At 46.6% G+C, this 110,745-nt stretch overlaps 7 protein-coding genes and 2 pseudogenes across 11 annotated transcripts; 7 read left to right on the forward strand and 2 right to left on the reverse strand.

The window, feature by feature from the left end:
* Positions 1–7,689: 7,689 nt before the first annotated feature.
* Positions 7,690–17,392, forward strand: Arrb2 (arrestin beta 2). Of its 2 annotated transcripts, none has more exons than XM_042680629.1 (15): positions 7,690–7,844; positions 11,474–11,504; positions 12,143–12,203; positions 12,327–12,371; positions 12,823–13,019; positions 13,288–13,347; positions 13,642–13,709; positions 13,839–13,974; positions 14,174–14,258; positions 14,565–14,637; positions 14,921–15,058; positions 15,981–16,064; positions 16,168–16,247; positions 16,340–16,427; positions 16,727–17,392. In XM_042680629.1, the coding sequence occupies exons 1-15, from the start codon at positions 7,822–7,824 to the stop codon at positions 16,818–16,820; spliced, it is 1,263 nt and encodes a 420-aa protein (XP_042536563.1). In that variant the 5' UTR covers positions 7,690–7,821; the 3' UTR covers positions 16,821–17,392. The 2 variants fall into 2 exon arrangements, with proteins under 2 accessions (XP_042536563.1, XP_042536564.1); XM_042680630.1 differs by having other exon boundaries at positions 16,373–16,427.
* Positions 17,393–27,132: 9,740 nt separating this feature from the next.
* Positions 27,133–30,325, forward strand: LOC122108600 (annotated as a pseudogene).
* A 2,049-nt stretch (positions 30,326–32,374) lies between these two features.
* Positions 32,375–34,936, forward strand: Med11 (mediator complex subunit 11). The gene is made up of 3 exons (XM_042680634.1): positions 32,375–32,536; positions 32,765–32,895; positions 34,386–34,936. Exons 1-3 carry the CDS (start codon positions 32,452–32,454, stop codon positions 34,521–34,523), a joined length of 354 nt encoding a protein of 117 aa, XP_042536568.1. The 5' UTR covers positions 32,375–32,451; the 3' UTR covers positions 34,524–34,936.
* Positions 34,937–36,098: 1,162 nt separating this feature from the next.
* On the reverse strand, positions 36,099–41,820 carry Cxcl16 (C-X-C motif chemokine ligand 16). Of its 2 annotated transcripts, none has more exons than XM_042680632.1 (6): positions 41,711–41,820; positions 41,156–41,351; positions 40,709–40,847; positions 40,411–40,493; positions 36,712–37,116; positions 36,099–36,320 (listed from the first exon to the last, which is right to left on the reverse strand). In XM_042680632.1, exons 2-6 carry the CDS (start codon positions 41,223–41,225, stop codon positions 36,238–36,240), a joined length of 780 nt encoding a protein of 259 aa, XP_042536566.1. In that variant the 5' UTR covers positions 41,226–41,351; positions 41,711–41,820; the 3' UTR covers positions 36,099–36,237. The 2 variants fall into 2 exon arrangements, with proteins under 2 accessions (XP_042536566.1, XP_042536565.1); XM_042680631.1 differs by having other exon boundaries at positions 41,687–41,820.
* Positions 41,689–96,179, forward strand: Zmynd15 (zinc finger MYND-type containing 15). The gene is made up of 15 exons (XM_042680627.1): positions 41,689–41,772; positions 42,457–43,069; positions 43,866–44,100; positions 44,188–44,343; positions 44,625–44,785; positions 45,750–45,902; positions 46,198–46,278; positions 46,420–46,536; positions 46,633–46,721; positions 46,811–46,909; positions 47,065–47,218; positions 47,299–47,357; positions 47,631–47,791; positions 48,167–48,452; positions 96,127–96,179. The coding sequence occupies exons 2-14, from the start codon at positions 42,487–42,489 to the stop codon at positions 48,336–48,338; spliced, it is 2,220 nt and encodes a 739-aa protein (XP_042536561.1). The 5' UTR covers positions 41,689–41,772; positions 42,457–42,486; the 3' UTR covers positions 48,339–48,452; positions 96,127–96,179.
* On the forward strand, positions 69,955–70,512 carry LOC122108638 (annotated as a pseudogene).
* Tm4sf5 (transmembrane 4 L six family member 5) lies at positions 90,209–98,017 on the forward strand. The gene is made up of 5 exons (XM_042680633.1): positions 90,209–90,546; positions 96,127–96,207; positions 96,679–96,815; positions 97,668–97,851; positions 97,927–98,017. The coding sequence occupies exons 1-5, from the start codon at positions 90,376–90,378 to the stop codon at positions 97,939–97,941; spliced, it is 588 nt and encodes a 195-aa protein (XP_042536567.1). The 5' UTR covers positions 90,209–90,375; the 3' UTR covers positions 97,942–98,017.
* Positions 98,018–100,944: 2,927 nt separating this feature from the next.
* Positions 100,945–107,337, reverse strand: Vmo1 (vitelline membrane outer layer 1 homolog). Of its 2 annotated transcripts, XM_042680613.1 has the most exons (4): positions 107,263–107,337; positions 101,598–101,680; positions 101,379–101,494; positions 100,945–101,252 (listed from the first exon to the last, which is right to left on the reverse strand). In XM_042680613.1, the coding sequence occupies exons 2-4, from the start codon at positions 101,637–101,639 to the stop codon at positions 100,955–100,957; spliced, it is 456 nt and encodes a 151-aa protein (XP_042536547.1). In that variant the 5' UTR covers positions 101,640–101,680; positions 107,263–107,337; the 3' UTR covers positions 100,945–100,954. The 2 variants fall into 2 exon arrangements, with proteins under 2 accessions (XP_042536547.1, XP_042536546.1); XM_042680612.1 differs by lacking the exon at positions 107,263–107,337 and having other exon boundaries at positions 101,598–102,176.
* Positions 106,402–108,120, forward strand: Gltpd2 (glycolipid transfer protein domain containing 2). Of its 2 annotated transcripts, none has more exons than XM_042680608.1 (4): positions 106,402–106,579; positions 106,690–106,754; positions 106,999–107,165; positions 107,265–108,120. In XM_042680608.1, the coding sequence occupies exons 1-4, from the start codon at positions 106,432–106,434 to the stop codon at positions 107,782–107,784; spliced, it is 900 nt and encodes a 299-aa protein (XP_042536542.1). In that variant the 5' UTR covers positions 106,402–106,431; the 3' UTR covers positions 107,785–108,120. The 2 variants fall into 2 exon arrangements, with proteins under 2 accessions (XP_042536542.1, XP_042536543.1); XM_042680609.1 differs by having other exon boundaries at positions 107,307–108,120.
* The last annotated feature ends 2,625 nt before the right edge of the window (positions 108,121–110,745 follow it).

Raw genomic sequence — 110,745 nt, forward strand, 5'->3', positions numbered from 1 at the left:
TTCCTTAGGCTATCTTGCCTCACTGGGATTTGAACTCTGGGCCTGGGCACCATCCCTAAACTTATTTTGCTCAAAGCTAGCACTCTTGATCCACAGTGCCACTGTAATCCTTCATGACCATCCCAGGGGACCACAGAGACAAGCATGTACAGGAGAAAAATCATTATAAGGCTTATTAGAGGGGCCATATTTCCCAGGAGAGGGAGCACATGGCTTCTGTCCCTATCCAAGTGGCAGGAGGATCTGGGGCAGGAAGTATGCAAGTGGGTCTGGGCAGAGAGAGGAAGTGGCCAGCTGTATGGAGAGAACTCTAGGGTAAGGAGAAGCTCAGGTGTGAGTGGAGCTGAGGACCAGAGATGGGGATAATTAATACTAACAGCTTCTTCCAGCTTTTTCTGTTTATGTGGTACTGAGGAATCAAACCCAGAGCTTCATGCACGTTAGGCATGAACTCTACTACTAAGCCACAGTCCCAGCCCAACCTTGGCCTTTTCATTCATATCTCATGGGCATCTTTAAGCTGAATAGTAAGGATGAAATATGTAGGCCATAATTTAATAGTTCTATTGTTCAATATTTAGCTCTCCTCCAGGTTTTTACTAATATAGACACTGTAGTCAACACTGTCCTATTATACTTTTATGATTCAAATCTAATCATTTTATTGTTGTTATCATAGTTTTCTATTCAAGTTTTTTTTTTCTTTTGGTAGTAGTGGGGTTTGAACTCAGGACCTTCTTTTTTTTTTTTTTTGGGTTCTGGTCGTGGGGCCTGAACTCTGGGCCTGGGCGCTGTCCCTCAGCTCTTCAGCTCAAGGCTAGCGCTCTACCACTTGAGCCACAGCGCCACTTCCGGCTTTTTTCTTTTTGCTTATGTGGTGCTGAGGAATCGAACCCAGGGCCTCATGCTTGCAAGGCGAGCGCTCTACCACTGAGCCACCTTCCCAGCCCATGAACTCAGGACCTTCTACAGGCACTCTAACACCTGAGCCAAGCCTCCTGGCCTTTTTTTTTTCTTTTCTTTTTAAATTCTTTTTTTTTTTTTTTTTTTTTTTTTGCTTATGTGGTGCTGGGGAATCAAACCCAGAGCCTCTTGCATGCAAGGCAAACGCTCTACCACTGAGCCACCTTTCCAGCCCCACTCTTTTCTTTCTTTTTTTTTTTTTTTTGTCAGTCTTGGGGCTTGAACTCTGGGCTTGGGCACTCTCCTTGCACTCTTCAGGTCAAAGCGAGTGCTCTACCACTTGAGCTACAGCACCACTTCCGGTTTTCTAGTGGTTTATTGGCGATAAGAGTCTCACGGACTTTCCTGCCTGGGCTGGCTTTGAACCTCAATCCTCAGATCTCAGCCTCCTGAGTAGCTAGGATTACAGGCGTGAGCCACTGGCACCCAAATTTTTCTTTTCTTTTTGCTTTTGTGACTATCCTGGGGTTTGACTCTGGACTTCATATTTGTTTTTCTTTTTTTTTCTTTTTTTTTGGGGGGGGGGTCGGGTTGTGGGGCCTGAATTCTGGGCCTGGGCACTGTCCCTCAGCTCTTCAGCTCAAGGCTTGCACTCTTCCACTTGAGCCACAGCGCCACTTTCCGGCTTTTTTCTTTTTGCTTATGTGGTGCTAGGGAATCAAACCGAGGGCCTCATGCATGCAAGGCAAGCGCTCTACCACTGAGCCACCTTCTCAGCCCCTGGACTTCATATTTGCTAGGCAGGTGTTCTACAGCTTGAGCCATGCCTCCAGTCTCTTGTTTTCTGAGCTAGGCTTTTCCTTTTTGCTCTGCCTAGCCTAGACCTATAAGCTTCCTATTTATGTTTTCTACCTAACTGGATATGCATTACCCTACCTACCTTTTTATTGATTGAGATGAGGTCTCAATAACTTTTGCCCAAGCTATCTATGAATGATATTCTTCCTGTTGGCCATTATCCTCTCAGCCTCCTGAGTAGCTAAGATTATAGGCAGCAGCAGCCACAGACTCTTGTCTTGGTCTCTTCCTCTTTCCAAAGAGTCTATCTTCTAATTTCATGTTTTGTTTTTGTCTAGATTCCACATGTGAGAGAAGAGACGCATATCTGCCTAAGTCCAGCTTGTTTCATTTAACATGATGATTTCTAGTTCCATACTTTTTTTTGGCAAATGACATAATTTTGGTTTTTATGGTTGAATACTATTCCATTGCGTATGTGTGTGTATGTGTGTGTGTGTGTGTGTGTACTCCATGTGTGTGTCTGTATACACAGACACACACAATGGAGTATTTATTTCTAACCCATTCATTAGTTTGCAGGCATCAAGGCTGATTCAGTTACTTGGCTATTGTGAGTAGTGCATGATAAAAGTGGGTATACAGACAATTCTTGTATGTTGACTTATACTGCTTTTAAGTATGTGCCAGGAGTGCTTATTCTTGGATCATATGAAAGTACTAGTTTTAGCTTTATTTTTTTCTTCTCATTCATGGGGCTTGAACTCAGGACCTGGGCTCTTTTGCTTTACCACTTTGAGCCACAGTGCCACTTCTGGTTTTCTGGTGGTTAACTGGAGATGAGAGTCTCACAGACTTCACTGCCTGAGCTGGCTTTGAACTGTGATCCTCAAATCTCAGCCTTCTGAGTAGCTAGGATTATAGGCATGAGCCAACCGTGCCTAGCCCTAATTTTAGCTTTTTAGAGACATCCATGTTGACTTTAATAGTGGCTGTACTAAATTCCTACTAAAAGTAGATAAGTGTTCTTCGCTCCTCCCATCTTGTTTCATTTGAATTTTTGGATTTTTTTTTTTTTTTTTGTCAGTCATGGGGCTTGAACTCTGGGCTTGGGCACTGTCCCTACGCTCTTCAGCTCAAGGTGAGCGCTCTGCCACTTGAGCCACAGTGGCACTTCAGGTTTTCTAGTAGTTTATTGGCGATAAGAGTCTCACGGACTTTCCTGCCTGGGCTGGCTTTGAACCGAGAACCTCAGATCTCAGCTTCCTGAGTAGCTAGGATTACAGGCGTGAGCCACTAGCACCCAGCTTTTGCTTAGCTTTTTAACTTTTGAAGCTCAGGCTGGCTTCAAACAACAATCTCAGCTTCTTGAGTATCTAAGATTATAGGCATGAGCCAGAGGTTCCCAGATAAAATTCTTTTCTTTCCTCTGAAGACTAGTAAAATATTTAGTAAACATTTATATTTTCTATTTATAGGATATTACTATTTTTTTTTTCAATCCTGGAGCTTGAACTCAGGGCTTGGGTGGTATCCCTGAGCTTCTTTTGCTCAAGGCTAACACTCTACCACTTGAACAACAGCACCACATCCAGGCTTTTCTGTGGTATTGAGGAATCGAACCCAGGGCTTCATGAATGCTAGGCAAGCACTCTACCACTAAGCCACCTTCCCAGCCCTATATTACAATATCTTTATCTGACTATTTTATAAGAAAACATTGCAGATAATGTTTCTGAGCCCAAGTCTCAAAATGTATTTTATAAAACAAAACAAAATATGAGAGATGACTGTTGAGGAGAAAGGCTTTTACTGGCCAAATTCTTCATTGGAGAATTAAAAGTTTTGTTCATAAATCAACTTATCATTTCCAAGGAGTTGAAGGGATATAGATAGATGATACGGATGCCAGGTACCGTCAGTCCACATCTAGAATAGAAGCTATTCAGGAGGCTGAGATCTGAGGATCACAGTTCAAAGCCAGCCAGGGAAGAAAAGTCCATGAAACTCTTATAATCAATTAACTACCAAAAAGTGGAGCTGTAGATTAGTGGTAGAGCCCCCCAAAAGTTCAGGGCCAGGGCCCAGATCCTGAGTTCAAGCCCCAGTACAAGCAAAGGAAGAAAGAAAACAAAATCTTCAAACTTCACAGACATTATCAATAGCCATGCTAGTGGGATACAATAATGTACTGTATTTTTTTTTTTTTTTTTGGTCCGGTCGTGGGGCCTGAACTCTGGGCCTGGGCGCTGTCCCTCAGCTCTTCAGCTCAAGGCTAGCACTCTACCACTTGAGCCACAGCGCCACTTCCGGCTTTTTTCTTTTTGCTTATGTGGTGCTGAGGAATCAAACCCAGGGCCTCATGCATGCAAGGCAAGCGCTCTACCACTGAGCCACTTTCCCAGCCCCTGTACTGTATTTTTTAAGAGACTTCCAAAACCAGCAATTGTTAAGTCAGCTAAGAGCAAATGCAACTGGAGGATTTGGTGAGGGTTTTCCTTGTTAACAATATGAGAAAATATTCTACTATATTTACAACAAAGTTTTTCTTTCAACCTGTCCATTTATCTTTTTGTTTATTTATTGCTGGTTCTGGGGCTTGAATTCAGGTACTGGGTGCTATCTCTGAGCTTTTTTTTTTCTTTTTTTTTTAGGGGGGGGTCCAGTTGTGGGGCCTGAACTCTGGTCCTGGGCACTGTCCCTCAGCTCTTCAGCTCAAGGCTAGCGCTCTACCACTTGAGCCACAGTGCCACTTCTGGCTTTTTTCTTTTTGCTTATGTGGTGCTGAGGAATCCAACCCAGGGCCTCATGCATGCAAGGCAAGCGCTCTACCACTGAGCCACCTTCCCAGCCCCTCTCTGAGCTTTTTTGCTCAAGGCTAGTGCTCTAAACCACCTGAGTACCAGCTTCATTTTCGGCTTTTTGATGGTGAATTAGAAATAAGAGTCTCATAGACTTTCCTGCCTATTTCCTGCTGAGGCTGGCTTCAAACCACAATCCCTAGATCTCAGCCTCCTGAATAGCTAGAATTACAGGTGTGAGCCACTGGTGCCTGACCATTACTATTTTTGAATCCATTCTTTTAGAGTTCTATGTTTAGTTAAGCATGCAGACTAGAGCAAGACTGCTATGTTATCTGTACTTCCAAGTCTTCATCTGTTAAATGGTTGACAATATAAGTTTAATAGAGTAATTAAGTTGAGCTTTGTAAAGTGATTAGAACAATGTCTGACATATCATGAATAGAATTAATGCCTTGTAATAATACCTTGTTTTTGATATCTTAGAGTCCATTCCAAACTCCTCAAGTTATAAAAAGTATTCTGTATTTTCTCCTAAAAGTTTTGTTTTATTCAGTGTATTTAGATTTTTTTTATTATTAGTATTCCAGAACTGGGATTTGAACTCAGGGCCTCACTTTTTTTTGCTGTAGGCTAGAACTCTACCACTTGAGCCACAACTCCGCTGTTAGCTTTTTGGTGGTTAATTGGAGATAAGAGTCTAATTCTTGCCTGGAATAGCCAAGATCCTCAGAAGCTAGAACTACAGACAGATGTGGCTACCAGTGCTTGGCTACAACAACTTTTCAATACTAATAACACTTTAGAGATCTCATTACCTTCTAGTCATGACCTTTGGCCAGAGTCATGTTTGAAAGAATGAGTCTAAAAGTCATGATAAATGTGAAGAATAAATTTAGAAGAAGGTGACAGAGCCAAGCATAGTGTTGCATGCCCAGCTATTCGAAAGTGGGACAAGAAGATTGTCTTTTGAGACCAGCCCAGGTAAATTAGAGGTAGAGTGACTACTGCCTAGCAAGCTCAAGGCCTTGCATTCAATTGGCACTACCACAAAAAGAAAAAGAAAGAAAAAAGTGAGGGTGGGAATGTGGCTCAGTGGTAGAGTGCTTGTGTAGCATTCATGAAGCCCTGGGTTTGCTATCTCTCAGTACCACATAAACAGAAAAAGCCAGAAGTGGTGCAAGCCAGAAGTGGTGCTGTGGCTCAAGTGGTAGAGTACTAGCTTTGAACAAAAGCATCTTAGGGACAGCGATGAAGCCAAGCCCCCTGACTGACCAAAAAAAAGAAGAAAAAAGTGTTAAATGTGAAAATAGAAGTTAGAGGTGTGGAGGGGCTGGGAAAGTGGCTCAGTGGTAGAGCGCTTGCCTTGCATGCTCAAGGTCCTGGGTTCGATTCCTCAGCACCACGTAAGCAAAAAGAAAAAAAAAAGCCGGAAGTGGTGCTGTGGCTCAAGTGGTAGAGCGCTAGCCTTGAGCTGAAGAGCTGAGGGACAGCGCTCAGGCCCAGAGTTCAAGCCCCACGACCGGACCCAAAAAAAAGAAGTTAGAGGTGTGGAGAGGTGGCAGTCAGTGGGTGAGGCTTATGTTTTAAACTTAAAGTTGATCTCAGAATCTGTCTTGTGCATATTACATTTTGTTGCACAGAAAAATAAGAGGTAAATGTGTGAAGTCATTTCATTTTTGGAAAGATGGGAAGGATATGGGAAAAGATCAAAGGAGGAAAACCTAGTCCAGATATATCACTCATCAGAATTTGTTTTATGTGTGTCTGCGCGTGTGCACGTGTATGCACACGCACACACACGCACATACATACCTATACTAGAGCTCCAATTCAGGGGGCCAGGAAACTGCCTCTTAGATTTTTTTACTCAAGGAGACCACTCAACACTTGATCTACAACTCCCTTTCCAGAGTTTGGGTGGTTGGTTGGAGGTAAGAGTCTAGTGGTTGGTTTTGAATCACAATTCTCATATTTCAGCCTCCTGAGTAGCTAGGCGGCATTATGTTTCCAAAACAGAAATCTCATGTCCTGAAGCTTCGGCAGCGGGATCAGGAGTTCTAGGCCAGCTTCGTCTACATAGCAAGACCTTGTCTCAGAAAAAAAAATCAAAACGAATAAAAAGTAACCCACTCCTGGTTTCAAGAGCCCTCCAGCAGGAAAGGGTCTCAGAATCTTCTCAGCCACTCGATTCAAATCCTCTAAGATTTCCTCAATCCTTCTCCTCAGCCTCCTCTCTCCTGTCACTTAACTCCAGTAACACTCTGTTCAGAACAGGATGTTCCTTGCTTTTCTCCTTTGAAATGCCCTTTCTCCACTTCTGCCCATCCTTCAGAACGCTTGTCCTCAAATTTCCTTTCCTCTGGGCAGCCTTCACTCCTCCCCCACACTGGCCAAGCAATTTATTTGCTTTAAGTTCTGACTCATACCTCTATAATAACATTCCTGGGATCAAAATACCTGTTTCTATGCCTCCTCAGCTATATCCCAGGGAGGCAGGGACCATGGTAAATCATTTGTCTCCAAATTATCTGACAGGGACTAGCATAACACGTGGGTGGATGGATGGATGGATGGATGGATGGATGGATGGGAGGGACGATGAGGAAAATTTTAAAGGGACCCTGTGAAAATCGAAGACACCAGGGGGAGCGTAAACGCCATATCATAGTAAGTGTGAAGGCGGGCTAAGCCAGGCAGCAACCCCATGGAAGACGGTGCTCACGGAAGCAAGTATCACGCATTGGAACGGCTCACCTACTCCCCAGACCGGGTCTGCGTTCTCCGCCCCCCTCCTCTCCCCCCCCCCCCCCCCCCCGGCCTGGACCGCCACAGAGATAAGCAAACAAAGGGGCGGGGCCCTGGCGCGCTCCGGACGCCGTGGCCAATCAGTGGACCCTGGTCCCGTGAAGGCTGACGCCTTCGTTTCAGGGGGTCCAATCCACTTCTAAAGGGCTGCGGCGAGGCGGAGAGCTGGGCAGGAAGGGCTGGAGCGAGGCTGGCGCGCGCAGGAAGGGCTCCCCCGGGGAGATCGAGGGCGGAGGCGTGGGGGCGGAGTCGCCGCCGTGCGTGTCTGAGAGCGGAGGGCCGGCCGGCCGCCGCGGCGCGCGAGCGAGCGGGCTGACGCATCTGGTCTCGGCTCCCCCGAGCTGAGAGAGGAGGACGCCGCGGGGGGGGGGGGGGGGAGGGGGGGAGGGCGGGAGGAGAAAGAGCGAGGGTGCGCGTGCGCAGTGGCGTGGGGAGGAGCAGGGACCTGGCCGCGGGCTGGGAGGCTTGCGAGCCAGCCGCGATCCGGGCGGGCGGCGGGCGCGCGCGCACCATGGGGGAGAAACCCGGGACCAGGTAAGGGAGGTGGAACCACGCCGCGGGGCGCGGGCAGCGGCAGGCCACTGCGGGCGCTGGGGTGATGCCCAGGCAAGGGCACTGGGGAATCGGGGGGCTGGACGCCCGGATCCTTAGGGGGCAGCCATCCAGGGCCGCCAGCCCAGGTCCTTGAGGATAATGGGTGGTGGGGGCGCGTGCTCGGACTCCTGCAGAAGGCGAGGCCCGAAGGGGATCTGGAAGCCGGCGTTGGGGGTTCTCGTAGGAATAGAAGGGTCAGACAGCTGGGTTCTCCCTTGCAGGCTGCGATGCAGGGGCGGAGGAAGGAGCAGGTGGCTGACCCGAGGGACTGGGTATGGGGAGACTGGATGCTGGGAGGGCAGTCCCTCAGATCCGTGCCTAACCAATAGAAAGCCTCCTGCCCAGTACCCCACAGGCAGGCCTGGTGCCCCCACCTGTCCCGAGGGCCAGGTGGCTCTGGCTTCCAAACTTCTGCCTTCCTATGGGGTTGCTAGGAGCAACAGCCTCATCTTGAGAGAGTACAGTGCATAGGGACCCTCTCTGAAATTGGTCCATATACCCCTCCTGGGGGGCTGGGGGTGGGGGAGGAGACAATATCTGCCCTGAGCACGCCTCCACTCCCCGGATGTTTTCTGTGCAATCGAGGCGCTTTCCTTCCACTGACACCCCGAGTTCTCTTTTTTGGTCTCCAGCAAGCTCAGCTTCCTGTTGTGACCCAACACCCCTTGGGGAAAGGGGGTGAATGCCTTGAGTTCTAGGGGAATGAGAGCAAAAGAAAAAAAGGTTGTATACCTCAACCCAGAGGTGATCAGGAATAGCGGCCTGGTCTTCAGTGTTCACTTGTTCAGCTGAACATCATTATCCATCCTACCCCCCCCCAAATGCATGAGTATGAGAACCCAGGTTTTTTAAGCTTCAAAATAACCAGTATGTAAGAAAAATAGAGGGAAGAGTGGCATCCTGAGTGAGGATTTAAACACCCCAGAAAAAGGCGAAGTAACTGACTTGAGGAAGGCCCCCAATTTCCGTTCTGTGGGTCAGGGAGGGGGGACAGATGGACCAAAGAGAGCTTGCTGACTTGGCATAATTCTCTCCACCTCATCAAATTCTGGGCCACAGGAAATGGAGAGAATAGCAGGAAGTGCAAAGGGTATCTGTTTCAGTTGACACCCTCACCCCCCACACCCACTGGGCCTCACCCTGGTCATTCCTATATTTTGCTTCTGTGTTCAGTCTGAATATGTGTACCCTGCTTCTCCTCCTTACATTAGCAAGAGGTGCTTGGGTTAGGATCCAGAGGACAGGTGCCCTGTAGTTCCAGGCTACACTATCCTTGGCCAATTCATTGTGACTGTCAAAGCCCTCTTCCAGGGCTCCTAAGGGAAGGCAACACTTGGACAAAAAAGAAACCATGTTAGGCGCCAGTGGACAAAAAAGAAAACCATGTTAGGTGCCAGTGGCTCACGCCTGTAAACCTAGCTACTCAGGAAGTTGAGATCTGAGGATCTCAGTTCAAAGCCAGCCTGGCAGGAAACTCTGAGATTTTTATCTCCAATAAACCACTCAGAAAACCGGAAGTGGCACAGTGGCTCAAGTGGTAGAGCACTAACCTTGATCTGAATAGCTGAGGGACAGTGTTCAGGCCCAGAGTTCAAGCCCCATGACTGATGAAAAGAAAAAGAAAACCAGAAGTATAGGTTAGAGCCTGGCAATTATCCAAAAGATGGGACAAAAGGTTGAGCATTTATTCCGGCTGCCACCATGCCCACATCCACACATCTATTGGTTGGGGATATTCAGGAGGTTGCCTGATCCTTTAGCGTGGTATATCTAGACAGACTCCAGGAACGAAGGGACAAGTAGAGTTGTAGCAGAATCCAGGGTGATAGAGTTGGACAGTTAGTGATTTTGGGTTCTGTTACCTGTGGATCCTTTCCAGTATTGGAAGGAATAGAATGGGTACTTCAGAGAAGAGACATTTCCTTACCCTCTTACAAACAATAGAGTCTAGCCTTAGATTGTTTTTAACACCTGGGTAGAAAATCAACTGGATAACCATGTTGATAGCCATTGCAGAGGACAGTGTGTACATTTAGTGATTAAGAGCAGGAACTTAAGAGCTGGACTGCCTCAGTTTGTATCTTGAGTTCCACCAGTTTCAGTCTCTGTGACCTTAGACAATATTCTTGATTTCTCCATGCTTCAGTTTCCACACCTAAAATACGAGTATTAGGACAACCATCCTTGGATTGTTGAGTATTAAATAAGGTAACTCACTTGAAACACTTGGAACAGTGCTGGACATTGATCGTGTACCAGTAAATGTTAAGTCAGCATTATCAGCTTTGTCATTTGCCTATGGTTTTTCAAAGCTACCTCAATGTACAAGGTCCACCAGGGCCTTCTACAGAGGGAGACAAATGAAACATAACTGCCCTTTCAGCTATCAAATCTCAAGTAAAATATAAACATGATATGACAGGAACACCCACTCTCTTAAAAAAAAAAAAAAAAGGAGTGACTAGAATCTAGGTTGGCGCTACATCCAAAAGCAGGAGATATTTGATGCTTTTATAAACTGCTGAGGTTATTGGAGGTTAATAGATTGAGATCAAACTTGGGTAGTACTTATGACAGAAATTAATTGAGGGAGCTGGGCGCTGGTGGCTCACGCCTGTAATCCTAGCTACTCAGGAGGCTGAGGTATGAGGATCGAGGTTCAAAGCCAGCCCGGGCAGGAAAGTTTGTGAGACTCTTATCTCCAATAAACTGCTAGAAAACCGGAAGTGGTGCTGTGGCTCAAGCTGAGCTGAAGAGCACAAGGACAGCGCCCAAGCCCAGAGTTCAAGCCCCACGACAAAAAAAAAAAAAGAAATTATTTGAGGGCCATTGCTCTTCCATGTACCCCAGCTGAGGTCAGGTGGAAAGATAGTTAGATCTGACCTAGATATTGCAACCACCCCATTTAGGTCTGCTCTGGGAGGTGGAGGAACTTGCATGGTTCCTGGGGCAACAGGTGGCCATTACTGTGGAGGGGGACTAGTTTGGGTCGACCAAGAACAAAAGAGGCATTTGCCCTGACAAGTGACTTCAGGAAGTGTTGCATATGAAATGTGAGGGAGGGCTGGGAATGGGGCTTAGTGATACATGAAGGAGGCCAGGTGCTGGAGGTTTAGGCCTGTAATCTTAGCTACTCAGGAGGCTGAGATCTGAGGATCACAGTTCAAAGACAATCTGGGCAGGAAAGTCTGTAAAACTCTTTATCTCCAGTTGGCTCAAGTGATTGAGCACTAGCTTTGAGCAAAGAAGTTCAGGGAAAGCACCCAGGCCCTAAGTTCAGGCTCCAGTATTGGCATACACACACACACACACACACACACACACACACACACACACACACGAAGAACACACACACACACACGAAGAACACACACACACACACACACACACACAAGAAGAAAAAGAAGGAATGTAAGGGACCTTCTGGAAAGAAGCTGGGAGGGTGTAAAGCTTCAAACCAGGGATCCAGGATGAGCTCTGCTTCTAAAGTGGGAGGGGGTAAAGTCCTGGTGTGGGGTACCCTACTGAGTCTGAGGGAGGCAGTGGGGTCTCCCTTTCTGTTTTGTTAGGGTCTTCAAGAAGTCGAGCCCTAACTGCAAGGTGAGTCACCCATGGGGCTTACCCTTTGATCCTCCCTAGGCCCTACCAAAGCTCAGCCTGCCCCCAGATGAGACAGTCTCCAACCCCTCGCTCCCCACTTCCTGTGACAGCTAAGATCTCACTTCCTTCCCTCCTCAAGCCCCTTGCTGCAGAAGCTGCTCCATCTGAGCCAGCCACAGATGGGGACAGGGCTAGATCCTTGACTGGAGGGAAGGGACTAGAAGCAAATCCTGTTCCTTGTAACTTTCTTAGCAGCCTGGGGCTGGGAAAAGTTAACAGCCCCTTCCCCCTCCCCTAGGCTATGGCCTGTTTATTCGTGAGCCCCTGAGGGGACTTAGTAAGGCTGGCAGCTGCTAACCAGCTGGTCCAGCAGAGTCCTCCCTGAGGACACACACATCCACACACCCAATTGGTGAGTAGAGGTGTGAAGAGCATTAGGGGAGCAGCTAAAAAGCCTAAATTTGGCTGGGTGGTCTGGAAAACCCCATCACATCACCCTTACCTTTCAATGCTACTGGAAAGCTCTCCTTTCCCATAGTCCAATCTAGGGAACCCAAAGCAAAATAGCCGCTTACGAGGGCTCTGATCCCTGGTCACCATCCTCCCCAATCTTCCCTGTTAACTTTTGACACCCTCAGCTCACTGTGTACTTGGGCAAGCGAGATTTTGTAGATCATCTGGATAAAGTGGATCCTGTAGGTAAGTTTGCCCAGAAAGGAACAGCTTATCTCCTATGGGACAGGGTGGGGGTGGAGGTGGAGATGGGGGATGAAGTTCCTGGGCCCAGGATTGGGGAAATGAGCCCATATGCCCCTTCCCTAGATGGTGTGGTGCTGGTGGATCCTGACTACTTGAAGGACCGAAAAGGTACTGGCTTCTAGTCCAAGAACCTGAGGGGAGGGGGGAAGTGACATGGACCAGGTGCCCCAGAGAGCTAGGGTACTGAGGCAGAAAGATTCAGGAATGTCTTGTGTTGCTTAAGGGAGGGGAGGGATCTGGAATAAGGTTACTCTTGCTTGCCTTCTTCTTCCTTCCTCCTTCTCTATTTTCCTTCTTTCCTCCCTCCTTCCTCCTCTTCCTTCCTTCTTTCTTCTTCCTTCATGCCAATCCTGGGGTTTTTTCACTCTAGGCACTCTGCTACTTGAGCTACAGCTGCACTGTTCAGTGGTTAATCAGAAATAAGGATCCTACGGACTTGCCTAGCGTGGCTGGCCTCAAACCGTGATCCTCAGATCTCAGCCGCCTGAGTAGCTAGGATTACAGGCATGAGTAACTAGTGCTTGGTTAAGAAGGCCCTACTCTTGACCTCTTTTGCCAGTGTTTGTGACCCTCACCTGCGCCTTCCGCTATGGCCGAGAAGACCTGGATGTGCTGGGCTTGTCCTTCCGCAAAGACCTGTTCATCGCTACCTACCAGGCCTTCCCCCCAATGCCTAATCCACCCCGGCCCCCTACCCGCCTACAGGACCGGCTGCTGAGGAAACTGGGCCAGCATGCCCATCCCTTTTTTTTCACAGTGAGGATGTCTCCCACCCACCACAGTGCATGAAGTCTGGGGCTGGGTTGGGTTGAAGGGTATGAGCTACTTGTTATGGACAGACCTGGGAGAAAGTGAGGAAATGTCCCTAAATGTCCCTTCAAGGCAGCCTCCTCCCTAGGACTCCTCCCCTGGCTTCTTCCTGTCTCATTTCCAAGTGCCCTTCTTCCAGCTCCTTAAACTGAGATTGGGAGGAGGATTTGGGATTTTCTGAAGGGACTCAAACCTCCCTTTTCTTCTGCCACAGATACCCCAGAATCTGCCCTGCTCGGTCACACTGCAGCCAGGACCAGAGGACACAGGAAAGGTATGGGGAGGAAGAATTTTGAAGTCACAGAAGCAGAACAGGGTTCAGCAGAAGCCTAAAGCTCAGCTGAGCTGGAGAGTGAACTGCAGGGGGTGGGCTGGAGACAGTGAGGTGTGATCTGTGGGTGGGGTCACTGCATGTCACCTGCAAACACCTGAGGGCTCCCCCATGCACTGCCATGAGTAATTCTCTGTCCCAGCCTGAGTGGAGGGAAGGACAGAGGAAGGAAGGGGAGTGGTGGAGTTGGGAGCCCAAGCATTGGGTAAGATGTGACCTTTCTTCCCCCTTCCTGAGGCCTGCGGGGTAGACTTTGAGATTCGAGCCTTCTGTGCCAAATCACTAGAAGAGAAAAGCCACAAAAGGTGAGGGAAATAACTTCCTCTGATTTCGCCATTTCCTCCCTACTCGCTAGAATCTTAAGATCCTGGTGGGAGTTGAAGTCAGAATGCCTAGGAATCGAGCCCTACCTCTACCCCCAACCTCTCTCCTAGGAACTCTGTCCGACTAGTGATCCGAAAGGTGCAGTTTGCCCCAGAGAAACCCGGCCCCCAACCTTCAGCTGAAACCACACGCCACTTCCTCATGTCTGACCGATCCCTGCACCTTGAGGCCTCCCTGGACAAGGAGGTGGGGACCCAATGGGTGACACCAATGCCACAAGCAGGCCAGCTCCTAGGGGGAGGGGAAAGCCTCAAGCAAGATGATAGTTTGCCTTGGTGGGTGTGGAATCACTATGGGCTTAAGCTAGTGGAATGGAGCACCCCAAGAATGGGACCAGTTTAAAAAAAAACAGTTCCAACAGTGACCCCTCCCCTCCCTTCAAAAGCTGTACTACCACGGGGAGCCCCTCAATGTCAATGTCCACGTCACTAACAACTCTGCCAAGACCGTCAAGAAGATCAGAGTCTCTGGTAGGAGGTGGGGGAGAAGGATAGGGGAGGGAGAGGGAGGGACCCCTGCATAAGTGACTACCACTGCAGTCTCAACTCAGACCATAACCCAGTATGTAAAACCTACCAGGAGCATTTAAGACTGTTCAAGAATGATATGCAGGCCCTGGCAATTACTGTGGGGAAGGCTGTGTGTCAGGGGTAGGAGGGAGGGGTATGCGGGGTGTGTGTGGGAGTGTCAGGCTCGTATCATATAACTACATGACTAGAGTTAGCCCTGTGTAGTCTGTGCTCCATCTAGAGCTCTTTGATGCCCCTGTCCCACAGTGAGACAGTATGCCGACATCTGCCTCTTCAGCACTGCACAGTACAAATGTCCTGTGGCACAGCTTGAGCAGGAGTGAGTATTCCCAGAACTTGGGACAATTGCGGGTCCCAAGCTAAGGGGAGAATGTGAGGTGGTGGCTAGATTTCTTCCTGAGTGATTTCCTTTCCAAAGAGGTCTCCCCTACAACCAGTTGGCTCTGAGCTACTAAGTATCCTTGAGTAGGCAGAGCCAAACCCTTGTAATCTCTGCCCCAGGGACCATTGAGGGAGGTAATATTGTTTCCAGGTGGTAGGCTACCCCCTCACTCAGCCCAGCCCCTCCAAAAGTCTTGTCTAACTTGTCCCCAACCTCTCAGTGACCAGGTATCCCCCAGCTCCACATTCTGTAAGGTGTACACTATCACTCCGCTGCTCAGCGACAACCGGGAGAAGCGTGGCCTTGCGCTGGATGGGAAGCTCAAGCATGAAGACACCAACCTGGCTTCCAGCACCATGTGAGCCTGGGGCTGAGGCGGCTGAAGTGCCAGGGACACATCAGTGAACAGAAGAGACAGACTCACACATTGTAGAGAAGGGAGGCTAGACAATCAGATAAAAGTGGTAAAACATACAGAGGGCAGAGGAGTGGGGGGATGTTGATTTCCCTGGGAGCCAGGGAAGGTGAATGATGAAGTCAGTAGGGATGTGTAGGGGAAGAAGGTTCCAGGAAGACAGATAGGATAAACCCCTGAGGGGCTGAGGAATTGCAAGGTGCTATTGTGCAATTAGGCATGAGCAGCCCCAGAGGTCCAAACCTTCACAAGGGCTGGCTCTCTCCCCTCCTCATCTGATGCCATGATACTGGAAACAACTACACAATTGCAAAGCAGGCCTGGAGGCCAGCGTGGTGAGCAGGACCCACAGAGAAGTAGGAGGTGATGGAACAGCACGCACATGGCTGTCAGGTCAGGACTCAAGTGATGCTGCTACAAATGAGGCTCCAGGAGGTTCTGAACAGGGGAACCCCAAGGTGACCTCTACTGGCAGGGCTGCATTGCTGCTGTTTTAAAGCTCCAGGGTCTAGTGAGAGTTTGTAGTTTTTTTTTTTTTCTTTTTTCTAGTTCTAGATTTTGAACTCAGGACTAAAGCGCTCTGGCTTAGTTTTTTCCAATCAAGGCTGGTGCTTTACCACCTGAGCCACATCTCTGTTTCTGGCTTTTTGCTGGGTAATTGGAGATAATCTCATGGACTTGATTTGCCTTGTCTGGCTTTGAACCATAGTCCTCAGATTGCAGCCTCCCGAGTAGCTAAGATTACAGGCTTAAGCCACCAGTGCTTAGGTGAGGTAGTCATCTTGCTCAGAATCCTGATGGGAGTCCCAGGGGAGAGCTAGTTGACAGAGGGAGCTGATTCAGGTCCCCCTGCCCCCAATTGCAGTGTGAAGGAGGGTGCCAACAAGGAGGTGCTGGGGATCCTGGTGTCCTATAGGGTCAAAGTGAAACTGGTGGTGTCTCGAGGCGGGTAAGTGTGATGGGAGAGCCAGCTGTGTGGGGTGGGGGGAACCACAGTGGTTCTGATTCCACCTAGTCCTTGTCATCTTCACACAGCCTCTCCCCCTCCCCAGGGATGTCTCAGTGGAGCTGCCTTTTGTTCTAATGCACCCAAAGCCTCATGACCACATCACCCTTGTCAGACCCCAGACAGGTGAGCTTTCTACCCACCCCCAGCCCTGCAGGGGAGGCCTGAAGCAGGGCTAGTGGGAAAAATAAATAAATAAATAACTCTGGTCCTTCCAGTGCCTGCCCACCCACCCTCTTCCCTTCCCCCAGCCGCTCTGGAGACAGACGTCCCTGTGGATACCAACCTCATTGAATTTGACACCAAGTAAGAAAGCACACCCTACCTTCCTACTTTGACCCTCTTTGGATAGATTCCAGTAACATTCAAATCCACTCTGCTACTTCCTGGAGAGTTTTGTTTCTTTGACGGGTCGGGGGCAGGGTGGTGATGTGTAAGGTCGGACCTAGCTTTATGAGACCACCCACTCCTGTTCTTTTTGTCTTCTTGCAAACCCCTCCCTGGATGCTTTTTGACCACACTCCTCTGTCCTCGGGATGAGGGTGGAGTGGGAGGCTGAACAGAAGTATCAGCTGCCTTCACCTCCCATCCTTTCTACCACCAAGCTATGCCACAGATGACGACATTGTGTTTGAGGACTTTGCCCGGCTTCGGCTGAAGGGGATGAAGGATGACGACTATGATGACCAGTTCTGCTAGGAAGGGGGGCTAGAAGAAGGGAGAAGATGGTGCTGGGAGAGGTAGGGGCAGGACCAAGATCCCACTGTGAGAGGGGTGGGGAGTTGTCCCATTTTTTTCCCCTCCTTCCTCTCCATCCAGCAGGTTCCTCAGCTAACCCCTCGGCTCCCTCCCCAAGATACACACTGGACTCATCGCTCATTCAAACTGGGCATTCATCTTTTGACTACACACAGCTCTGTTTCCCCCTTACACAGGATAGGGTGGCAGGCTGGGTTTACACCTAAATGTTTTACAGGGGGCCACTGAAAACAAGGATAGGAAATGGGGGAGAAAGAACCCCTACATTCACCCTCATGCCAGCACACCCCCTCCTGACACCATCTCTGCCTGCTATTCCTTCAACATGAGGCCCGGTGGGGACAAGGCCATTTCTTTGTTTCTGAACATACAGAAGAAAATAAACCTTTTAATAGGTATGAGTATGTGTTGGTGTGTTTCTGTAGCATTTAAGATGTGTATAGTGTTCATTGGGGCTTTTCTGTACCACAGGGCACCTGACACTGACTATCAATAAATGCTTATTGAATGATTGTGCAGTTGCCTGTGTTCCAAGGTAAACACTGAAACTTGATTTAGTCAGTCCACACTCAAGGGTACAACCACAAAGTAAATGTAAGCCATCGGCAGGAGGAATAACTAACTTCTCTGCACACGAGGTGCTCCCTGGAGTTGGGCAAAGCAGGCTCTCACACATAACCTCACTGTGGCTTGACCCACTTGGGTTTGTTTCTACTGTTCTTTATGATTGCTCAAGCAGTGCACTGTTGGGACTCAGTGGAACCATATTTGCATGCCTCACCAGACAGACACTGCCAGAAGCCCAGGCCATGGGTAGCCAGGAGTCATGCGTTGTCATGCTGCAGTAGGCCCAAGTCCTAGGACCAGTATCTTAAAGATGTTCCCATGACTTGTATTAAGACTGAGGCCAGGCACTGGTGGCTCATGCCTGTAATCCTAGCTACTCAGAAGGCTGAGATCTGAGAATTGTGGTTCAAAACCAGCCCAGGTAGGAAAATCCATGAGAGTTAGCTGTAATCCACCAGAAAACCAGAAATGGTGTTGAAACTCAAAGTGGTAGAGCACTAGCCTTGAGCAAAAGCTCCAGGACAGCACCCATGCCATTAGTTCAAGCTCCAGAACTGACAATAATAATAATAATTTAATGAAAAAAAAATACAGGCCTGACCAAAGCTCCAGACTGGACAGGAAGGAGTTGGCAACACTTCAGTCAGGCCCTGTTGGGCCTACAGGTGATCTCTTTTTTAATTGTGCCAAGGGATTTTATCAGGTATTTACCCCCTCTACCATTTGAGCTACACCTTCACATCTTCTTTTGGGGGGGGGGGGGTCCAGTCGTGGGGCCTCAACTCTGGGCTTGGGCGCTGTCCCTCAGCTCTTCAGCTCAAGGCTAGCACTCTACCACTTGAGCCACAGCACCACTTCCGGCTTTTTTTTTTTCTGCTTATATGGTGCTGAGGAATCGAACCCAAGGCCTCATGCATGCAAGGCAAGTGCTCTACCACTGAGCCACCTTCCCAGCCCCAACCTTCGTATCTTTTTGGTGGTTAATTGCTGAGAAGAGATACGTCTCTAGCAGCTGGCTTGGAACCTTGGTCCTCAGATCTCAGCCTCCTGAGTAGCTAGGATTTAGGAGTGAGCCATCCATGCCCAACTCAATTACCCTTTCTTAACTCTCCTGTTCTCCATTTTTCTTAAGGTTCCATTTATTGCTCATTCCATGAGCAATCTTGGTTTGAGCCTATGATGTGCCATAGGGAACAGAAATAAACATTGAGTCATTCCCTAGTTATTGAATTATGTTCCCTCTGTCCCCAGAAGTATAGGAGCTATGAGAGTGTGAGAGAGGGAATGTGACGAGGTTGTAGTTTGGGGACAGTTTCCATGGAGGAAATGACCTTTAACCAGGGAACTGAAAGATGAGTAGAACCTTATTACAGGGATGAACATTCTGGACAATGGCAACACCGCACATGAAGGCCAAGAGGAATAGCACATTCTAGGAACTCTAAAATGGAGACCAGAGCCTGGGACAGCTAAGCAGAGGCAAGGTAGGGGGACAGCTCATATGGGCACTTAGTCTACACCAAGGCTCCTGAAATTTAATTTATTCATGACTTATCCACACTTTAAATGCTTCCAAAATACCAATGACCTTGCTTACCCTGCCACAGGGGCAATGTACCCTGGTGAAATGGAACAAGCATCCTTTCTAGAACCTTCCCCTCTAGCAGCCTTGATTCCCATGGCCCCCACTCCTTGTCCTCTGAACTGGCAGACTCAAACTTCTCTAGATGAATCAGAACCCCCGAAGAGGCAATATAGATCCAGATTCTGCTCTCCACTACCTGGATAGCAAGTCAGAGGGTTGCAAGAACCATCTATGGATCTGGATGTAGCATTAACACACATTATGAGAATACTGCCTTTTTTAAAAAAGCTTTTCATCTTTTTATTGTTTTTTATGAAGGTAATACACATTGTTAAAAAAAGAAAAAGAAAAAGAAAGACAAGCAGTCAACAACCCACCATCCCAGCTCCCCATTTCTCTTTCCCAGAGACAACCACTATCAGTCCCTGAGTTATCTTCCCAGAGATCCATTCTTCCTAATCCTCAAACATAAGTGAGTTTCTGGTATTCACTATCTTACCTTAAAAACAGGACAGCAGATTATAAACTCCTCTACACCTAGGTTTTTTCCCTTAATAGTGTTATCTAGAATAGCATTCTTTAAGTAGTACAGACAGATCCACTTTACTCGTTTTTTGTTTTGTTTTGTTTTGTTTTTGTGGTTGTCAGACTTTAACTCTGGGGTTGGGCGCGGTCCCTCAGCTCTTCAGCTCAAGGAGAGCACTCTACCACTTGAGCCATAGCACCACTTTCGGTTTTCTGGTGGTTTATTGAAGCTAAGAGTCTCATGGATTTTTCCTGCCGGAGATGGCTTTGAACCGTGATCCTCAGATCTCAGCCTCCTGTGTAGTTAGGATTACAGGCGTGAGCCACCAGTGCCTGCCTGGCTCCGCAAGTCCAGTAGACTTATCTCCAATTAACCACCAGAAAACTGGAAGTGGTGCTGTGGCTCAAGTGGTAGAGTGCTCGCTCTGAAGAGCTGAGGGACAGTGCCCAGGCCCAGAGATCATGCCCCACTACCGACCAAAAAAAAAAAAAAAGAAAAAAAACAGAATTGCTGGTTCAGTTGAGTAGGTGAAATATGGTATTACTTGAGTTTTAATTTACATTTCTTTGATTATGAGTGAGAATGAAGCCAATTTTTCAGGTTGATTTCCTTCCTTCCTTCCTTCCTTTGTGGGAGCCTGCCTTCCTTCCTTCCTTCCTTCTTTCGTGGGAGTGTAAAGTGCTGGAGATCAAACCTAGGTCTTCACACACTCTAGGCAAGTGCTCTGACAATGAGCTACAGCTCACCCCTCTTTTTTCTTAATGTACTTTCAATAGTTCTTTATGTATTAAAAAATTTGTTAGAGATGTAGTTCAGTCATATAGTGCTTGCCTAGCATGCCCAAGGCCCTAGTTTCAATCCCTAGCACCACAAAAAAAAAAAAAAAAAAAAGGAAAAGAAATTAGTCCTTTGTCAAAAACTTGGTAAATATTTTTTCTGGTTTGTCACATCTTTTTTTTTTTTTTTTTGGTCCCAGTCGTGGGCCTGAACTCTGGGCCTGGGCGCTGTCCCTCAGCTCTTCAGCTCAAGGCTAGTGCTCTACCACTTGAGCCATAGTGTCACTTCTGGCTTTTTTTTTTCTGCTTATGTGGTGCTGAGGAATTGAACCCAGGGCCTCATGCCTGCAAGGCAAGCACTCTACCATTGAGTCACCTTCGCAGCCCCTTGCATTTAAAAAAAAAAAAAATATATATATATACATTTATTTTATTTTATTATTTATATATATATACATTTATTTTATTTTAAGGTAGTCAGTGTCTTAGGTTTTTATTTTTTTGTCTTAGGTTTTTGGTTTTTTGGTTGTTTTTTGTTTTTTTTTTTTGTCACAAGCCTTTGGCATTTCAGTTTCTTCACAATTTGAAACTTGCACAATTTTAACACTTTGCTTTTTTTCAAGATCTTATCAACCACTATCTGATGGTCAGTTTTTCCTCCTTTGCTTTACATGCTCTCAAACCTATCCAGCACCTCTTCACTCTAAATTGGGGGTTAATGTGTGCTGCCAAAGGAGGAGGGGGGACAAAATGAAACAAGACTTCTTTTTTTTTTTTTTTTTGAGGTACTGGGGTTTGAACTTAGGGTCCTACTGCTTGAATCATCCCTGAGCTTTTATTTTTTGCTCAAGGCTAGCCCTCTACCACTTGAGCAACAGCTTCACTTCTGGCTTTTTTGGAGGGTAATTGGAGATAAGAATCTCAGGGAATTTCTTTATCTTACAGAACTTCCTACCCTGGCTGGCTGGGAACTTCTATCTTCAGATCTCAGCTTCCTGAGTAGATAGATTACAGGCATGAGTCAGTGGCACCCAGTTCCTCTATCCACTTTTATTCTAGTTATTTTTGAGATAGGGACTTTTTTTTGTCTAGGCTAGTTAAGACCATGATTCTACCACTTTATGTTTCCATCAGTATCTGGGATTGCAAGCTAGAATGCACCACCATGTCCAGCTTTTGCTGTTGAGATGAGATCTCAAGACATTTTAGCCTAGGCTGTCCTGGAACCACAATCCTCCTGATCTCAGCCTCCCACTTAATGAGGATGATAGGGGCATGCCACCAGACGCAGCGATTCCAGCAACTTGTGGAGATAGGCGGAGGTACAAAGGGTTTTGCTCTGGGTGCTCTCAAATCAATTACAGTCCTGACTCACTGGCACTCAATTAATTCAATAAATATATCTATTTGTATATGTGTGTGTGCTGGTACTGGGGCTTGAGCTCAACTCTCTGGGTGCTGTCTCTGAGCTTCTTCACTCAAGGGTAGGCTAGTGCTCTACCACATGAGTCACAGCTACACTTCCAGCTTTTTGGTGGTTAAATGGAGGTAAGAGTCTCCTAGACTTTCTTATCTGGGCTGGCTCTGACTCACTATCTTCAGATCTCAGCCTCCTGAGGAGCTATGATTATAGGCATGAGCCACCACAGCTGGCATCAACAAATTATTTTGTTTTGATGGTGGTGGTGGGGCTTGAACTCTGACCTTGGGCAATATCCCTGCACTCTTCAGCTCAAGGTGAGCACTCTACTATTTGAGCCACAGCATCACTTCCAGTTTTCTGGTGGTTATTTGGAGATAAGAGTCTTGAAGACTTTCCTGCCCAGGCTGGCCTTGAACCACGATCCTCAGATCTCAGCCTCTTGAGTAGCTAGGATTACAGATGTGAGCCACCAGCACCCAGCTTAACAAATATATATATATATATATATATATATATATATATATATTTTTTTTTTTTTTTTTTTTGTCGGTCGTGGGGCTTGAACTCTGGGCCTGGGCGCTGTCCCTCAGCTCTTCAGCTCAAGGCGAGCGCTCTACCACTTGAGCTACAGCGCCACTTCCGGTTTTCTGGTGGTTTATTGGAGATAGGAGTCTCACGGTCTTTCCTGCCCGGGCTGGCTTTGAACTGCGATCCTCAGATCTCAGCCTCCTGAGTAGCTAGGATTACAGGCGTGAGCCACCAGCGCCCGGCACCAATATTTTTTTTAACACATTCTAGATATCAATACTGTGTTAGGCACTAGCTGTGGATTTGAGGCCATGAAAAATTTAGTCTGACCAGTGCTGGAGGCTCATGCCTGTAATTCTAGCTACTCAGGAGGCGGAGATCTGAAGATTGTGAGCAAAGCCAGCCCTGGAAGGAAAGTCTATGAGACTCTTATCTACAATAAACTAATCAAAAAAAGAAAGAAAGGGAAAGGGAACTAGAAAAAGAGAAAGGGAAAGGGGGAAAAGCCATAAGTAGAGCTGTGGCTCAAGTGATGGAGCACTAACCTTGTACAAAAAGAATCTCAGAGATGGCACCCAGAGCCTGAGTTCAAGCCCCAGGTGTAATCACAGTGGCTTGGGAGGTGAAAGATGACAGTTCAATCTTAGCCTGGGCAAAAAAAGTTAGCAACTGGGGCTGGGAAGGTGGCTCAGTGGTAGAGCGCTTGCCTTGCATGCATAGGGCCCTGGGTTCAATTCCTCAGCACCACATAAGCAAAAAGAAAAAAGCCGGGAGTGGTGCTGTGGCTCAAGTGGTAGAGTGCTAGCCTTGAGCTGAAGAGCAGAGGGACAGCGCCCAGGCCCAGAGTTCAGGCCCCACGACTGGACCGCCCCCCCCCCCCAAAAAAAATAATTGAAGCACAAAAGAATTGGAGCATGGCTCAAGTGGTGGAGCTCCTGCCTAGCAAGGCCCAGTATCATCAAAAAATAAATGCTGGGCACTGGTAGCTCATGCCTGTAATCCTCGTTTACTCAGGAGGCTGAGTTCTGAGGACCATGGTTCAAAGCCAGCCTGGGCAGAAAAGTCTAAAAGACTCTTATCTCTAATTAATTAGCAAAAAGACCAGAAGTGGAGCTGCAGCTCAAGTGGCAGAGTAGTAGCCTTAAACAGAAAAGCTCAGGGACAGTCCTCAGGCGGAGTTCAAGCCGCAGGACCAGCAAATACACACGTATATACATATATACTCAATCTCTAACTTAAGCTAGGCCTCCCATACTAGATATCTTCTTGCCTTCACTATGTCCATTACTTCCCCTCCTGTTCCCACCCTACTAATTTTCTACTTTCTCATAACTGCTCCTCCACTTTGACAGAGATGAGGCAAGGAGGGATGAATGATTTCCTCTTTTGCCTCCCACTGACAAACACTGACAGCTATACCAATTTTGTACTATCAAGGTTCAAGACACTTTTCCAGTGCTCATGTCTCTCCTTCCACTCAAAGGCCTTGATTAATCAAACCACTCGCTTCTCTTCAGCTTCTATCTCTTTGGGCTTTTCCTCTATAGTAAATAAGCCCATCTAACTCTCTTCCATTGAAGGGAGAAATGGAGGAAAAAAGAGGAGGAAGGAAACTAAAGGCAAAACCTCTCCTCTAGAGCTGGGCTCAGGCAGTTCAAGCCTGTAATCCTACCTACTCAGAGGGCTGAGATCTGAGGATTGTGATTCAGAGCCAGCCCAAGCAGGAAGGTCCGTAAGACTCCTATCGCTAATTAATCACCAAAAATCCAGAAATGGAGCTATGGCTCAAGTCCCAGAACACTAACATTGAGCACAAAAGCTCAGGGACAGCACCCGATCCCCAGGACTGGCACCAAGAGTCAAGGCTGGCTTCAAATTGTGATCCTCAGATCTCAGTCTTCTGAGTAGCTAGGATTACAGGCCTGAACCACCAGTGCCTGGATTTCTAAACATACTTATTTTGCATCTTCTTGATTTTTGTTTTAAGAATCGTCTACTGACTTTCTACCTCTGGAGATGACAATGGAGCCTTTTTGCCTTCTCTTCTATCATGAAATGATTTCCATCCTGTCCCTATTTCTTCCCAAGAGAATCCTGTCATTTGAAATTGGATCAATATGTAGTATCTAATTATGCCTATGCAAAGATTATTTACAGTTGAGTCATGTACTATCTTATAATTGCCTTTCTCTTCTTAAACAATTTTGTTTTTTTTCTCTGAATCATGGTCTTTTTAAAATGTGCTTATTCTCTGAATTTATCACTAATTGAGCTCTGTCTCCTAAAAGTCTATCTAGGACTGCAGGCATAAGTGATAGAGCACTTGCCAAGTAAACACAAGGCCTTATGTTAAACCTTAGTAATGAGGGGAAGATGGGAGGCAGTTACCTGTCATCTCAATTCACTCCATAAAAACAGGTACTGGTAGCTGACACCTGTAATCCTATTCAGGAGACTGAGATTGAGGACTGAGGTTGAAAGTCAGCCAAGGGGAAACAAACTGAGAGACCCAAAAGACTCTTATCTCCACTTAACTAGCAAAAGGCTCAAGTGGTAGAGCACCAGCCTTGAGTGAAAAAGCTAAAAGCTAAGCAAGAGCATAAGGTCCTGAGTTCAAACCCTAGTGTGTACACACACACACACACACACACACACACACACACAAACACATGTTCATCTCTTTCAATTCCTTGAAAAAAATCTCTCCAGAAACCTTCTAATAGGAGTGGATATTCTTCTGGCCTGTTGCCCTGGGTTCCCTTTGCCATGTTCCTGAGGCTCCTGGTCCCTTTCATGAGTTAAGGCCATAGTTCCTGGGTCGTGTATCTTTCTCGTCCTGGTCTAACTCCAATAACTTCCTGAGAAAAGATGAACATAAAAGAAAAAATTTGAAAATTTTTGCATTCCAATGTCTTTGTTCTATATTCTTGATTGAGAATTTGGCTGTGAGAAATTCTAGTTACCCTCTAAAATCTATTCTTTTCTGAGGATATAATAGTTAAACTGGCTAGGAAAGGATTGTATTTCCCAGAACCCTAGAGGCACATGAAACCATGTACTAATCTTTCTTCAATGCAGTGAGTAAAAATGTAAATGATTTGGGCCACGTCCTTGTGGACTGGACACAGGTGTGCCTCCTCCACATTTTTCTTTCCCCTTTCTTCCAGCTGCAGCCCAGAGACAGGAGCAACTCTATTTTTTGTTGTTTTGTTATTAATTTACATGTGTTGGAACTAGGGGCTTGAACCAAGGATCTGGGTGCTGTCCCTCATCTTTTTCACTCCAGTTTGGCACTCTACCACTTGAGCCATACCTCCACTCTCTGGCTTTGTGGTGGTTAATTGGAGATAAGAGTCTCATGGACTTCCTTGCCCAGGCTGGCTTTGAACTGTGATTCTCAGATCTCAATGTCTTGAGTACCTAGAGTTACAGATGTGTGTGTGTGTGTGTGTGTGTGTGTGTGTGTGTGTGTATGTGTTACAGGATGGGTGTGAGCCACCCATCCCAGATTAGCAACTCATATATTTTTTAAATATACAATTTTACTGTTATTTTTAAGGTGTTGTACAGAGGAGTTGCCTTTCCACAATTCAGGTAATGCATACTTTTCTCCTTACAATAATAAGCAATAATACATTACAGTAGTGCTCAAGTTTTATTGCACATACAAATATTGGGAATTGTAAAACACAGTAAGTCAGTTTTGGATAGGCACTGAAGTTCTACATTTCTGCTAAGTTTCTAGGTAATGCCAATGATGCTGGAGTAGACACTTTTGAATGTAGATTCTACACTACAAGCCTTGATCCTTGTGTGATTCATGGAACAAAATGAACTGCTCATACTCAACTGTTTTTGTTTTTTTTTTGGGTCCGGTCGTGGGGCCTGAACTCTGGGCCTGGGCGCTGTCCCTCAGCTCTTCAGCTCAAGGCTAGCACTCTACCACTTGAGCCACAGCACCACTTCCGGCTTTTTTTTTTTTCTTTTTGCTTATGTGGTGCTGAGGAATCGAACCCAGGGCCTCAGGCATGCAAGGCAAGCGCTCTACCACTGAGCCACCTTCCCAGCCCTACTCAACTGTTTTATGCTTTAAAATAAATTAAGTGAAGCTGGGTACCAGTGGCTTATGCCTATAATCCTAGCTACTCAGGAGGCTGAGATCTGAGAATTGTGGTTCGAAGCCAGCCTGGGAAGAAAAGTATATGAGACTCTTATCTCCAATTAATAACAGAAAAAGCCAGGGTGGAGCTGTGGTTCAGGTGGTAGAGTGCTAGCCTGCCCCAGGACCAGTACAAAAAAATAGTATTAGTGATAATTAAGTTAACTGAATCACTGAGAAAAACAGACACTGCATCGCTAGCTTTCACCCTGACACAGCCAGGTGGGAAGCCATTTCCTCCCATTTCTTATTCAGTATTGGGGTCTGAATGCAGGACCTTGAGCTTACTAGGCTGGCACTCTTCCACTTAGGTCACACCTCTAGAATTACTTTTTACGTTTTATTTTTTTTCTGGTGCTAGACCTCTGGTTTAAAATCAGGACCTGAACATTGTCCCTGACCTTTTTTGGTCAATGCTAGCACTCTACCAATTGAACCATGGCTCCACTTACAGCCTTTTGCTGGCTAACTGGACATAAGAGTCTTAGACTGGCCAAAAACTTTCAATCATCATGCCTAGATCTCTAGACAATAGGATTGCTAGGATTATAGTAGGAGTGCTAGGATTATAGGCAAATACTACCACACCTATTAAGATCTGTGCCATTCTGATTGCTGATCCTTAGTATGTGGTGTTTTCTCATAAAAGCTTTTTTTCTGTTTTTAATTTAGTCTTTTTATTGTTATCATGAAGGTGATGTACAAAGGGGATACAGTGAACATAAATCAGGTAAAGAGTACATTTCTTTCTTTTTTTCTTTTTGTCAGTCATGGGGCTTGAGCTCAGGGCTTGTGCAGTTTTCCTGAGCTCTTTTGCTCAAGGCCAGTGCTCTACCATTTTGAGCCACAGCTCCACTTCCATTTCTCGTGGTTAATTGGAGATAAGAGTCTCAGGGACGTAATCCTAGCTACTCAGGAGGCTGAGATCTGAGGATCGCGGTTCAAAGCCAGCCCGGGCAGGAAAGACCGTGAGACTCCTATCTCCAATAAACCACCAGAAAACCGGAAGTGGCGCTGTAGCTCAAGTGGTAGAGCGCTCGCCTTGAGCTGAAGAGCTGAGGGACAGCGCCCAGGCCCAGAGTTCAGGCCCCACGACCGGACCCAAAAAAAAAAAAAAGAGTCTCAGGGACTTGCCTGCCTAGGTTGGCTTTCAACAGTGATCCTCAGATCTCAGCCTCCTGAGAAACTAGGATTACTGGTGTGAGCCACGGGTGCCTAGCGAGAGTACCTACCTTCCTTCCTTTCCTTCTTTTTCTTTTCCTTCCTTCCTTCCTTCCTTCCTTCCTTCCTTCCTTCCTTTTTGTTGGTTGTGGGGCTTGAACTCTGGGCCTGGGCACTGTCCCTCAGCTCTTCAGCTCAAGGCTAGCACTCTACTACTTGAACGACAGCCTGGCTTCATTTTGCTTTATTTGCTGAGACAGTGTCTCAATTTCTCTTCCAACTCATAATGGACTTTTCATTCCTTTCATCAGGTTTGACTTTTCAAGTGTGATTTTTGGTATTCAGTCCCACCTCCTCATCTCCCACTCTTTAAAAAATACAGCTAGGGATCTGGTATGGTAACACACCTATAATCTCAGCACTCAGGGGGATGGGCCAGGAGGGTTGTGAGTTCAAAGCCAGCCTGCGCTATAAGATCTTGTCTCAAAAAGAGGGAGTGAGAACAGAGAGACTTGATATATTGTCCAGACTAGCTAAACTCCTGGATTTAAGTCACCTTCTCACTTCAGCCTCTGTGGCTACAGGCAGGCACCATGACCCCCTAACTTCTGTGTGTATATGTGTACCAGTTCAGGGCCTAGACCCTTGCTGTGCCTAAGTATTTTCTCAAAGCTAGTACCACTTGAGCCACCGCTCCACTTCTGTTTTTGGTTGTTTCTGGTTGGCGGTGTGGCTTGAACTCAGGGTCTGGGCACTGTCCCTGAGCTCTTTTGCTCAAGGTTAGTGTTCTACCACTTTGACCCACAGATCTACTTCTAGTTTTCTAGTGGTTAATTGGACATAAGAGTCTCACAGACTTTCCTGCCCTGGCTGACTTGGGTCACAATCCTCAGATCTCAGCCTCCTGAGTAGCTAGGATTAAAAGCAAAAGCCACCAGTGTCCAGCCATTTAACTTCTTCTTTTTTTTTTTTTAGTATCTCTACCCTAAGAGCTCTGTTAACAGACCATGTTATAAAGTTTTTTCAAATATCTAGAAATCCTTTTTCTGTATACTCATATTTAAGAATGAGCTGTTTGCACCTAGAATCCTAGCTCTCAGAAAGCTGAGGAGGATAAACACAAGCTCTAGGGAAGACTGAAGTGCTAAGAAATTGACTAGAAATTCCATGTACACAGCTGGGACTTACTCACTGTGGATACTATCACCATGGTGTGATCTAACTAACTGCTTTGTTGGAGAATACACGATGTTCATTAGGTATTTTCTCTGACTAATCAAATTCCCCTGAGGAGTATCTTCCAGTCTCTAACATGGAAAATATAATTTTCATTGTCAGTTATAGAAACCATTGGTAGATAAACTCTCATTTAATCTGTTTTTAATTCACTGATCGAAAGGGACCTGGGTTCTGTTCCGAGCTAAAAATAAAGTACTTTTATTTCCCACCTTCAACATTAAAAAAATATCCAGTATTCTAATGGATTGCAGGGAGAGTCCTTACCAAACTACATAAGATCCAGGAGATCTGGTAGTCTGACAGTGTCAAATAACCCAATTTCAATACCACCTTCACCCAAGTTGTATGCAGGGCCACTAACTTAAGAGTAAACCAATTTGCTTCCCAAACTTTCTTCACTGTTGGCTTAGTTTACAGCTACACTGATAAATCAGCTACCATGTAGCCACTTTTTGCTGGCTTCTTCCTGAAGTTTGGTTATTAACTTGGTCCCTTTCTTTGACCACTTTTAAGAAAAATATCTTATAGCCAGTACCAGTAGTTCACACCTGTAATCCTAGCTACTCAAGAAGCTGAGATCTGAGGATCACAGTTCAGATCTCAGCCTCCTGAGTTCAGGGCCAGCCCAGGCAGAAAAGCCTCCATGAAACTCTAATCTCCAATTAACCACTCAAAAACCAGAAGTGGAGCTGTGGCTCAAAGTGGCAGAGCATTAGCCTTGAACAAAAGGGAACAGAGTTAGACCCCATGAACTGTGTTCAAGCCCTATAGCTGTCAAAAAAAAAAAAAACCAAACTTTTGCCTGGCATTGGTGGCTCAAGCCTGTAATCCTACTTAGGAGGCTGAGATCTGAGGATTTGCAGTTCAAAGCCAGCCAGGGCAGATAAGTCCATAAGACTCCTATCTCCACTAAACAACAACAACAACAAAACCAGAAGTGGAGCTGTGGCTTAAGTGGTAAAGTGCTAGCCTTGAGTACAAAAGCTCAGGGACAGCTCTTTCTAGTGGCAGAATCTGGTAGCGACAGCCTGCAGAAATAGCACCTCATAAGGGGAAGGAAAAGAAGGAAGAACTGGTTATCAGCCTTGGAACAGGTGGCTGAAGGAGAGAATGTGTTCGGTATCTGCCACATCTTTGCATCCTTCAATGTCCATGTCACTGATCTCTCTGGCAAAGAAACCATCTGCAGGGTGACTGGTGGAATGAAGGTGAAGGATGATCAGGACGAGTCCTCACCATATGCTGCCATGTTGGCTGCTCAGGATGTGGCCCAGAGTTGCAAGGAGTTGGGAATCACTGCCCTACATATCAAACTTTGGGCCACAGGTGGAAACAGGACCAAGACACCTGGACCTGGAGCCCAGTCAGCCCTTAGGGTCCTTGCTCGCTCAGGTATGAAGATTGGGAGGACTGAGGATGTGACCCCTATCCCCTCCAACAGCACCCACAGGAAGGGAGGTCACCGTGGTCATCGTCAGTGAACTAAACTCCTAAAATTATTTTGTTAATAAATTGCCTTCCTGTGAGCTACTTAAAAAAAAAAAAAAAAAAAGCTCAAGGATAGTGCCCAGGCCCTGCATTCAAGTCACAGGTATATATCATTAGGATCTGGGGAACTATGAAGCTCAATGCCAGATCCATCAAGTGTCCAACTAAGTGTCCTGCTTGGTAGGCAAGCACTCCAGCACTGAGCTACAACCCCAACCCTGGTTTCATTTTTCTGTTAGGTTCACAAGAGTATCTTCTATCAAGTGCTGGTGGCTCATGCCTGTAATCCTAGCTACTCAGGAGGCTGAAGTCTAAAGATCTTCATTTGAAGTCAGCCAGGTACAAAAATCCAGAAGTGGAGCTGTGGCTCCAGTGGTAGAGCCCCAGCCTTGAATGAAAAGGCTAAAGGACAGCACCTAGGCCCTGAGTTCAATCCCCAGTACACACACACACACACACACACACACACACACACACACACACACACACACACTTTTTTTTAAAGGTAAATCCGATCACAATATAATTACTAAAAAAATCCTTCGAATGATTTTTGTCCTTGAAAATAAAATCCAGGGGGCTGGGAAGGTGGCTCAGTGGTAGAGCGCTTGCCTTGCATGCCTGAGGCCCTGAGTTTGATTCCTCAGCACCACATAAGCAAAAAGAAAAAAGCCAGAAGTGGCGCTGTGGCTCAAGTGGTAGAGTGCTAGCCTTGAGCTGAAGAGCTGAGGGACAGCACCCAGGCCCAGAGTTCAGGCCCACAACTGGACTCAAAAAAAAAAGAAAAGAAAATCCAAATGACAACTTGTAATCCTTTTCTGATTCAGCTCCCCACTCCATTTTTCCTATTGCCACACCTAACCACCACCACACTCCATTTAAACTGAACCTTTGGGGCTGGTAATGGGGCTTAGTGGTAGAGTGCTTGCCTTACATGCATGAAGCCCTGGATTCGAGTCCTCAGTACCACATAGAAAAAAGCCAGAAGTGGCACTATGGCTCAAGTGGTACTGTGGCTCAAGTGGTAGTCATTTTTTAGCAAAAGAAGCTCTGGGACAGTGCCCAGGCCTAGAACAATCCCCAGGACTGGCAAAAAAAAAAAAAGAAAGAAAAAGAAAAATCCTGAACCTTTGCTAGACTCCAAATGTGCTAGCTCTCTTTGCAAAACTACTCATTTGCCAATGCTAGTTCCCTTTTCTACTCCAAGCTCTCATCTAATTAGCCCTTTGGGATACAGAGGCAGCTTTTAAGAATCCTTTCTCTGTGCTCCCTGACATACACCTGGACATCCACTCCACTGACATGTGAGACGCTAGTGTGTGTGTGTGTGTGTATACAGTGTGTGTGTGTGTGTACAGTGTGTGTGTGTGTGTACACTGGGCCTTGAACTCCAGGCCTAGGTGCTAGCCTTTAGCCTTTTCATTCAAGTTTGGGGATCTACCACTGGAGCCACAGCTCCACTTCTGGCTCTTTGGTGGTTAATTGTGAATAAGGAGTCTCGCAGACTGCCCAGGGTTGGCTTCAAGCTATGATCCTCAGATCTCAGCCTCCTGAGTAGCTAGGATTACAGGAGTGAGCCACTAGCACCTGGCTTCAGGTCATTCATCTTTATCCCCCAAGCCACTAGGTAACCAGAAAAGAAAAGGGGAAAAGGCTACAAGGATCCAGCATCCAAGAACATCCGGATAGTCTCCTGTTTCAGCTGGTCTCCTGGTCCCAGAAGCCTTCTGGAAAACATAACACTCACCAAGTCAAGCTTCCCATGGTCAAGACTGGTCCGGAGGAATACCCTTCACCCATATGCCATCACCATCACTTAGAAATTCTTGCAGAATAAGACACTGTCAGCGAAAGTGGACAGGTTTGATAGCCTCAAGCCAGAAGCCATTAGACCACAAAAGGACTGTTGGTGGAGGTGTGGACCTGGCCGGGCGCAGGATGCTCTGGGAGTTGTAGTTCACTGGGTAGCTTTTGAAAAGGGCGTGGCCGCACTGTGTATTTTGGGAGTTGTAGTGTTTTTCTAGAGTGCTTTCTACGCAGGCGCGGACCGATATCCATTTCCGGGCGCCAGCATCGCACTTCTCAAAAGGACAAAACCTCGTGGTTTTCCCGAAGAGCAATGGCTACCTACAGCCTGGCGAACGAGCGACTACGCGCCCTGGAGGACATAGAACGGGAAATCGGCGCCATCCTCCAAAATGCAGGTTCGGGAGGCGACTCGTGGACGGCAGGGCGCGAAAGCGAGAGCCTGTGGCCGTCGCACATGCGCTGACCGCAGAGAGTCCGCCGGGCCGTGGAGGCGGCGGGAGGCGGGGGGGGGGGGGGGGGGGGGGGGGTAGGTCGTAGGCGCGTGCGCGGAAGGTGGGGAGCCGCTGTCTTAGTTTGGAGCTTCCTTGCCCTTCTCCGGCTAGCCCCTCCCTCTCTGCCGTCAGGGACCGTGATCCTAGAGCTGTCGAAGGAAAAAACCAACGAGCGACTCCTTGACCGGCAGGCGGCAGCCTTCACCGCCTCGGTGCAGCACGTGGAGGCCGAGCTGTCGGCTCAGATCCGCTACCTCACCCAGGTGGGTGTCGTCCGAGGCGCCGCGTGGAACCCGGGCCCCCGAGCCCCAGCCGGGCAGGATCGGACCTGTGAAGCTGGCACACCACCCCGGCCGGGAGGACCCCCTCCTTCCATGGCGGGTGTATTCCTCTAAAAGAAAATAAGGAGCCGGGCGCCGGGACTCAAGCCTGTAATCCTAGCTACTCAGGAAGCTGAGATCTGACGATCAAGGTTCAAAGCCAGCTCTAGCAGGAAAGTCCCCGAGACTCTTATCTCCAGTTAACCACCAGGAAACAGAAGGTGGCGCTGTGGATCAAGGTTGAGCGCTAGCCTAGAGCTGGGACAGCGCCCAGACCAAGAGTTCAAACTCCACCCGTGACAAAGAAAAGAAAGAGGGCCCCTGTGCTTCTGGATAGGGAAGTGTGAGAGATGGGATGTAAACATTACCAAAGACTCAGAACTTTGTTTCTAGAAACTTCGCTTGACTCCAGGGCATGAGACTCCAGATGATTACATCTGGGCTAGAATCCTGGAATCCTAGCTACTTAGCAGGGTGGGACTGGGAGGAGCTAGGTTCCAGACCAGACCACATCTCCACCAATAAATAGCTGGGTGCCAGTATGTCAGCCTGTCACCCCAGCTACATTAGGTGTTTTGTGGTTCAGGCCTTCTTGACAAAAAGCTAGACCCAGTTTAGAAAATAAGGAAAAAGGGCTGGTGGCCTGTCTTAAGTGGTAGAGCAAGCAGGAGGTGTTGAGTTCAAACTCCATTACTTAAAAAAAAAAAAAAAAGGGATTGGGAAGGTGGATCAGGGGTAGAGTGCTTGCCTTGCATGCATGAGGCCCTAGGTTCAATTCCTCAGCACCACATAAGCAGAAAAAGCCAGCAGTGGCGCTGTGGCTGAAGTGGTAGAGCACTAGCCTTGAGTTGAAGAGCTGAGAGACAGCGCCCAGATCCAGAGTTCAGGTCCCATGACTGGCAAAAAAAAAAAAGAAGAAGAAGTAAAGAAAGTCCTTATGACTGTTATTGTAATTGACTAAGATTAATAGTATTCCAAGCACTCTGCATTATTTTATCCTACAACTCTAGGAAGGATTTACTGGCACCTCATTTAACAGAAGAGTTTAACAGACATTAAGTGGTTTGCTTATATTGCCAAGGTACCAGAATAATAAAACTCAGAACAGAAAGACAAGAGCTGTGTGCTGGTAGTTCACACCTGTAATCTTCACTACTGAAGAGGCTGAAATCTGAGGATCAGAGTTATAAGCCAGCCCAGGCAAGCAAGTCCATTAGACCCTTATCTTCAGTTAACCAGCAAGAGCCAGAAGTAGAGCTGTGGCTCAAGTGGTAGAACACCAGCCTTGAGCAAAACAAGCCAAGCAAGAGCTTGAGGCCCTGAGTTCAAGCCCCAGTACTAGCACGCACACACACACATACACACACACAAAAGTCTAGTTAAGGGTAGGTAAGGTAGACAATCCTCCATTAATATATTTAACTGTCCTCTAGGTGGCTACAGGACAACCCCATGAAGGCTCCAGTTACTCTTCCAGGAAGGACTGTCAAATGGCTCTGAAACGTGTAGATTATGCCCGCCTCAAGCTCGGTGATGTGGCCCGAACCTGTGAGCAGATGCTGGAGAACTGAGGCAATGAGGAGAACCCAGAACATGGAGGGAGGCTGTGACCTGTGCCCAGAGACAGTTGGAGACCCACAGGACCCACAGGATGGGGACTACAGACTGACATACATAGGTGCCCTCATGTGCAGAGGAGATTAGGGCAAGGGGGCAGAACATGGAAATGGAGAAACGAAAGCCCAAGCCTGCCTACACTTGTGCCCTGGCTCCTCCAGCAGATTGCTCCTGCTTTCCACTACACAAGCTCATACTGGAGTTGGTGACTCAGTGGGTTGGACCAACCCACTTCCTCATGAAATCATGTTCCAGCCCCAGGCTTCCTGAAGATTTGGTCCAATGAACAATATATTCTTCATTGTTGCAAGACACAAAAACAAGAACTACTGGTTTCAGTAATAAAAGCAGTAACAATTTTATAGAAGAGATTCTCACTGGGTTATACAAGAGATTAAGGGTGTAAATATCAGTATCAGTACAGCAACCACTGAGGAGGGAGGCCTGGAAAAGCTGTCAGTGTGGAGGAACAGCTGGTGTAAAGGGACCCTTGTGTTGGGGAACCATCAGAGAAGTTGAAGCCAGCAGTTATGGGAAAGGGGACAAGGACCTGAAATCAATGTCTGTGGAAAGAAGAATCAGTGGTCCTAAAAATAATTTTTAATAGTTAAAAAAACCGCATGTAGAGAATCAGATGCAGTGGCTCATGCCTGTAATTGTAGGTATTCAGGAAGGTAGAGATCTGGAGGATTGTGGTTCAAGGCAAGCCCAGCAAAAAGTTAGTGAGACCCTATCTCAATAGAAAAGCTGGCATAGTGGTGTGTGCCTGTCATCCTAGCTACCTGGGAAGCTTAAGTAAGATTTCAATTTAGGTTGGCCTGGGCAAAAAAAGCTCAAACCCTACTGCAAAATAATAGGCAGTAGATTGGAGGCATGGCGTAATTGGTACTAAGTATGAAACTTGAGTTCAAATCCTAGTACCACCAAATTTTGTCCAACCTATCTGCACAACCAGGAGATAATTTTTTTTCTGGCATGTATTTGTCACAGAGTTACACCCTCAAACCACAGATCTTTGTAATACTGGATTTTTTTCTTTTCTTTCTTTTCTATTTTTTTATTGTGAAAATACTGTACAGAAGGGTTACAATTACATGGGCAAGATAGTGAGTACATTTCTTATCAAGCATTGTAGCCTCCTCCTTTGTTTACCCTTTCCATCCCTTCCCAGCCTCCCCCCGCCCTGGATTTTTTTTTTTTAAACATTAAGAATGTACTAAAAGACAGCGAGGTTAATCATATATTAATCATTAGAGGGTGCCTAGTATAAGCCAGGAATTGTATGACACAGTTTTCCAAAAATAAGTTGCCAGGTGTGGTGTCACACAGCAAAAATCCTAGCACCCAGGAGGATCAAGAGTTTTGGGGGGGGGGGGGCGGGAGGGGGAGGCGTCGCGGGGGTGTGCCTGTGACTCACACCTGAGATCTGAGGAACACAGTTCAAAGCCAGTCTGGGCAGGAACATCCATGAGATTGTTATCTCCAATTAACCACCAGAAAACCAGAGGTAATGCTATGAAGTGGTAAAGTGCTAATCTTGAGCTGAAGAACTGAGGGATGGCACTGGAGTTCAAGCCCTACAACCAACAACAACAACAAAAAAGGGTCTGGAGTACACCCTAGTGGTAGATCACTTGTATGCCCATCTTCCCTAGCTTCCACAGCAGCTCAGTCTGTACTCTTATAGGCTTCCATTTGTGGCTCAGGTGTGTTGGGGTCTGGTGTCACAAGTGTACATTGGAGCTGCAAATCTGGAAAGAATAAAGAAATGCAGAGGTAAGATCTGAGATCAAGAGGAATCGGGGAGGAGGTGAGAGCTTAAGCTGGAGACTGAGATATGAACTCTAGGATATGGTACACAGTAAGTGCTTAGGGATAGACTTGTGACTGCATCAACAGCCCTCATCTTTCTTCATTTTGTTCCAAGTACTGTCCACTCATCTCTAGGCCCATGGCAGCTACCCTCTTGCCTCCACTCAGGAGATCTGGCTGACTTCCCTCACAGCCCATAGTCCATAATGTAAAAAGCAAGAAACCTAATGTTAGGTTTCTTGCTAGGGGCAGAATCTCCACCTCAAGGGGCACCAAGAAGGCTCTAAGTCTCTCTAAGTCTCTCCAGGAAGGGTTCAGAAGTCCAGTTACCTGAGGAGCACTTTTCTGACTTCTTCCTCTTCCTCTTGCATAGCACAAAGAAGAGGACTCCAGTGAGGATGAAGGTGATGGCCAGAAGGGACAGCACTGGCACCACAGCTGATGTGCTGCTAGCTGTAGCAGCTCTGTTTTCTCCCTGCTGCTTATGGTTCCCTGCAGCTTCAGGCACAGCTCCAACACTATAGGCTGAAGTGGGAGTAGTGGTTTCACTGAGGAGGGTGAACTGGTTGTCTGAAGGCAGTGGCCCCGGTGGGAGGGTGGACTGCTGGGTAGGCCAAAACTGGGCAAGAGTGCTCTTGTCTGGAGGTGCTGCCTCTGTGGGCTTGGGAATCAGGGTGCTGGGGGGAGGCAAATGCTTCCAGTCAATCAGTTTCTTCCAATGAACACTTCCACACTCTGGAGAGGAGAGATGTAAGGACATAAGGCTCTCAGAACAGGTGTAAACAAAACCAACAACAACAAAACCGGTGAGCAGGTGCTAGTGGCTCACGCCTATAATCCTGTCTACTGAGAGGCTGAAAGATCGTATTTCAATCGTATTTCAATCCTCAAATTGAAGCAGTCCTCATCTCTAGAATTAGCCACCTTTTGGTGCTAATTTTGAGTGAAAAAAAACTAAGGGAAAGCTTCTCAGCCCTGAGTTCAAGCCCCAATACTGGCACAAAAGGAAAAAAAAACAAAACCCCGCAAGTGTAGGGGGAAAAAAGTGGTATCATCCATGGCTAGGGTCATGGCTGATACACCATAATGAAACCTAAATGTTTTATGGGACATGGCAGACTTCAGAAGAATCCAGTGACCCAGGGAAAACTATATTATTTCTATCTATCTATCTATCTATCTATCTATCTATCTATCTATCTATCTATCTATCTATCTATCTCTATCTATAGTGTGTGTATGTGTGCGTGTGTGTATATTTGTCATTGTTGTTGCTGTTTCTCTGCCAGTCCTGATGCTTTTACTCGGCCTGAGTGCTGTCCCTGAGCTCCTTTTGCTCAAGGTTAGGGCTCTACCACTTTGAACCACAGCACCACTTGCAGTTTTCTGGAGGTTAATTGGACTTTACTGCACAGGCTGGCTTTGAACTGTGAGCCCTCAGATGAGCCTCCTGAGTAGGATTACAGGAATGTGCTACTTGCACCCAACTGAAAACTATATTTTTATGCTTAGATATGAAGAATGGCAGTTGTATAGAAGTATGATTGTGTAAGAAGGGCATGATTTAGTAGTAATAAACAGGGAGGGATCTGGGATGTAGTTCAATGCTAGTGCCCTTGCCTAGCATTTGCAAGGCCTTAGTTTTGATCACTAGTACATTCTCTCACATTGGAAAAACAAAATTGGAAACAAAAATGGGAGGCACCAGCAAGGCCTGTGTAGATTCTTCTTGGCCCTTGAATATAAGACAAGACCCTTATGAAATGAGTGTGTTAGGCCTTTCAGGTGAGGTAGGTTATAGAATTCCTTGTGGCCACCTGTCACACAGAAAGCGGGGATGTAGAATGAATTTCTTGCATCTTCAGTTTTCCCAATTGCTAAGGTACGATATTTGAGGGTATGAAGTTCTCAGTCCAACAGAAGGGAAAGTAGTAGGTCAGGGAGAATTTTGAGGGGACAGCTGGAGGGCTGGGGTGGAACTCAGTGGCAGAGTTCTTATATGTGTGAGCCTTGGGTTTCTTCCTCAATGAAGAAAACTCTCTCTCTCTCTCTCTGTCTCTCTCTCTCATGGTGGGAGAGGAGAGAGCAGCACCTGCTGAAGGCAATGTAGAAACAAGGGCGAGGTAGCAGGAAGAATCAAAGGAAGTAAATAGATTTCTGTTCTGGAGACAGTATGAGTACCACTGACAATATGCAAGAAACTTCAGTAGACTATCAAAGACCATTTTGTGTTCATGGCTGTGTACTTATTTTAGGAGAAAATAGAATCAGCACATCAAATTTGTGACTGCACAGATTTCATTGCTAAGGACAAGTTGTGAAATAACTTTTTACAAAATTGGCTTGTGCACTAAAATTCATTTCCTTGTATATAGGGTTTTTTTGTGGGGGGGGGTTGGGGTGTCTTTTTTTTAACCTCAAAAGCAAAATGCAGCCAGCAGCTGGTTGCTAACACCTATAATCCTCCTTGGGCAGTCAGTATCTGAGGATTGCAATTCTAAGCCAGCAGAATAGTAAAAAACATGAGATGTCTTTCTTCTTTTTCTTTCTTTCTTTCCTTCCTTCCTTTTTTTTTTTTTTTTGTCAGTCGTGGGGCTTGAATTCTGGGCTTGGGCGTTATCCCTCAGCTCTTCAGCTCAAGGCTAGCTCTCTACCACTTGAGTCACAGTGCCACTTCTGGTTTTCTAGTGGTTTATTGGAGATAAGAGTCTCACGGACCTTCCTGTCTGGGCTGGCTTTGAACCATGATCCTCGGATCTCAGCCTGCCTGCCTGCCTTCCTTCCTTCCTACCTGCCTGCCTGCCTGCCTGCCTTTCCTTCCTTCCCCTTCCTTCCTTCCTTTCTTCCTTCCTTTCTTTCTTTGTTTGTTTCTTTCTTTTTTTGGTGCCAGTCCTGGAGCTTGAATTCAGGGCCTGGGTACCATCCCCTGAACTTCTTTTGCTCAAGGCCTGTGCTCTACACTTGAACCATAGCTCCACTTCCAGCTTTTTGGGAAGTTTAGTGGAGATAAGAGTCTCACCTGCTTTCCTGCTTTGGCTGGCTTCAAACCATGATCCTCAGATCTCAACCTCCTGAGTACTCAGGATTACAGGCATGAACCACTGGCACCTGGCTGCATGAAATTATTATCTCCAGGTAACCACCAAAAAGCCAGAAGTGGACATATGACCCAAATGGTAGAGCACCAGCCTTGGGTGAAAAAACTAAACAAGAGCGTGAGACAAGTTCAAACCTCAGTACCGGCACACACCAAAAGAAAAAGTTGCTGTTGGTTCATGCCTGTAAACCTAGCTACTCAGGAGGAGCTGAGGATCAAAGCTTAAAGCCAGTCCAGTCAAGAAAGTCCATGAGACACTTATCTCCAATTAATCACCAAAAATCCAGGAGTGAAGCTGTGGCTCAAGAGGCAGAGTGCCAGCTGTCAGTGAAAAAGCTCAGCGACAGCACTAGATTCTAGTTCAAACTCCAGTACCAGCATATACACACAAAACAATAAAACATTGAGCTCTTTATATTGTATAGAGAAATGGTCATGCAACAAATATAGCAAAATGCTGTGAAAATCAATATAAATATTACACATTATAACATTTGTTTTACTATATAAATAGGCAAATCGGAATCTAGATGGTAAGTCCAAATTTTTTCACTGTACAAGTTCTTTTAACACATATATGCCTAAATTTTCATTAGTAAATATTGGAAAACAAAAATAATGCCTTCAAGTGATTTAAATTATAATAATGTTATATATAAATGTATGTTTGTTAAAATTATATACTTTATATATATAAACAATAGTGATTTCAAGGAAATAAAAAGTAAATCATGGCACATGTGGTAGAATAATCTGGCAGAAATCAGGAATGCTGTTGGGTTGGAGAAGGAAAACATAAAAGTACTTTGGGCAGCGTCAGAAAGTTCTAGAAATATGCAGTGTCAGAGCAGAAAGGGCTATGATAGCCAAGGAGGTTGGCAGGTGGAAGTCCCTCTTCCTTAGAGTCCCACCTGAGAAGCAGAGAAACTCACCTTTGTGCTCAAAGCAGCTCACCAATTCTTGAACCCAGGGCTCTTTGCTGCCCCCACAAACTTTGCGGGAATGTAGATGGAACCTATAAGGAAGCACAATCTGGACTCATCTATGGCTCCACCTTCGCTTCCCCACTTTTCCTCATTCCAAAGGGGTTAAATCATCCCCAAGAAATTAAGTTCTGCAGGAACTGGAAATCCCCAGTGGAGAAAGAGAAAGCGAGGCTCGTCCCCAGAGAAGGTCTTGGAGACACCTGTCAATTACGAACCGGTGGGCCTTGCGGGTCAGGGAGGTTACCTGATGTAGAATGGACAGCGGTCGAAGGCTTTCAGATATTTTCGCATATGATCCATTAACTTAACCTCTGGTCGGGGGCCAGAGGGGATTATCTTATCACAGAGACAACTTCCAACGACGCTGCCCTCGTTGCCATCTCCTGAAAGGGGGCGCGTGTGGGGAGGGGGGTGGATAGAGCGGTCAGCCCTGAATCTTCTTCCACTGTCCCCTAATCTACCGAAGCGCCAAGCCTTTCCTCTAGATCTCGGCCTCAACCCTCAAACCCCGTCTCCCCCCCCCCCCCCATAATCCCACCTGGACGCAGGTGTCCTCAGCTTCTTCTCATCCCCAGGCGTCTGCCTTCCCTGCCGCTGTCCGCGCAGCGCCCCGCTCCCCTCTGAACCCCGCGGCCTTAATGCCCTCCTCTCCCCGGCTCGGCTCCTTCCGGGGAGCCTTGATCGGACTAACCTGGCAGAGTCAGCTGTGACAGCAAGAAGACGAGGAGCGAGCGGGGCCGGGCCGTCCAGTCCAGCTTCATGGTGGCGGTGGAAGGAGTGGCCCTGGACCACCTCGCCCAGACTGAGCTCCCCGAGAGGCTCGGGAGTGTGAGGTCCCACGGATCGCTCGATGGCTTTAGTTCCCCGCCCCCTCCTGGCCTGAGTTCCTAGATGGGCCGGCGGCGGTGAGTGCAAACTCGGCCGAGGAGGGAGGGGGGCGCGGGGCGCCCGCCAGCCCCACGCTCGCGGCGTCCCGAACGGAACAGACCGCGGGTGTCCTGCCCGCCTCCCGTCACCCACAACGGGGGAGCCCCTGGAGGCGGAGCTGCCTCGCCCCGCGCCGGCCCGGGATGGACGAGGGGGCCGCTGCGCATGGGAGGCAGACGAAAGTGAAAGACGATTCGAGAAGAGACCGAGGTCAGCCGGACCGAGGCAGAACGCGCGACGGGGTCACGGGGTCACGGATGCCAGCCTCCTCTGGCCGGGGGAAGATGCTGCCCACCTGTGAAATGAAGGCTCTCCGCACCTGGCCACCTGTTCCAGGATGTCTTCCCTTCTCCGGCCCCGGCTTCGTCCCCACGGCATCCCGTGAGTCGGTCCGCAGAGTCTCCAGGCCTGCGCCCCACCACGCGTGGGCAGCGGGACAGAGCGTGGTCGTCGGGGGCGTGGCCTGCCCATCGGGGGCGTGGCCTGTCTATGGGGCGTGTCCTGTCCGTGGGGCGTGGCTGTCTGCTGGGGCGTGGCCTCTGCGCTGCGGACCTCTGGGCGGGCGGTGGGCTCGGGCAGCCCTGACGTCACGACGCCACCACCCCTTACCACGAGGTATTTACCTTCGAAAAGTGGTGGCGGCTGCAGGTACCGGAGAAAGGTGTGGGGCGTCAGGGAAAGGGATAGAGATGTACTGCGGCTCATGCCAAACCCAATCCAAGCCCAAGAGATGACCCAGCTCCCATTCCCTTCTCCACAAGTCCTCCCCCATGGGGTTAGCCTTCAGTCAAAACCTTTTGTTAAGAGTATCTGAGCCCCAAATAGTCTCATCCCTGAGTATCCGTCCCCAACCCTATTCACCCATGTCACTTAGCTCCCCCATTCTCATCCTTGAACCCCTCACCTTTGTCCCTGAAAACATTTTTAGCTCCGTAAGACTCATCCATAGATCCCACCCTAAGTGACCCTTGAATCTACACCCTCCCTCGTTTGGTGACCTTCCCCCTCCAAAACAAGTTCTCACCATTATCCTGTCCCTCACCACATATCTCTTCCTCTGCTTAGTTTGGGCCCAGGCCCTGTGCACCTGATGACATGGAATTTGTATCTGGATACCGGGATGAGTTCCTTGATTTCGCTGCTCTCCTTTTTGGCTGGTTTCGCAAATTCGTGGCAGAGAGGGGGACTGTGGGTACCAGCCTCGAGGGCCGTTGGCGACAGCTGGAGGCTCAGATCAGAAGGCTGCCTCAAGACCCTGCCCTCTGGGTGCTCCATGTCTTGCCCAACCGTAGTGTGGGCATCAGCCTGGGACAAGGGGCAGAGCCAGGTCCTGGACCAGGCTTTGGAGCTGCCAGACTCCTGGGAGATGAGCCTCCACTCCACCTGCAAGACCTGAGCCCCTATGTCAGCTTTGTCAGCCTAGAGGAAGGAGAGGAAGGGGAGGGGGAGGAGGAAGAAGATGAAGACATGATTGGACAGGAAGACCGTGCAGGGACAGAGAAGGTGGAACTTCTGGAAAATGGGGAACCAGCCCCTATCAGCAAGGAATTCCCTCCGGAGGCAAAGTTTCCAGGGGAGCCAGAGGTGGCTGAGCAGGAGGCAGGTGGTGATGATGGCTGCAGAGAGGACAGAGGGGACAATGAAAATGCATCCCAGAAGAGGAAGGGACAGAGAAGTGGTAAGACCCTAAGCTTGGCCCAGGCTTTAGCCCCTGACCAGTTATCTTTTCCTTCTGAATCCATCCCCTGCCAGTCAGGAGTCATAAACTGGTGGGTAGATCTGGCCTAAAAAAAAAAAAAATCTACATTATTCACTCTGGGTTTTTTTTTTTTTGTTTTTTTTTTTGGTGGGGGGAGGTTGGTATGTTCTGGTACTGGGGCTTGAACTTAGGGTTTCATGCTGTCACTTGGCTTTTTTGCTCAAGGCCATATTGCTCTACAACTTGAGCCACAGTTCCACTTCAGCTTTTTGCTGTTTAATTGCAGATGAGACTCACAGATTTTCTGTTTGGGCTGGCTTAGAACTGCAGTCTTCACATCTAAGCCTCCTGAGTAGCTAGGATTACAGACACATGAGCCACCAGTACCCAGCAACCACAATGTTTTGTTTTTATTTTAATAGGGAATAAAAATCCAGAAGTCTAGATTTTTACCTTATCAAGAAAAGTCTAAAGTTTTTTTATGAAAGTTTTTTTTCGGGGTGGGAGGGTATTGCTATTAGAATTTGAACTCAGGTCCTTGGGCTTGCTAGGCAGGCATTCTACCATTTCACTCCCCCAAACCTGAAGTTCTTCATAGGATGCCTACATTTCTGTATGCAGCCAATCCTGGCACTTTGTATCAGCTGTCGCTTTAGATGAGGCATGCCCTCTTCTTCCTAGACTTCTTTACTCACTGCAGTTATTTGTCTAGCCCTTGCAGGCATCTGAGTTTGGCACGGCTGACCATGACCATCTTTGTATTCTCTTTCCCCAGAGGCTGTCCCTCTGCACCTTTCCTGCCTCTTACTGGTGACAGATGAGCATGGCACCATTTTGGGCATTGATCTGCTAATAGATGGAGGTCAGGGGAGTACAGGCCGGGGCTCAGGAACTGAGAACCTGGCTCCTCGGGCCTATGTTCTCCTCTGCCACAGCATGGCCTGCCCCATGGGCTCTGGGGACCCTCGGAAGCCCAGACAGTTGACTGTGGGAGACGCCAAGCTGCATCGGTACACAACTCTGGTATCAGAGGGTGGGGAGGCCTGGGACCTGCATTCCTGAGCCCCTCAGCCCAATGCCATCTTCACCCCATTCAGAGAGCTGGAAACCCTGGTCCCAAGGCTGGGCGTGAAGTTAGCCAAGACCCCTATGCGGACCTGGGGTCCTCGGCCAGGCTTCACTTTTGCCTCCCTTCGGGCTCGAACCTGCCATGTTTGTCACAGGCACAGCTTTGAAGTGAAGTTGACACCCTGGTAAGTAAGCAGCCTGTATACAAGGGTGGAGTCTGAGGAAAAACCTAATCATCAGCCAAACAGTGATAAAACAAGCCTAGCCAGTGGGAGTTCCAGCAGAGAGAGGGAGGGCCGGGGGAGATGAGAAAACATGGAAAAGACAAAAACACAAGCTGTTATTGGCCGTTAGAGGGAGTAAGATGGACAGGCCAAATGAAATAAGGGCAGCTGTAGGGCAGGTGCACAGCTGGCAGAACCAAGAGAGACTAACACTCGGTACTTGTAACCACCTGTGTCCCCAGCCCCCAGTGCAGTGCCGTCTTGTACTGTGGAGAGGCTTGTCTCCAAGCTGATTGGCGGCGATGTCCAGATGATGTGAGCCACCGGTTTTGGTGTCCAAGGCTTGCAGCTTTTATGGAACGAGCAGGGGAACTGGCAACTCTGCCTTTCACCTACACCGCAGGTACCATGGGGTTGTCAAAGTGAGGGAGAAGAGACACTGTGTCTGTGACTTTGAGACTGATACCTGAGGGCCCTGGGAACAAGATAACGGGGTTGAAGGCTGGGATGTCTGGCTGAAGTAGAAATCCCTAGGATAGGGCTGGGAAGGTGGCTCAGTGGTAGAGCACTTGCCTTGCATGCCTGAGGCCCTGGGTTCCATTCCTCAGCACCACATAAGCAAAAAGAAAAAAGCCGGAAGTGGTGCTGTGGCTTAAGTGGTAGAGCGCTAGCCTTGAGCTGAAGAGCTGAGGGACAGCGCCCAGGCCCAGAGTTCAGGCCCCACGACCAGGCCCCCCCCCCCAAAAAAAAAGAAATCCCTAGGATAAAAGCTGAAGTGTATTTGGAGCTGGAGACAGAGTATCTGAACCAGAGACTGGGTGTCTGGGTCTCTGAGAGAACTTAGAGGATTTGGGGGCAGGAATTCAAATGCTTGCTTCCCACCTGCACCTCTAACTGGCAGCGTGAGCCAGGCACTTGTGGATCATTCCTGTAATTGTAGCTACTCAGGAGACTGAGATCTGAGGATCATAGTTCGAAGCCAATCCAGGAAGAAAAATCTGCAAGACTCTTATTGCAGTTAACTAGCAAAAAGCCAAAAGTAGAGATATGGCTCAAGTGGTAGAGAGCCAGCCTTGAGTGAAAAAGTCAAATAAGAGTGTGAGGCCCTGAGTTGAAGCCCCAGTACCAGCACACACACACACACAAAAACAACACATCACTTTACCTGTTGGAGCCTAACTTAGGCTTCTCATCTATGAAAGGAGACTAACAAGTAGAAAATCCCACAGGAATTGATACACAGTCCCTGGTACATTGTAGATGCTTAGAAATAATACTTCCCTCCTCCCTAACCAGAACTGGACCCAGGGTCCTTGGAGGAAAGCAGAGCAGAGTTAAGGTCCTTAACTATTCTCCTCTTTCTACAGAGGTAACCAGTGAAACCTTTAACAAGGAAGCCTTCCTGGCCTCTCGAGGCCTGACTCGTGGCTACTGGACCCAGCTCAGCATGCTGATTCCAGGGCCTGGTACCTCCAGTCACCCCTGGGACAGCACACCATCCCTCAACCTTCTTCTCAGTGGTGAGTGGCCATTTTTTTGGTCAGGTGTGGGTCCTTTACTCTAGGGAGAAGGATAGGGGAGCAAAAGCTGTCCAGGTCTCAGTTAACTCCTCCCTATAAATACCAGCCTCTTATCCAGCACTGTCAAGGCCATTACAAGCTTTGCTCAGCCCTTAAAATAGCCACCACAGCCCAAGGTACACCCCATCCCTTTTAGAGCATGTCTAGGACCTTTCTCAGGCAATAACCCTATGGGAGAGAGAAAGAGAGAGAGCTTTCCTGACCTCAAGTCTGTTCATCCCTTTCATCCTCTTAGGAGATCCCTACCAACTTCTCCAGGGAGAAGGGCCTGCCCTGATGCCTCCAGTGCCCCTAGATCCACCCAGGGGCCTTTTTGGTGAGTTAGGGCTTGAGACATGAATCAGAGGGCCAGCAGCTTTGGTGGCTGAGAAAAGGGGTGGTGGTGCTATTAGACCAGTAAGGTTGGGGGTAGGGTCTAGTTCTACAGCCAGGTTCCCCATGAACTTACTCTCTCCAGGGTCATGGCAGGATTACTATGCATGGCGGGGCCTCAGCCTTGACTCCCCCCTGGCTGTGCTTCTCACCTACCCACTGACTGTGTACTACGTCATCACCCATCTGGTGCCTCAGTCCTGTAAGAAGTGCAACATACATGATGAGGGGATGGAAGGGGAAGGAAAGCAATGAGGGAGATCATATCCTTAAGTGAGTTGACTTCACTTCCCATCAGTCCCTGAGCTCAACATCCAGAACAAGCAGTCGTTGAAGATCCATGTGGTGGAGGCTGGGAAGGAGTTTGACCTCATCATGGTATTTTGGGTAAGTATCTCCCATCTTGAAGACTGGGCACTGGGGGTAGGAGTGGACAGAGGGCAGGACTCAGATCTGTCTTCCTCTCTGTCCTTCAGGAGCTTTTGGTCCTGCTCCCCCATGTGGCTTTGGAGTTACAATTTGTGGGTGATGGCCTGCCCCTTGAGAGTGACCAGCAGCATTTTACCCTGCAGAGGGTGAGGACTTAAGGAGGGTCCTGCTCTTCAGCTCTAATTTCTCTAGTGGCTTCCTGATGGGGCTCTACCTTTCCTCAAAATTTTCTTTTATCTTGTGGGCACTTCCTCTAATACTGACTTCTAGTGGCCTCCCCACTTTATTCCTGGTCCCTCAGGATGGCCATGAGGTGTCTGTCCGTTCTGGTTCTGGGATATCCTCACGACTCTGCTCTGGGATTAAGGAGAAGGGAGGCCGCAGGGACTTGCAGATCAAGGTGTCGGCTAGACCCTACCACATGCTCCAGGGACCCAAGCCTGATCTAGTTATTGGTAAGAGCTTGGGTAGGGCTTGGAGGAAAAGAGGAGAGACCATGGGAGCCAGCATCTCCATTCATATTCTCCTTCGGCAGGATTTAATTCTGGCTTTGGTCTCAAGGATACCTGGCTAAGCTCTCTGCCCCGGCTACAGGTAAGGAATCTTACCAGCTTAGCCCCTTCCTTCTTGAAAGACTTTGGTCTCTCCTCTTCTCCACCAGTTGATCTAGGGAGCGTCCACAGGTCCTCTAGTCACCGGCTACCTGTTTTATGACTCTCTAGCATCCTGGTCTGTCCTTGGGCCTCACTTTTCAACCTTGTCTGCCCTGGGAGGTGGTGAAATGGGGGGGCGCGGCTAAGCCCTCAGACTGTGTCTGGACCTGGGGCCTCCCTAGAGTCTCTGAGGACCCGCTTCTTCCACCTCCAGTCCCTCCGAGTCCCAGCTTTCTTCACCGAGAGCAGTGAGTATGGCTGTGTGATGGATGACCAGATCATGGCGGTGGCCACAGGAGGGGGCACTAGCTCGCCACAGCCCAACCCCTTCCGCTCCCCGTTTCGCCTCCGAGCGGCCGATAACTGCATGCCCTGGTAAGGCCCGAAGACCCTCCTTATTTCGCTCCTTGACCCATTTATTTCTTTTACTCTCTGCATCTAAAAGGTCTCCCCAACCCGGGACTGCCCCTCCCTGCCCCAGCCCTACAACCTGCCTTCTCGGTCACTAGACACCTGGCTGGTCTCAACCACCTGCAACCCATTCCCTGTAGATGCAGGTCACCAGGTCACAACTCCTGGTCCAATGGCTGAGGCCCTCCAGCCTAGGGAGCCTTACACTAGGCCCGCCCCCGTGAGCTCCGGGCCTACAAGCCCCGCCTCCGAGCGTCCTGGCCCCGCCTCCGAGCGTCCTGGCCCCGCCCCCGGAGCCCTGGCCCCGCCCCGCCCCTGCCCACGCGCCTCCTCCTTCAGGTACTGCAACGCCTTCATCTTCCACCTGATCTACAAGGCCCCGCAAGGCAACTGGGCCCGTCCGGCGCCAGGCCCCGCGCCCCCGGCCCCAACTCCCGCGGCTCCTCCCGCTCCCACCCGAAGGCGTCGAGCTGAAAAGAAAGCTGGGCGTGGGGCCCGCCGGCGGAAATGATGCTTGGATGTGGTGCCCCACCCCTCTCCTCCCTAAACATACCCGCCAAAAGCAAATAGGAAAACACCCAGGGCCCAGCGGGAGGAGGACTACTAGGTGGTGGAACACAAAAAGGTAAATAAAATATCTTGTTTGAAACCACGGAGTCACTGACAGCGCTCACGAGTGGGTCATTGAAAAGAATTTAAGGACGGCTTTCTTGGTACTCCAGAGCAGTCTCTCTAACTCAGCTTGGTGGGTGCCAATCTTCCCTCACAATCCCAGTTTTCTCTCCCAATATATATGTCAGTAAATCAGCACATTTACCCCCATAACCCGCAGGGTCCAACCCCAAGACAAAGGAAGGCCACAAACAAAGAGTGGCTTTCTCTGTGGTGAATTGGGGAAGCAGACAAAGAGCTAAGGACATTCAATGAAAGACCCCAGTCATTTAACTCCACTTTCTCTCCTCCCTTATATATACTGCATAGAGTTGCCTAAAATCACAGCCCCATCCATTTCACTCCCACTGCACGTGCTACCTTAGCTCATCTCCATATTGCAGCCAAAGCATTCCTTCTTGCTGGGTGCCAGTGGCTCAGGTTTGGAATCCCAGTTAGCTACACAGGAAGCTGAGATCTGAGAATCACAGTTCAAAGCTAGCCCAGGCAGGAAAGTCTGTGAGTAGTGCTGTTGCTCAAGTGGTAGAGTGCTAGCCCTGAGAAAAAGAATCTCAGGGACACACACACAAATCAAAGACATAGATAAGACTAAGCTGGGCACCGGTGGCTCAAACCTGGAATCTAGCTGCTCAGGAGGCTAACACCTGAGAATGATTATTACAAATCAGATTGGATATGAAAACCTTGAAAATCTGTGAGATTTTTTTTTGGGGGGTGGGAGGCTGGGAGTTGGTTGTGGGGCTTAAACTCAGGGCCTGGGCATTGCCCCTAAGCTCTTTTGCTCAGTGCTAGCTATCACTCTCTACCACTTTGACCCACAGCTTCACTTCCAGTTTTCTGGTGGTTAATTGGAAATAAGAGTCTCACAGACTTTCTGGCCCAAACTGCCTTCCTTAGATCTCAGCCTCCTAAGTAGCTAGGATTACATGAGCCACCAGTGCCTGGCTTGTGAGATTCTTATCTCCATTAACCACCAAAAAGTGGGATTTGGAGCTGTGGTTCAAATGGTTGTGCACCAACCAGCCTTGAGTGAAAAAGCCAAGCAAAAATGCACGCCCTGCCTGAGTTCAAGCCCCAGTACTAGCACATACACACACAAAAAAGAAAGACCAGAAAAACTTTTACAGATTTAAAGACGACACAGAGCTAAATACTATGTGGTATCTTGGAGATACTGGCAGAAAACTGAGCAAAGTCTACAGTTTAGTATCTGTAGGCTTTCTACAGATTACAATAGTATTGTAGTAATGCTAATTTCTTCCTTTTGATGAACATGCCATGGGTTGTAAGAGAGGCAATAGTAGAGAAAGGTGCTAAATGTCATATGGGAACATTCTATGTCTTTGCAATTAATCAGAATTTAAGATTATTTCAAAGTAGGTTAGAAAGCAAGATTAGGGCTGGGAATATGGCTTAGTGATTGAGTGTTTTCCTAGCATGAATGAAGCACTGGGTTCAATTCCTCAATACACACAAACAGAAGGAAAAAAAAAAAAGCCAGACGTGGCACTGTGGCTCAAGTGCTAGCCTTGAGCAAAAGAAGTTCAGGGACAGTGCCCAGGTCCTGAATTCAAGCCCCAGGACTGGCAAAAAAAAAAAAAAGCAGGACTAGATTGTCTAGAATAGCTTATAATATGCTTTTCTTCCTATCGTTCTCTTAATGTATTATCTGAGATTTGAAGTAAACACAAAAAGCCCAGAGCACAGTGAATATTAAGAACAATAACTCTCATATCTTCATAAGACAGCTTCAACAACAGGTAATATTTTGCACCTTGCAATATTCCCATATCCATCTTTCTTTCTTTCTTGCTTGCTTGCTTGATTGCTTTCTCCAGTCCTGAGGCTTGAACTCAGGGCCTGGGCACTGTCCCTGAGCTTCTTTTGCTCAAGATTAACACTCTACCACTATCACCACTTCTGGCTTTTTCTGTTTATGTGGTACTGAGGAATCAATCCCAGGGCTTCATGCATGCTAGGCTCCATCTTTCTTTTCCAGAGCATATTAAAGCATACCCCAGACATCATGTCACTTAGATACACCTATAAATAAGACTTTTTGAAAACACAATTATGAATACCACTATCACATCCAGTGAAGTTAACAGTAATTCTTTTTTTTCTTTTTGGTCAGTTGTGGGGCTTGAACTCAGAGCCTGGGAGCCATTTCTGAGCTCTTTTGTTCAAGGCTAGTGCTCTACCACTTGAGCCACAGCTTCACTCCCAGAAATAAGAGTCTTATGGGGACTTTTCTGCCCAGACTGGCTTTGAACCTTGATCCTCAGATCTTAGCTTCCTGAATAGCTAGGATTATAGGAGTGAGCCACCAGTGCCTACTTACAGTAATTCTTTTTCTATTTCTATGTCTTTTTCTTTTTCTTTTTGTCGGTCATAGGTCTTGAACTCTGGGCCTAGGTGCTGTCCCTCAGCTCTTCAGCTCAAGGCTAGTACTCTACCACTTGAGCCACAGCACCACTTCCATTTTTCTGAGTGGTTTATTGGAGAAAAGAGTCTCACAGAGTTTCCTGCCCTGGCTGGCTTTGAACTGTGATCCTCAGATCTCAGCTAGGATTATAGGTATGAGCCACTAGTGCCTGGCCTTACAGTAATTCTTTAATATCTTCTAGTGCCCAGTTCACACTAACATTTCTTAGTTACCTCAAAGATGCCTTTCACAGTGGGTCCCAATTAAGAAATGGGATCTATACATTGCCTCTGTGTGTGTGTGTGTGTGTGTGTGTGTGTGTGTGTGTGTGTACTGGGGCTGGGGATTGAACTCAGGGCCTAGGATTATAGGTATGAGGTATGAGCCACTAGTGCCTGGGCTTACAGTAATTCTTTAATATCTTCTAGTGCCCAGTTCACACTAACATTTCTTAGTTACCTCAAAGATGCCTTTCACAGTGGGTCCCAATTAAGAAATGGGATCTATACATTGCCTCTGTGTGTGTGTGTGTGTGTGTGTGTGTGTGTGTGTGTGTGTACTGGGGCTGGGGATTGAACTCAGGGCCTATCCCTTAGCTTTTCTTCCTGCTCAAGGCTGGCCCTTTACCACTTCAGCCACAGCTCCACTTATGGTTCTTTGGTAGTTAGTTGTAGATAGTTTCACAGATTCTTGCCTAGGCTGGCTTTAAAATGTGATCTTCAGAGCTCAGCTTTCTGAGTAGCCACTAGCACTCAACAATACATTGCTTGTATAGACTGTTCTATGTCTTATTCCTTGTTTATTCTGTAATAGACTCTCCTTCCTCCTTCCCTCCCTCCCTCCCTCCCCCCCTCTTTCTTTTTTTTTTGGTCAGTGGTGGACTTTTTTTTTTTTTTTTGTCAGTCATGGAGCTTGAACTCTGGGCCTGGATGCTGTCCCTGAGCTCTTCAGCTCAAGGCTAGCACTCTTCCATTTTGAGCCACAGTGCTACTTCCAGTTTTCTGGTGGTTAATTGGAAATAAGAGTCTCATAGACTTTCCTGTCTCGGCTGGCTTTGAACCATTATCCTCAGATCTCAGCCTCCTGAGTATCTAGGATTACAGGCATGAACCACCAGCTACTGATTTGATGAGCGCCTGGATCATTTGTTCTGTAGGACATTGTTCTTTCAGGTGCTGATAACTTCTCACTCTAGCTGATTACATCCTCATAATTTTTGGAGTTCTTTTTCCCTTTAGTTTCTGTAAATTAGTAATTAGATCTACATGGCAATGCTCTTTTATGGGGGGAAGAAAGGGGGTAGTACCAGGGGTTTGAATTCAGAATCTCACTCTCTCAGCATTTTTTTTTTTGGGTCTGTCGTGGGGCCTGAACTCCGGGCCTGGGTGCTGTCCCTCAGCTCTTCAGCTCAAGGCTAGTGCTTTACCACTTGAGCCACAGCGCCACTTCTGGCTTTTTTCTTTTTGCTTATGTGGTGCTGAGGAATCGAACCCAGGGCCTCAGGCATGCAAAGCAAGCACTCTACCACTGAGCCACCGTCCCAGCCTTCTCTCAGCATTTTTGCTCAAGGCTAGCACTCTGCCTCTTGAACCATACCTCCACTTCAGCTTTTTGCTAGTTAATTGGAAATAAGAGTCTCATGGACTTTTCTGCCCAGGCTGACTTAGAACTGTGATTTTCAGATCTCAGCCTTCTAAGTAGCTAGGATTACAGGTATGAACCACTAGTGCCCTGGCAAACAATGCCCTTTGGATATGGTGCCTGCCAACCTCTGAGCCTGATCTCAGGCCATTTGTTGTCCCTCTCTGCACTTGTTAGCAAAATGAGCTCCCTTCCCATAGTTTATTACACGCCTTCCCTTCTCCACAGCTTAGCATGCTCCCTTCCTAGGCAACACTAGGCCCATTTAGTAAAGGCAGTAAATAATCAACCTCCAGTCCCCCTTTACCTTGGGATGGCACTTCTCTGGGGCAGCTACCACCATAAAAGGCAACAAGAGCCCCTTAGAGTGACCTTCAGCTCTGGGCAGCTGCAGGACCCCTTATCTACTATGTGGACAGCAGCCATAAACCCTAGTCCACCATGATGAAGCCCCTGGTCCTCACGTCCACACCAGGGGTTCTGCCTCCTAGCCCCTTCTAGCCTTTCCTAAACCTCCTAGGTTATGTAGGTCACCTTGGACAATAGCCAGTGCTTCTTCTCACTTCTCCTTTGAGAAGGGGTCTTGCTGGCCCCTTTCCCAGCAACAAACGTTTATTTGTTCTCTGTACCTGGATGTCGGTGTGGTTTTCTAGCAAAGTCCAATCTAACAACTCTCCAGACAGACATCTCTAAAAATAGGTAAGATCTTCCAGTGTGGAATTTCCCATTTCCTTGCTCAACGATTAACTATTCAGCCTTTACTTCCTTAGGGATGGTGTAATTTCCTGATCCACATTGAAATCAGATCCCCTTTAAGTCCTAAAAGTACCTTGTAGTTCCCCCTCTTCACACTTGTCATCCCTTATGTACCTTTCAGTTGTAGATGTAAAGAGCATGTGGGCTATATCTGAGTCAGGGGGACAAACTAGCTTTGCTCAGGCTTGGGGTAGGAGCTCATGATACTATCGACTCATTTCTTATCTACTCATTGCATTGCTTATCTGCTCTGCCATATTTCCACTGCCAAGCTTATCTTTCCTCTCAAACTTCAGCTTCTTTAGTCCCAAAGGGAAAATTTGGTTTCTTAATCAATTGAGGATAAACAGAAATTTTTTCTTTGTGCCAATGCTGGAATTTGAATTAAGGGCCTGGGCACTATCCATTGGCTTGCACTCTATCTCTTAAACCATTTCTCCACTTCTTGCTTTTTAGTGGTTAATTGGACATAAGAGTCTTTTGGACTTTCCTACTCATGGCTTTGAACCATGATCCTCAGATCTCAGCCCCCTTAATAGCTAGGATTAGCTAGCCACCAGCATCTAGCAGAATATGGATTTTTTTTTTCAACTTTATTTTTGTGATGGTTCTGGGATTAAACTCAGGCCCTTGTGCTCTTACATGGCTTTTTCCACTCAAGGCTGGAACTCTGCCACTTGAATCACAGTTCTACTTCCAGCTTCTTTTATTTTTTTTTTTTTGGTTCAATCATGGGGCCTAAACTCTGGGCCTGGGTGCTGTCCCTCAGCTCTTCAGCTCAAGGCTAGCACTCTACCACTTGAGCCACAGTGCCACTTCCGGCTTTTTTCTTTTTGCTTATGTGGGGCTGAGGAATCGAACCCAAGGCCTCGAGCATGCAAGGCAAGTGCTCTACCGCTGAGCCACCTTCCCAGCCCCTACTTCCAGCTTCTTGTTGATTAATTGGAGATTTGTCTGCCCAGGCTGGCTTCAAGCTGTGCTCCTCAAATCTCAGCCTCCTGAGAAGCTAGGATTACAGGTGTGAGCTGTTGGCACCCAGTTTGTGGTTCCCTTTTGTATGCCTCAGACCTGAGGCCATGAGGCTGGTTTGGGACTAGAACCCATGATACATGCCCTATCCCCAGCTCCAACCCACTTATGGATGCAGGTACCTAGGAAGTGTTGTCTTCCATACTTGGACAGACACTCCATGCCGAATACCTCAGGAAAATTCACTCCTTACCCCACAAGTAGGCCAAAACTATTGAGGGTCATGGCATGGTAGCAAGCTGGGCCACTTCCTACCTTTTCCTTCACTTATAATTGAGAGAAAATAGGACACGCCTAAATGTCTAAAACTAAGACTGCTTACATTATAAACTAAATGACACATAAACTAGGATACACTCATCCATGGATCAATGATTATAACATCCTATAATATTAAAAAATCAGGTTAGCCAGGTGTCAATGGCTCATGCCTGTAATCCTAATTACTCAGGAGGCTGAGATGTAAGGATCATGGTTCAAAGCCAGCCCAGGCAGACAAATCTGAGAGAATTTTATCTCCAATAAACTACTCAGAGAAAGCCAGAAGTGGTGCTGTGGCTCAAGTGGTAGAGTGCGAACTTTGAGAAAAAGAATCTCAGGGACAGTTCACAGGCCCTGAGTTCAAGCCCCAGGACTGGCACATACACACACACAAACACACACACACACACACACACACACACACACACACACAAATCTAAAGGGGCTAGGAATGTGGGTTGTGGTAGAGTGCTTACCTAGCATGCATGAAGCCTTGAGTTCAATTCTTCAGTACCAAATAAACAGAAAAAGCCAAAAGTTGGTGCCCAGGCCCAGATTTCAAGCACCAGGACTGGCAAATAAATAAATAAATAAATAAATAAATAAATAAATCTAAGACATAGACAAGACCAGTGACTCACACCTATAATCTAGCTGCTCAGGAGGCTGAGATCTGAGAATCTCTGGTTGCAAGCCAGACTGGGCAGGGAAGTCTGTGAGATTATTATCTCTACTAAGTACCAAAAACTGGAAAGTGGAGCTGTGGCTCAAAGTGGTAGAGCTCTAGCCTTGAACACAAAAGTTCAAGGCTAGGCCCTGAGTTCAAGTCCTGTAACTGATGACGGAAGAACAAAAAATGATAACAAAAATGTCTCTTGTCTCTAAAACCTAAGCTTCATTGAAGCATATCAACACACTTTATTTCCCTGGACTCTTCCATGGTGTTAATAATCTTCTGATCTCTACCATCTTCATTAAAGGTTTAAGTCAGGCTGGGAATATGGGTTAGTAATAGAATGCTTGCCTAGCATGCCTGAAACCCTGGGTTCGATTGTTCAGTACCGTATATAAATCCAGAAAAAGTGGTGCTGTGACTCAAGTGGTAGAATGCTAGCCTTGAGCAACAAGAAGCTCAGGGACAGTGCCCCAGTACTGGCAACAACAACAACAAAAGGTTTAAGCCATTGGGCTTACATTTACTTGTTCATTAGTCATGTTTTCTTTTGGGGGGGAACATGAATCTTTCTAGACAAATCCATCCAAAGCCAGGAGCTGTCAGTTATTTGCCTTCTGCGATTTCAATCTTTTCCTCGACTCCACCTCACTCCCATGGCTCAAACCACAGTCTCTGTCATGATCAATAACTGTATCATTCCAGTTTCCCCAATACAAGCATTGCACCACTACTCCTCTTCTCCAGCCCTGTCTCTAATACCCCTGAACCAGCAATCCTCTAACTCTTCGCGCACGCGTGTGTGTGTGTGTGTGTGTGTGTGTGTGTGTGTGTGTGTGTGTATGAATTGTGGGTCTTGAACTCAGGGCCTGGACACCATTTCTGAGTTTTTTCAGTTCAAGGCTAGAGCTCTACCACTTTGAGCCACAGCGCCACTTCTGGTTTTCTGGTAGTTAATTGGAGATAAGGGTCTCATGGACTTTTTTGCCTAGACTGGCTCCAAAGCTCAATCCTCAGATCTCAGCCTCCTGAGTAGCTAGGATTATAGGTATGAGCTACTAGTACCCAGCAAGACTTTCTAAGCAACATGGATGGTGATAAATAACTGTGCTGACTGATCTCACTTTGAAATGATAATCACAAATCACAGGTAGGCTCAGCACTACCCAGTTCCACTCAGTGTACCTTCTAAATTCTCTCTTCTACTCTGAAATGATTTCATATCCTGTCTCTCCACAAACAGCAATACCACCACCCCCATCCTCAGCTAGTAATCTTAATTCTTAACATGCAGAGAAAAGAGAAGCAACCATAAGAGAACTTCCTCATCTTTCTACTGGCTTCTTATTGTGTCCATCTCCTGTAAGTTCCTTTATTTTTATTTTTTGGCAGTACTGGCATTTGTGCTTGCTAGTAAGTAGCTCTCTACTGCTGAGTCATACCTCCAGACCTGCTTTTTGCTAGTTGCCTTTTAGATAAAATCTTGCTTCCTGCCTACATGGGCATCTGGACCTTGATCTGCTGATTTTAGGCTTTTTGTAATTGTTTGGGTGACAGGAGCCTCTCCTCTCCCTCTCCCCACCCCCCCACTGTGTCTAGCTTCCCTACACCCTACACTGAGATAGTCTTTGGACTTTTCTGCTCAGGCTGGCCTAGAGCCACAATCCTCCAATTTCAGCCTCCCATGTAGCTCAGAATGGCAATCACATGCTACTGTGCCTAGTTATGGGTTAAGAACGGGGTCTCCCAAACTTTTGTGCCCAGGCTGGCCTTGAACCATGATCTTTCCATTCTCAGCCTCCCAAGTAAATAAGATACAGTCCAGTAACTTTCAAACTCTTCACAAGGCTTAACACGATGGAGCCCCTTGCCTCTCTTTCTGACTTTGTTTTGGTCCCTTCTTCCTTTTTTCCCCCTGGTACTAAGGCTCAAACTCAGGGACCTTGCAATCCTTTTGTTTACTTACTCAGAGCTGGCACTCTACCACTTGAACATGTCCAGCCTGTATTTTTTTAACTCTCTCTTATTTAAAATTTGTTGTATAAAGGGGTTACAATTCCATAAGTCAGGATGAGTACAATATTTCTTGGACAATGTCACCCCTTCCTTTGTTCTCCCCCATTTTCTCCCTCCCTGTCCCTACCCCCAAGTTATGTAGTTCATTTTTTACTAAGTGTACATTGAATAGAAGGACTGCATTTGTTCATCCTTCCTCCCTTCATTCCTGTGCTCTCTTCCCCCACCCCAAATGGGTTTCCTTTGATAAACAGTACTTTAGTCTACTCTCCTTTAATCAGTTGTGTGTAAGTGCATTGAGCCTTATGTATGTTATCATGCCTAGTTGTATTTTAGCTCTAACTTCCACATATGAGCCTGACTTACTTTGTTTAACATGATTGGTTCTAGGTCCATTCATTTCCCTGCAAAGAACGTATTGTTTTTTCTAATGGATGAGTCAAATTCTTTTGTGTATATGCACCACATTTCATTGATCTACTCATGCATTGTAAGGTATCTGGGCTGTTTCCATAACTTGGCTATTGTGAATAGTGCAGCAGTGAACATGGATGTGCAAGTGTCTTTATCATATCCTGACTTGCAATGCTCTGGTAGATGCCTAAGAGTGGTATGGCTAGATCATAGGGGACTTCTAGGCTTAGTTTTTAGAGGAATCTCCAAACCACCTTCCAGAGTAGTTGTACTAGATTACATTCCCCTTTCCTCCACATCCTTGCCAGCATTTGTTATTGTGCAAATTCTCTACACTGGCCAGTCTTACTGGGGTGAGATGGAATCTCAATATTGTTTTGATTTGCATTTTCTTATGGCCAGGGATGTTAAGCATTTCTTCATGTGTTTATTAACCATTCTTACTTCTCCTGAGAAGTCTCTATTTAGCTTCTTTGCCTATTTATTAATTGGGTTTTTTCATTTTTAGGGGGAATTAGTGTCAGACATATAGCTGGTAAAGATCTTCACCCAGTCTATTGGCTGTCTCTTTAACTTAGTAGCAATATCCTTTGCTCTGTAGAAACTTTTTAAAATTTAATTTAATTTTTTGCTGGTTCTTGAGCTTGAACTCAGGGCCTGGGCACTGTCAGTGAGCCTTTTTGTGCTCAAGGCTAGCACTCTACCATTTGAAACCAGAGCACCACCTCTGGCTTTTTCTGAATAGTTTATTGGAGATGAGAGTCGCATAGACTTTCCTGCCCAAGCTGGCTTTAAACCATGCCCTTCACATCTCAGCCGCCTGAGTAGCTACAGCATTACAGGTGTGAGCCACCAGTACCTGGCTGTGGAAACTTTTTTTTCCTTTTTCTTTTTCGCCAGTCCTGGGGCTTGATCTCAGGGCCTGGGCACTGTCCCTGAGCTTCTTTTGCTCAAGGCTATCACTTTACCACTTGAGCCACAACACCACTCTGGCTTTTTCTGTGTATGTGGTACTGAGAAATCAAACCCAATGCTTCATACATGCTAGGCAAACACTCTACCACTAAGCCACATTCCCAGTCCTGTGGAAATGTTTTTATTTGATGTAATACCACTTGTCACATGTCCTATTTGCTGTGCCTCTGGGACTCTTCAATTTTTTTCTTGCAAATAAGTGCTGATGTTTCTCCATCTCCATCCTGTAACAATTTCAAAGTTGTAGGTCTGATACTAAGTCGATACTGGTGCAAGGTGATAAACAAAGATCCAGTTTTGGTTTTCTACATGTGGATGTCCACTTTTCCCAACACCAATTATTGAAGAGCTGTCTTTTTTCCCAGCATATAGTTTGGTCTCCCTTGTCCAATACCAGGTGGCTTGTAAGTATATGGGTTTCTTTCTGGGTCTTTTAGTCTATTCCATTGGTCTTCAATACCAAGGTGTTTTTGTAGGTACAGCTCTGTAGTAAAATTTGAGGTCTGGAATTGTGATACTTCCAACATTGCTTTTTTTTTTTTTTTTTGCCTAAAATTGCTTTGGCTATCCAGGGTCTTCTATGGTTCCATATGGATTTTTGTATTGTTTTTTCTATCTCAGTGAACAACATCATAAGGATTTTGATGGGAATTGCACTGAATTTGTAGATCACTTTTGGCAGTATGAACATGGGAGATCTTTCCATTTCCTGGTGTCATCCAGCACTGTTTTGTTTTTGTTTTTTGTTGTTGTTAATAGGAGATAGAGTCTCACAGACAGTTTGTGTGGGCAGACCTGAAACCGCTAGGTCTCAGCCTGCTGAGTAGTTTGGACAATACCACTGATGCTCAGCCCTTCTTCCTTCTTTTGTTTGATTGGAGATTAAAGATTCTAATATTTTCAAAGGTCAATATGTTTTCAGTCTGTTTTTTTTTTTGGGGGGGGGGTTCTGGGACTTGAACTCAGGGCCTGAGCTACTCTTTGTGCTTAAAGTTAGCACTCTACTAGTTGAGCCACAGTGCCAGTTCCTGTCTTTGAGTGGTTACTTAGAGATAAAAGTCTCACAGAGGGCTGGGAAGGTGGCTCAGTGGTAGAGCGCTTGCCTTGCATGCCTGAGACCCTGGGTTCGATTCCTCAGCACCACATAAGCAAAAAGAAAAAAGCCAGAAGTGGCGCTGTGGCTCAAGTGGTAGAGCGCTAGCCTTGAGCTGAAGAGCTGAGGGACAGCGCTCAGGCCCAGAGTTCAGACCCCACAACTGGACCAAAAATAAAAAAATCTCATGGAGACTTTTTTGCCCAGGGTTGTCTTCAAATCGCAATCCTCAGATCCCAGCCTCTTGTGTAGCTAGGATTACAAGTGTGAGCCACGGGTACCTGGCTAAGTTCTTTTTAGTTCTTCAGTGCAAAGACTTTTCCCCTCTGATGGCCTTTTGTTCCTGCAACTCAGGAGTTCTGTGTCTAACTCATCTGTGGTTTCTTCCTCCTCCAATGTTCCCATTTCCAATGGAAGGCCCCAGAACATCATCTATCTGAATCTGAAACCAGACACTTCCACTTTCCTGATCTGCGGAACAAGGATGAATATAATTCCACTTCCTCATAGGTTTGTTTTGAAAATTATGAGAGTTTAATATAGATAAAACAGTTCAGAAAGAACCCAGCATACAGTCAACCATTATTATATTAGTTATCATTATTGTATTTGGCAGGTTCACTGCAAGTGTTTGTAAGGCCCAGAACAGCAGCACAAAGAAATGCTCACATTTTAGGGAGGAAAAAAAAAAAAAAATATATATATATATATATATACACATATATATCTGGAACTATGACCAAGGTCTGGTCCACATGGACACTTACAGCCTGCTCACTAGAGATTGTTCTCACTTATCCAGAGGCTGACTGAGCCAAACTCTCCCATGAACCAGAACAAGTCCAAATAGCAGTCTAGGCTGCAGAGACAATATGGACAGGAGCTGGGGCCACAGCCTGTAGAGTTGACCAGTTTCAGCATCTGCACATAACTCACACCCCTGTAGAACCTCGCCTCCTCAGCTCACATGCTTCTTTCCTGCCACTCCCATTGGCTCAGTTGCTTCTTGAACTTTTAAAAACTTTATCATACTTGGGCACTGGTGGCTCATGCCTGTAATCCTAGCTGCTTGTCAGGCTGAGATATATGGATCAAGGTTTGAAGCCAGTTCAGGCAGAAAAGTCCATGAGACTACAATTAACCCCAGCAAGAAACCAAAAATGGAAGTGTAACTCAAGTGGTAGAGCAACAGCCTTGAGTGAAAAACCCAAGTGAGAGCATGAGTTCAAGCCCGAGTGCCAGCACACACAAAATGTGTGTGTGTGTGTGTGTGTGTGTGTGTGTGTGTGTGTTGTAGGGCTTGAACTCTGGGCCAGGGCGCTGTCCCTCAGCTCTTCAGCTCAAGGTTAGCACTCTACCATTTGATCCACAGCACCACTTCTAGCTTTTTCTGTTTATGTGGTGCTGAGAAATCGAACCCAGGGCCATGCATGGAGGCAAGCACTCTATCACTGAGCCACCTTCCCAGCCCCGAGTGTGTGTGTTTTTTTCAATGGTCAAGTTCATGCTTGTAATCACAGTTACTCAAGAGACTGATATCTGAGAATCGCAGTTGGAGGCATGTCCATGAGATGCTTATCTCCAATTCACCACCAAAAGCCAGAAGTGGAACCATGGCTCAAGTAGTGGAGTTCTAGCCTTAAATAAAAAAGCTCAGGGGCAGCACCCAGGCCCTGAGTCCAAGCCCCAGGACTGGCACCAAAATAATAATATTATTTTTTAAATAAAAATAAAAACTGTCACCAGGGAAGAAGTGGGGAGTAGAGCTTTATGTTTCAGCATTTGTGGTATGTAGGACCTTGGACATCCTTGTTACCTGTTGGGTGATCCTTGAAACCCATCAGCATCATTTAGGAGAGTGACAGGATCAGACACCTAAATATGCTTACAACTGTAGTTTCAGCTCTATAACTAACCAAGATGCTTTTGGTATATACGTTTTAAAAAGACAGGGTGTTTTTTTTAAAATTTTTTTGGGGGGGTCTGTACTCTGGGCCTGGGTGCTGTCCCTCAGCTCTTCAGCTCAAGGCTGGCGCTCTACCACTTGAGCCACAGCACCACTTCCGGCTTTGTTTCTTTTTGCTTATGTGGTGCTGCGGAATCAAACCCAGGGCCTTGAGCATGCAAAGCAAGGGCTCTACCACTGAGCCACCTTCCCAGCACAAGACAGGGTGTTTTGTTTTTTTCTTTCTCCATTTCCTATCTCTTCCTCCCCATTCCCATTCCCCCATGTGAGGGAGTTGAAGAATGTCTTCACAGTTCCAACCAAGGTCACTGAACTCTTCTCCTTATCTTGCTGACCATAGGAATGAAAGAACATTTGGACAAGAAGAAATACAACTCTGGAGACTAAACTCCAGCACATCAAAAAATAAGTAGGCCAAAGGCCATCAGCTTTTGGACCATCCAGAAGCCCATATTCTTCCTCCCCTTATTTTTATCCCCCCCATTAAGACTGTGCTTATTTCTGAAACAAGAACTCAAGCAGTCCTTATTAATAACCTCTATTTCATTTTTCCCTCCAAACTCTGACATTGATACAGAATTTTCTGCTATTGCTATTGGTGTGCACAGCCCACCCTGCCTTTCCGGCATAAGCCACAAGGCTCACTAAAGGTGCAGTCCTGTAGCACACAATGCTTGTTTAGTGTTGCAGTTCAGTGGTAGGCAATGCCTGCCACTGTTGCAAACTCGAGCCTCTTGGGAATCTCAATAATTTCATGAATGAAGCCAAACAGCTGGAGAGTGAGTGTGAAGAACTATATTCAGAAAGGTCTTTTGTTGCTGCCTCTGTCCTCATTCATCCTCAGGTGGCTCTCTCTTGCCCTGTGTGTGTCTCCTGCATCTCTGAGTCTAGGGGTTCTTGTACTCTGGGCTCCACTCTGATTGGTTGCTTCTATTATAATTAGGTTTTTATTGGTGGGGTCCCACAACATTGTGATTGGTTGTTAATTCCTACTCAGGTCCCTTCTAAGAATCGTCTCCCCAGGGTCATAGGAAAGTTTTGAAACCACAGAAGGGGCTAGGGAAGGGCAGAGGAAGATATTCTGAAACAGTATCTCTTTTGCATCTGGTTTCAGTTTGCTAGGCTAAGATGCTGTCCAGTGGGCCTAGGTCCTAACTAATTTTGTCTTTCACTGCTATTATTTGTAAATTGACATGGAGTTCAGGAACCAAAGAGAAAGACTGTGGGGGAAAGGACAAAGGCTTTGAAATTAGTGACACTTTAGTCAAATTTAGGAGTCCTCTGATGGGTACAAGATTCTCTCTCTCTCTCTCTCCCTCTCTCTCTCTCCCCCTCCTCCCTCTCTCATGTCAGTACTAGGGCTTGAACTCATGGCCTGGACACTGACCCTAAGCTTTTTTGCTCAAGGCTGGAACTCTACAACTGAGCCACAGCTTCAATTCCAGCTTTTTACTGGTTATTGGAGACAAGAGTTTCACAGATTTTTCTGCCCTAACTGGCTTCAAATTTTGGTCCTTAGATCTCAGTCTCCTGAGTCATCAAGATTACAGGTGTGGGGCTGGGAAGGTGGCTCAGTGGTAGAGCGCTTGCCTTGCCTGCCTGAGGCCCTGGGTTCGATTCCTCAGCACCACATAAGCAAAAACAAAAAAGCCAGAAGTGGCGTTATGGCTCAAGTGGTAGAGCGCTAGCCTTGAGCTGAAGAGCTGAGGGACAGCGCCCAGGCCAGGCCCAGAGTTCAGGCCTCACAACCGGACCCCCCCCCAAAAAAAGATTACAGGTGTGAGGCATCTGGTCAAGATCTCTTAATTCCACCCATTTGGGGGAGTTGCCTGTGGACATTCTAGTCTCACAAGGGCCATTTGTGGCACAGTTTGGGGTAGAAGTCACAAGTTAACTAGAATACAGAAGCTGGGGAAATTGCCATTTGGTAGGAAGTTCTCCTTTGTTGGCCTGGTTTTGGGAGAATTCCTTTTTGTTTGGGTGCTGTATATGTGTTATGTTTTTCATGAGAAATGACATGTCTATCCCACCAAAAAACCTTTGGGGATGGATCTTTATCATTAATATTAATAATTTATTACTTATTTAGCTGGTCCTGGGGCTTGCACTCAGGACCTGAGCACTGTCCTTGGGTTTTTTTTTGGCTCAAGGCTAGCGTTCTACCTCTTGAGCCTCAATTACACTTAAAACTTTTTTTTTTTTTTTTTGGTGGTGGTGGTTAATGAGAAACTCATGAACTTCCCTGCCTGGGCTCACTTCAAACTACAATCCTCAGATTTAAGTCTTTTGAGTAAGTAGGATTACAGACATGAGCCACCAGTGACCAGCAATTTTTTATTATCTTTAAATAGTTGTATAGAGTTGAGACCAGTGACTCACACCTATAATCCTTGCTACTCAGGAGGTTGAGAGCTGAGGATGTGGCTCAAAGCAGGAAAGTCCATAGCTCTTATCTCCAATTAGCCACCAAAACGCTGGAAGTGGAGCTGTGACTCAAGTGGTAGAGTAGCAGCCTTGAGTGAAAAAGCTAAAGGCCAGTAGAGGCCCTGGTTCAAGCCCTAGTACTCCCCCAACCCTATACCCCACAAAAGTAGCTACACAAAAGGGTTTCAATTGCACATGTTAGTGTACAAGTACGATACATTTTTCTTTTGTTGGTCATAGGGCTTGAACTCTGGGCTGAAATGCTGTCCCTCAGCTCTTCAGCTCAAGGATAGCGCTCTACCACTTGAGCCACAGTGCTACTTCATATACATTTTTTTTTTTTGTCAGTCATGGGGCTTGAACTCTGGGCCTGGACACTGTCCCTCAGCAATTCACCTCAAGGCAAAGCACTCTACCTCTTGAGCCACAGCACCACTTCCAGTTTTCTGGTGGTTAATTGGAGATAAGAGTCTCACATACTTTCCTGCCCAAGCTGGCTTTGAACCATGATCCTCAGATCTCAGCCTCCTGAGTAGCTAGGATTACGGCGTGAGCCACTGGCACCTGGCTACAAAGCATCTTAATCACTGTTACCCCTTTGAAATGGATTTTAACAGGCTAGTCTACTTATATGAGATTCTATTGCAACACACTTAGCCAATGTACATTTCAGGAAAAAGCAGAAGTGGTCTTTGAAATGGAACAAGCTTGCATTTGGAATCATTTGGCCAGAAAACAGGGAAATGGGGTAAAATTCCATGTATGTAGGCATGTGTGCGGTTCTGTAAGAAAGTTTCTGGACAGCCAGATATCAAGCTTGTACAGTGAAAGTCAAAGCCTTCTGCAACAAGGATAGTCACACCCTGCCAGGAGAGAGAAGGTCAAAGAAGACTTAATTAAGGGAGAGAAGGTCAAAGAAGGCTTAATTACAACCAGCGGCACTGCCCTATCTCCTGGCAGCTTTCTCCTGGGCAATGACGGGGAGCAGAGGAAAACAGAATGGGTTGGAACCCAGACAGACCCTCTGGTTCTGAGTTGAGGACAAAAATGCTCTCTTCTAATGAGACAGGAAAGAACAGGGGAAATGCATAACGAACAGCAGCCAGGAATTCAGAGACAAATTACTATATTCATTAAAAGCAGAAAGCATTTTTTTTTAATTTTAGCCTTACACAGGCTCACAAGCTGAAATGCTTAGTAAAAAGGGAGAAGCGCAGTTCTTACCCTCTGACCCTGACTTGCCTGCTGAAAAAAATCAGTGTTTTCTGGGAACTAAACCCGTTTAAAGAAACATCTGCCAGGTGCCGGTGGCTCATGCCTGTAATCCTTGCTGCTCAGGAGGCTGAGATCTGAGGATCACGGTTCAAAGCCAGCATGGGCAGGAAAGTCCGTGAGACTCTTATCTCCAATTAACCACCAGAAAATGGGAAGTAGCACTGTGTGGCTCATGAAGTAGAACGCTCGCCTTGAGCTGAAGAGCTCAGGGTCAGTGCCCAGGCCCAGAGTTCAAGCCCCATGATTGACAAAGAAAGAAAGAAAGAAAGAGAGAGAGAGAGAGAGAGAAAGAAAGAGAGAGAAAGAGAGAGAGAAAGAGAGAGAGACCGAGAGAGGAGAGAGAGAGGAGAGAGAGAGAGAGGATCACACAAAAAATACATTTAAGGGAAAAAAGCTTGTTGTTGTTTTTTTTTTTTTTGTCAGTCCTCAGGGCCTGGGCACTGTCCCTGAGCTTCTGTTGCTCAAGGCTAGCACACTACCACTCTAGCCACAGCATTACTTCCTGCTTTTTCCATGTATGTGGTACTGAGGAATTGAACCCAGGGCTTGCGTGCAAGGCAAGCACTCTACCACTGAGCCACCTTCCCAGCCCAAAAGGCTTGTCTTGAGGATGGACAGCTGTCTTGGCAGAAGCATGTGATAAAAATCACCTTTGCTTAAGGAATGTCAAAATATTAATGACTTAAAGGTGGGGGGGGGGGGAAGGGGACAGAAATGGAGGGACGAGCCTGGAATTGGTGGCTCACACCAGTAATCCAAGCTACTTAGGAGGCTGAGATCATAGTTTAAAGCCTTGGTTGACAGGCAAGTCCTTAAGACTCTTAGGTCCAATTAACTTAAAAAAAAAAAAAAAAGCCAGAAGTTGAACTGCAGCTCAGGTGATAAAGCACTAGCCTTGAGCAAAAGGAGCTCAGGGACAATACTCGATCCCTGAGTTCAAGCCCCAGAACTGTCACACAAAATGAAATGGAGGAACAAAGGGTAAATAAACTCATTAGTGATATGCAGTAGACACTATGTCAAAAACAAGCTATACAACTTGTGAGCAGGGATGGGAGGGGGCAACTGTGAGAGAGCAAAGAAAGGGGCGACATTGCACAAAATGAAATTTACTCATTATCTGACTTACAAGACAATAGTCCCTCCATAGATCCCCTTAATAATAATACATTTTAAAAAAATTAATGATTTAAGTGTGATTAGCAGGTCAGTCTTGAAGTCTCTTAGTTCAATTGATGAAGTAACAGCAAGAGTGATTAAAAGTACTAGATATTAAAACAAAAGAAAACACCCTAAGGTAAATTTGAGCCAAACCCCAACCAACTTTTGCACCAGATACCCAGGGTGTTAAACACCCACTACAACTCATGTTTGAGTAGCATACTGTCTTTCTTTCTTTTGCTTTCCTTCATTAATACTTTTTTTTAAGTGTCTACCTCCATGTGCCCTCAAATATTTTTTGTTACAGTCAGGCCCTGGTGGTTCATGCCTATAATCCTAGCTATTCAGGAGGCTAAAATCTGAGGATCAAGGTTCAAAGCCAGCCTGAGGAGAAAACCAGTTAATAACCAAAAAGCCAGAAGTAGAGCTGTGTCTCAAGTGGTAGAGCACTAACCTTGAAGGGGGGAAAGGCTCAGGGACAGTGCCCAAGCCCTGAATTCAAGTACCAGGGCTGAGGAGGGGGTGGTGGGAGAGGTTGAGGCTGGAGATATGACTTGAGTGGTAGACCACCAGCCAGTGAACCAAAGTGTCAAATACTGAGTTCAAGTCCTGGTCTTAGACAAGAAAGAAGGAAGGAAGGAAGGGAGGAAGGAAGGGAGGGAGGGAAAGGAAAGGAAAGGAAGAAAGAAAGAAAAGCAAGAGGGCTGGGAATGTGGCTCAGTGGTAGAGTTCTGGCCTAGCATTCATGAAGCCCAGGCTTCGATTCCTCAGTACCACATAAACAGAAAAAGCCAGAAGTGGTGCTGTCAAGTGGTAGAGTGCCAGCCTTTAGCATAGAGAGGCTCAGGGACAGTGCTCAGACCCTGAGTTCAAGCCCCAGGATAGGCAAAAAGAAAAAAGAAAGAAAGGAAGGAAGGAAGGTAGAAAGAAAGAAAGAAAGAAAGAAAAGAAAGAAAGAAAGAAAGAAAGAAAGAAAGAAAGAAAGAAAGAAAGAAAGAGAGAAAGGAAGGAAGGAAGGAGAGAGAGAAAGAAAGATAGGAAGGAAGGAAAATAAGAAGGAGAAAGAAACAAACTTGAGGACAAATAGCCTGATGAACTTTAGGATAAGAAAGAAGCCCAGGATTCCAAAGCCATCCTGACAGGTCCCATCAAAATGGACCCACAGAAGCCATAAGTACAATTGACAGGAGGGAAACAATGACTTGACCTTCTGGTAGATACTAGAGTGAGTTATTTGGTTCTGAATTCTAAAGTGAAATCACTGAACTGTGGCTATAGTGAGGAAAACAGGACAGATGCAACCATGCCCCAACATCTGGACTTAGGAGTACAAATTAGGAGAACAGAGTTTGAGACTTTACTCTGAACAGGTCAGATTGTCTCATTCCTCTTTTGGGAGGAAATTTGCTATGAAGCTAATGCTCAAATAAACTTTTACCTGGAAAGCAACAGCTTCCCCTACAGGTATGTGAATGCCCTCTGCTTCCAATCACTACTTGTAAGCCAAGAAACTAAAATGGGTTTAGTAGTACCAAAGTCTATAAAATCTAAGTAAAGCTGTGTGGGATGGTGAGATACCCGGTTGAGGTGTTTTGGTGGACCTCATAAAGTGCTATTAAAAGAAGAGGTGAAGCCAAGCACTGGTGGCTTACACCTGTAATCCTGCTACTCATGATGCTGAAATCTTAGGATCATGGTTCAAAGTCAGCCTGAGCAGGAAAGTCTGTGAAGCTCTTATCTCCAATAAACTACTCAGAAAAAACTGGAAGTAGTGCTGTGGCTCAAGCACTAGAGCACTAGCCATGAGCAAAAGAATCTCAAGAACAATGAGCAGGCCCAGAGTTCAAGCTTTGGACCAACACCAAAAAAAGAAGAGGAGGAGGAAAAGGAGGAAGAGGAGGAGAGAGCCAGGAGCTCATGCCGGTAATCCTTGGCTACTCAGGAGGCTGAGATCTGAGGATCATAATTCAAAGCCAGCCCAGGCAGGAAAAATCTGTGAGACTCTTATCTCCAATAAACCACTCAGAAAACTGGAAGTGGCGCTGTGGCTCGAGTGGCAGAGCGCTAGCCTTGAGCTGAAGAGCAGAGGGACAGCGCCCAGGCCCAGAGTTCAGGCCCCATGACCGAGAGAAAAAAAAAAAAGCCAGCCCAGGCAGAAAAGTATGTGAGATTCATATCTCCAATTAGGCACTGAATAGCCAGATGTAGAACTGTAGCTCAAGTAGTAAAATTCCATCCTGGGGAGAAAAAGATATGGGACAGTGCCCGGCCCTGATTTCAAGCCCCAGTACCAGCACATACATGCACACACACACACACACACACACACACACACACACACACACACACACACATTAAATAAAGTAAATAGTCAGATAGATATAGATAGATAAGAAGGTGTGACTTACTCTAAAAAGAAAGAATGCTTTTTAAGCAAAGAGGACATGAAAGGAATTCAGCCATTTTTATTTATTTATTTATTTTTGTTAGTCGTGGGGCCTGAACTCTGGGCCTGGGCACTGTTCCTCAGCTCTTCAGCTCAAGGCTAGTGCTCTACCATTTGAGCCACAGTGCCACTTCTGGCTTTTTCTGCTCATGTGGTGCTGAGAAATCAAACCCAGGGTCTCATGCATGCGAGGCAAGCACTCTACCACTGAGCCACCTTCCCAGCCCAGGAATTCAGCCAATTTTAACCCAAGTTTTGGAACTTGAACTTATGAAGACTAGCCAGTCTCTCTATAATATACTTGTATTCAAAAGTCCTATATTGCAGAGTACAGAAGATTTGAGAACCATAAGCAAAATAGTTGGGGACATAGTTGTGTGGAGAGCTATGCCTAGTCCCCATCCCACAAGGACTGCACAGCTTTCTGAGTTAATCGCTGAAGCAGGTCCTCATTTTACCTGACTAAATGAATAAACTTTTATTCCCCTTTCTCCAAAGCCCTGCTGTCACTATTTGTGAATTGGCACTAAGTTCAGGGGACCAAATTTCCTGTCAAAAGGGCTTGTCAGAAAAAGAGAGTATTTGGTCCCATTACAATTCTCCTGTATCAGAATCTGCAGTCTAACCAGATTCCCAAAAGATTTGTCTGAAGTCAGTTTTTGGTAGGGTGTTTGCTTGCATAACATATGTGAAGCCCTGGGCTACATAGGACTTTTTTTTTGGTCAGTCGTGGGGCTTGAACTCTGGGCCTGAGCGCTGTTCCTCAGCTCTTCAGCTCAAGACAAGCACTCTACCACTTGAGCCACAGTGCCACTTCTGGTTTTCTGCTGGTTAATTGGAGATAAGAGTCTCATAGCACTTTGCAGATGCTGCTGTTGCTTGTGGTACCAGCTGTCAGCCATGGTCAACCTCATCGTGTTCTTCGACATTGCCACCGACGGCAAGCCTTTGGGCCAAATCTATTTCAAGCTATTTGCAGACAAAGTTCCAAAGGCAGCAGAAAACTTTTGTGCTCTGAGCACTGGAGAGAAAGGATTTGGTTATAAGGGTTCTTGCTTTCACAGGATTATCCTAGGATTCATGTGCCAGGGTGGTGACTTCACTTGCCATAATGGCACTGGTGGCAAGTCCATCTATGGAGAGCAATTTGAGGATGAAAAGTTCATCCTGAAGCCTACAGGTCCTGGCATCTTGTCCATGGCAAATGCTGGACCAAACACAAATGCTTTTTCATCTGCACTGTCAAGACTGATCGGTTGGATGGCAAGCAGGTGGTCTTTGGGAAGGTGGAAGAGGGCATGGAAGTCATGGAAGCCATGCGGGGCTTTGGGTCCGGGAATGGCAAGACCAGCAAGAAGGTCACCATTACTGACTGTGGACAACTCTAATACATTTGACTTGGTTTTCCTAACCACCAGACCATTCCTTCTGTAGCTCAGGAGAGCACCCTGCCACCCCCATCGGCTTGCAATATCCTGTAATCTTTGTGCTCTTACTGAAGTTCCTTGGGTTTCATGTTTTCCTTACCTCCCCTCCAAGTCTAGCTGGATTCCAGAGTTTATGATTATGAATAAAAACTAAACAACAAAAAATAGTCTCATAGACTTTCCTGCCTGGCTGGCATTGAACCATGATCCTCAGATCTCAGCCTCCTGAGTAGCTAGGATTACAGGCATGAACCACCAGTGCCCAGCTACATAAGACTTTTTGCAGGTCCAAAAGCAACAAGGAGGAGGAGGGGGGGGGAGGAGGAGGAGGAGGAGGAAAAGGGGGAGGAAGAAGAAAGGAGGAGAAGAAGGAGGGGAGGGGACAAAGAGAAAGAGAAGGAGAAAGAGGAAAAGGAAGAAGGAGGAGGAGGAGGAGTAGAATTGTTTTTAACTCAGATTCAGCCATGGTGGAACATGCTTGTGGTCCCAGTTTCTTGGGAAGCTGAGGCAAGAAGATTACTTGAGCTAAGGAGTTCAAGACCAATCTGGATAAAATAGTAAGATCTAGGGATGCTGAGATCTGAGGGCCCTGGTTTGAAGTTAGCTCAGGTAGAAAAGTCTCTGAGATAGTCACAAGACCACCCTCATTCTACACCTGAGAATCCACACAGGAGCGAGGCCGTATGTGTGTGATGAGTGTGGAAAGGCCTATGTCAGCAGCTACCACCTCGTCCAACATAACAAGGTCCACACACGAGCAGGAGCAAGATCCTATGAGTGCAGCCAGTGTAGAAAACTCTTCAGGTGCAACTCCAGCCTCGTTCTTCATCAGAGAGTTCACACTGGAGAGAAGCCTTATGTCTGCCCTTGTGGGAAAGCCTACAGCAGAAAATCCAATCTCTCTCGGCACCAGAAACTTCATGTTGGAGAAAGGTCTCATGCCCGCAGTCATCTTGGTGATCCTTTTGTCAAATCTTTTGTGTAGCTTCCAAAAAAAAATTAGAAAGAAAAAAAAAAGAAAGAAAGAAAAGTCTCTGAGACTCCATTTCCAATTAACGAGCAAAAATGCCACCTGGAATCATGGCTACAATAGTAGGGCACCAGCTATGAGCAAAAAAGCTAAAGCTGAGCTGGGAGACAGAAGCTTATGCTTTGTAATCCTAGCTGCCAGGGAGACTGAGATAAAAGGATCAAGGTTCAAAGCCAGCCTGGGCAGGAAAATCTGTAAGACTCTTATCTCTAATTAATTCAGAAATGGAGCTATGACTCAAGTGGTAGAGCACTAACCCAAACCCAGGCCCTGAGTTCAAGCCTCAGAACCAACACAAAAAGGAAATAGAAAAGAAAGAAAGAAAGAAAGAAAAAGGAAGGAAGGAAGGAAGAAAGAAAAAGAAAAGCTGAGCAAGAGTACAAAAAAGTACTGCCAGGTGCCAGTGGCTCACTCCTGTAATCATGGCTGCTCATGAGGGTAAGATCTAAGGATTCCAGTTGGAAGCCAGCCTGGACAGGAAAATCTGTGCTACTCTTATCCCCAATTAACCACCCAAAAGCCTAAAGTGGAGTTGTGGCTCAAGTGTTAGAGTGCCAGCCTTTAGCAAAAAAAAAACTAAGTAATAATGCCCAGGACCTGAGTTCAAATCTCAGTCCTGGCACACACACATCCCCCAGTACTGAACTAGGTAGTCAGGTAGAGAGAGGGCCTTCTACATAAATAGACCCAAATACCCATTATCTTATCACCCTGTTTATTTCCCTCACATAATTTAGCATAATCTCTAATTTCTAATTTGCTGCCTGACTTCCAAACTGTAACATAAACTACAGGGAGGATCTTCACCTGCAAGTTTATTTAGTGCTGTATCCATTGTATCCAGAACGTGGCCCGTTCAGAAAAGATGCTCCATGTTCAACTTCACTGTATCTAAGATGACTTCCATTGTAACACTGTTATTTTATGTAGCACTAAGGAAAAAGTGCTGCTAGTTCAACTATAATTTTTATTTTATTTTATTTTTTGTGGGTCATAAGGCTTGAACTCGGCCTGGATGCTGTCCCTGAGGTCTTCAGCTCAAAGCTAGTGCTCTACCACTTGAGCCATAGCGCCACTTGTGGTTTTCTGGTGGTTAACTGGAGATAGGAGTCTCACAGACTTTCCTGGCTGTCCTGGCTTTGTACTGTGATCCTCAGAGCTCAGCCTCCTGAGTAGCTAGGATTACAGGCCTGAGCCACTGGTGCCCAGCAACTATAATATTTTTTTTCTCTGCTTTTTTTTTTTTTTTTTTTTTGTTGGTCGTGGGGCTTGAACTCTGGGCCTGGGCGCTGTCCCTCAGCTCTTCAGCTCAAGGCGAGTGCTCTACCACTTGAGCTACAGCGCCACTTCCGGTTTTCTGGTGGTTTATTGGAGATAGGAGTCTCACAGTCTTTCTTGCCCGGGCTGGCTTTGAACTGTGATCCTCAGATCTCAGCCTCCTGAGTAGCTAGGATTACAGGCGTGAGCCACCAGCGCCCGGCTTTTTTTTTTTTTTTTTTTGAGATAGGGTCTTACTCTGTTACCTGACATTCACTGTGCAGTTCAAGCTAGTGTTGGACTTAAGAGCTTCCTGCCTCAGCTCCAGAGTGCTTAGACTATATGCATACACAGCCAGCCCTGGCATAATTCCTTCTTAACCCTTAACATTTTTTGGGGGGTGGTGGTTGTCAGTTGTGGGGCTGAACTCTGGGCCTGGGCACTGTCCCTCAGCTCTTCAGCTCAAGGTTAGCCCTCTACCACTTACTTGAGCCACAGCGCCACTTCCAGCTTTTTCTGCTTATGTGGTGCTGAAGAATCGAACCCAGGGCCTCATGCATGCAAGGCGAGCACTCTACCACTGAGCCACCTTCCCAGCCCACCCTTAACATTTTTTATGCCGGTTAAAAGCTTTCTCAAGGTCTCCAGCAGTGACTCAAGTGGTAGAATACTTGCTTAGCAAAAATAGGCCCTGGGTTCAAATCCCAGTATCACCACCACCTGCCCTGAAAAAAAAAAACTCTTTGAGATCTCTCTCTCTCTCTCTTTCCCCCCCTTTCTCTCCCCCCCTACTTGTTCTGCACCATTTGTTTTGCTACCTTTGCTCTTTGGTCAAGGATCAGTTGACTGTACTTGTGTGGTCTATTTCTGGATTCTATTTTGTATCATTAATCTGTTTGTCAGTATCATAATGTTTTGTTTACTGTTGCTTCATCAAAAGTCTTGAAGTCAGTAATGTCAGTGCTCTAACTTTATTTTTAGTAATTCTAGGTCTTTTGCCTCTCCGTCAACTAGAACTGTTTGTCAAAACCCACAAAACAATTTGTTGAATTTGTTGAATTTTGATGACAGTAGTATTAAACAAGCTGGAAGAATTGACATATTGAAAATATTGATTCTTTGTACTCTTTCCTTTCTTTATTCTCTTTCTTTCCTTCTTTCTTTCTTTTTTCTTTCTTTCTTTCTTTTTTTTTTGTGCTGTCCTGGAGCTTTAACTCAGGGTCTGGATGATGTTCCGAGCTTTGTTTGCTCAAGGCTAGCACTGTTCCACTTGAGCCACACCTTCACTTCCAGCTTTTTGGTGGTTAACTGGAGCGAAGAATCTCACAGACTTTTCTGCCCAGCCTCCTGAGTAGCTAGTTAGGATCACAAGTGTGGGCCACTGGTGCCTAGCATTTCTTCATTTTTAGATCTTTGATCTTCTTCACCAAAGTTCTATGGTTTTCTTTTTGCATATCTTATATTTTTTTTGGTGGGAGGGGTGCCAAACTCAGGGCCTCAAATCTCCTTTAGTTTTTCACTCAAGACTGGGGCTTAAGCTGGGCGCTGGTGGCTCACACCTGTAATCGTAGCTACTCAGGAGCTTGAGATCTGAGGATCATGGTTCAAAGCCAGCCCAGGCAGGAAATCCCATGAGACTCTTTATCTCCAATAAACCACCAGAAAACCAGAAGTGGCACTGTGGGTCAAGTGGTAGAGTGCTCGCCTTGAGCTGAAGAGCTCAGGGTCAGCACCCAGAGTTCAAACCCCATGACTGACCAAAAATAAATAAATAATATAAAAGTAGGAAGAATGGGGCTTTAAGTGGCTCACACTTGTAATCCCAGCTACTCAGGAGGCTGAGATCTGAGTATCACAGTTCAAAACCTGCTCAGACAGGCAAGTCCTTGAGTCTCTTATCTCCAATTAACCACCAGAAAACTGGAAGTGGTGCTGTCAGGCCTGCATTCAAGCCCCATGACTGCCCACCGCCCCTCCCTTCCACCGCCACAAAAAGACTAGGGCTTTTACTAAGCCACACCTCCATTTCTGGCATTTTGTTGCTTTTTTTTTTTTTTTTGCTGGTCCTGGGGCTTGAACTCTGGGCCTGGGCACTGTCCCGGTGCTTAGCATCATCTTATATGGTCATATGTACATAGCTTCCAAGTCTTTCCATTTCCTAACAAATGGGGCAGTGTCATTCTTTCTGATGGAGGCATAGAATTCATATATATATATATATATCACATTTTCTTGATCCATTCATCTACTGAGGGGCATCTGGGTTGGTTCCATATCTTAGCTATGGTGAATAATGCTGCAATAAACATAGTTGTGCTGGTAGCTTTAGTGTGGTCTTGTTTGTGATCATTTGGGTAAATGCCCAAAAGTGAGATTGCTGGGTCATAGGGGAGCTCTATGTGGAGTCTTCTGAGGAACCTCCATACTGCTTTCCAAAGTGGTTGAACAAGTTTACACTCCCACCAACAATGCAGTAGGGTTTCCTTTTGGCCACATCCCCTCCAGCATCTGTCATTCTTGATATAGCCATTCTAACTGAGGGGAGGTAGAATCTCAATGTCATTTGGATTTGCATTCTTTTACAGCTAGAGAAATTGAGCATTTCTTCATGTGTCTATTGGCCATTCTTATTTCGTCTTCAGAGAAGTCTTTCTTTAAGTCTTTCTTATTCTTTTTCTTTTTTTGGGGGGGGGGGGAGGAGGGGAGGGTCTGGTTGTGGGGCCTGAACTCTGGGCCTGGGCGCTGTCCCTCAGCTCTTCAGCTCAAGGCTAGCGCTCTACCCACTTGAGCCACAGCGCCACTTCTGGCTTTTTTCTTTTTGCTTATGTGGTGCTGAGGAATTGAACCCAGGGCCTCATGCATGCAAGGCAAGTGCTCTACCATTGAGCCACCTTCCCAGCCCCTCTCTTTAAGTCTTTAGCCCACTTATTTATTGGGCAGTTGTTTCTTTGAGGATTTGTTGTTAGAGGATTTAAGTTTTTTAGTTCCAGGTATATTTTAGATATGAGACCTTGTCCATTGTATGGCTAGTTAAGATCTTCTCCCAATCCATGGGCTTTCTATTGATCTTACTAGCCATGTCCTTTGCCGTGCAGAAGCTCTACAGTTTCATCCATTTGTCCACCCTTTTTTTAGTTGTTGTGTTTCTGGGTCTTTAATTAAGAAATTTTTGGCCTGTGCCAAGGAGCCCTAAAGTTTCTCCTATTCCTTCCAATAATGTTTTCAGGGTGTCTGCTTTGACTTCAAGGTCTTTGATCCATTTGGAGTTGATTCTGGTGCAGGGTGATATATAAAGGATCTAGCTTTAGTTTTCTACAAGTGTTTAACCAGTTTTGTCAGCACCATTTACTGAAGAGGCTGTCTTTCTTCTATTCTATTTTTTAGCTCCCTTATCGAAGATGGGGTGGCTATAGGTCTGTGGGTCCATTTCTGGCTCTTCAGTCTATTCCATTGGTCCTCAGGTCTATTCTTGTGCCAGTACCAAGCTGTTTTGATTATTATGGCTTTATAGTAGAGTTTGAAATTTGGTATTGATATTCCTCCAGCACAGTTCTTTCTGCTAAGCATTGTTTTTGCTATTCGGGCTCTTTTATTGTTCCATATGAATTTTTGGATTGCTTCTTCTATATCATTGAAGAATAAGGTTGAGATATTGATAGGTATCGCATTGAATTTTGAGATAGCCTTTGGCAGTATTGCCATTCTCACGATGTTAATCTTCCCAATCCAGGAGCATGGGAGATTTTTCCACTTGCTTAGTTCTGCTTTAATTTCCTTTTTCAGGTTTTTAAAGTTTTCATCATAGAGGTCCTTCACTTCTTTAGTTAACTTCTAGGTATTTTATTTTTTGTGGTGCTATTACAAAAGGAGTTGCTTTCCTGATTTCAGCCGCGCTCTTCTCATTATTGACATACAGAAAATCCATTGATTTCTGATGGTTAATGTTATATCCTGCTACTTTGCCAAAGTTTCAGATCAGCTTGAATAACTTGGGAGTGGAGTCCATGGGACTCTTTTTTTTTTTTTTTTTGGGTCCGGTCGTGGGGCCTGAACTCTGGGCCTGGGCACTGTCCCTCAGCTCTTCAGCTCAAGGCTAGCGCTCTACCATTTGAGTCACAGCACCACTTCCGGCTTTTTTCTTATGTGGTGCTGAGGAATCAAACCCAGGGCCTCAGGCATGCAAGGCAAACGCTCTACCACTGAGCCACCTTCCCAGCCCCTCCATGGGACTCTTTAAATACAAGATCATGTCATCTGCAAAAAAGGAGAGTTTTACTTCATCTTTCCCTATTTGGATCCCCTTTATGTTTGCATCTTGTCTTATTGCTCTAACTAGGCATTCTAATACTAAATTGAAGAGAAGTAGAGAGAGTAGACATCCTTGTTTCATTCCTGAATTTAAAGGAAATGGCTTAACTTTTCGCCATTAATTATAATGCTGGCTGCAGGTTTGTCATACACAGCCTTTATTATATTGAGGAATGTTCCATGGATTCCTAGTTTCTCCAGAGCTTTCACCATGAAGGGATGTTGGATCTTGTCAAATATTTTTTCTGCATCTATTGAGATAACCATGTGGTTCTTATCCTTACTCTTGTTGATGTGATGAATTATATTAATTGCTTTGTGTATATTGAACCAGTTTTGCAACCCTTAAATGAAACCTGTTTGATCATAGTGTATGATATTTTTGATGAGTTATTGAAGTTGATTGGCTAAAATTTTGCTGAGAAGTTTTGCATCGATGTTCATCAAAGAAATGGGTCTATAGTTCCCCTTCTTTGATGAGTACCTGCCTGGTTTTGGGATGAGGGTTAAGATGGCTTCATAGAAAGAGTTTGGTAGTGAACTTTCTTTTTCAATTTCATTGAAGAGTTGGAGGAGTATTGGTGTGAGTTCTGCTTTGAAGGCCTTGTAGAATTCATCTATAAATTCATCCGGTCCTGAACTTTTCTTGGGTAGGAGGGCTCTTATTGCTGTTTCTATTTCAATGGTTGATATGGGTCTGTTAAACTGATTTAAATCATCTTGGTTTAGTTTGGGCATGTCAATGCTTGCTAGAAATTCGTCCATTTCTTCCAGGTTCTCAATCTTATTAGCGTAAAGGTTTGAGAAGTATTCCCTTATAATATTCTGAATCTCAGTTGTTTCTGTGGTGATGTTTCCATTCTCATCTCAGAGTTTGTTTATTTGGGTGTGTTCTCTTCTTTTTCTGATAGGATTTGTGAAGAGTCTGTCAATTTTGTTAATTTTTCCAAAGAACCAACTCTTTGTTTTGTTGATTCTTTCTATGGTTTTTTTTTTGACTCATTGAATTCTGATTTAATTTTAATTATTTGTTTTCATCTACTGGATTGGGGTTTAGCTTGTTGCTCCTTTCCAAGAAGCTACAGGTGCCTTGTTAAATTGTTGGTTTCAGATCTCTCCAATTTTTTTCTGTTTATGTGGGGTTGAGGAATCGAACCCAGGGCCTCATGCATACAAGGCAAGCACTCTACCACTGAGCCACCTTCCCAGCCCCTCCAATTTGTTGATGTAGGAACTCAGAGCTATAAACTTGCTTCTGAGTACTGCCTTTGTTGTGTCCCAGAGGAGCTGGTAATTTGTGTGTTCAATTTTGTTGAATATCATGAACATTTGAATTTCCTTTCTAATCTCTTCCATGACCCACTGGTGGCTCAACAGGGTGTTGTTCAGCCTCCCTGTGTTACAGGATTTTCTTTGGTGGCTTTTGATGTTGAATTCTAATTTGATTCCCTTGTGGTCTGAGAGAATGCAGGGCATAATTTCAGTGTTTCTGAATTTGGAAAAATTTGCTTTGTGAACTAAAATGTCATCTGTTTTGGAGAATATTCCGTGTGCTGCTGAGAAGAACATGTATTCTGATGCTGCTGGGTGAAATATTCTGTAGATGTCTGTTAAGTCTTGTTGATCTATGCAGTTGTTTAGATCCGAGATTTTTTGGATTTTTTGAGTTTTTACTGGGTTGATCTATCCAGTGGGGATAGTGGTGTGTTAAATTCCCCAACAATTAATGTCTTGGATCTATGTGAGATTTTAGGCAAAGTAGTGTTTCTTGGATAAATTTTGGTGCTCCGTTATTTGGTGAATAGATATTTAAAGTTGTAATATCCTCCTAAAGAAGAGATCCCTCAATTACGATGTAATGACCTTCTTTATCTCCTCTAGCTAATTTTAAATTGAAGTCTATTTTATGTGATATTAGGATTGCAACTACCATCTGTTTATGAGGGTCATTTGCTTGGTAGATTTTATTCCAGCCTTTCTCTTTCAGAATATGTTTGGTTTTGTGAGCAAGATGCTGTACATCTTTTTTTTTTTTTTTTTTCGGTCAGTCGTGGGGCTGGAACTCTGGGCCTGGACACTGTCCCTGAGCTCTTCAGCTCAAGGCAAGCGCTCTACCACTTGAGCCACAGTGCCACTTCTGGTTTTCTGGTGGTTTGTTGGAAATAAAGAGTCTCACGGACTTTCCTGCCTGGGCTGGCTTTGAACTCCGATCCTCAGATCTCAGCCTCCTGAGTAGCTAGGATTACAGGCATGAGCCACCAACACCTGGCTTGCTGTACATCATTTTTTTTTGGGGGGGGGGGTCCAGTTGTGGGGCCTGAACTCTGGGCCTGGGTGCTGTCCCTCAGCTCTTCAGCTCAAGGCTAGCACTCTACCACTTGAGCCACAGCACCACTTCCGGCTTTTTTCTTTTTGCTTATGTGGTGCTGAGGAATTGATCCCAGGGCCTCATGCATGCAAGGCAAGCGCTCTACCACTGAGCCACCTTCCCAGCCCCTGTACATCATTTTTATAATAACAATTTAAATGTTTTTAGGGCTGGGAAGGTGGCTTAGTGGTAGAGTGCTTTCCTAGCATGCATGAAGCCCTGGGTTCAATTCCTCAATATCACATAAACACAAAAAGCTGGAAGTGGCACTGTGGCTCACGTGGTAGAGTTCTAACCTTGAGCAAAAGAAGCTCAGGAACAGTGTCCAGGACTTGAGTTCAAGCCCCAGAAATAGCAAAAAATAAAAAATAAAAAGAGCTCAAGGCTTGGAGTTCAAGCCCCAGTACAAGCACAAAATGAAACAAAACAGTATATAAACTAGGTGTCGGTGGCTCACGCCTGTAATCCTAGCCACTCAGGAGGATATCTGAGGATCTGAGGATCTGAGGATATCTGAGTATCATGGTTCAAAGTCAGCCCAGGCAGGAATGTCTGTGAGACTAATCTCCAATTAACCATTAAAAATTTTTTAAGCCGGGCTGGGAAGGTGGTTCAGTGGTAGAGCGCTTGCCTTGCATGCTTGAGGCCCTGGGTTCCATTCCTCAGCACCACATAAGCAGGAAAAAAAAAAAGCCGGGAGTGGCGCTGTGGCTCACAGTGGTAGAGCGCTAGCCTTGAGCTGAAGAGCTGAGGGACAGCGCCCAGGCCCAGAGTTCAGGCCCCACAACTGGACCAAAAAAAAATTTTTTTTTTAAGCCATAAGTGGAGCTGTGGCTCAAGTGGTAAAGCACTAGTCTTGAGTAAAAAAGCTCAGGGACAGTGGCCAGGCCTTGAGTTCAAGACCCAGAACATACAGAGAGAGAGAGACAGACAGACAGAGAGAGACAGAGAGAGACAGAGAGAGACAGAGAATGGGGCTAGCTGAATATCTCTGCTATGCACTGAGGTATGGCCAGGAAATATAAGGCCATGAGATTTAGATGGATGGGATTATTGTTAGATGCATCTCCATCATCTGCCCTGTCTTTCTTCTTCCTTTTAGTTCCCCTAATTAGCCAGCTTGGTGGTTACAGTGGAACTAATATGTCTCCTGTTCTTGAGCAGTCTCCGTTTTTCTCAAGTCATCAGCATGGTCTCTCTCCTGTTCATAGTGACTTGTATCAGAGACAGGCACCAAACCTGAGCCAAACAAGAAGAGATTATGGAGGGCACACGGGAAAGAAACTTCTGTCTCGGGCTGGGAAGGTGGCTCAGTGATAGAGCGCTTGCCTTGCATGAATGAGGCCCTGGGTTCAATTCCTTAGCACCAAATAAGCAAAAAGAAAAAAAGCCGGAAGTGAGCTGTGGCTCAGGTGGTAGAATGCTAGCCTTGAGCTGAAGAGCTGAGGGACAGCGCCCAGGCCCAGAGTTCAGGCCCCACGACCGGACCCAGAAAAAAAAAAAAAAAGAAATTTCTGTCTCTGGGAAAAGCAACAGAAGAGATTGCCTGACTTTCAATGGTGTGGTATAAAAACCTGAGAGCTGGAGCTGAGGCAGCTAATCCTGCCATCTGAAGGGGGATCCAGCCTAAGGACAAAACTCACACCCCCAAAAAGCCACAGCAGACAACCTGGCTCTATGGCTCATGCCTGGAATTCTAGCCATTCTGAAGCTGAGACTGAGATGATCACAGTTCCAAGCTAGCCAGAGCAAAACATTAGCAAGACTCATCCCAGTCAATAAAAAGCTGGCTCTAATGGTGTATACCTGTCATGCTAGCTATACAGAAAGGGTAAATAAGGAAGAGTTTGGTCCTCACTCAAGAAATAAAAACAGCCATATGCCAGTGATTGATGCCTGTAATCCTAGCTATTCAGGAGGCTGAGATCTGAGGATCGAGGCTCAAAGCCAACCCAGGCAGGAAAGTCCGTGAGACTATTATCTCCATTAAACCACTAGAAAAACTGGAAGTGGCTCACCTTCAGCTGAAGAGCACAGGGACAGTGCCCAGGCCCAGAGTTCAAGACCCACAACCAACAACAACAACAACAAAAAAAAGAATTACTTTTGGATATTTTGAAACCAAAACCAATAGGTTGTCTTTTTGTTTTTGTTGTTTTTGCTTTTCAGTGCTGGAGATCTAATCAAGGGCCTCTAGCATGCTAGGCAAGTGCTTTACCTCTGACCTACATCCCCAGCTATAAGTTGGGTTTTATAAGCTGGGTACCTGTGGCTAAACTTATAATTCTAGCTATTCAAAAGGCTGAGATCTTGGGGCTGGGAAGGTGGCTCAGTGGTAGAGTGTTTGCCTCGCATTCATGAGGTCCTGGGTTCCATTCCTCAACACCATATAAACAGAAAAAGCTGGAAGCGGTGCTGTGGCTCAAGTGGTAGAGCGCTAGCCTTGAGCTGAAGAGCTCAAGGACAGCGCCCAGGCCCAGAGTTTAGATCTCATGAGTGACAAAAAGAAAAAAAAAAGGCTGAGATCTGAGGATTGCAGTCCAAAGTCAGCCCCAATAAGAAAGTCTGAAGAGTCTTATCTCCAATTAAACACACACAAACACACACATACACACAGAAGTGGAGCTGTGGCCCTGAATTCAAGCCCCAGTCCTAGCACGTAGACACATGCACCAAAAAAAGAGTTGAGTTTTCTGTGACTATATGTAATTCCATAAAATGGATTCAGGAAATGGCAGCTAATAAATGATTAACTTCTTAGAGACTGCAATATTATTTTTACGATTTATATTAGATATTTTCTTTTTTGGGGGGGGGTCCAGTTGTGGGGCCTGAACTCTGGGCCTGGGCGCTGTCCCTCAGCTCTTCAGCTCAAGGCTAGCGCTCTACCACTTGAGCCACAGTGCCACTTCCGGCTTTTTTCTTTTTGCTTATGTGGTGCTGAGGAATCGAACCCAGGGCCTCATGCATGCAAGGCAAGTGCTCTACCACTGAGCCACCTTCCCAGCCCGATATTTTCTTTTTTGAAATAATGTAGAGGAAAGAATTTGTATCTGTTATATAATCAGATGTATAAAGATTATTCAGACTTAGGGTGAGACTTCCCCATTTGGGGGTTTGGATTTTACATCATCTCTTGGTAAGTTAAGATCATTTCCCATAAAAGGAGAAGGGCAACACAGCGGTATTTCCAAATCCAAGAATTCTCAGAAATGTAACTCTGTTGTTCTTTACATGGTCATATGACTCAGGATATAATAAACTCAGCTATGTACCAGTTTATTGAGTCATATTTTTTTCCTGTTGACGTGACTGTAGGCATTAGCCTTTTGCCTTGTGGCATTTGATATTGCCAGACCAACTTTTGCTCCTTTCTAAATAGCTGATGTTTGTTGTCGTTTGTCTGTCTGTCTGTCTGTTTTTGCTAGTCCGGGACTTAAACTCAGGGCCTGGGTGCTGTCTCTGAGCCTTTGTGATCAAGGAAAGCACTCTACCATGTGAGCCACAACATCACTTCCAGTTTTTTCTGAGTAGTTTATTAGCAATAAGAGTCTCACAGACTTTCCTGCCCAAGTTGGCTTTGAACTGTGATCCTCAGATCTCAGCCTACTGAGTAGCTAGGATTACAGGGTGAGGCATCAGTACCCAGCATTGGTTTTTGTGGGGTTTTTGTTGTTTTGTTTCTTTTTTCTTTTCATCCTCCTCCTCCTCCTCCTTCTTCTTTTGCCAGTGTCCCTGAGCTTCTTTTGCTCAAGACTAGTATTCTTCCACTTGAAGAGTCACAGAACCACTTCCAGCTTTTTCTGTTTATGTGGTACTAAGGAATTGAACCCAGGACTTCATGCATGCTAGGCAAGCCCTCTACCACTAAGCCACATTCCCAGCTTATGTGTTTTCTTTTATAGTGATAAGAGATAGAACCTAGAACATGTTGAATGCTAAGCGAAGACTCTATCACTGAGTTATACTCTAGCCCTCAAAGTCCTCTGTGTGTGTGTGTGTGTGTGTGTGTGTGTGTGTGTGAATCCTGAGACTTGAACTAAGGGTCTAGGCACTATCCAGGAGCTTTATTGTTCAATCTAGTTCTCTGCCACTTGAGCCATACCTCCACTTCTGGGTTTTTTTTTTTTCTGGTTAATTGGATATAAGAGTCACATGTACTTTCCTACCATGGATGCCTTTGGACCATGATCCTTTGGACCATGATCCTCAGATCTCAGCCTCTTAAGTAGCTAGGACTACAGGCTCCCAGTGATAATTTTTTTTGTTTTTGTTTTTGTGGTTCTGAAGATAGAATCCAAGACCTTATACATGCTAGGTAAATACTCCACCCTTGAGCCACCCCTACCCCAGCCTTTGGGAGAAGATGTTTGAACTATAGCATCATTTCAACAAGTTCCAGTCTTGTCTTTGAGAATTGCTGATTTCCTTATCCTACATCTCCATCATCTTCCCCTCCATTGCTTTTTGTTTGGGTTTTTTTGTTGGTGTGTTTGCTGACTCTTCATTCTAATCTCCCAGTCCTTTTCTTCTGGATGTGAGTGTTTTTCAAGTTTGTCCAAATTCATTCACACCTCTGATCTGCTGTTCCACAGTTTCAATCCTGTTCTTTAGTCCTGATGACCTACTTTTGTTTGTGTGTTGGGTTTTCATGCCATTCTTCCTTCTCTCCTCCAACTATATCTTGTCCTTTCTTCCCCTCACCAATACAATTCTAGTGATGTAATCAGAGACTTTTCTGGAAAATTCCTTTAAACCTTAAGAATATCTCTCCAGACTTCTATTTTCTTTTGGTCTTTTGCATGATCTGCCCTATCCTTTGTTTTGAGAAAAAATATTAGAATCTTCACAATGTTTTGTTAACATTATTTCATGCATTCAGAGTTGTGTTGAAAGCCGGGCGCTGGTGGCTCACGCCTGTAATCCTAGCTACTCAGGAGGCTGAGATCTGAGGATCGCGGTTCAAAGCCAGCCCGGGCAGGAGACACCGTGAGACTCCTATCTCCAATAAACCGCCAGAAAACCGGAAGTGGCACTGTAGCTCAAGTGGTAGAGCGCTCGCCTTGAGCTGAAGAGCTGAGGGACAGCGCCCAGGCCCAGAGTTCAAGCCCCACGACTGACAAAAAAAAAAAAAGAGTTGTGTTGAAAAATGAATTCACCTGGGCACTGGTGGCTCATGCCTGTAGTCCTAGGTACTCATGAGGCTGAGATCTAAGGATTGTTGTTTAAAACCTTCCCAGATAGGAAAGTCTTTTAAGATTCTTACTCCAATTAACCAGCAAAAAATATGGAAGTGGAGCTGTGGCTCAAGTAGTAGAGCACAGGCCTTGAGCAAGAAAGCTCAGGGATAGTGCCTAGATACTGAGTTCAAGCCCCAGGACTGGTGAAAAAAAATCCTAAGTTCAAGGCCTGGTAATACAAACGCACATGCACATATACACACGTACACACACAAAAAAATAGTGAAAATAGCCGGGGGCTGGTGGCTCATGCCTGTAATCCTAGCTACTCAGGAGACTGAGATCTGAGGATCTCGGTTCAAATCTAGCCCTGGCAGGAAAGTCCGTGAGAATCTTATCTCTAATAAACCACTAGAAAACTGGAAGTGCCCCTGTGGCTCAAGCTGTAGAGCGCTAGCCTTGAGCTGGAGAGCTGAGGGACAGCGCCCAGGCCCAGAGTTCAAGCCCCATGACCAACAACAACAACAATAGTGAAAATAAGTCTGGAAAGGTGGCTAGTGGTAGAGTGCTTGCCTGGTGTGCATGAGGCCCTGGGTTCAATTTCTCAGCACCACATATGCAGAAAAAGCCAGAGGTGGCACTGTGGCTCAAGTGGTAGAGCGCTGGCCTTGAGCTGAAGAGCTGAGGGACAGCGCCCAGGCCCAGAGTTCAGGCCCCATGACTGGCAAAAAATAAATAAATAAATAAATAAATAATAATAATAATATAGTGAATACCTATGGAACACACACAATTTTTTCTCTTTACCTGATAAAGAAAGTATACTCTCTCAGATTTACCACTTGTAGATAAGCAGATACAAACTCTTGGTTTGTTTGGTGCATTGGAAGTGAAGACTGAATTCCTGCTGCAGAATTGCAATAGGGATGTGATAGTTGCTCTAGTAGTTCAGCCTCAGATCCAGTGACCCAGCAGCACCTCTTGTCATTTCTACTTCTCTCTCCAGGAATCACTTTCTCCACTTTCCTCCTGCACTGTTTCTTTTCTTTTCTTTTCTTTTTTTGTCGGTCTTGGGGCTTGAACTCTGGGCCTAAGCGCTGTCCCTCAGCTCTTCAGCTCAAGGCCAGCGCTCTACCACTTGAGCTACAGCGCCACTTCCGGTTTTCTGGTGGGTTATTGGAGATAAGAGTCTCACCGGACTGGGAAGGTGGTTCAGTGGTAGAGCGCTGGCCTTACATGCATGAGGCCCTGGGTTCGATTCCTCAGGACCACATAAGCAGAAAAAAGAAAAGCCAGAAGTGGTACTGTGGCTCAAGTGGTAGAGTGCCAGCCTTGAGCTGAAGATCTGAGGGACAGCGCCCAGGCCGAGTTCAGGCCCCACGACCGGACCCCCCCACCCCCAAAAAAAAAAAAAGTCTCACGGACTTTCCTGCCCAAGCTGGCTTTGAACCGAGATCCTCAGATCTCAGCCTCCTGAGTAGCTAAGATTACAGTTTCTGATAGAGGTTTTCCATGTAATTCTCCTACTGTGACTTCTGCTCCTTTGTGGTTCCAGTGGCCTCATGGCTTTTGCTCATTTCTTTCTTCCATACCTCTCAGTATGGGGTCATTCTAGTCTCTATTGAATCACTCAGATTGTTTTATAGACAAAGTCCCCACAAATGGAGATTCAATTGGTAGATCTGCTATCACGCACTGGAGTAGCTCAGTCAGAGTTCTCATGGGTCTGCCTTTGAATCAGCTATACATTTTTCAATAAATCACGTGATCTGGGGAGTGGCATCTGAATAGAGAGCCATGGCCATGTAACAAAGAACAAAAAAACAAAACAAAACAAAAGGCCCCTACAGTCTTGGTGACGTGTAGATATAAGCATTTATTTCACTTATAAGTTGGTTGGAGGTTGGTTATTGTAGGCTGGGACCTGATCTGGGCTTTTTCTTTGTGTTATAAACTGTGTGTTATAAAGGTGTGTGTGTGTGTGTGCGTGTGCGTGTGCTTGTGCGTGTATGTACCCACTTGGCTCATTTTTTTTCCCACTTGGCTTTTTTCACCAAGCTATACCTTCAGCTCTACCTCCACTTCCAGCTTTTTGCCGGTTATGTGGAGATAAGAGTCTCACAGACTTTCTTCAAACTCTGATCATCAGATCTCAGCCTCCTAAGTAGATCGAATTACAGGCATGAGCCACCAGTGCCTAGCAGAGGTTGTTTTCTTGACAAAGATAATGGCAGGTAGCAAAACCTCTTAAGGCTCAGAAGCAGGATGTTGTAGATTCTGCCCACATTGCATGTAATCCACATGGTAGAGGTTCATTCTACATCTGGCAGAAAGGACCAAAAAATGCCATAGCAAAAAAAAAAAAAAAATTTATATATATATATGGGTAAAGGAAGAATTAAGGAACAAGAGAAAACAATTCTGTTTTTATAACAAGATCATGTGATTGTATGGCACTGGGCTTGGTAATCCAGTGCTACAGCATCCCAACAATGGGCAAGAATGATAGCAGTGAGAGATTTCTCAGAGAGAGGCACAGTAAAAATTAAAGGAGGCTGAGATCTGAGGATCATGATTCAAAGCCAGCCCAGGCAGAAAAGTCAAAATCTCTTATCTCCAATTAATCGCCAAAAAGCTGGAAGTGTAGGATTAGCTCATGTGATAGAGCCACATGAGCCAAACAAGCTAAGGGACAGCACTCGGGCCCTGAGTTCAAGGCACAAAAAAATAAAGAAAATAATTTTTAAAAGGACATGGTTTGTGATATTTTAAGATAACCAGGTGGCTCACACTTGTAATCCTAGCTACTCAGGAGGCTGAGATCTGAAGATGGAGGTTCAAAGCCAGCCTGGGCAGGAAAGTCTGTGAAGTTCTTATCTCTAATAAACCACCAGAAAAACCGGAAGTGGCAGTGTGGCTCAAGTGGTAGAGCGCTAGCCTTGAGTTGAAGCACTGAGGGACAGTGCACAGGCCCAGAGTTCAAGCCCCACGATCGACAAAAAAGAACAAAGAAAAAAAAAAGATAACCATTACCCAGATTTAAAATATGCTTTCTAAAACACGGAAACATTATAAAAACACTAAAGAGAAAAGAGAAAATATCAGAAGCAACATGGAAAAGTTTTAATAAACATTAAGTGAGTCAACAGAAGCAACATCAAATATCAATTACCACAATCATTACCTGTGAGTCAGAGGTAGTTGGGGAAAGTTCAAAGTATGTTCTTATCTTCTAAGTAGCAGGGATTGTTCCAAGATTCATTCTGAGTGATGGGTTTTCTCTATCTCTACATCCTTGTAGTGCAATGAGTGAGAGTATGGAGAAACTACATCTCTCCCTGAAGTACTGTATGTCTCAACAGGTCCTGGGGTACATTCTGCTATCCTCATTTCCTCCACAGACTGCCACATCCTATTTGAATGTGGGTTAATTCTGCAGAGACCTTAGGGCTACATTTGTGAATCATACAGTCTCTAGCACAAGGCCCTAAGAAGTACTTAATGAATTAATCTCTGTATCAAAAATGATTCCTAGCCAGCCACTGGTTGCTCATACCTGGAATCCTAGCTACTCAGGAGGCTGAGATTTGAGGATAAAAATGTTCAAAGCCAGCCTAGGCAGACAAATCTCTAAAACTCTTACCTCCAATTGAATGAGCAAAAAGCTGAAAGTGGAGATGTGGCTCAAGTGGTTGAACACTTGTCTTGAGTGAAAAAGCCCAGTGACAGTTCAAGTGCTAGCAGGTGAGTGCATGCACTCATGCAAACACACACACACACACACACACACTTCACAGTGGATAGAAATATAGCCAGTTAATGGAATCAGAACTTTCAAGGAATGGTCAGGCTTTGGAAATGGACATGGGTGGTCTTCAATTGTTCTTTCTTCTAAATAAATTTCTCACTCCAACATCCCCATGATGACAACAGGCCACCAGCAACTTCAGAACCCCCAAAAAGCAGAACTTCTTTGACCTCAGAATGCACCACTAAACAATAAATAACTGAAACTAATTCTCACAGGACTGTCTTGGTTTGGACAACCAAGCAAAAGCCCCGCAGACACTGATGAGTCAGGCCTCTGTCTCAAGCCCATCCTTGAGAGATAGACAGTGGCCTTAGTAGGGGGGTGCACAGTGGCAGTGTGTGTATGTGTGTGTGTGTGTGTGTGTGTGTGTGTGTGTGTGTGTGTGTGTGCTAGTAGTTCACACCTGTAATCCTAGCTATTCAGAAGGCTGAGATCTGATTATTACAGTTAAAATCCTGCCCAGAGCTAGGAATATGGCTGAGCGTGGTAGCGTGCTTGCCTAGCATGCATGAAGCCCTGGGTTTGATTCCTCAGTACCATATAAACAAAAAAGGCCGGAAGTGGTGCTATGGTTCAAGTGGTAAAATGCTAGTCTTGAGCACAAAGAGGTTCAGGGACAGCATCTAGGCCCCTGACTTCAAGCCCAGGACCAGCAGGAGTGGGGGAGGGGGATAAACCACCTCACAAATCTGAGACCCTTATCTCCAATTAACCAGCAAAAAAATCCAGAAGTGGAAGTATAGCTCAAGTGGTAGAGCCCAGCCTTGATTGGATAAAGCTAAGCAAGTGTGTGAGGCCCTGAATTTAAGCTTTAGTATTTATGTATGAACACACAGAAAAAAGAAAGAGAGAAAGGGAGGAAGAAAGAAGGAAAAAGAAAGAAAGAAAGAAGGGAGGAAGGAAGGAAGGAAAGAAAGAAAAAAGGGAGAGAGGAAGGAAAGAAGGAAGGAAGGAAAGAAAGAGAGAAAGGGAGAAAGAAAGAAAAAGAGAAAGGGATAAAGAAAAAAGATAAAGAAAGAGAGGAAGAAAGGAGAAAATAAGGGAAGAAGGAAGAAAGGAAGCAAGCAAACAAAAGGAGGTGAATAAGCAAATTTTGAGAAAATGAAAAGACAACAAAAGCCTAATATCTTTTATTTAGTTTTACAGAAAGCATCAGGCTGGCCGCATGATCCTCCTGAGTCACTGGGACTATAGGTTTCCCATCATGGCTGGCTCAATTCATGTCTTTTTTATTTTATTTATTTTTTTTTTTTGCCAGTCTTAGGGCTTGAACTCAAGGCCTGGGCACTGTCCATGAGCTTCTTTTGCTCAAAGCTAGCACACTACTACTTGAGCCACCGTGTCATTTCTGGCTTTTTCTGTGTGTGTGGTGCTGAGGAATCGATCCCAGGGCTTCATGAATGCTAGGCAAGCACTCTACCACTAAGCCACATTCCCATCTTTTTAAATTTCTGTAAGGAGTTATCCCTGTGGGACAGAAATCATGAGGCCATCACATATCTGGTCTGTGCTTCCTAGTTTACAAAATGCTTTTCGTCTTGTCCTACTGAATCCTTCTAGCCAGCCTACCAGGAAAATAGCATCAGTCTACCCTTTAGACAGAAGAGGCCATGGAGGCTTGAAGACCAGAAGAGTTGGACTGAGCTTGCAAAGAAGGAAAGGAACAAAAGAGGCACTAGAAGGCACTGGCCCCAGGCAACTTCCTTTGTGTGACAAACTCTCCCACCTCCTCCATCACCACATCCTCCACTTCCTCTTCACCTCTTGAGCTGCAACTCCTCTATCTGCACCTGTTCACATCTCCCTTATCGCTCTGGTCCTGCCAGTTTCTACCACGCCTCTTCTCCAACCTTTGTTCCATGCTCCTGCCTAGGGGCCTGTAGACCTGGAACCTGAGGCTCACTTTCACTCACTGCCTCTGCCCTTCCTGACGCCTGGCTATGTGCACAGGAAAGTGTGCCCGCTGCGTAGGGCTCTCCCTCATCCCCCTTTCCCTGATCTGCATTGTGGCCAATGCCCTCTTGCTGGTACCAGATGGGAAGACTACCTGGACGGACCATCTCAGTTTGCAAGTCTGGCTCATGGCTGGCTTCATCGGTGGGGGACTGATGGTGAGACGGGCTGGGAACCTGGGCACTGATGGGTCCTGGACAGGAATGAAGGGAAAGGGGTTGCAGCATGGCCCGGTTGGTAGAGCACTAGCTGATGAGTGGAAAGCATTAGGTACTGAGTAACAGTCCTGATCTCAGACTGGAAAAAAAAAAAAAGGAGAAAGAGAAAAGGAGAAGGACTGGCACCTGGGGTGAGGGGTGGCAAGGGGCTGGTGGGAACATGGAGCTTGTCCAACCATACTACTATATGCTGATCACTCTGTAGAAGGCCGTGGAGGGCCAGGACCCTGGGCGCAATGTCTGACGGGAGCTGAAGGCAGGAACCTCACATCTCCAATGAGCTTCCCTTTGACAACAAGCCCTCCCTGCCCTGCCTGCCTCCACAGTTGAGCAGATGTAGGAAATACCATGAGTAGATGCAAAAGGAACAGCTGGTTGAGTGGGTAATAAATAAAAGGCAGGGGGAGGAGGGGAAGTGGACAGGGCTGGAGCCAGGAGGTGATATCTCAATCAGTCACTACCTCAGCGCCACCCTCCTCCATGTCCACTCATTCTCCACATACCTTCCTTTTTCTCTAAATTGTTTTAAATTTTGTATCTGGGTGTGCTTGGAGCATGGCTGTAATGGTAGAGCATCTGCCTGGCAAGTGTTAAGGCCCTGAGTTCAAACCTCCAATAGTGCCAAAAATTTTATTTGGATGGAGACTGGAGCTTGAACTCAGGGTCTTGCACTTTCCCTTGATTTTTTTTTTTTTTTGTCAGTGGTAGGGCTTGAACTCAGGGCCTGGGCTCTGTCTCTGAGTTTTTTTTTTGCTCAAGACTGGTGTTCTAACACTTTAAGCCACAGCTCCACTTCTGGTTTTCTGGTGGTTAATTGGAGATAAGAGTCTCACAATCCTGCCCAGGCTGGCTTTTGAACCATGATCCTCAGATCTCAGCCTCCTGAGTAGCTAGGATGACAGACATGAGTCACCAGTGCCTAGCTTGTCTTACTTTCTTGATACCTTGTGTCCCATCAATAGAACCCAAGCTTCAGGAAGAATAAGGACTTGGACTGTGTCCCTAAGGCATTATTCAGTGCTTCCTGAAAGCAACTCTAGATGTGGAGTGGGAAGGGAGTTAGCTTTGGATTCTGGGAACACAGACTTGGGGAACTCTCCAAAAGCAGGTGAGTTAGATTGAGTCTGGGACTGGGTGTGTAGGCCAGGGAGCAGCGTGGCTTCCTAGAGGTATGTGACTTCTAGAGGTCTGAGATGGAGTCCCATGACCTTAAATCGATGCAGTTGGTAGGGAGTAGGAGAAAAGATATCAGTGGGTAAAGAGGGGGTTGTTGGTTAAAGAAGCAGAATTATCATTTCACTAGTAGAGATGTGTCCGGTGATAGGGCTGGAGGAGAGGACCTCTGCCAAGGAATTTCACCAGTCAACTGTCCTGAGAGGCAGGGAGCCATGATGGATCTGTTGCCTTTATTCCATGATGATGTAAAAGTTTCCCTAAATGGGGCTGGGAAGGTGGCTCAGTGGAAGAGTGCTTGTCTTGCATGCATGAGGCCCTGGGTTCGATTCCTCAGCACCACATAAGCAGAAAAAGCCAGAAGTAGCGCTATGGCTCAAGTAGTAGAGTGCTAGCCTTGAGCTGAGGAGCTGAGGGACAGCATTCAGGCCCAGAGTTCAAGCCCCATGACTGACAAAAACAAAAAAAAGCTGGAAGTAGAGCTGTGACTCATGTGGTAGAGCACTACCACATGAGAGAAAAAGCTAGGGACTTGCCCCAGGACTGGCACACACACAGAGAAACACAGACACAGACACACACAGACATACGCATAGATCCTTATGTTCAGGAAGACTTGGAGGCACCTTCTCTGTCATTATACTGACCTACTAAAGGCCAGAGTGGCACTGTGGCTCAAGTGGTAGAGCGCTAGCCTTGAGCTGAAATGCTGAGGGACAGCACCCAGGCCTAGAGTTCAGGCTCACAACCAATAACAACAACAACAACAAAAATTGTAGTAGACAGGCATTCCCTTTATAGTACCACTCCAAAGGCAAAGACCCATGATTGAAAAGAGTCAGGCTGTAGATGGGATGGCCTAGGAGTACAAAAAGAAGACTGTAAATCCCAGCTTCATAGGAACTCCTTTAATACTGCTTTTTCTACTAAAGTTGATGCTTACCTGGTCTTTGAATGTTAATGCCTGGCTAACCTAACTTCCCTTTATCCCTATCAGCTATACTTTCTCTTGCTACCCTGTAAAGGAAAACTGTGGGACATAGTCTATATTTTATATACTAAGAGGTTTATGTACAATTGGGGATTTTTTTTTTTTGGTGCTGTTTTGAACAAAAGAAAGACTTCTGTGTTGAGGCGACAAGCAAGCAAGCAAGAAAGAGAGAGGGGAGAAGAAAAGAAAGAAAGAGAAAAAGAGAGAAAGAGGAAGAAAGAAAGAGAGAGAGAGAGAAAGAGAGGGAGAAAGAAGGAAAGAAAGAAAGAAAAGAAGGAAGGAAGGAAGGAAGGAAGGAAGGAAGACCAGAAGCCCATCAGAGCAGAAAGGCTTTTTGTTGGCCGCAGTGCACCTGGTGCCAAGATCAGAGCCTTTAGTCATTAAACATGGCATGCATAGTCACCAGATGAACACAACAAATAGATAAGCAAAATGATTTTAGATAAACATAGGTGCCATTCAAACATAAATAAAGCAAGGTAGGATCATAAAGGTCTCTTAGGGCAAAGTAAAGAAGCCACATTTTGGGTGGGGGGGATTGGAAATTGAATCTAGGAAGCCAGGTACTAGTGGCTTCTGCCTGTAATCCTAGCTACTCAGGAGGCTGAGATCTGAGGATCTGGGTTCAAAACCAGCACAGGCAGAAAAGTCTATGAGACTTTTATCACCAAATAACCACAAAAAAGCCAGGATTTGGGGCTGGAAAGGTAGCTCAGAGGTAGAGCACTTGCCTTGCATGCATGAGGCCCTGGGTTCGATTCCTCAGCATCACATAAGCAAAAAGAAAAAAAGCCGGAAATGGCGCTGTGGCTCAAGTGGTAGAGCGCTAGCCTTGAGCTGAAGAGCTGAGGGACAGCGCCCAGGCCCAGAGTTCAGGCCCCACGACCGGACCCAAAAAAAAAAAAAAAGCCAGGATTGGAGGTGTGGCTAAAGTAGTAGAATGCCAGCCTTAATTGAAAAAACTAAGAGACAGAGCCCAAGCCCTGAGTTCAAGTCCTAGTACTAGCACCAAAACTAAATAAATAAATAAAATTGAGTCTAGGGCTTTGTGCATGTTAATCACACATTCTACCATTGACTACACTTCCATCCACATTTTACTGTAATTTTAGGTATGGTGTTTTTTGTTTTTTTCTATTTGACCTTTTTTAAGTAAGGCTTTGATGAGAGGAAGTCTGAAATGATCAGACAGGCAACAGTGCAGCTGAGGTTTAATGAGATGAGCTGGGAGGAGTAGAGGCCAGACCATGCATGCATGCCCTTGAAAGGCATAAGTAATTTGAATTCTATTACAAATACCACAGAAAGCTACAGAAAAATTTTGTAATTTTTTTCAGCATTTGTAGAGAGCATGTCTGTTCTACATAGCTGGGATTACAGCCATGTGCAACCACGCTTGGTGTGTGTGTGTGTGTGTGGTCTCTCTCTCTCTCTCTCTCTCTCTCCCTCTTCTCTCTCTCTCTCTTTCTCTCCATTTTAGGACTATTTTATTATGTTTTGGTTGTGCTGGGGTTTGATGCTTGCTCTGTAGTCTTCATGTTTGGCAGGCAGGCCCTCTACTACTTGAGCCATTTTATCAGCCCCATTTTACATTGGTTATTTTCTTTTTTTTTTTTTTTGTCGGTCATGGGGCTTGAACTCTGGGCCTGGGCGCTGTCCCTCAGCTCTTCAGCTCAAGGCGAGCGCTCTACCACTTGAGCTACAGCGCCACTTCCGGTTTTCTGGTGGTTTACTGGAGATAGGAGTCTCACGGTCTTTCTTGACCGGGCTGGCTTTGAACCGCGATCCTCAGATCTCAGCCTCCTGAGTAGCTAGGATTACAGGCGTGAGCCACCAGCGCCCGGCTACATTGGTTATTTTCAAAATAGGGTCTCACTTTATGCCTGGGCCAGCCTGAAATATGATCCTCCTATTTGTGCTTCCTCATGTCACTAGGATGATGGGCACACACTACCACACCCAGCCATTGGTCAAGATAGAGTCTCTCAGACTCTCACCCACCAATCACCACACACTCCAAATGGCCTTGGACCACCATCTTTGATCATCACCTCCCAAGTAGCTAGGAATACAAGCTTGAGACAGCATATAAGTTAACCTTTTACAAGTTTGTTTGGTGTGTGTGTGTGTGTGTGTGTGTGTGTGTGTGTGTTTGCTGGAGAGAGATGCTGGAATTGAACTTTAGGCTTTGTGTGTGCCAAGCATGTACTCTGCTGCTGAGCTACATCCTCCAACCTCAGCTCAATGTTTTTTTTTTTACAAAATAAACACACTCATGTACATTAGAACACAAATCAAGAAAGATTATCTTTGTGTTTATAATATTGTGGGGTCAGCATAAAGCTGGCTGAATCTGAGCTTAAGCCAAGATGTTCAAGTGAGCACGTCCTTCAGGCAGTTTGATTTACGTCTGCAGTCATCTGGAGGAGATACCAAAAAGAACAGCTGATTGCCTAGGAGGAGCTGGACTTTGTGAGAAAATCCACGGGGAGAAAAAGGATCTAAGGCTGAATATTAGGAAATTTTATATAGATCAGAAAACTGTGAACATACTTTTGCTCATGCCACCATAATCCCAGCTCACTAGGCTCTTCCACACCACCATCCTTGCCTGCTGCTGAACTCTCAATATTAGAGTTAGGGAGCGTTTACTCCAAGAGAGCCTTGAGACAAAAACCAACCTGTTCTCTCATTAAACCCTGAGAACAACCTGTAAGGTAAGTCTGGCAGCCCCGTTTTCAAAGGTCAAAAGTGAAATTCAGCTGGGCACTGGTGGCTCACACCTGTAATCCTAGCTATTTAGGAGGCTGAGATTTGATGTTTCAAAGCCAGCCTGGGCAGGAAAGTCCCCAAGTCTCTTAGTTCCACTTAACTACCAGAAGTGGCGCTGTGGCTCAAAATGGTAGAGTGCTAGCCTTGAGCAAACCTGAGTCCAAGAACCAGCACTGACAAAACAAAACAAAACCAAACAGAAATCCAGAGAAACCAACCAACTTCTAGAGTGGGAGGGAATGCAGGGCTGGCTAAATCGAGGCCTCCTGGCTTCCATATTTGCTGTCTAAGCTTCAAACTGAGGCTGGGGTCAGATCTATGTGCCAAGATTTGTGGGGAATATATAATATTGGAGCCTAGCTTACAGGAAGCTTCACTCTGGACAGAGGTAAAGTAGACAGGCAAATAACGATAACTATAAGTTGATCCCATCCGGCTCTCAGAGAAATAAAGATAAGGTCCTCTCTATAGTCCAAAGGGCTGAGGTAATCTTGGCAAATTCCTGTAGGAAGTGAGCAATGATGCAGATAAAGTCTTGAGAATCGGGGAGGACATCTTATCTATCACAGACTCTTGACCCACAGGTGCTATGTCCAGGAATTGCAGCTGTTCGTGCAGGGGGCAAGGGCTGTTGTGGTGCAGGCTGCTGTGGAAATCGCTGCAGGGTAAGACCTAAATGAAGAAGGGATTCAGGCTCACATCTACAATCCCAGCACTCAGTAGACTTAGTCAGGAAAAACGCTAGTTGAGGCCAATGTGGAGTACACAGTAAGTTCCAGGCCAGCTTGAGTTACATGTGTGGATCTTTCGTGATGGGGTAGAGTGGGGTGATTGAGAGCTGGAGGTCTCCAAACCCTTCCTTTTAGAGCCCCTCTTTAGTTCCAGACCCCACCCCACCCCCTCCTGCCACTTGCAGATCAGTCTTAGTAAACCTGACCAGCGGAGACTACAACCCCCAGAACTTCCACATCCACGGGTTCTTGGGCTAGCCTCACTCCAAGAGTGGGGTTTGATGGCAAATGTACTTTGAATATGGCTGGAAAGTAACATGGTAACGTGCCAGGCAGAGCTAGTGTGATTTTTCCACCAATTGGGACCCCACCACTGTAGCGGCTCACATTTCCCCCTCCATCCAGATGCTTCGCTCCGTTTTCTCCTCGGCCTTCGGGATGCTTGGGGCCATCTACTGTCTCTCAGTGTCAGGAGCCGGGCTTCGCATTGGACCCAAATGCTTAAAAAATGGCAAATGGGACTACCACTTCCAAGAAACATCGTAAGTCTTCACCTGCATTTGTATCCCACATTTCCTGCATCTTCCCACCTGCTTTTCCCACATGAGTCAACCTAGGCCAGGTCAAGTTTCAAGAAAATTCCCTGGCTGGTTGCTGGTGCCTCACACCTGTAATCCTTAGGAGGCTGAGATCTGAGGATTGGGCAAAAAAGTCCCTAAGACTATCTCCAATTAACCACCAGAACACCAGAGTGGAGGTGTGGCTCAAAGTGGTAGAATGTTAGCAGGCCCTGAGTTCAAGCCCCACAAAGGTGTGGGAGGGGGGAGGGATATTTGCTTCAGCTTTGGTGTTCATTTGCTACGGAGGAGAGAGGGGTCAAAAGAGAAGAGAAAAGCCTTTCTTCTCAAGCCCACTCCTCGAATAAACTATTGCAAGCTGGGCATGGTGGTACATGCCTGTAATCATTCCCAGCTCTCGGGGACAGCGCCCAGGCCCTGAGTTCAAGCCCACAACCACCACCACCAATAACAAAAAAAAAAAGAGTATTCCCTAGCTGATCACTAGTGCCTCATACTTGGAATCCTAGCTACTCAAGAGGCTGAGATCTGAGAATTGTGGTTCAAAACCAGTCCAGGCAAGAAAATCTGTGAGTCTCTTCTCTCTCATTAACCACCAAAGAGCCAGAAATGGAGCTGTGGCTCAAGTGGTAGAAAAAAAAAAGCCAAGCGAGAATGTCAGGCCCTGAGTCCAAGCCTCAGTACCAGCACAAAAAAGAGGAGAGCGAGCTCCCTCCAGGTAGCCCAAATGAGCCCTTTGCAAATGCCCATTGGCATGTGCACGGGGAACATACCATGTGACCTGTTTCTCCCACATGACCCTGTGTCCATCCGCAGAGGCGCTTACTTGTACAATGACACTCTGTGGGATTGGTGCGAGGAGCCACCTCATGTGGTCCCCTGGAACGTGACACTCTTCTCTTTGCTGGTGGCCGCCTCGTGCCTGGAGATCCTGCTGTGTGGAATACAGCTGGTGAATGCCACCATTGGTGTGGTGTGCGGCGACTGCAGGAAAAAGGAGGTAGGACCACGTGGAGTTGTGCAAAGAACCTACTTGTTCTTAGCTGTGGCCTCATGAATTTTCTTTTGTCTGCAGGGCGATGTTCACTGAGGCAGACTGATGCGGATTATACTGCTCACTCCTGAGTGCCTACTCACTGGCTTTCAAATAAACTAGTTCTCATTCATTTGTTGATTTCTTTCTGGAATAAACTGTTTTGAGCTCCCTTCCCCATCTTAGATTGTGCCCTAGGTAAGGAGGAGCCTGTGAGGGCCTTCAGCTATGCCAGGGTTTAGGGTTCACCTGTTTGGAGCCCTTGAACTCGTTGTTTCTTATCAAATAGTTTTGTTTTTTTTTTTAGTCGGTCGTGGGGCTTGAACTCTGGGCTTGGGCGCTGTCCCTGTGCTCTTCAGCTCAAGGCAAGCGATCTACCGCCTGAGTCACAGCGCCACTTCAGGTTTTCAAGTGATTTATTGGAGATAAGAGTCTCATGGACTTTCCTTCCAGGGCTGGCTTTGAACCATGATCCTCAGATCTCAGCCTCCTGAGTAGCTAGGATTACGGGCGTGAGCCACCAGCGCCCCGCTTCAAATAGTTATTAAGGTATTAAATTGTGCTAAACAAAATACATTGGGGGGCTGGGAAGGTGGTTCAGTGGTAGAGCGCTTGCCTTGCATGCATGAGGTCCTGGGTTCGATTCCTCAGCACCACATAAGCAAAAAGAAAAAAGCCGGAAGTGGCGCTTTGGCTCAAGTGGTAGAGTGCCAGCCTTGAGCTTTACAGCTGAGGGACAGCGCCCAGGCCCAGAGTTCAGGGCCCATGACCGGACCCAAAAAAAAAAAATATTGGGAAGCAAGGGAAACAAGAGAGCAAGGACTGTACTCTCAAAGATGAAGAGTTGGAAAATGGATAGGTTTTGTTGTTGTTGTTGTTGTTGTTTTTGGGTTGTTTTTTCTTTTTGGCCAGTCCTGGGGCTTGAACTCAGAGCACTGTCCCTGAGCTTCTTTTTTGTTTGTTTGTTTGTTTGTTTAAATTAAGGTTACCACTTGAGCCACAGCATCATTTCTGGCTTTTTCTGTTTATGTGGTACTGAGGAATCAAACCCAGGGCTTCATGCATGCTAGGCAAGCACTCTAACACTAAGCCACATTCCCGTCCAAATGCAGTTTTTAAAAGAGGCAAGGATTATTTCAACTAATAGCAAACACTTCTTTTTTTTTTTTGTTAGTCGTGGGGCCTGAACTCTGGGCCTGGGCGCTGTCCCTGTGCTCTTCAGCTCAAGGCGAGTGCTCTACCACTTGAGCCACAGCCCCACTTCCAGTTTTCTAGTGCTTTATTGGAGATATGAGTCTCAAGGACTTTCCTGCCCAGGCTGGCTTTGAACCTCAATCCTCAGATCTTATCCTCCTGAGTAGCTAAGATTACAGGCATGAGCCACTGGCACCTGGCTGGCAAACACTTTTTAAAATCTGTTACTTGGAAGTGGCGCTGTGGCTCGAGTGGTAGAGCGCTAGCCTTGAGCTGAAGAGCTGAGGGACAGCACTCAGGCCCAGAGTTCAAGCCCCATGACCTACAAAAAAAAGAGAAAGAAAAAATAAATAAAATCTATTACTTATGACATAGATATGACTGACTGATTGATGAAAGGACTATTTTTTTTTGCCAGTCCTGGTGCTTAAACTCAGATTCTGAGCACTGTCCCTGAGCCGTAGTGCCACTTCCAGCTTTTTCTGCTTATGTGGTGCTGAGGAATTGAACCCAGGGCCTCATGCATGCAAGGCAAACACTCTACCAATGAGCCACCTTCCCAGCCCAGAATTATTTTTTTTTTAATGACAGAAATTCTGAGAAAGTGAAGTTTGAGTTGAAATCTGTTAGAAAAGCCACTGTTTGGATTTTGCAGAGGGCAAAAATGGAAAGTATGGGAAAAGATTTTCACCTTCTAAACTCTAGAAAATGAAAACTTAAAGACAGTATAGCTTTATCACTACTAATTTAGCAGAAATTTTCTTTCTCCTTCCTATCTTCCTTTCTTTCTTTTTTATTTTTATTTTTTATATTTTTTATATTTTATTTTTTTTGGTCCAGTCGTGGGGCCTGAACTCTGGGTCTGGGCGCTGTCCCTCAGCTCTTCAGCTCAAGGCTAGCGCTCTACCACTTGAGCCACAGCACCACTTCCGGCTTTTTTCTTTTTGCTTATGTGGTACTAAGGAATCAAACCCAGGGCCTCATGCATGCAAGGCAAGCGCTCTACCACTGAGCCACCTTCCCAGGCCTTATCTTCCTTTCTTTCTTTCTTCCTTCCCTCCTTCCTTCCTTCCTTCCTTCTCGTTCTTTTTGTGCCAATACTGGAGCTTGAACTCAGGGCCTGTATGCTTAGCTTTTTTACTCAAAGCTGGTGCTCTACCACTTGAACCACACTTCCACTTCCAGCTTTTGTTGATTGAGTGGATATAGGTTTATCTATGTAGGATAACTTTAAGTCTCCATCCTCACGTCTCAGACTCCTGAGTAGCGAGGATTATAGGTGTACGACACCAAGCACACTCAGGCCAGGCTAGAAATTGCTTAAATAGAAGTCCCTCGTGGTTCAGAAAGAAGACAAACCAGGCTTTTCATGGGGACCACATGTCTCAGATGTCCTCAGGCAGGGGCTCCCTTTATTTACTGGAAGAACATTCTTCAGGCCTGTGAGACTTGTAACGTAGATTCCTAAGATTAAATCCAAGTGTAGCCGGGCACTGGTGACTCATGGCTGCAATCCTAGCTACTCAGGAAACTGAGATCCCAAGATGGAGGTTCAAAGCCAGCCTGGGTAGAAAAGCCCAAGAGTATCTTTCTCATATTAACTAGCAAAAAGCCAGAAGTAGAGGTATGGCTCAAATAGTAGACCTCTAACCTTGAGCAAAAAAAGCCCCAACTGAGAGCATAAGGTCTTGAGTTCAAGCCCCAGTACTGGCACAAAGGAAGGAAGGAAGGAAGGAAGGAAAGGCAGGCAGGCAGGGTTAGGTGGGAAATAAGTAGGCCTTTTCCCATTCCCAAATCAAGCGACATCAAAGCCAAGACCTAGAAGCTTTAATAGCGGAGTGGGACTCACATTGGGTGGCAGAAGCCAGCAACAGAGTCAACTGTGGCAACATAATATCCGCGCGTCGTTGAGCGCAGTGTCATCGCGGAGGCCTCTAGGCTGCTCGATTTTTGTCTGCAGGCCACACGCGCCTTTGGGGCAGGGGTCACTCCAGTCTCCAAAATCTCCCCAGCTCAGCCCAGGCCCCTCCAGCTCGGTGCCATCAGAGCAGCGGAAGCGCACGTTGTTCACCGCGGTGTTGTCCTCGAGGGCCAGGGGCTCCTCCACACGAAGTGAGAAAGCCACTAGGAAACCACCACCGGGACACCACAGCGGCTCGCTCCACGCACCCCATCTGCAAGAGAAAGGCATATGCGCTGGCTCTGTGGGTGCCTACCACCCACACCAGCCCAGCCAGACCTTGGGATTTCCAAGCCGGCCATCCCCTCACCCTAAGTGACCCTGGGTCCCCGGTCCCTACCTCCCAGATTGAGACTCCACAACATGTGTATCGAGCGCTAGGTTCCCCCTAGTGCAGTGCAGCCTGATCCCGTTCAGAGCTGTGTCATCGCCAAGAGTGCCTTGAGGGGGCTCCACCTGGGTGGTGGGGAGAGGAGGAATTGGTGGTTACCCTCCTCCCGACAGCCACCCCAAACATCATCCCCAGTTCACTCTGCATCTTCCAGGCCTGAGCTCTTACCTTGATTGAGAACCCACTGGCAAAATATCCATCTGGACACATCTCCGGCCATGCCCAGCTGCCCCAGGGATCACCATTGGTTACTTCAATGACAGATGTGTATCTACTCAGACTATTACTGTGTGCCCACCTGTAGCCCATCACCCACAGCAGTAACAGCAGCTTGGGAGTACGCAGCTCCATCCTGCAATGTCTACCCACTAGACTACTTATGTTCATTTATAGTAGCTGGTCCTTATCAGTCTATCCCAGCTCCACTTACGGAAGAACCTCCTGGATTAAGAGACATTCAAAACTAATCTGCTATTGGATCCCCTGCAGACTGGACTGGTGACTCCAGGAGGCAGAGGTATCAAGCATGGGGGAAGGAGAGCAGGTGGGAGCCAGCAAGATCAAATAGCCACCTGGAGTTTACTATAAGCCACAGAGGCTGCTTAGTTAGCACTTTGCTACTAAATCCTCCTAACAACAGTGAGGAGATTAGAAATATCCTTCCCATTTGTAGGCAACAGGGAGCCAGAAATGACAAGTGGTTGCCTGGTGCTAATGGCTGATGCTCAGGCTGAGACAGGAGCATCATAGTTTGAAGCCAGCCCAGGTAGGAAAGTTTGTGAGACTCATCTCCAATTAACCAGCAAAAGCAGGAGGTAGAGATGTGACTCAAATGGTGGAGTGCAACTTTCAGTGAAAAAACTAAGAGCACCCAGGCCCTGAGTTCAAGCCCCAGAACTGGCAGAGAGGAAAGGAGGGGATGGAGGGAAGGAGAAAGGATGTTAGGGGAAGAGAGGAGAGGAGGGGAAAGCAGAGAAACATTCCATTATTGGGAATAGAAACCGGGACTAGAGGATCCAATTGATAATGTGTGATCATACATCATACTGAAGTAAGGAGGCCAGGTCTGGCCGGCGCCATATTGGCCACATGGTGGATGGTAGGGCCTGGCATCTTGTCTTTATGCTTGGGGAAGGGAACCCCCCCCCACACCATCACCTGTCTCCCAGGTAATGGGATGCCCAGACCCCTGGAGGCAGGGGCAGGCACTTGGCTGATAGGTTACTGAATCTAATGCCTGGAACTGGGAATTTCCTGAGGCTCTGCCCCCTGCACCAACCTATTTAGGCCCGGACCAGCCTAGCTGCCAGGACTCTATGCCACGTGTCTCCATGATTATGTCCTGTGTCCTGTCTCCTCGTCTCCAGTCATTATGGAGTCCCAATTCAGCTCTCCATTGGAGCTGAGATGGCTTGTTAGTATTGTTCTTGTTATTTCTTTCCTCTTTAGCATGTTTCCTAGCTGTGTGATATGTATTTGCATGCTGCAGGGCTTTGTAACAACTGGCAGCCTGCAGCCTGTTAACTGTATAATAAAGACTCCAATATTGTATAGTTTAAAATGTGGCTTCTGGGATGATTTTACCTTACAACAGTACTAGGGACAGGATTAGTTAGAAGCAAGGCCAGGATGAGGAGCAACTTCATAGAACTTGACTGTGCATAGAGTGAGCCTGAAGAAACCAAGAACTTGGGAGCTGGGAAGGTGGCTCAGTGGTAGAGTGCTTGCCTTGCATGCATGAGGCCCTGGGTTCGATTCCTCAGCACCACATAAGCAAAAAGAAAAAAAGCCGGACGTGGAGCTGCAGCTCAAGTGGTAGAGTGCTAGCCTTGAGCTGAAGAGCTGAGGGACAGCGCCCAGGCCCAGAGTTCAGACCCTACGACCGAACCCAAAAAGAAAAGAAACCAAGGACTCTAGAGACTGGGGCCCTCGTCTTCTAAGAATCCAGGACAATAAATGCAACCAGAGAGACAACAACAATTCTAAAAAGCTTATGGACTGAAAGTCTCTAAGAACAGATGAGGCTGTATTTTTTCCTTTGCTTTCTAGTCTTACTTCCTTTCCCAGAATGCCTTTCCTTTCCTGACCACCAGGTGGCCTCCTAGCTTACAAAAACAAAACAAAACAGTTGGATTTGTTAAGCACCACCACCCCTCATTTGCCTGTGCCTCGTCCACATTTCTTTGCTCCCGCCTCATCTATTTATTTAGCAACATTTTCTCCCTGGTAGATGCAATATTCTAAGAGTTTTAAGTGACCAAGGAAAACAAGGCTCCTATCTTCATTAAAGCTCACATTCCCGTTGCAGATACAGATGAAAAATTCTTCCCCAATGGACTTTGAACTCTGTGAAGAAATTTGTATTCTGTAGGATCATACCTTTCATGGCATGCAGAAGTAGTAAATTAGGATTCAGATGGCTCATGCCTGTAATCCTAGCTACTCAGGATGAGATCTGGAAGTTGGTGGTTTGAAAGCCACCCTGGGCAGAAAAGTCCTCAAGACTTCATCTCAAAAACAATGCCATGGGCTGGGAAGGTGGCTCAGTGGTAGAGCGCTTGCCTTGCATGCATGAGGCCCTGGGTTCGATTCCTCAGCACCACATAAGCAAAAAGAAACAAAGCCGGAAGTGGCGCTGTGGCTCAAGTGGTAGAGCGCTAGCCTTGAGCTGAAGAGCTGAGGGACAGCGCCCAGGCCCAGAGTTCAGGCTCCATGACCAGACCCAAAAAAAACAAAACAAAAAAAAAAACAATGCCATGTAGTACACCAATGTCTCATGCTGGTTAATACTAGCTACTTGGGAAGCTGAGATCTGAGTATCACAGTTCAAATTCAGCTCAGGCAGGAATGTCCCTGAGACCCTTATCTCCAATTAACTACCAAAAATTCAGAAGTGGAGCTGTGGCTCAAGTGGTAAAATGCCAGATATTACCAACAAAAGCTCAGGAACAATTCCCAGGCCCTGAGTTCAAGCCCCAGGACATGATGATGATGATGATGATGATGATGATGATGATGATGATGATGATGATGATGATGATGATGATGATGTCGTGTGCCAATGGCTCATTCTATACTCCTAGCTATTCAGGAGGCTGAGATCTGAGGATGGAGATTCAAAGCCAACATGGGCAGGAAAGTTTGTGGGACTCTTACATCCCATTAACTACCAAAAAGTCACAGAATAGAGATGGGGCTCAAGTAGTAGAGCACCAGCCTTGAGCAAAGAAGCTAAGGGACAGTGCCCAGGCCCTGAGTATAAGCCTGAGTACTGATACAAATAAAAAATTTAGAAGTGGGTATCCTTGGATCCCAGAGAGCTACCTCCCTCTGCCTCCCAAACTTAAACTTAACAAGTAAGATTTATGGGGCAATTATGGTCAGCTTTTCCACTTATGGTGTTTTCACATACATTATCACTTAATCCTCACACAAGGTTTACAAAATACCTATTATTATCCTCAATTTACAGTGGAAGGAACCCAAGGTCAGAGTTTATGTAGGGCACCCACATTATTGCTCAGCAGAGGGAGCTTACTCTGACCTCAACCTCTCTTCCCAATATCCAGGTTGCTTCTTCCTTCAAGCTAGCCCCAGACAGGAAATGCAAAAGTGTTTCATTGCTACCTCTAAGGTCACAGAGTCAGCTTGCCGATTAAAGCCCTGCCCTGTGTCCCTCCCTGTTTGCACAAATCTGTTAAGTAGCTGGCCCTGGTGGCTCATGCCTGTAATCCTACCTACTTAGGAGGCTGAGATCTGAGGATCACAGTTCAAAGCCAGCCCAGGCAGGAAAGTCCATGAGACTCTTATCTCCAATAAACAACCAGAAAACTAGAAGTGGTGCTATGGCTCAAGTGGTAGAGCACTTGCACTGAGCTGAAGAGCTCAGGGACAGCACCCAGGCCCAGAGTTCAAGCCCCATGACTGACAAAAACAACAACAACAACAAAAAAGTTTCTAATTCCCCATGTTGTATTGTTTTCCCAGTGTGACATACAAATTCCTGCCCAGTTGCAACAGTCTCATTACACTCCTTCTCAGAATGTGATCTCCCCCCAGTTCCTGTAGTCCACATAGCACCTTCCCAACACTTCTTCTCAGAACTGACTCTACCCCCAAATTCCCAGTCCGCTGTAATATGGCCCATGTGACCCAAATGACTGCCCCCTAAAATTCTGTTTAAATTCTGCCCACACCTGTCCATGGCTGCTGCCTCCATTCCTGCTTGAAGCAGCCTGGCAGGTCTGTCCTCCAATAAAGCTTTGAGTTTGGGCTGGGAAGGTGGCTCAGTGGTAGAGTGTTTGCCTTGCATGCATAAGGCCCTGGGTTTGATTCCTCAGCACCACATAAGCAGAAAAAGCCAGAAGTGGCTCTGTGGCTCAAGTGGTAGAGCGCTAGCCTTGAGCTAAATTGCTCAGGTCAGGCCCCACGACTGGGCTTGGGCGCTGTCCCTGCACTCTTCAGCTCAAGGCTAGCGCTCTATCACTTGAGCTACAGCGCCACTTCAGGTTTGTTGGTGGTTTTTGGAGATAAGAGTCTCAAGGACTTTCCTGTCTGGGCTGGCTTTGAACAGTGATCCTCAGATGTCAGCCTCCTGAGTAGCTAGGATTACAGGTGTGAGCCACCAGCTCACCGGCTTTACCTCTCATTTCTTTTTTTGGGTCCAGTCGTGGGGCCTGAACTCTGGGCCTGGGCACTGTCCCTCAGCTATTCAGCCCAAGGCTAGCGCTCTACCACTTGAGCCTTTTTCTTTTTGCTTATGTGGTGTTGAGGAATCAAACCCAGGGCCTCAGGCATGCAAGGCAAGCGCTCTACCACTGAGCCACCTTCCCAGCCCCTGCCTCTCATTTCTTACACTACCAATCCCCCAAATCTCTGTTCCTCACCTCCCTGGAGAGCTGTCTCTGGGGCAAAGGACACAGGGGAGGGAGCATTAATTATTAACCCTTTGCACCTCAGAACACCATAAGCTCCTTTCCTCTCCTGGAGTAGAAAGGACTGCATGTGGCTCGGGGCTGGGGAGGGGGCGGTGGTCCCAGTGATAGCCATGGTGGTTCTGCTACCACACCTGTGCCTGCAACGCTGCTTCCGCCTGGTTCCTCTCACTATCTTCTCCTTGTTGCTTCTTTACCTCATTGGGCAGATTATCTGTGAGTGTTCCCTTCCCCTCGCCTTCTCGGGGAAGAACCTAAGAGTCTAGGCCCTCAGAACCCAAACTCCCTTTTTTACCCCTCACCCCTCTTTTTCCGCTTCTCCTTAGGTCTCCTATTAGGCTGCAGGGCCCTGGCACAGTCCAGCATTCCAGATGGACCGCTGCTTTTCCAGGTATACGGGGGGCAAGGATAAATCTGGGAACTGCAGGTACGACTCTGAATAGTGATAAGGAGAGTCAGACTTTCCCCCCACCTCACTCCTCTCCCTTCTGAAGCTGAGAGAAACCCCAGCTAGACATTAGGAGCTTCCCCCCCCCCCCCCCCCTAGAGCCAAGGGGGCTGTTGGTTCTGCCAGCCAGCCTAGCATGCTAGGGGCTCTTCTCTGACAACTCTGCTCTTCTGTCTACGCCCTCAAGGTCCAGCCAGAGCTGGAAGCCCAGGTGGCCCCAAAGGGGGAAGATCCTGCGTGTCTAGGGCCTCAGGGAATGCTAGGTCGCATGGTGAGGCCCTTCCGGGCCAGTCTGAACCTCCAAGAGGACGTGGAGCTGGCTCAGTACCTGGCAGGGTGGAGGGAATTTCTCAGGTGAGTTGTCTCCCTCCTCTAAGCTAGGTCTTGGGCCCCCCTTGAGATTCCACAGACCTCCTTCAAATCATCGCCCCCATCCCATCACCAAACACACAGGTTCCTAACTCCTTTGGGTTCCATCTTCGCCTTCGCCTCCAGCGAGGCCTTCAGCAAGGTGACGGTCCTGGAGGCGCAGGTGCACGGCCCGCGTGCGGAGCACTACACGTCGCTGTCGACCATGGCAGCGTGGGAGCGGCGGGCCGGGCTCCTCGAGCCGCCCTTGGCCGGGTCCTCGGGCTCGCGAACGCTGCTCGTGCTGCACCGCGCCCTGCGATGGGCCCAGCTCTGCCTCTCCCGGGTGGCCACGGGCACGCTGGGAGACCCGGACGCCGGCGCGCAGTGCGCCGACGCCTACCGCACAGCCCTGGCCCCGCACCACCCCTGGCTGGTCCGTCACGCCGCCCGCCTGGCCTTCCTCGCCCTCCCGAGTCGCGATCGCTTGCTGGAGCTGGCGTGTCCGGGAGCCAGCGAGGCGGACGCGCGGGCGGCGCTGGCCCGGGCGGCTGGCACCCTGGAGGACGTCTACAACCGCACCCAAAGCCTGCTGGCGGGACACGACCTGCTCCTGCTGGCTTGAGGAAGCCGCGCGCCCGGGGAAGGGGGCGTCCCGGGGGGCAGAATCCCCGCAGCCTGGAGCCGCGCCCCCGGGACTGCGGGGAGCTGTCCATCTGTCTGATGCCCCGCCCTCCAGTGACGACATCGCAGCTAAGACCCGCCCCCAGCCCTCACTGGCCCTGGACTGCGGGGAGCCGCCCGTCGCTCGGATGCCCCGCCCTTCGGTGACGTCATCGTCAAAGCCGCACCCCCCTTCCGCGTATCCGCCCTCCCCGGATGAGCGGCGTGGAATAAAGTCACGGTTTGGCCTCTGCGGATGCAGGATGTTTTGTGTGATGCCGGCAGGCGCCTGCAGGAAATTAAAAAAAAAAAAAAAATGTCATTCCTGTTCCTGGCAGTGGAAAAACTCACGCTTCCTCAGGCCTAGTTCAAACACTCTGGGGCTGCCCAACCCGATGCTGAGTCTAGCCCAGACTCATCTGAACTCCACGGCCAACTCTTCTCTGGTCTCATCCACAAACACGCCAAAGGGGGCACACAGCGTGGATCCTACCACCTTCCTCCTCAGATCTCAGCCTCCTGAGTAGCTAGGATTACAGATGTGAGCTACTGATGCCTGGCTAAAATATGCAGTATTCTTTATTGTAATTTCATATGGCTAATTTTTTTTCTTTTTTTTTTTTTTTTTGCCAGTCATGGTGCCTGAACCCTGGGCCTGGGCGCTGTCCCTCAGCTCTTCAGCTCAAGGCTAGCGCTCTACCACTTGAGCCACAGCACCACTTCCAGCTTTTTCTGCTTATGTGGTGCTGAGGAATTGAACCCAGGGCCTCATGCATGCAAGGCAAGCGCTCTACCACTGAGCCACCTTCCCAGCCCCGGCTAATTTTTTTTCACAGAAAATAAATCTTTTCTTTAAAAATACATACTAGCTGGGCGCAGGTGGCTCACGCCTGTAATCCTAGCTACTCAGGAGGTTGAGATCAGAGGATCGCGGTTCAAAGCCAGCCCAGGCAAGGAAAGTCTGTGAGACTCTTATCTTCAATAAACCACCAGAAAACCGGAAGTGGTGCTGTGGCTCAAACGGTAGAGCTCTCGCCTTGAGCTGAAGAGCTGAGGGACAGCGCCCAAGCCCAGAGTTCAAGCCCCATGACCGACAAAAAAAGAATACATACTACGTGCTGGGAATGTGCCTTAGTGGTAGCATTCTTGCCTAAAATACATGAAGGCCTGGGTTCCATTCCTCAGTACCCCATAAACAAAAAAGCCAGAAGTGGCACTGTTGCTCAAGTGATAGAGTGCTATCCTTAAGCAAAAAGAAGCTCGGGAACAATGTCCAGGCACTGAGTTCAAGCCCCAGGACTGGCAAATATATATATACTATGGGGCTAGTGATAGAGTGCTCACCTAGAATGCTTCAACCCTGGGTTAGGTTCCCAGCACTGAATTTTAAAACTCTGAGGGATGAAAAATAAGATAAAATATTCAATGCTAGCTGGGTGAAGGATGGCTCACGCCTGTAGTCCTAGCTATTCAGGAGGCTGAGATCTGAGGATCCTGGTTCAAAGCCAGTCGGAGCAGGAAATTCCATGAGACTCTTATCTCTAATTAACCATTAGAAAACCAGAAATGGTCTTGTAAGAAATGAGAAGTGAGCCAGAGTGACCAATATGAGATCAAGGCTTTATTGGGGGACAGACCTGCCAGGCTGCTCCAAGAAAAATGCTCCAGCAGCCATGGAGAGGTGTAGGCTGAATTTAAACAAAAATTTTGGGGGTAGTCACCCATGGGGGTAGCCCATGGGTCACATGGGCAGTCACATGGGTCACATTACATAGACTATGGGAATTCAGGGATAGGGTCAGTTCCAAGAAGAGGTGTTATGAAGGTTTTACGTGGACTACAGAAATTGGGGGGGGGGGAGTCACATTCTGAGAAGGAGTATAATGAGACTGTTGCAACTAGGACGGGAATTTGTATGTCACACCAGTAAAACAATACAGCATCTGGGAAATAGAAAGTTAACAGATTTTTGTAAACAGGTAGAGACACAAGGCAAGGCCTCAATCAACAAGCTGACTTTGAGACCTTAAAGCCCTGTGACTCAAAATGGTAGAGCCTTGAGCAGAAGAGCTCAGGGACATTGTTCAGGGCCTAAGTTCAAGCCCTATAACCGAGACATACACACATTCAAGGCTAGCCCAGACTACATAGGAAGACCCCATCTCAAAACCAAAACATATTTCTTAGAAATAAACAGGTGCAGGCTAGGAATGTGGCTTAGTAGTAGAGGGCTTGCCTAGCATTCATGAAGCCCTAGGTTCAGTTCCTCAGTACCATATACCCAGAAACCAGGAATGGCGTTGTGGCTCAAGTGGTAGAGTGCTAGCCTTGAACAAAAGAAGCTCAGGGACAGTGCCCAGGCCCTGAGTTCAAGCACCAGGACTAGCAAAAAAGAAAGGAAGAAAGAAAGGAAGGGAGGAAGGAGGGAAGGAAGGAAAGAAAGAAAACCAGAAGTGGTGCTGTGGCTCACAGCATCCAGGCCCTGAGTTCAAGACCTACCACAGGGCCTGGGAATGTGGCTCATTGGTAGAGTGCTTACGTGAAGCCCTGGGTTCAATTCCTCAGTGCCACATAAACAGAAAAATCCAGATGTGGAGCTGTGGCTCAAGTTTTAGAGTGCTAGCCTTGAGCAAAAGAAGCTCAGGGACAGTGCCCAGGCCCTGCATTTAAGGCCCAGGACTGGTGAACAACAACAAATAGACCCACCACAGACTTAAAGAGAGAGAGAGTAAAGAGCAAAGACATGGATTTAATGGCCTGCACTTGTAATCCTAGCTACTCAAGATGCTGAAATTAGGAATATCAAAGTTCAGTGCCAGGGGACATTGTCATTGTGTGTGTGTGTGTGTGTGTGTGTGTGTGTGTGTGTGTGTGTGTGTGTGTGTGTGCGTGTGTGTGTGTGTGCGCGTGTGTGTGTCCATTT

This window comes from Dipodomys spectabilis, unplaced genomic scaffold (assembly GCF_019054845.1).
Source record: "Dipodomys spectabilis isolate Male_0828 unplaced genomic scaffold, ASM1905484v1 ptg000062l, whole genome shotgun sequence".
Classification (NCBI taxonomy): Eukaryota; Metazoa; Chordata; class Mammalia; order Rodentia; family Heteromyidae; genus Dipodomys; species Dipodomys spectabilis.

What these genes read in the sequence shown, in the direction of transcription:
- Arrb2 (XM_042680629.1), top strand. Translation starts at nt 7,822, where the DNA reads ATGGGGGAGAAACCCGGGACCAG. An exon ending in GGATAAAGTGGATCCTGTAG is followed by an intron (nt 12,204 to 12,326) that starts GTAAGTTTGCCC and finishes CCCCTTCCCTAG; the next exon opens with ATGGTGTGGTGCTGGTGGAT. An exon ending in CTCATTGAATTTGACACCAA is followed by an intron (nt 16,428 to 16,726) that starts GTAAGAAAGCAC and finishes TCTACCACCAAG; the next exon opens with CTATGCCACAGATGACGACA.
- Med11 (XM_042680634.1), top strand. Translation starts at nt 32,452, where the DNA reads ATGGCTACCTACAGCCTGGCGAACGAGCGACTACGCGCCCTGGAGGAC. An exon ending in CGCCATCCTCCAAAATGCAG is followed by an intron (nt 32,537 to 32,764) that starts GTTCGGGAGGCG and finishes CTCTGCCGTCAG; the next exon opens with GGACCGTGATCCTAGAGCTG. An exon ending in AGATCCGCTACCTCACCCAG is followed by an intron (nt 32,896 to 34,385) that starts GTGGGTGTCGTC and finishes ACTGTCCTCTAG; the next exon opens with GTGGCTACAGGACAACCCCA.
- Cxcl16 (XM_042680632.1), bottom strand. Translation starts at nt 41,225, where the DNA reads ATGAAGCTGGACTGGACGGCCCGGCCCCGCTCGCTCCTCGTCTTCTTG. An exon ending in GTCACAGCTGACTCTGCCAG is followed by an intron (nt 40,848 to 41,155) that starts GTTAGTCCGATC and finishes GCCCCCTTTCAG; the next exon opens with GAGATGGCAACGAGGGCAGC. An exon ending in CGCTGTCCATTCTACATCAG is followed by an intron (nt 40,494 to 40,708) that starts GTAACCTCCCTG and finishes GCTTCCTTATAG; the next exon opens with GTTCCATCTACATTCCCGCA.
- Zmynd15 (XM_042680627.1), top strand. Translation starts at nt 42,487, where the DNA reads ATGGAATTTGTATCTGGATACCGGGATGAGTTCCTTGATTTCGCTGCT. An exon ending in GCCTTTCACCTACACCGCAG is followed by an intron (nt 44,786 to 45,749) that starts GTACCATGGGGT and finishes CTCTTTCTACAG; the next exon opens with AGGTAACCAGTGAAACCTTT. An exon ending in TCCACCCAGGGGCCTTTTTG is followed by an intron (nt 46,279 to 46,419) that starts GTGAGTTAGGGC and finishes TACTCTCTCCAG; the next exon opens with GGTCATGGCAGGATTACTAT.
- Tm4sf5 (XM_042680633.1), top strand. Translation starts at nt 90,376, where the DNA reads ATGTGCACAGGAAAGTGTGCCCGCTGCGTAGGGCTCTCCCTCATCCCC. An exon ending in TCATCGGTGGGGGACTGATG is followed by an intron (nt 90,547 to 96,126) that starts GTGAGACGGGCT and finishes CTTGACCCACAG; the next exon opens with GTGCTATGTCCAGGAATTGC. An exon ending in TACCACTTCCAAGAAACATC is followed by an intron (nt 96,816 to 97,667) that starts GTAAGTCTTCAC and finishes GTCCATCCGCAG; the next exon opens with AGGCGCTTACTTGTACAATG.
- Vmo1 (XM_042680612.1), bottom strand. Translation starts at nt 101,816, where the DNA reads ATGAACATAAGTAGTCTAGTGGGTAGACATTGCAGGATGGAGCTGCGT. An exon ending in CCAGTGGGTTCTCAATCAAG is followed by an intron (nt 101,495 to 101,597) that starts GTAAGAGCTCAG and finishes CCCACCACCCAG; the next exon opens with GTGGAGCCCCCTCAAGGCAC. An exon ending in GTGGAGTCTCAATCTGGGAG is followed by an intron (nt 101,253 to 101,378) that starts GTAGGGACCGGG and finishes TTTCTCTTGCAG; the next exon opens with ATGGGGTGCGTGGAGCGAGC.
- Gltpd2 (XM_042680608.1), top strand. Translation starts at nt 106,432, where the DNA reads ATGTGGCTCGGGGCTGGGGAGGGGGCGGTGGTCCCAGTGATAGCCATG. An exon ending in CCTCATTGGGCAGATTATCT is followed by an intron (nt 106,580 to 106,689) that starts GTGAGTGTTCCC and finishes GCTTCTCCTTAG; the next exon opens with GTCTCCTATTAGGCTGCAGG. An exon ending in GGGTGGAGGGAATTTCTCAG is followed by an intron (nt 107,166 to 107,264) that starts GTGAGTTGTCTC and finishes CCAAACACACAG; the next exon opens with GTTCCTAACTCCTTTGGGTT.